Source organism: Macaca thibetana, chromosome 4 (genome assembly GCF_024542745.1).
Source record: "Macaca thibetana thibetana isolate TM-01 chromosome 4, ASM2454274v1, whole genome shotgun sequence".
Taxonomy (NCBI): domain Eukaryota; kingdom Metazoa; phylum Chordata; class Mammalia; order Primates; family Cercopithecidae; genus Macaca; species Macaca thibetana.
This window is the reverse complement of record NC_065581.1, coordinates 26,539,549-26,654,937: the sequence shown is the minus strand read 5'-3', so window position 1 is coordinate 26,654,937 and position 115,389 is coordinate 26,539,549. Positions and strand designations below refer to the sequence as shown.

Below are 115,389 nucleotides of genomic sequence, written 5' to 3'. Positions count from 1 at the left end.
CCCTTTCCTCCCAAGATCGCCAGAGATGGGCAGTTGGCAGGAAAAACCAGAGCCCCCAGAGACTTAAATGAAGGCACCTTCCGCACCATCTGCCTGCTGTGTCCCAGGCTCCCTGCGACCCTCAGTCCCTGAGGTCTCAAGCTCCAGGAGAGGGGCCGCCGCAGGAACTCAGGGAATGAGAGGGACCGAGGGCGTCTCCCCGCCCGTTCCTTCCTCTCCCGAGGGGCAGTTCCCTGGAAGGCCGCTACCACGCCGCTGTCTGGCGCTCACAGTCAGAATTTCTCGGGTAGTCTCGGAAGGGCCACGCCCAGCGTTTGACCTGAAGAGGGGCGCTCGGAATTCGGGAAAGGGAAGTAGTGCCGCCTGCGAAGTCAGAGAAAGAGGAATGGGAGGCGGTCAGCCCTCCCACGCTTCTTCCCGATCCCTCCCAGCAAATTCTCAGCCCGTGGCCTTCGACCCGCACCAGGGCCCGGAGTGGGTGGAAAGGTAAACAGACTCTCTTCAAACTGACCCTTCAAGCCGGGATCAGACAACGCGAGCCCCCTGGACCCAAACTCTGTCCGCCCCGAGGGACCACTGCCCCACAGTTCCCAGACGGCGCGGCACTCCTGGGCTGGCGCGCTGCGATTCCCAAAGAGCCAATGTCTGTCACCCGCAGCTGCAGGAAGAGGGACTAGAGCCCTGTCGCCGGGTCCTCAAACTAGAGAGTAAAAACTAAGCACCGATTAAACACACCGCCCGGGGGCACGAAAACACGTCAGGCAGTCTGGATCTTGGCACCACACTGGAAGGGTGAGGTCCCGCGGCCCTGCGCAGGTGAATGAGAAGATTCTTGGACTGGCAACCCGGCTACCCGGAGGCCCGCTGTTCGTTAAGGAACCTTCCCCGGGAACTTGCCTTTAGGGTCCGGACAGGGCGGAGGGAGGGGTCCCGTGTGCCCGGGAACCCAAAGCTGAGATCTCCAGCAGTTAACCAGTAGCGGGAGATAAGGCTGCCGGGTGGACCTATCAGTCCTGATGCCCGGGCTCATTCCAGGATTTATTTTCCTTTGGTGTCTCCCAAGCCCTCGCTAAGGCAAGTGATAAATGAAGTGGCTGGACGAGAAACTGGAGGGGTCGGCGGTGGCAGAACTGGGGCTGGGGAAGCTCTTTGGGGCTGTCGCTATACTTCGGTGGTCCCTAGTGCCCATGTGCTGGGCGCTGGCTCGCCAGGTTAGGGAATCAGCTGTCTAGAAGGGCTCCAGGGCCCCGGACGACCCGTGCACATCATTCGTCCCTGACGGCCACCTGTCACCAGAACACTGCGCTTTGCGCGGGGTCTCATCGGCAGCCAACTAAACTCCTTGGAGGCAGTACCCAGCTCGAAAGCCCAGGTCCAGCCACATCACTCACTAAAGGTAGTTATACGCGGAAAAGGCTGATCCCTCGCCGCCGCCTTCCTAGGGGGACCAGGAGCTTTTGGAGAAGCCCTCCAGACGCCGGCTCTTTCAGACCTTGCAGTGTTCAATACATTGATGTGTTTCGCCCCATTCCTTTCCACAGATTAGCCAGCAGGTCACCCTGAAAGAGTCTGGTGACCATCAAGATTGCTTCCCCCGACCTCATCCAAGTGAGCCAGTTTCCAGTACCAAAGCCCACTTTGAGCTAAGCACCCTTAAAGCTTCCACACCCTTGTGGCACAGAGATCAAACCGAGGCCCTCGGAGAATGCAAAAAAAAAGAAAGTGGAAGACCCAATATTCTCTGAGCCAGGACAGGAAAACAAATCTCCAGGAGACCAGATATTTGGTGTTCAACTGTGATGGCCAATGGAGTCTCCGTTTATTTGGTGCCTGAGTCCCTTGAAGACAAACCTCCATTCCCAGAGTTCAGATGACCACTGCAGTAAGAAGTCTCATCATCCGTCCAAGAACCCTTTGACCAGTATATTCACAAGTGGTCCCCTCAGCTCCAACAGAAATGACATTGGCAGCTCCTACAGCTCTACTGGAAACTTCAAAGGCAGGGAAGAGAGGAGGTCCCAGTTTGCAGTTTGCCATCCCTCCTGATCTGCTCCTGATGTCTAAAGTACTCAGTATCTTCTTCCCCTAAAAAAGGCACAGAAGAGCTTGAACACGGGAGGCTGAGGTTGCAGTGAGATGATATCGTGCCACTGTACTCCAGACTGGCGTCAGAGCAAGACTCCCTCTGAAAGAAAAAAAAAGAGCACAGAAAAACAGCTGTCCACATTTTGCTGTATGGGGATTAAACAATGAGGTTCAGGCTGAAGAGACTCCCTCACAGAAGAAAACAAAACAAAACTCAAGGAATACATCAACCACATCTGTTAGTTCTGGGCCCCATGAAGGCAAAACTTTGCTACTGCCTTCTAAGCCATAGGGGGAGCTTATCCTGTCCTCAAAGCCCCAACTTGGTTATGCAGTCACTGCAGAAAACTTGGACAAGAAAGCTGCACTCTGGTAGATCAACAAAGTCATAAAGGAGCAGACTGAGGCCACCAATGACTCTCCCTGAGATTGTGCCTGCCACTCAACCCGTCCTTTCTGTCACCCTACTTGCTGCTGGGACTGCTCCATTTCCAACTACCCTTCCATTTGTGAGCACTAATCCAAGCTGGAGAGCTTGAAAGTGATGCAGAATATCCCAGGCCCACTGGCCTTCCTATAATCCACTGGAGGGATAACCTGTGTGGCTGCTTTGCCTTAGGAAACATCCAACTTGCTGACCCCTTTGGTGTCCTGGAACTCAGAGACACTTCCAGGCATCTCTTCAGACTTGAGGCCAACAGTCACTTACTCCTGGTTGACTCCTGCTTCTACCACATTACCCATCACTGACCCCACCAAGCCACCTCTGACCCCTCAGACTGACAGGACTGCCAAGCCCCCAACCATACCTGCTCTAAACCAATTCCTGTAAGCATCCCAACCCTTAGTTCTCTTACACACACAGATCCTTTTGGATCTTCTGATCCACCTATATTTAGACTAGTATAGAAGCCCAGTCTGAAAGAAAGAAGGCCACTTGGGACCTGCCAAACAGTCACCTGACAGTGAGGCCAGTGGCTCAGCATTTGGTAGCACAGTCCCATGAGCCTTCCTTTTGGAGAAATGCCAATCCTAAGGCACTGGTGCTCTAGGATAGGTCTGTCTAGCTCAGTCAGGAATTCCGTTTCTGAAACATTCATCTTTGAAGCAGGCCCTAGTAGGACCACTGGTGCTGTCAGCCCTTTGGGGTATATTTGGTCCTGAACACCCAGGATCCTTTATTCAGGGCACATGATTTCCCTTCAAAGGAGACAGCACCACAGAGAAGTCTGGGTTTCAAAACCTCTTCACTTCCGCCGAGCGCGGTGGCTCACGCCTGTAATCCCAGCACTTTAGGAGGCTGAGGCAGGAGAATTATGAGATCAGGAGATCGAGACCATCCTGGCTAACACAGTGAAACCCCGACTCTACTAAAGAATACAAAAAATTAGCCGGGCATAGTGGCGAGCGCCTATAGTCCCAGCTACTCGGGCGGCTGAGGCAGGAGAATGGCCTGAACCCAGGAGGCGGAGGTTGCAGTGAGCTGAGATTGCGCCACTGCACTCCAGCCTGGGTGACAGAGCAAGACTCTGTCTCAAAAAACAAAAACAAAAAAACAAAAAAACAAAACAAAACAAAACCTCTTAACTGCTGCCTCAGTCAGAGTGTCCTGCTTAGAGTGGGCCTGTTAAGCAGCAGAAGTGCCCCTAGGGAGTCAATGCTCCCTAACTAGGGTTCAGTGGGAGAAGAACCCGTCAGAGCATCATCACCTTCATTTTCCTTCAGTTTGGGATATAAGACAAGAGCTCAGCAACTGCAAGCCCAGAAGCAACAACCTTTGGAAAATTTCCACAACTTTTCTGCCCATGCTATTGACATTTCTCTTTTTATTTTATTTTTTATCTTTATTTATCTTTTATTTTTTGAGACAGCATCCCTCTGCCAATCAGGTTGGAGTGCAGTGGTGCAATCTCAGCTCACTGCAGTCTCTGCCTCCCAGGTTCAAGTGATTCTCCTGCCTCAGTCTCCCAAATAGCTGGGACTACAAGCACCCGCCACCACACCCGGCTAATTTTGTATTTTTAGTAGAGAGGAATTTCACTATGTTTGCCAGGCTGGTCTCAAACTCCTGACCTCAAGTGATCTGTCCAGCTCAGCTTCCCAAAGTGCTGGGATTACAGGCGTGAGCCACCGCACCTGGCCAACATTTCTCTTTTCAATATGTGAGCTCAGATAGGAGTCTTACCTTCCTGCTTTTCCCTAGGAATATGCTTGCCTGAAAAATAAGGAAGATAGTCTTTCTTCATTTGCATCTTGGGGATGGGAAACTGCATTTGCCTTTAATATTTCCCTTCCTTGGTCTGGCTGTAAAGTGTGGTTTTCTTCCTCTGGCTTTTTTTGATGGGGTTTTGCCACATTGGCCAGGCTGGTCTCAAACTCCTGGCCTCAAGTGATCCGCCCACCTTGGCCTCCCAAAGTGCAGGGATTACAAGTGTGAGCCACCAGGCATGGCCCTCTCTTGCTTCATAGGGAGCCTGTTTGTTCACTTTTCATCAGTTGTTCATACACAGTCCTTGGAGGAGCTCTTTCTAAGAAAATCTTGAATCTAGTTTATCCTTGGGAAATACTGATCATCCCCTGAGAGACACCGTGGATGCTGCTCCTGCTGAATCACTTCCTCCCACCAAGTCTGCACTGTCCCTTAGAAAGATGATGCTCAGGCTGAGCGCGGTGGTTCACCCTGTAATCCCAACACTTTGGGGGGCTGAGGTGGGTGGATCACCTGAGGTCGGGAGTTTGAGACCAGCCTCACCAACATGGAGAAACCCTGTCTCCACTAAAAATGCAAAATTAGGTGGACGTGGTGGCACATGCCTGTAATCCCAGCTACCCAGGAGGCCAAGGCAGGAGAATCGCTTGAACCCGGGATGCAGAGAGTGAGCCGAGATCGCGCCATTGCACTCCAGCCTGGGCAACAAGAGAGAAACTCCATCTCAAAAAATAAAAAAAAAAAAAGAAAAGAAAAATGATGTTCCATCCCCATCCTCTCAATGCCCATTTAGCCCTAAACACCTAGAGGTTTAAGACTGTTAGCCTGGAAAACATCAGTCAGATTCCTTGCTCCTTGAGAAAGAACCTCTTAGGCAGTTTTCCTACAATGTTGGAGTGGGCTGAATGCCCATTGCTACTTACAGCTGTCATCTCCCCTTCCTTCCCCATTTGTTTTACTAGACTAATCTCTGTCTCCCCTGGTTTGCTTATGAAAAGCCTTTCTCTTGTGCCTTTGTCTGACATTTGTGTATATTTGCTCTTTGAGTTGGAGGAGGAATTGATTTGCATGAAAGATGATAAATTAGTTTTACTCTACCTCCATAATAAATCACCTCAAGCTCGGCAGCTTAAAACACCACCTATTTCTTATTTCACAGTACTTTGAGCCAGGAGTCTGGGCACAGAGTGTTCCAACTGCTCAGGACCTCATGAGGCCAAAGTCAAGGTGTTGGCTGGGCTGGACTCTTATTTGGAGGCTTGTAAAAAAATTTTGCTTCCAAGATCATTCAGATTGCTTGCATTTTTCAGTTTCTAGTGTTCTTAGAACTAAGGTCCTTGACTCATGGACTCCTTTATCTTAAAGCCAGCAATGGCTTGTCAAGTCTTTTTCTTGTTTCAAATATCTGGTTTCTCTTCCTTCTGCATCTTTCTGAATTCAGAGAAAGTTCTCCGCTTATAAGGGTTCATGTGATTAGGCCCACCCAGAAATCCAAGATGATCTTCCTATTATAAGATTCACAATGTTAGTTACATTTGCAATGTCTATTTTGCCACGAAATGCAGCATATTCACAAGTTACAGGGATTAAGATTTAGATATCTTTGAGGGGGTCATTCTGTCTACCAAAGATGGTATGTTGGTAAGAACTGAACTTTACTGCTTAACATATTCTGGGGCCAAGTTTTCAGGATAAAGAAAGCAGCACCATTTTATGTCTTCAAATACTAATTTCTGAACTGTCAAACCACGCATTCATTTTCATCAGTGAGGACTTAGGAAACAGAGGAAACAGGGAAGGAATAGGGGCATGGCTGACCCTTGCTTCTTTCTTCTCTTGGTTCTTGTCCATCTTTTTGACCTCAGTACAGTCTATGTCACCCCTAGTGTGTGTTAAGAATTCTGAATTAATGAACATACTTTGGAATAATTGTCTTTTGTTTTGTTTTGTTTTGAGATAGAGTCTTGATCTGTTGCCCAGGCTGGAGTGCAGTGGCGCAATCTCGGCTCATTCTGCCTCCCAGGTTCAAGTGATTCTCCTGCCTCAGTCTCCTGAGTAGCTGGGATTACAGGCATGTGCCACCATGCCTTGCTATTTTTTATTGTTTGTTTTTTGTATTTTTAGTAGAGATGGGGTTTCACCATGTTGGCCAGGCTGGTTTTGAACTCCTGACCTCAAGCGATCTGCCCGCCTTGGCCTCACAAAGTGCTGGGATTACAGGTGTTTGCCACCATGATCAGCCTAATTGTCTTTTTAACGCTTAAAGACCTTTCTCCTAACGTAGAATTATCCCCCATGCCCATACTCTCCCAAATAGGACAGGCTTGTTAGCTAGGTGGCAGCTTCCTGGATCATCTCAGCTCTGTAACCAATGAAAATTCTAAGTTTGGATGGGGCATATTTATTTTCACTTTTACCATTTTGATTTTCAAAAAAAACACGAAAAACATCCCAAGAACATTGAGGTTTGTTCTCTGTCCCTGAAGAGCATATATGCTAGTTAATAACGAAATACCATGTCTTCAATATGAAAAAACCTAGAAGTCTGTAATAAAGCATAAATACTAAAATAACTACCCAGAGGTCTATAACTGAGGTGTGCATGATATAATGTAGTCATTTGGAGGACCTGGAGATTCATCCAGTCTGCAAAGAGAAAAACCGTGGGGAAAGACTTGGGCCTGAAAGGGTGGGCGGGCAAGATTCGGATAGACATCAAGGAGAAATAAATTAGTCAGCAATTCAAAAACCACGTGAGGCATTTCACCATGAAGTTCATACAGGAAATTGCTCAGGTTTTAGAAATCTAAAACACGAAAAGGTAACACAGAGTTGAAAACTGCAGCAAACAGCTCCCACCCACTATGGTGGGGAATAAAGGAAAGGAGTTGGTATCAGAAACTGGAAAGTGAGAAGAGAGATCCCGGCATGGGGGCTTAGAGCTCTGAAGAGAAAGTGCATCCTAGCTGCTGTCAGTACCTCAGGAGCTCCTAGGGGTCTTGTGGAGCTGAGACTCAGTATCTGAGAAGGAGACACTTCCTAGATGACGCTGGCACCGCTGAAGGTGCAATGAGCCTAGGTCTGCAGGCACTTTTCAAAATCTGGAAAGTGGAACAAACTGTTCTATCACTGCCAGGGTGAAGGGCTGTTGCCCTGTAATAAAGTAACAGAGAACCAACAGGCTCCTGGGGCCCTCTAGTGTCAGAATCTAACAGGGAACCGCAAGCAAAAGAGAAAATGTTTTGCAGAGCCCAAGCCCCGCATCTCAAAGCCTGGAGTACTTGAGGGTGAATTCAGGGCTGGGACACAATCGTTTGATAACTGGCACATATGATAACTGGCATCATTTTTATATTGAATTTGTGTGTTTATGTGAGTTTCTGTACTACAAGTTACCCCACTGCAAGAAGTTTTAAGTGTTATTATTTCCAGACCTATTGCAGAGGTAAAATTATACCTTTACATGTTTGTTGCAAAGTAAATTGAATAGAAATTAGGAAATGATTTAAAATTTCTTATAAAATTCCTTTTTCCCTGTGCTTAAGATCCAAATCTGAATGTCAGAAAACCTGGACTCTAGATCTGCCTCAGTTACTGGAATATGTAGTGCTCATGTAAATATATATCTCATTCCCTCACACAGCCCTAAAACCAGCAACACATTACTTAACCCCATGGTCCTCAATGTTTCTTCCCGTATCCCAAATTATCATGCTAATTTTGACAATATACAGATAATTTTTTTAAAAAAATTAAATTGTATTAGTAAACAAGTTATTTTAACATTTGTCTAAGAATTATAATAAACACAATTTATGACATAGAAAAATGGCCTTTGCACTTCCAAATTTCTCCAAATGCTAAACTGCTCATGTCAGACTTCCACTCAAGTTTTTGTTATAGAAGACTAGGTAATAACAATTACTATACTTATACTATCTCTTCTAGGATATAGTGGAAGCACTAAGATTTAAAATTCTATCAGGCTTCCATTTGATCCAATTTTGTAACTACTTAACTAAGATTATTTGCATTAAATAACAGATAATTCAGAATTAGTTGACACAAGGGACTGAAGAATTCCTTACTATGGTTTCAGATCTTTGGATTGAGTTTTATATGAAAGCTCAACTAACCCTAAGTGCGGGTCACATCTACCTTCAGGGTTTTCAAATGGGAGTGGAGGGGAGGAATACAGCAATTAGGAGAGAATAACTTGACATTGTAAATGGAGAGTGTGTTAGGTCCTGGAAATCACTTAAGAGAATAAGCACTTGGGGAACATCCGTATATACTCTCCAAAGAAGGGCGAGCAAATGGAAGTCTTTGGAATGTGAAATGCCCCTGGAGTTCATAAGAATGTTTGGGACTCTGACTGTGAGATGGCAGAACTATGCTTGAGCCAGCTGTTCCACTTTCAGGTGGTGGAGACAAGTCACTTGTTCTCATCAGGTATATCTTTGTAGTATTTCTATTGGACTTCATTTCCATTTAAGGTGTACTGAAACTTCTGAAGTCTTCAGATTCAGCAAGTCTATCAAAGTCAAAAGGCTTTTTGGAGCAAGATCTGGATCAGAATGGAATTGTTCTAGGGAAATAATTTGTCTTTTATCCTAAGTTTCTTCAGGTCCTCACAGGATAACTATGGATCCTAGATTTCTGAGCCCACCTAGCTTAACCTTCCTTGGTGATCTGATATTCCAGGGAAACCTATTGTCCTGGGCCTTTCCGAAGTGGCCCTGTTAGAACAGGAGCATATGGATCCTCTTCCCAAAAGCCGCATATGATCTTGGCTTCCATATACTTTGTTTGCTGTATGCATTTTATTTTCCTTTATATATAAGATATAAAATAAATATAAAATGCATACAACAAATTTTTCATTTTTTAAAAAATAGAGATGAGGTCTCACTATGTTGGCCAGGATGGTTCTGAACTCTGGCTTCAAGCAATCCTCCCACCTTAGCCTCCCCAAGTGCTGGGATTACAGGCATGAGCAACCGTGCCTGGCTCATTTTATTTTCTTATGTAGCTAAGTTTTTCTCAGCAAGCAGAGTCGATGACCTCCAGTTATCATAATTTTTCCTCATGGGAACTCATCTGGCTTTGTGAAGAACAAACAGCACTTTCAGGATTTTCTGTAAGATATTTGGCCCATTTTCTGTAGAAATGCAACTTTCATGTGCATGGCTCAGATCATCATCTATGTTGGGAAGTTTTTCTTCTCCATATTAAGTGGAGCCAACATTGTCCAGACTTTCATTTCATTCTGTTGTCATGCCTCTAACTCGGCTGAAGACTTTAAAAGTCACTTCAAATTGGGTGTTTTCTGTGTGCATAGATTATTTCCAGTTTGTATATATTAATGTGATCTGAAAGTGCTTCTTCTATATTTTTTCAGCCAATTCAGCATATTTAATTTCTTTTTCCTTCAACAGGTTTTCAAGAAACACTTGAGGTAGCATGATAAATCAGTTTCTTCAATGATTCTTTTGATGAATCATGAAAGAATGTCCATTTCCAAAAAAAAAAAAGGAAAAAAAAACTGTCCATATTCTAACTTATTACTTATATACAATTCTAATTTACACCATCCATATTATCCTCTCCAAGTATAGTGGCGAGATTGCTCAGCTTTAGCCACTCTTGAGAAACTTGATCTAATATTACTTATCAGTAGCATTTCTTGCACATGCACCATTGAATCCTTAGCCAAGAGACCCATTGGCATGGAATATAGTGATCCATAGAAAAGGGCATTCTACATTGAGCCCCCTACCCAAATCTCTGAAAATGGCCAACACATAATTCATGGTTGTAAAATAGATTAGGAGGTTTGTCTATTCCTAAATAATAGGCATTTACATCCTTCCTAACTGGTATCTTTATCCAATCCCAGGGAGCACCTCCTCTCAAAACTCCTCATAATTGCTATTGAAAGATCTATCCAGTCTCTTTTGTCTGTTTCAGCCTAGATTCTCAGAGAGACATCTTTTAAAGACAAAGATGGATATATCAAAACTCCAACAAGCCATTCCAAAACATCATAAACAAAGAGGCCACCCTAATTTGCCTGTTTAATATTGCAAACCACATACCTCCCACTCCCTGGTCCCCTTACCCTGCTTGACTTTTTCTTTGCTCCATAGAACTTATTATCTTCAAATATATACAATTTACTTTTTTGTGTTTATTGTGTGTTTCTCCCCAGCTTGAAAAGTCCACCCTCGTCTCTGCTGCATACTGTTGATGTATTCAAATGCCTAGAACTATGCCTAGCTTTTAGCAGACACTCAATAACTGTTAGTTGGGAGACTAAATGAATAGAGGACATCCAAGAATCCACAGTTCCAAGTTGAGGAAATCATCCTAATGTAATCTGACTCCTGGGCTTAAATGTCACTGAAAGGACTAGAAAGACAAATAGGGTAGTGAATATCACCACATTCACCCATCTCCTACCCATCATCGTACTTCCAAGGTCAACCCACATATGCTTAAGAAAATGAGAAAAACAGGCACAAATTTAGAAAATCATAATATTCAGAATAAAACCCAGAAGAAAATTATTAGAAGGTATACATACTGGAGAATTAGACGAAGGCAGAAAGAAAAAGAGGAAGCAGGAAGACAGGCAGAAAAGAAATGAAATAAAATCTGTCACCAACTTACTCTTTAAAAAACAAATACAAGGTATGATTGCAATTTCAGGCTCGCAGTTTGGTGGCCAAGCACAAATGTACAGCAGTTTCTGGTTTCGTGCCCTGGGGTTTGGCCCCTTAAATTACTGTACTATCCCTTAATATTTGTATCAGATTTTGCATTAAATGATTTTCCCCTCTGCTCTTGCTGGTGTCTTTCTCATTTAATATATTTTCTTCCATGCAACAGCCTTCCAGTGGCTTCTCTCTCAACTGAACTATCAGTGAAAACTTCCTTATTGAACCGAAAATAAATTGAGTCTGATGTCTCTCCTTTGATTCTACTCATACTTATTTTGAAAAACGCAGCTTGGCCGGGCGCGGTGGCTCAAGCCTGTAATCCCAGCACTTTGGGAGGCCGAGGCGGGCGGATCACAAGGTCAGGAGATCGAGACCACAGTGAAACCCCGTCTCTACTAAAAATACAAAAAAAATTAGCCGGGCGCGGTGGCGGGCGCCTGTAGTCCCAGCTACTCAGGAGGCTGAGGCAGGAGAATGGCGGGAACCTGGGAGGCGGAGCTTGCAGTGAGCCGAGATCGCGCCACTGCACTCCAGCCTGGGCAACAGCGTGAGATTCCGTCTCAAAAAAAAAAAAAAAAAAAAAAAAAAAAAAAAAAGAAAAACGCAGCTATCCGGCGTCCTGCTCTCCACCCAATTAACACTTTGATGTTCCTCTCTAAAAATAATATCTGTATTATTACAAACCTCTGTGTTTTGTTGTTGTTGTTGTTGTTTTTTGAGATGGAGTCTTGCTCTGTCACCCAGGCTAGAGTACAGTGGTGTGATCTCAGCTCACTGCAACCTCTGCTTCCCGGGTTCAAGCAATTCTCCTGCCTCAGCCTCCCAAGTAGCTGGGGTTACAGGTGCCCGCCACCATGCCCAGCTAATTTTTGTATTTTTAGTAGAGACAGATTTCACCATGTTGGCCAGGCTGGTCTGGAACTCCTGAACTCGTGATCCACCCGCCTCAGACTTCCACAGTGCTGGGATTACAGCGTGAGCCACCGTGCCAAGCCTATAAACCTCTGTTTTTAAAATACATTAACATAGGAACAATGAAAGTCAAAAAATGGGAAAACATTTTTCCAATACACAGAGAAGAAGCCTCCTTTCTAACGTATTGTTTAGACTGAAAAAAAGTAAAATAACCTTGTTGGAATGGAGATCTTCCACCATATTCATTTCTGTGGCACAATTGGTTAGTGCGTTCAGCTGTTAACCGTAGGGTTGGTGGTTTGAACCTCTGGTGCCGGAATTTCGTGAGAAATGGTATTTTCTTACTTCAGGGATTGTGTCTGGCAAATTAAATGAAAATCCAACCATTATTCTTCCCCTGATGTTCCTTGGGTATCTTCATTTCCTTGTTTCTTGATTAAATTTACCAAGCTCCTTCTAAATGCCAGTAGATCTGAAAGAAATCCCATTGTTCTGAACCACTTATTTTGTTTCCAAACTCCATCTCTCTCAATGTGCTAGTCTATCCAGTAGAGTCCCCACAGCAAAAAGCAGCAGAAGTCACTCGGCCAAGGTCTTGCAGAGCTGGCCCTCTACACTGAGCTGGTGTTGCCTCTACCTGAATCAGTTCCTTGGGTCAGGCTTTGGACGTCACAATAGACCACGAATGAAAGGGGTGGAGACCTCTAGCTAGGATATCTACAGGCTTCCTGTGACTGGTATTTTCCTAAATTACCAGACTCTCTATTTTTTTCTTGCTAACAAAATGAATACCAAAGATGGTCTCTCTTAGACTCCGCAATTTCGCTTCTGACAATTTTTACACAATAGGTATATTTGTACAACTAAAATTGACTCATGTCAGCATTATTCTTTTAAACACTTAAAAGAAAAAAAGATTAGAAGAAGCTGCACATCCATCCATAAAGTCCTGATTAAATAATCAATGATAATTGACACATTGGAATCGGAGGCAAAGGTGAAAAACAAAAAGAAGTTCTCTGAATTCATTTACAGCCACCGTGCTGGGGGACCTCATTGGAGTGTGCTAACCCTGATAGCCCAGGTCAGCCACAGACTGGCCACTACAATAATTGCTGAAGGTGGCTGGACACACACCACGCAGCTACAAAAGACATTGCCAGGTTTCTGATGGTCTCTCCCCTCAGCCCGCCTTCGTGTCTCCAGTTAACAAGGGGTGCGAAAAAAGTGTGGTTTCAATGGCCCTGGTGACAGAAGATTGATTTTTAATCTCGACTCACTGAAACTTCTGCCTCCTGGGTTCAAGCAGCGATTCTCCTGCCTTAGGCTCCCGCGCAGCTGGGATTACAGGCACCCACCATTACACTCGGCTAATTTTTGTATTTTTAGTAGAAACAGCATTTCACCATGTTGCCCACGCTGGTCTCGAACTCCTGACCTCAAGTGATCCACCCGGCTCGGCCTCCCAAAGTGTTGGGATTACAGGCGTGAGCCACCACACCCAGCCAATTTTCATTTTCTTTAATATTCTGTCAGGTAGTGATTTCAAGATGGGCGCTGAGCGCTGTAGCTGTAATCTCAGCACTTTGGGAGGCCAAGGTGGGTGGATCGCTTGAGAACAGGAGTTCGAGAGTAGCCTGGGCAACACAGTGAGACCTCATCTCTAGAAAAAATATTTTAAAAATTGCTGGGCATGATGGTGCATGCCTGTGGTCCCAACTACTCAGGAAACTGAGGTGGGAGGATCGCTTGAGGCCAGAAGATGGAGGCTGCAGTGAGCCAGGATCGTGCCACTACACTCCAACCTGGGTGACAAAGTGAGACCCTGTCTCAAAAAATAAAAGGGGGGTGGGTGGGGAACAGCAGATCTAATATTGGATCTTAAGCAATTTGCTAAAATTCATATAAAGCCTCCTGGGGAGCTGAGCGTATCCCTAGACTTCCACCAAAGGATTTTCCCCTCATAATTCTACTGTGATGTAACAAGACAAATTTCAGGGAGAAAGGTTTTATAAGGAATCACAAGAAAAGTAATTTGAGAGTAGCTCTACGTATGACTTTTGAACGTTTTTAGGGCAGGGCATGGTGGCTCATGCCTGTAATCCCAGCACTTTGGGAGGCCGAGGAGGGAGGATCGCTTGAGCCCAGGAGCTTAAGACCAGCCTGAGCAACATAGAGAGACCCTGCTTCTGGAAAAAAAAAAAAAAAGGCAGTTTTTAGGCACCCAGACATACCCTATTAAAGCCCTCTTATTCTACCAGGAGTCCCACCTCAACTTATTTGGAAAGAAATCAGCCCACTCCATTGCCATCAAATGCAGAGTCCCAGCTTCTCAGACAGGAGTGAAACTAAGTTGAATCAGAGTATACACTGCAACCACAGAATCATGACTGAGAATTATTACTCCGTTTGCTACTCTTGGTCTTAGATAAAATAAGTCCACTCATATTTGCAGGTACACTTCATTCTCTAGTTTATGACGTGCATTTCTCATGAGTTTCATGTAATAAGCATTCACTATATGCACACTGGGAAAAGCTGGGGAAAAGGTGGGGAACAAAGGATAAAATATTAAGAGGCAAATTGAGTCATATCTCTGAGCTCAGTTTTAACGGGGGGGATAACAATATTATATAGTTGTGGATTAAATGAGTTACTTCATATAAAAAAACAAAGTGCTGTTTAAAAAGAAAGAAAATTGTGGATGTAAAAAAATTATTTTCCTACCCTCAATAGGCTTAAAGTCAAGGTGAAAGACCCTAGGATATTTTATTCCACCCACTTATTCTCAGTCCTCACTCCACCTGTGACTTAATCAGCTTGCCTGGCCGCAGGTGTGAGCTCTTTGTACCGAACTGTTTTGGAGATGAAGCCTGAAATACCAACCCTTGAACATACTGTTATCTAATGCTGTCTGTCCACCCTGGGAATGCAATTTCTTTCTTCATTCAAGAAAGTCTTAAATAAAACCCCAGTATGTCTACTGTACTTTCTAAGCTGTTAGCAACTGGAAGGAAAGTTTCTTCTTCACATTGGTATCTCTTTATCTAGCAGAAGTAGCAATGGGCACTTGGAATTCTGAATAAATATGCCAGCCTGTCAAATTCAGATTCTGGATTTTTCTGTTTCACTTGAAGACATCAATGACCTGAGGAAACAATTCACATGAAACAAACCCACAAGAAATAAAAAGAGAAACAAGATGAAAGTTTCTAAGTGGAAATGTAGTTTTTGTGCCAAGAGGTATGTGGGTTGTGAGAAATGTTATACCAAGCTTTACTGTGTGGTCCTTTTTACTCTACCCAGTAAAGTGCACCTATCAAGATCATAATGTGGTTAGGATATTTTACAGCCAAAGTAGACAAATCCACTCTACCCCATAAAACACAGATCATCACATTGACAGACAAAAAACAAAAACAAACAGCACAAGCAAAATACTAATCATAATCATCTACCACTTCCTGAAACAGCCTGGAAAATGATCAGAATTTTTGTCTACATGAAACTGTGTAGACTGTTTATTGTGACACCTAGGTTTTCAGTTCCTCTTAGTAGCTTACACTGATTCTTTGAAGCCTACAGGGCTCCTTTGCCTCAGCCCCACTATATACAAGTGCACCTGAGGCGCACTGGTTCTCTATTAGGCTTTGCCCACCTTTACAATGGTTCCAACTCAACACTCCACCCAGGAAGCAGTTTGCAATTGTGGGAGCACTCCAGACTCTTTCAAACTTCTTCTTTATTATTCTTACAGTTATTTTGTAGGAATGACCTGGAAAACTTGGTGAGGACTGACTCACCACTGAAGACTGTGATCATCAATCACGTCCCCCTTGAGAGGGGCTCTATGACATGCCGTGGCCCCCATTCCACCCCGTATATGCATCTACCACGATGCCTATCTTATACTAGTGGCCTGTAAAACTCGTAATACTAAGATGTGTTATTACCTATTGTCATTGTTTCCTCAAACAATGGCTTAGAAAATGCTGACTTAAGATAACTAATTGATAAACTGGGCTAAGATATTAGATAGAAATTAAATAGAAAAAAAATCCAGGTTAAACAGTAAGGTGGGTGGCGGGGGCGGGGGCGGGGGGGCTCTAAGATCAGGAGATGAAGGTGAACACAAGGAGATGAAAGCTGGAACTTGTCCAATGACCCTCCCCAACAAAAATAAAAAGGCATAAAAAATATTTTTATTTTCTATAAATATATTAGGAAATGTATTTCTTCCCAACTCAGTCCACGTCATTAACTGTCAATTTTTTCTACATAAAAAAGATGCTAATACCACCCTCACCTGTGACTGCTAAACAGAGAAAGATTGCCGGGACTAGGCATTATCCCCCTAGTTGGAAATAAAGGCCCGTTCCTGGGGGCAGAACGTGGGATTTTTAGGGGACCCTATAGACGTAGGCAGCCAAGAGTCAAACAAAACAAGCATATGCAATAGTCATAATCATGCTAGTATGACAGTATGAATTAGGTGACTCAGCCAGGCATATACAGGAGTTCGGAGTGAGGATAGTGGAAGCCCTCAAAACTTGCACGTTTGGGCCCTTAGCAGAGACACTTGGTCTGAGAAACACAGTAAAATGTTTGCCTGGATAGTCACGATCATTCTAGTATGAGGTAGACAGGAAGCAGAGCAGGGCTAGGAGCTGGAAGGGGCCACCCTGGCCCTCAGGAGTCCCTGACAAGGGAAGGTCCCTCCATGCTCTCTGAGGGTGGTGGGGCTCCAAAGATCCTGGCCAGGAGCCCTTTGTTGGAGCGGGCCTTGTCCTGGGCAGTCGCCAGGCGAGCCCGTTCACGACCCCCTGGCCGTGCTGCTTTCCGGGCCCTCAGTTCCTGCTCAGTAGGACGTTGCACAAATGTCCAGGAGCCATCTGGGCGAGCAGGGTCCCCATCGGCCGCAAGAAAGCGTTGTCCCCGTTCCACACTTTGAAGATAGAAGTCGGTCTCACGCTTGGCCTGAGCAACCTCCGCTCTCAGGCGCTGCCTGCGCACCTGGCGCTCAAAGGCAAGGTGTTCGCTGAGGTGGGACCAGGTGAAACGGTGCAAGTACTGTGGGCAGAAAATAAGAAAAGATCAGGATAGTGCAGATTAGGGAGAAAGATGAGACAGGGGACAAGATCAATGAGAAGCCATGGGTATACCTGGGCCAGAGCTGGGGAGAAGGGAGGGTGAGAGGTGTGGCAGAAAGATTTATCTCCTCACCTTGAGGTTCCAAAGATCATAACGGAAGGGGCTGCGCCTGCGGGCACCCATAGGCGTGTTGTGTAGACTGGCCGCCACGCGCTTGGCTATGCGCTTGTCACGGAACTCCACCCATCCCTCGGTGTAGTCCTTGCTGTAGGACCGCTTTTTTCCTCCCGCAGCTGCTGCTGCTTTCTTCTTGCGTCTCACGAACGGATCTGAGCGCCAAAGACAAAAAGACCCGTCAGGGACTATGCAGCACTCACTCAAAACCACTTCCCATTGCCCGCATCGTTCTTCACATCTGCCAGCGGGAGTTCCACCTGAGAGTTTTTGCCCAGGAGGGAGGGAACTGTAAATTGCACCCTTTCCTCTAGCTAACTCAATTATTTCCTTAATTGTCCACTCCTTAATCTGGCCGGCTTTGAACGCTATTTAACACCCGCGCAAGTCCCCAACCTCAATGTAAAATTGAGGGTGGAAAGAGGAAAGGCGGTTGATCAGTTTCTTGACCTAGGCCGCGATGCTAAAGGGGTATGTTCAGTTTTGTAGAAAAGCTAACGAGGCTTTTACTCTGTTGTACTCATGTAACAAACCAGTAAACAGATCCGGAAAGAGAGGTGAGCAGGGCCGGGATAAGAACACGAATAGTAACAATCCGAGAACTAAAGAACCACCAGACGCACTGCGCTACCCACTCTCCCCATATCCCCTCCGCCCACCCACCCCAGCATCCTCACAGACTGATTCACCAGCCAGGAGCCGAGCACCGCACTCCCCACCCCCAAAATCCAACAACTCGTGCCTCAGTCTCGCGCAGCGAAGCAACAGGACATCCATGCTTGCACCCCGCCAGCGAGCGACAACCTCCTCCTTTCACCGTCAGGGTCTGCATACTTACCCTCAGCCTGAAAGAAGACGCGTCCGACCTCGCCATAGGCGCTGAGAAGGTTACGGACGTGCAGAGGACGGAAGCGCGGCGGGATATGGCCCAGGTACACAATACCTGGCACTACCCGCTTATTGCGGCCACAGGCCGCTGCTTCGGATTCCTCCTGCTCCTCCTCCGCGTCTAGTGTCTGTTCTGTCCCTTTCAGCGGCTCGTGCTCCGTTGCGGCCTTCTCCGATTCCTCTGCCTCCATGTTGACTGACATGAGCGGCACGACGGCCGTAAAGTGCCTTGCCTACTGACGCAAAACGTGTGCGACGGCCTGAGACGAGGGGGCGGGGGCAAGGCGGTGATGACAAATGAAAGGATATGATTGGCGATGCAGTCGGGTCAAGGGGAAGGCCGAGGGGAGAGGGCGGAAGTGGGGTGTCAGGTGGAAAGCCAGATTTAGAGCGTGGAAGCGGGATAGGAAGCTTGTTTTAGGTTCACAGATTCCCTGTTACATCTCCAACTCAGGACAGGCAGAACCAGAAAAGGCAGATCCCCAGATACAACCTACCCTATAGAACGCCGCTAAAGGCGGGTTGATGCCGGGTTTTTAGGGAATTTTGTAGAGCAGTTTTAGGGAAGTTTCTGTGTGTTCTAGCGATCAAAATAGCATTTTATTCGAGGGCTCTGGGTGCGATTCCAGCTGAGGAATGACTCACCTTTTAAAGTTTATACATTTCATTTAAAAGATTTGAGTTTTGAAGTTTTAATTATTTCTGGAAATTTACCTTGGAATTTTGAATATTTTAAAATTTAATTTTGAAAACGGTTAATTTTGGAAATTAGATTTAATTTTTGAAAATTTAAATTGCGAACTTTCAGTTTAATATTTTACATTTGATTTTGTGAATGTCTGAAAATTTAAATGTGTGACAATTATTTGAATAATTTGTTTGGCATCTATTACACATGTGTATTGATACATTATCCATATGCATACTTACGTTGCAAATACTTGTCAGAGGCGCACACGCCTCCAATTCTGGCGACCCCCCCGGCGGTGCGCTTAGTTCTGCCCTCCCTGGGTCTGTCCTCACAGATTCCCCATCAGATCACAAACCAATTTTCCTTCTGTGACCTACGTAACCACAGAACGGACAAGGCCCCGGCGGTCCTGCTCCTACCAGGCGACCTGCGAACCATCCCTAAGCCAAGCCCATAGCCGTTTTCCCCGCACGGGCTCGAGTCCTCAATCTCTTACCGTCGCCCGAGGGCGCGACCAGCAGGGGGCGCCGTCCCCACCCTTAAGGCGTTTCAGTTCTTGCGATCCGCGCCAGCGACAAGCTGACTGCAAAGGATATTGCTGGGAACCGAGTACAAATAATCCGATTAGCTTTCTGGAAGCAGCCCGGGGCAAGTTTGAGGACCATCAGTATAAATCCGCCCTTGCTGCGGCCTGACAAAATTTCCCATCTCGCTCCAAGAGCACAGAGTAGCCCAGAGAATGGAAGCAGGGAGTAAATGTGTCCACTATTAAAATCAGAGATGACAGTTTTTGCCAGTCCCCAAGTATATTTCTAAAGTAACAGGGCCCACACTCTTTCATGGAGTGTCTAAAAGTCTAATAATAGATTCTTCGAATTCAAATACGCCTGTTTCATTAACTTTATTGAAGAGAACTTTCTGTCAGGTGTACACTGCTCCTTTTTTGAAGAGGGGAGGGATATCAAAATCCCGTTCCCCACATTCCTCATGATCCCTCCTCAACTTGGTGAAAATTGAGTCTCACTCGACTGTCCGTGAAGCAACCCTTGTTAGCAATTTTAAAGGTGGATTATTTTCCTTCTCTGAGCGTCTTACAAATTCATGTATAGCAAGCTGCACACTGCGTTCTTCAAGTTTCTTTATTTCAGGCCCAGGAGAGACCCTTTTAAAAGGGAACTCCTCCGAGCCGGACTCGAACCAGCGACCTAAGGATGACTATATTCAAACCCCTACAGTCCTCTGCTCTACCAGCTGAGCTATCGAAGGATGTTGTTGCATGTTATTTGGATACTTCAGAATTTACCTATTGCTTTTGACTATCCTGTATTCTTGTTCATTTTGAAAATATAGGGAAACCTGAGGAAAGTTTCGAGGATATTAGAAATGTTCCAAAATGTTCTAAAATGTTCTCATCTGAGTAGGGATAGTGACTATACAATTGTATGAACAATTCCCTTGAACATTTAAAATTTCACATAGGTCCAAAAAAAAAACCAGAAAAAAAAAAAACCCACCAGTATTCCGTGTACTGCTCCCTTAGATAGAGTAGATAGGACCATTGCCCTTATTGCACGTGTTGTCCAGCTGTCCTGTCCGCTTAGCACCTCCTTTCTCTTTAGGAAGTGAATAATAAAGACAAGTTTATCTTACACAACTGGGTTGAAAAGGGGGGACCTACCACCTTGAAGCGGAGTTACTGCCCAGTTCATTTTGGAAGCATTGAGATTCTCCTTTCTGAAGGGCAAGGAAAATTGCACAATTTGTATAATTTGTAATTTGTGTTCGAGACACAAAACATGAGACAAGAAGTGCGTTGTGTGTGTACTTATGTTTAGGAATTGAGCGGCTCATATGATATTGCACAATTGTAATGGGACAAATAAATGAAACACAACACTTTTCCCTCCCCCCACAATTTAAAAAAGAAATATAACATTCTATTTACAGGTGTCAACCTAAATAACAAAGAGAAGCTCTCTGAAAGAAAATGATGTTTATTTGGGAATAGAGCATTGCAAAGAAAAAACGAGTGCCATAGGAAACTATGTATATTCAGGGAGGTAAAAGAAGAAAAAGGTGTTTTTGAGTTGGAGTCTGGCTCTGTCGCCCAGGCTGTAGTGCAACGATCTTGGCTCACTGCAACCTCCGCCTTCCGGGTTCAAGCAATTCTCCTGCCTCAATCTCCCGAGTACCTAGAATTACAGATGCCCGCCACCACACCCGGCTAATTTTTGTATTTTTAGTAGAGACGGGGTTTCACCATGTTGGCCAGGCTGGTCTCAAACTCCTGACCTCATGATCCACCCGCCTCGGCCTCCTAAAGTGCTGGGATTACAGGCGTGAGCCACCGAGCCCAGCGACAAAGATTTTTAAGGGAAAAAATGAGAAGGATTATATAACTGTGTTGAAGTAATTATCATGTGCTACAAAGATGGATCGTAGAGAGGAAGCTAGTCCGAGGTTGGACAGGCAGTTGTGGGGCAGATGTCCTTATAGAAGTATTTTTTGTTTAGGATTGTGATGGCCTGTGCAAGGTTATGGTTTTTGTAGTCTTTTGTGATAGTTTTTGTTATCAAGCATGGCCTTTTCCAGCTCTATTAATCAGCGTTTTTAGTTAGTTTGTGTGTTTGTGTGTTTTAACAATAGTGACTCCATTTTGATTCTGACAGTTTTCACACAGGTATGCTGTCATGCTTAGCTAATAAATGCCTATGATGGTATTCAGCTTCCCGGTGCCTAAGACAGAAATGAACACCAATGGGAAAAATGGGAAGGTGTCTGGAGAGACTTTTTTATAAAATTATTAAAAGTATATGGAAATTATAAATTGTGAAATTTATGGAAAGGAGTTCTGGTGAATTTATCTATGAAAGATCATCACTTATTAAAGTTCTCCATAATTGTAATCTTGACAAAAATATGTGTTTTTTCCCAAAAGATCCTCTCCAGCGTTTCCCATGGGAAATATCTGCAGCAACATAACTAATATGTAATTCAGTTATTCAATTCATTGTCATGAGAAACTAAGAATATACGGTCTGGTAAATTCCTTTTCAATAATGTAGCCTAGCAGGGGAAAATGCGAGAAGCCAGAGAAGAGAAATGAGCAGATTCTGTATGAGATGGTCTCTGCCCATATGAAGTGTACTTACCTGAGCCTTGGACACCAGATGTAAAAGCAGTTGACCAACCCTGCCATTTCACCACCAAACCCCAGGATCTCAGTTCGCATGGTTTCTCGAATAAAAGCTTCACTAATTTTCACAGAGGGCAGCAAACATACTGAAAAAAATGCTCAGTATGTTTCTCATCAGTTACTGCTATGCTCACAAGCTCCCAGAGCCTCATACCTCCCAGTGACATGGTACTATAGAGTTGATTTTGATCGGGAAGAACTCCAATTGCTAATCTCATCAATTACTTTCTTTACCTATAAACTAATCCTAGCATGAGAATCTCACCTCAGGGCTGTTGAAGTTGGAATTTCATTTGCCTGAAATGCTCTTTCCCCTGATAATCCCCAAGATTTGCCTCCTGGGAATACAAGAGCAAGTAATTAGGACCTTTCCGCACTAGATATCTGTATCACTTTGTGGGAAGACTTCCTTCTTCCTCTTCTTACAGAATCTGGTGTCAGAATGACCATTCTATTCCCTCTTGCAGACACAAGTTCAAAATGGGTTTATGGATAAATCTAACTCTCTGAAATAATTCTTGGAGATGTATCATCATCACTTGATTACAATCTCACCCTGTACCTTCTCTATTGCTTTAGTACCTTTTCAACTTGTGAATTGAGTCCTACCTAGATGGTTTTAACTTCTCTTGAAGCTTACAGACCACTATAATATTCCTATGGAATAAAAAGGAACAAACTATTGGTAAATGTAACAACAGGGATGAAACTCATCTGCATTATGCTGAATTTAAAAGGCCAGATACAAAAGGCTACATACTATGGTATTCCTATGAAATTCTTGCAAGTGCAAAACTATAGGGACAGAAAATATCCATAGTTGCTGCTGGGGTAGAAGATAGGGGAAGAAATTAAGTATAAAAGAAACATGGTGATTCAGTAAGGCCAAAATAGAAAAAGAAGAAGAGGAAGAAGGAGAAGGAGGAGGAGGGGAGAGGAGGAGAAGGAGGAGGAGGAGGAGAGGAGAAGGAGGAAAAGAGAAGGAGGAGGAGAAGAAGAAAGAAGGAAGGAAGAAAGAAGAAGAAACAACATGGGAGGCTAGGCCTGGTGTCATGCCTGTAATGGCTTGAACCCAGGAGTTCCAACCTGCAGTAAGCTATGATGGAAGAACTGCACTCCAGCCTAGGCAACAGAGCATGACCCTGTCTAGAGATAAACTTACATGATTATGATTAATTGATTTTTGACAGAAGTGCCAAGGTAATTCTATAAGAAAAAGATAACTTTGCAAAATGATTCTGCAAAAACTGAATATCCATATGCAAATAAATGAACTTAGACCCTTATATCACACAATGTACAAACATTAATTCAAAATGAATCAAAGACTTAAATGCAGGGACTAGAACACAAAACCTCTAGAAGAAAATGTAGAAGAAACTCTTTGTGACTTTAGGTTAAGCAAAAAGATTTTAAATGGGACATAAAAGCATAAACCATAAAGGAAAATATAAGTTGAATTTCATCACAGTTTAACAAAAAATCTGTTCCTTAAAATATACTGTTAAGAAAAGACAGTCAGGCCAGGCATGGTAGCTCACGCCTGTAATCCCAGCCCTTGGGAAGGCTGAGGCCGGCAGATCGCTTGAGTCCAGGAGTTCAAGATCAGCCTGGGCAACACAGTGAAATCCCGTCTCTACCAAAAGAGAGAGAAAAAAAAAAGTCAAGTCACAGATTAGAAAAAGATACTTGGAAAACACTTCCCTAATGAAGGATTTGTAACTAGAACATATAACATACTCTTGCAACTCAATAATAGGACCAGACAATACATTTTTTAAAATGGACAAATGATTTGGACAGATATTTTACAAAAGAAGCTGTACTGATGGCCAATAAGCATAAAAAGATATTCAACATCACTATTCATTAGGGAGATGCAAATTAAAGCCACAATGAGATACTTTACACACCTAAGAGAATGGCTAAAGTTAAAAAAAAAAAAAAAGGTGAGAAATTAACAGTGCCAAGTGCTGATGATGATGTGAAATAACTGAAATTCTCATATATTGCTGGTGGGAATAAAAACTGTTCCACCTTGAAAAACACTGTCAGTTTTTAAAAATGAAATTATAAATATATTTGCCATAACACTATGTGAATATTTATAGTAGCTTTATGCATAACTGCCAAAACTGTCTGGGCTGGAGATATAATAATCTGAGTTATCTGCACAGAAACAGGCTTAAGTTCATGACCCTGGAGGAGACTCTCAAATAATTGGGTGTAAACAGATAACAGAAGAGGACTAAGAACTAAAGCCTGGGGAGAAAAACAATATTAAGGAGTCAGCGAGAAGAGGAAGAACCAGTCAAGAAGACTAGGAAGAAGCTATCAATGAGGAAGGAGTAACTCAACGAGAGTGTGATACCCCAGAAGCCAAATGAAGAAAATATACCAAGAAGAATTGAGCGTCCCAATCTAATGCTGCTACTGATGAACCATGTAAGAGAAGGCAGAGAATTGATCATTAGATTAGCAACAGTGAGGTCCATGGGAACTTTGAAAAGAGCCATTTATGTAGAGATGAGAGACAAATTGGAGTAAGTTTAACACAGAGGACAGGCTGGATGCAGTGGCTCAAACCTGTAATCCCAGCACTTTGGGAGGCCAAGTCGGGAGGTTCGCTTGAGACCAGGAGTTGGAGACCAGCCTGGGCAACATGGAGAGACCCCATCTCTACAAAAATTAGCCACAGGTGTGGTGGCACGCACCTGTAGTCCTGGCTACTTGGGAGGTTGAAGTGGGAGAACAGCTTAAGCTGAGGAGGCTGAGGCTGCAGTGAGCTGGTATTATGCCATTGCAGTGCAGCCTGAGTAACAGAGCCAGACCCTGTCTCAAAAAAAAAAAAAAAAAAAAAAAGAGAAAAGAAAAGACTGAGTGTAAAGACAAGAAAGACCGAGGACCATTCTTTCAAGATGTGTGAAGCAGTAGCTGCCAGAGGATAAACAATAAAGAAAGGTTTGTTTCCAGATCAGGGAGGCCGGGCGCGGTGGCTCACACCTGTAATCCCAGCACTTTGGGAGGCCAAGGCGGGTAGCTCACAATATCAGAAGATCGAGACCATCCTGGCTAACACGGTGAAACCCCGTCTCTATCCAAAAATACAAAAATATAGGCGGGCGTGGAGGTGGGCGCCTGTACTGTAGTCCCAGCTCCTCGGGAGGCTGAGGCAGGAGAATGGCGTGAACCCGGGAGATGGGGCTTGCAGTGAGCGGATATCGCGCCACTGCACTCCAGCCTGGGCAACAAGCGAGACTCCGTCTCAAAAAAAAAAAAAAAAAAAAAGAAAAAAGAGAAGATCAGGGAGAAGTTTATTTCACTATCAACGGATAGAGTCAAGAAACGTTAATTTCAAGATCAGTTAATTTCGGCCAGTTGCAGTGTAATTCCAAAACTTTGCGACGCTGAGGCAGGCAGATCACCAGAGGTCAGGAGTTCAAGACCAGCCTGTCCAACATGGTGAAACCCAGTGTCCACTAAAAATACAAAATAAATTTAGCCAGGTGTGGCTAAAGAGTCAAGAAAAGTTAATTTCAACATCAGTTAATTTCGGCCAGTCGCAGTGTAATTCCAACACTTTGGGACGCTGAGGCAGGCAGATCACCAGAGGTCAGGAGTTCAAGACCAGCCTGTCCAATATGATCAGTATCTACTAAAAATACAAAAAAAAAAAAAAAAAAAAAAATAGCCAGGTGTGGTGGCAGGTGCCTGTAATCCCAGCTCCTCTGGAGGCTGAGGCAGGAGAATCGCCTGAACCCAGGAGGCAGAGGTTGCAGTGAGCCAAGATGGCACGACTACACTTCATCCTGGGTGAGACAGCGAGACTCTGTCTAAAAAAAAAAAAAAAAAATCTGGAAAATGTCAGACACTGTGGTGTGTGCCTATAGTCCCAGCTACTCAAGAGGCTAAGGCAGGATCGCTGGAGCCCAGGAGTTCAAGTCCAGCCTGAGCAACATATTGAGACCTCCTTGCCCCCACATCCCTCCCTCTCAAAACAAAACAAAACAAAACATCAGGAAGAGAGTCTCATTAAATATACTAAAATAAAAACATTTTCCTTTTTTCCACAGTCTCTCTCTTGATTTATCATGGTGCTTTTATTTGCTATTTAATATCATTCTAACTAAGTAAAAGCTTAACTTTTACATTATTAATTTTACTGTTAATCTTTGTTGTTCAATGCCAATTTTAAATGTAAATACAAGGATATTTAATTCATATTTGGAATCACTGACATTCTACAATTTATATTTAATAGCTCAACACAAGCCTATGTATTTTGTTCTTACCCCAACAGTGGAAACACTGCCTAAAACTAACTCATTAATTAATTCACACATATTCTACCAATACTATCTTTGGTTTACTGATAAGGAAAGATTAAAAGGAAAAAGAACTATGGGTTGCCCTGTCTTTCCATTTCCTCCTATGTCAATATTTTCAGTGTAAGTGATTAGCTTATGCAGGGACATAACATGAATAAATAAGGATATGATGGGCTGTTCCTTAGACCCTGCCATTGCCTTCTTTCTGCACCCTTAAGCAAGTTTTGGTTTGAACATAAACTGTGGCCTCTGGGGGCTGTCAGCACCTCCACTTCTTTTAGTCACAGAGGTAACATGTTTATATGTGCTTTGAGTCTTAGCATCATAGTTCCCCCAAATTTTGTGCTCATGGGGCACTGCCAATGCTGTATATGAAAAGGGTGGCAAGGAATTGAGGCTGCCACCTGACCTGTCTCCTCGGTTCACGTGAATGCTCCGTTGTCCTATTGGACATCACATTCAAAACACAAATTCAATGATTATATTATCATGAATCTCAAGATGGCAACAACAGAGTATTAAACCAAGAGCTGGTCTTTCTGAACACAAAGTCATGTGCAGCTGCACAGGTTGTATATGCATAAAGCCAGCCGTGAACATAAAATATCAGGAAGTGAGGGGTAGGGGAGATGATGTAGGAATGAGAATCAGGACAACAGCTGGAGTGTCATCCTTGAGAATGGAATGGGATCTAGTGCCCAGGAGGACAAATACGATTATGTAAGAGTATCTGTAAAATCAGTACCTCTACTAACTTGTTTAATCAAAGTAAATTGTCCATTAGCTTGGCATACAAATAGAGATCCACTATTCACACTTGATCCTGAACCTCCCTTTTTGACAGACCTTTGCTTCCTTGACAGCCTCTATTCGGGAGGCTACAATAGTCTCTGGACTCAGACAAGCATCTTCCACTATGCAAGAGAGTGGTAACAATCACTTTTTAGAAACCCAGAATGTTTATAAATGAATGTTTCCATTTCTGCTGCCAGCATAGTACATCAGTATCACCCTTCACTATCTCTCATGTAACCTTTTAGATAACCTCTCTCCCTTTCCCCCAAACTCCTTTTCCTTCCTCTTTCCAACAGTATTCCCCACTCTCATGGTGCTACTAGATGCTTTATAAAAAACAAATCTAAGAGGGTAACTATATTTGATAAACAGCTGTAAAGCCTATCTATTGCCCTCAGAATAAAGAAAAAAGTCCTCGACGTCCTAGCCAGAGCAATAAGGCGAGAGAAAGAAATAAAAAGCATCCAAGCCAGGCATGGTGGCTCACGCCTGTAATTCCAGCACTTTGGGAGGCCAAGGTGGGCGAATCATCTGAGGTCAGGAGTTTGAGACCAGCCTGACCAACATGGAGAAACCCTATCTCTACTAAAAACACAAAAAACAGCTGGGTGTGGTGGTTCATGCCTGTAATCCCAGCTACTAGGGAGACTGAGGAAATAGATTCTAAGAATAAAAATGTAATTTTAAAAATCTTTTAAAATTTGTAATACAGGGCCAGGTGTGGTGGCCCACGCCTATAATCCCAGCCCTGTGGGAGGCTGAGGCGAGTGATCACTAGAGGTTAGGAGTTCAAGACCAGCCTGGCCAACAGGGTGAAACCCCGTATCTACTAAAAATATTCCAGGTGTGGTGGCTTACAGCTGTAATCCCAGCTACTCCTGAGGCTGAGGCACAAGAATCGTTTGAACCCGGGAAGCGGAGGTTTCAGTGAGCCAAGATCATGCCACTGCACTCCAGCCTGGGTGACAGAGCGAGACTCCATCTCCAAATAAATAAATAAAATAAAATCATATGAAATAAAAAAGAGTCCAAATAGCCAAAGCAAACTAAGCAAAAAGAACAAAGCCAGAGGAATCACACTACTCATCTTCAAACTATACTGCAAAGCTACAGGTAACCAAAACAGCATCGTACTGGTACAAAAACAGACACATAAACCTATGGAACAGGATAGAGAACCCAGACATAAAGTCCCACAACTATAACCATCTGATCTTTGACAAAGCTGACAAAATAACAAGCAATGGAGAATGGACTGTGTTCAATAAATGGTGCTGGAATAACTGGCTAACCATGTGCAGAAGATTGAAACTGGACCCATACCTTCCACCATATACAAAAATTAACTCAAGATTTAAATGTAAGACCTCAAACTATAAAAATTCTAGAAGAAAACCTATGAAATACCATTCTGGACATCAGCCTTGGCAAGTAATTTATGACTAAGTCTCCAAAAGCATTTGCAACAAAAACCAAAATTGTTAAGGGGAATGTAATTGAACTTCTGCCCAGCAAAAGAAACTATCAAGGGGCCTGGTTCACTCACTCATATCTGTAATCCTAACACTTTGGGAAGTGGAAGCGTGTGGATTACTTGAGGCTAGGAGTTGGAAACCAGCCTGGCCAATATGGTGAAATCCCATCTCTACTAAAAATACAAAAATCAGCCAGGCATGGTGGCACACACCTGTAGTCCCAGCTACTCAGGAGGCAGAGGCATGAGAATCACTTGAATATGGAAGGCCAAAATTGTGATGTGCTGAGATCACACCACTGCACTCCAGCCTGGGCTACAGAGTGAGACTCTTGTGTCAAAACAAACAAAACAAAACAAGCAAACAAAAAAACTGTCAACAGAGTAAATAGACATTCTACAGAATGAAGAAAATATTCACAAATTATGCATCCGACATAGCTCTAATGCTAAGGATTCATAAGGAGCTTAAATAATTCCATGAGCAAAAAACAAATAACTCCAATAAAAAATGGGCAAGAGACATCAACAGACACTTTTCAAAAGAAGACATACATGCAGCCAACAAATATATGAAAAATGTTCAACATCACTAATTAGAGAAACACAAATCAAACCTCAATGAGATACCATTTCACATCAGTCAGAATGGCTGTTATTAAAACATCAAAAATAATGGATGTATGGCAAGGTGGCAGAGAAAAGGGAATGCTTACATTCCCACTGTTAGTGGGAATGTAAATTAATTCAGCTACTGGGCAAAGCAGTATGGAAATTTCCCGAATAACTTAGAACTACCATTTGACTCATCAGTCCCACTACTGAGTATATACACAAAGGAAAATAAATCATTCTACCAAAAAGACACATGCATAAGTATGTTTGTTGCAGCACTATTCACAATAGCCAAGACATGGAATCAACCTACATACCCACTAAGGGTGGAATAAAGAAAACGTGATACATATACACCATGGAATACTACACAGCCATGAAAAAGTACAAAATCACGTCCTTTGCAGCAACATGGGTGCAGCTGGAGGCCACTATTGTTTAAGTGGATTAACTCAGGAACATAAAACCAAATACCTCATGTTCTCTCACTTATAAGTAGGGAGCTAAATACTGAGTACACATGGACACAAAGGTGAGAACAATAGACCCTGGGAACTACTAGAGGCAGGAGGATGGAAGGAGGATGAGGGTTGAAAAACTATCGGGTACTATGATTACTACCTTGGTGATGGGGACGTTCGTACACCAAAACCGAGCGACACGCAATTTAGTCACGTAACAAATCTGCCTATGTAGCCCCTGAACCAAAAATTTAAAAATAAAAAGTTCTCAAATTTTATTCTTCATTTTCTGTGCCGGAAGAATAAAAAAGTATTGGCCAGGCGCGGTGGCTCATTCATGTAATCCCAGCACTGTGGGAGGCCGAGGCGGACGGATCGCTTGAATCCAGCAGTTCGAGACTAGTTTGGCCAACAAAGCGAAACTCTCCGACCACACCCCTCCTCTCTCCAAAAATAGCTAGGGGTGGTGACTCGAGCCTGTAGTCCCAGCTACTCCGGAGTCTGAGGTGGGAGGATCATTTGAGCCCAGGAAGTCCAGTGAGTCCTTCAGCCTGGGCGACAGAGCGAGATTGTCTAAAATAACAACAACAACAACAACAAAAACCCCCACACACAGAGAAACAGAAGGAGAGAAGAAGAAAAGTAACAAGATAGAGGACCCCAAAAGTCTTCGTATATTCTAACCTCCAATAAAAACTGAAATGAAAACCTTGGGGCCAGGGTGCTCCTGGCATTCCCCACACCTCCCACGCGCCTTCTTAACTGAACTCCATTGCGGGCGTTGGCTGTGGTTTGCTGGTGGAACGTCAACTCGGGTCGGGGCTGGGGAGGGGAAGTGGGAATAAAAACTGCATTTCATGATCAGTAGCGGGAAATAAGAATGGCATCAAGAAACCAAGAGCCAGGAGGAGACTCAGGGAGGGAGTGGAGGTGAAGTGTTGCGAGGTACAAATTTCACAAGGAAAAAGTGAAGCCTCAGACTTCCTGGAAACACTGCTTTTCATCTACGCAGGCGCCCTTTGGTGAAGCTACCACGTTTCTGGTTTATTCCTAAAATATTTTACGCATGTAACCAAAAATTGTCTACTCGCGCAAGGTTGAGCCTAAGGAGCCGTCTGATACATATTTTTGTCTAGATCTTTATTTTCGTAAAGATCATATATGTCTGGAATCATTCACCCGTAGGTCAAAACTACCGTCCTTCGAGCCGGATTCGAACCAGCGACCTAAGGATACCTTAATTTAAAGAACCTACAGTCCTCCGCTCTACCAACTGAGCTATCGAAGGACACGGTTTTTCATTCTCTAGACACGTAGTTCTGTGCTCTCTAGAAGCCCCAAAATAATGTGCGTCCTGGAAGTTCTTAGGTTTTCAAGTCTTGTTCCATTTAGGAGACTAGGTTTTAATTATATTAATATTAATTTTTTAAACTACCATCGGCTTTAAAGCAGTATTCTCAGACACCGGAATTATTCTGTGTAATGATCTAGGTAATTGGCTTCATGGTTATAAATATGTAAAAGGCATTGAGTTTTATATTGAAAACATTAGGATATTTAGATATAGCTCAAACCAAAAACCTTACTGGAATCCCCCGTCCTCCTCCCCTAGATATACACAATCTCCCAGATTACGCCCTCTGTCCTGCTGTTTTGTGTGATTAACTCCTCCTTTCTCTCTTAAAAGTGTCTGGATTTGCTTGATAAATGCTATGGTTGCCCTAAATACAGACAACTGGGTTGATGAGGATCCCAGGGTTGTGAACAAAGCATTCCGGTATCCTTGCAGTTCTCCTTTCTGAAAGTCGAATGATAAATTGTGTACATTCATAACTGTAGTGTTGAAACGTGGAAGTGTCGTCTGTGCGTGTTTGTGTAAATTTGAGTGTATATTACATAACCATGGTGGAGCAGTTAAAATGAAGCAAAAACTCTTGAAAACTTTCGTGGAAATATAAATATTCCTTTTTCAAAGCAAATTGTCCAACATAGAGAGAGGTTCTGTGTAGATTGTTGTCTGCTCAGCTTCCTTATATCTAAGGCAGAAATCTATCTCGCAAGAAAAGGCTTTAAAAGGAAAAATCCCAAGTTTTTCTTCAAATGGCAACTGCCAGTGCCTCTTGTCAGAAATATTAATAGCATACAGTTGATACTGAACTCCGTAATTAAGTCCCTTGCATGAGTAACTAAGAAAATAGTAGATGATAACTTTCAATGTTTCTAACCTAATAGAGAGCTAGCAGCTAGAGAGGAGTGATCCTAGGATGTGGACAGCCTCTCTTGACATTATTGTGTATCCTATCTGTACCTTGGACACCACGCGGAAAAGCTACAGAGATGCCAATAAGAAGTGAAATTTTGAAACGGGGCTGCTACAAAGTTGTTGTCTCTGTTAGGGTTACTGGGATGACACCTAGAGAAACAGGAAGGCCCCAGAAAGAAAACAAGTTCACTTTCTCACCTCCAGCCTTGGAGTCTGTAGCCTCCCTTTTGGCAAAGCTTACCCATAGGGTCAAGTGGTAAAACTGCAATGTGATTAAGAGTCTTACTTCCTGTAACACAAAGGGGATTAAAGAAGGGATTAAAGAGCAGCTTAATACGTTTTCCCGTCTAGAGCCTTATTTTCGTAAAGTTCGTTAATTAGCCTGTAGTTCAAAAACTGACATCCTCTGAGCCGGATTCGAACCAGGGGCCTAAGGATGCCTTAAGTTTAAAGGAACCTACAGTCCTCCGCTCCACCAACCGAGCTATCTAAGGACACACAGTTCTTTGTTCTCTAGAATTCCTAAATATGTGTCCTGAAAGTTTCTGGGTCTTCAAGTCTTGTTGCATTAAGGAGACTCAGTTTTAATTATATTGATACTCATTTTTTAAACTACAATCGGTTTTAACTCAGTTTTAACCTACAGTCCTCCGCTCTACCAACTGAGCTATCAAAGGACACACAGCTTTTCATTCTCTAAAATTCCTAAATATGTGTCCTGAAAGTCTCTGGGTCTTCAAGTCTTGTTGCATTAAGGAGACTCAGTTTTAATTATATTGATACTCATTTTTTAAACTACAATCGGTTTTAACACAGTTTTTTCAGAACACTGGAAGTATTCGGTATGATGAATCCATTTGTTCTGCGTGTCAAAATACCTGAGACTGGGTAATTTATAAAGAGTGGAGGCCAGGTGCTCTGGTTCACAACTGTAATCCTAGCACTTTAGGAGGCCATGGTGGGTGGATCACTTGAGGTTAGAAGTTCAAAACCAGCCTGGCCAACGTGGTGAAAACCCATCTCTACTAAAAATACAAAAATTAGCTGGGTATGGTGGCTCACACCTATAGTCCCAGCTACTGGGCAGGCTAAGGCAGGAGACACCGGGAGGCAGAGGCTGCAGTGAGCCGAGGTTGCACCACTGCACTCCAGCCTGGGTGACAGAGCGAGACTCCATCTCAAAAAAAAAAAAAAAAAAAAAGTAGAAATGTATTGCTCACCGTTCTGGAGGCTGGGAAATCCAAGATCAAGGTACCAGCAGATTCAGTGTCTGGTGAGACCTGCTTTCTGCTTCCAAGATAGCACCTATGTTTGTGTCCTCACATGGCAGAAGAAATGGAGGGCAAAAGGAAGAAACATTGTGTTCTCATGTGGCAGAAGAAAGAGAAGGCCCCCCCACAAAAAAGAAATGGCATAGCTCTGATGGCCAGATGGCTTCCTAAAGTCCCCACATCTTAACACTATCATATTGGGTCTTAGATTTCAGTATAATGAATTTTGGAAGGACACAGACATTCAAACTCTAGCAGGCTGCTATGACAAAAATACCACAGACTAGGTGGCTTAAAACAACAGAAATTTATTTTCTCACAGTTCTGGAGACTGGGAAGTCCAAGATTAAGTTGCTAACTGATTTGGTTCTTGGTAAGGGCTCACTTCCTGGCTTGCAGATGGACATCTTATTGCTGTGTCTTCACATGGTTTGAGTACTCTGTCTCCTCTTATAAGGAAACTAAGCTTAGGGATCAAGGCCCATCCCTATGACCTTATTTAACCTAAACTACTTCCTTACTCCAACTAAGTCACTTTAAAGGTTCAGGATTCAACACAGAATTTTAAGGAAACACAATTCAGTCCATAGCAGTGGGTGTGGAGTTGAGAGTCAACAGTTTAACTACTGCTAACAACTGTTAAAACTTCCATGTGAACTTTAAGATATTCTTTTTTTTTTTTTTTTTTTTTTTTTTTTTTTTTGAGAAAGCATCTCAGTCTGTCACTCTGTCGCATAGGCTGGAGTGCAGAGGCATGATCACAGTTCTGCAACTTCACCCTCCTCAAGTGATCCTCCCACCTCAGCTTCCCTAGTAGCTGGGACTATTACAGGCACATGCTACCAAGCCCAGCTAATTTTTGTACTTTTTGTAGAGATGGGGTTTCTTGACCTTAATTTACTTCTGTGGAAGCTAAGAAGTTGTAAAATTTGATACCTAATCCAATGTTGCTGGAAACCAGAACTCCCAATTCAAAAGCCCTAGGCAAACCAATTGCTCCCAGTTTGCAGTCCTGCCAACACACAACCCATGGATCTGAACTATGGGATTGGGCTAATTTTCTTTCACCTCATTTCCACACCTGCACTGCTAACAGAGTCATAGAAAATAAACAGAAAAGAGTAAGGGGAGGCCAAACTGACTGGATAAATTCTGTCCAGGGTGGAAGGAGAAAGCACCTAGGTGGTGTGAACCTCAAAGCAAGGCTGACTTTGAGCCAAGTTCTGAGATGAATGGTGGGTTTCTACACACACTTAGAATATCTGGTTTTTTGTTTGTTTATTGAGAGAGTCTCGCTCTGTCGCCCAGGCTGGAGGGCAGTGGTGCAATCTCTGCTCACTGCAACCTCTGCCTCTCAGGTTCAAGCGATTCTCCTGCATCAGCCTCCCAAGTAGCTGAGATTACAGGCACCCACCACGGCCCACAGCTGATTTTTGTATTTTTAGTAGAGACAGAGTTTCGCCATGTTGGTCTCAGGCTGGTCTCGAACTCCTGACCTCAAATGATCCAGCTGCCTCCCAAAGAGCTAGGATTACAGGAGTGAGCCACTGCGCCTGTCTAATATCTGAGTTTTTAACTCTCTTGTCTAAAATGGTGGGGACAGGAAATTGGGAGGTCTTCTTCCCGCAGAGTTATCCACTTTTTGTCAGCCATGATTGCAATGAAAAAGCAAAAGAGAAGAGCAAGTACTAAAGGTTGTCTTAAGGTCTTTAAAAGACCTATTATGTCCTGAGCAGCATAGTCACTTTCTTAAATAAGATATTTTGTCTTCTCCATTTTCAATTTTTAGCATCTTGCCCCAATTCCATTGAGACTAGAAAATAAAAAAGGAAGTTTCTAATGATGGAATTTCTGGAAAAGAAGCAGTTGAAGGTGCAGATATTGGGTGACAGCTTTCGTATGGCTTTTCTGAGAGTGATGGGCCTCTAGCAATGCCCAACGGATCCTCCTTTTCTCAACTAGCTTCTGCTGAACAGTACCTAGCACCTAGCACCTGGCACAGTACCTGGTACTCAGTAGGCCCAGAAGAAAAAGTGGCAACTAAAGCATTTGTCTTTGTGCAAACACTCTGCCTCTAAGTCTGCAGCCATAAGTATATTCGCTTCTCTTGCTAATATTTACCTCAGAAAAATAATTTGTACACCCCTTGATCGAAATCAGGACTACAGAAACCAGAATAGAGAAATCAAATGGGACGCACGCCCCCTCGTGGCCACAGGTCCTCCGGCGGTGACAAAGCCAGACAAAAAGTGGATTTTTTTTTCTTTTTCTTTTTGAGAAGGAATCTTACTACTCTGTCGCCCAGGCTGGAATGCAGTGGTGCGAACTCAGCTTATTGCAAGCTCTGCCTCCTGGGTTCAAGCGATTCTCCTGCTTCAGCCTCCCGAGCAGCTGGGATTACAGGCGTGCGCCACCACGCCCGGCTAATTTTTTGTGTTTTTAGCGGAGACGGGGGTTTCACCATATTGGCAGTCTGGTCTCGAACTCCTAATCTCAAGTGATCCACCCGCCTCGGCCTCCCAAAGTGCTCGGATTACAGGCGTGAACAACCGCTCCCGACTTTAAGGGACATTCGTAGATCTATAAAGACGCTGGATAATCTGTTTCTGGAACCAGATGAATAGATGAAAATTTTAGGGGTGCGGAGAGTGGTAGAAACTATTGGTTAGGCCAAGGCCGAACCTCATTGCTTGAAAAACTTGATTTTCCCTTCTGGCTGCATCCTCAATTTGCTTCCAGTTCCCGGTTTCCGTAGATGTGATTCCAGTGTTAACCTCTTCCCGGATCCCCAAGACAGCTGTTTCTAAGGACCCTGACTCCCTGACTCCCTGGTTCACCTGCACTCCGTGGTCTCCTCCCGACGGGATCCGACATGGCAAAACAGATTATAGATGGCGCTGAGGGGCGGAAGTCATGCTGAGGCTCTTTAGTCACCATTGATACACAGTTCTTCATTTTTTTCCTATTGGCTAATGACAAAAGTCAATTGAAATAGCAGTGAGTCCTGAATTACTTCCAGATATCAAAGAGGGTAAAGGATGTAAAAGACGCTTTTCCACGAGGGGAATTAGCTCAAATGGTAGAGCGCTCGCTTAGCATGCGAGAGGTAGCGGGATCGATGCCCGCATTCTCCAGTTTTATGTAGTTTCCTCTCACACCTTACCCTTTGGCCTTTACTCCTATCTTTCCGTGAATATCTTGCTGACTCATAAACAGCTAACAACACACTCCCATATCATAATGGGGGTGTCCTTTCCTTCAAGCTCAAGATTCCCTCGCCATCTAGTCCTCGGACTGTTCTATCCTAGACAGAGTTGGGTTCTTTGGAATTTCTCTCACTGTTTTCAGTTCTGAACGTTGATCTCTGCCAGGTGCATTGGCAAATCTATTATGCACTTCGATCATTTATGTATTACATTTATGTATTACATTTATGTATTACATTTTTATCAGAGCAGACTGAGGACATATTACAAATTTTTTTCTTTTTCTTTTCCTTTTTTTTTTTTTTTTTTTTTTTTTTTTTTTTTTGAGACACTTACTCTGTCGCCCAGTCTGGAGTGCAGTGGCACGATCTCGGCTCACTGCAACCTCCGCTTCCCGGGTTCAAGCGATTCTTGTGCCTCAGCCTCCGGAGTAGCTGGGATTACAGCTGTGAGCCACCACACCCGGAATATTTTTAGTAGATACGGGGTTTCACCCTGTTGGCCAGGCTGGTCTTGAACTCCTAACCTCTAGTGATCCACCCGCCTCAGCCTCCCACAGGGCTGGGATTACAGGCGTGGGCCACCGCGCCTGGCCCTGTATTACAAATTTTAAAAGATTTTTAAAATTACATTTTTATTCTTAGAATCTATTTCCTACATGTCCGACCTATTGAGGACCACCTCAAGTTGTTACAACTGTAACAAATGCACTCCCATTATCTCAATAAAATGGATGGGCGGGGCATGGTGGCTCACATCTGTAATCCCAGCACTTTGGGAGGCCGAGACAGGATGATCCAGAGGTCAGGAGTTCGAGACCAGCCTGGCAACATTGTGAAACCCCGTCTTTACTAAAAATACAAAAATTAGCCGGGCTTGGTGGTGCATGAATCCCAACAAAAATTAGCCGGGCGTGGTGGCGCATGCCTGTAATCCCAGCTACTCGGGAGGCTGAGCCAGGAGAATGGCTTGAAACCGGAAGGCAGAGGTTGTGGTGAGCTGAGATCGCGCCACTGCACTCCAGCCTGGGCGACAGAGCGAGACTCCGTCTCAAAAAAAATAAACAAAATAAAATGAGGGAGGGCCAAAGCATATGTAGGTATGTTTGAGGGTTTTTGTTTTGTTTTGTTTTGTTTTGTTTTGACATTCACTCTTCCTCTTCTGAAGTCATCTTGCTATAACTTGCCGGAGGGTGGTGGGGGGTCTTCTGCTGTTCCTGGTGCTGGCATATGGGAGGAGAATTGTGACAGAGAATCTCTCTGGACCAAAATCTATTGTGCCTTGGCAAGAAGCTTAGTTCAGGAGTATTTAATAAATGTCGCATTCAAGGCTCAAACATTACCTTTCAAAATACCTATTTTTTGTTTTGTTTTGTTTTCTGGCTGGGTGCGGTGGCTCGCGCCTGTAATTCTAGCACTTTGGGAGGACGAGGCGGGTGGATCACCTCAGGTCAGGAGTTCCAGACCAGCCTGGCCAACATGGTTAAACCCCGTTTCTACTAAAAACACAAAAATTAGCCCGGCGTGGTGGCGGACGCCTGTAATCCTAGCTACTCGAGAGACTGAGGCGGGACAATCTCTTGAACCCGGAAGGCGGAGCTTGCAGTGAACTGAGATGGAGCCACTGCATTCCAGGCTGGGCGACAGAGCGAGACTCCCTCTCAAAAAACAAACAAAAGGCCATTTTTCTTTTGCCTCCAACCAGCTTTCAAAAAGCAAGTTCATGGGGAGCTATCAGTTTAGATCCATCTCCAGCCCTTAATAGGAGTGGCTTCCAATGCGTTTTGGGCAGGACTCTCCAACCATCACCCTAATTCAATAAGCCTGGGCTTCTGTGTTTTTTTTATTAGTTTTCCACGTGGTTCTGATACATATCCAAGTTTGAGAATTATTTTCATAAAAAATAAAAGTTTGGAAACATGGGAAGGCACATACAAGAAATTGCCAGGCACAAATTCCTCAGAAAACGCTTCCTTACTTTGATCTAGACAAAGATATTTGTCATTAAGAACTCTACCATAGGTACCTGGGATCACATTTTCAGACACAAAGGGGTACAATGGGATTAATATATTGTAATAAGATTGGCACAAAATTACCAAATATGTACCACTGTTATGCCAGATCTCTACTTCGTGAGCTAATTCCCTATGTGGGTAGGAAATCCTGTCCATTTTTTCCCGTATGTATTATTTTCTTCTAAAATAATTCGCTTCTACCAGTGTTTTTCAAAACTTGCAGTACATGAAAGTCACCTGGTGAGCTTTTGAAACTACAATACCTGAATCTTACCTCCAAAGAAACCCAAGCATAGATGCTTTGTAAAATCTCCCCAGGTGATTCTAATATCTACCACATATTCTCAGCTAGGGTCGAAAGCCACCACCTTGACAATTAAAAGGAGAAGGGCGAATAGACTCCTTGAATGTCATCCCGGCTTCGGATGTGTAGGGTTCAGACGCTAGTGGTTCGGCATGTAACTCTCAACGATTCAGAACTTTGAACACCAGGGGACGCGCGTGCCCCACCAATTACCAGTTGCTCCGAGTAATTCCCACCAGCCGCCCCTTTCCCCAGGCTGTGGATCCGGGGTTAAGGGGTGGAGAGGCCTCTGTGGATCTCTAGCCCAGTGGACCAGTGTCTGATTCACTTCCTCAGTGCCCAGGACTTCTAAGAGAGTTGGATTATATGAATTATAGGGATGAAGCCTTGATGGCGCGTGTGAAAAATTATTACGGAGAATAATAAAAAAAGAGATTCATTGCACATCCAAAATAGTTTTATAATAGATTCTCATCGAGGATATGTATAAGTGAAATACTCATTTCTGAGAATGAATCTTAAAACTTATACGCAAAAAAACATGAACTCCTTCGAGCCGGATTCGAACCAGCGACCTAAGGATAACTAGGGAAATATCCAACTACAGTCCTCCGCTCTACCAACTGAGCTATCGAAGGATTCAGATAACCGTCTCTCTCTGCTGGGGATGCCATCTCTGCGCGAGGTTGGGCAATCTTGGCCGTTTGCCGTCCTATTTACCTATTTGACATCCAGTTGATATTCTTTTGACATCCAGTACCCCTTCGGAATTGATTGATATTCAGAGGCCCTTTTCTCTGAAACAGGGAGAAAACAGAAGCACCACTCTCACTAGTTTACAAAAAGAAACAGAAAATGTTAAGGAGGCACAAAGAACTGATAAGAATTTAGCAATGACCATCTTCTGTTGTGATGAATGCATTATATAACCAATTTTAATCTCTACCTAAAAATAGAATTTGAAACATTTTAACACTGCAATTTTAATGAGATTTTATTGAGATAATTGACAGGAGGAGGAGAAGGAAGAGCAGGCTAAATAACGCAATTTCGAAAGCATACTATTTTTTTTTTTTTTTTTTTTTTTTTTTTTTTTTTTGAGACACAGTCTCGCTCTGTCGCCCGGACCGGAGTGCGGTGGCGCGATATCGGCTCACTGCAACCTCCACTTCCCAGGTTCAAGCGATTCTCCCGTTCTCCCGCCTCAGTCTCCGAACAGCTGGGATTACAAGCGCAAGCCACCACGCCTGGCTAATTTTTGTATTTTTAGTAGAGATGTGATTTTGCCATGTTGGCCAATCTGGTCTCGAACTCTTGGCCTCAAGTGATGCGTCCGCTTTGGCCTCCCAAAATCCTAGCATCATAGGCGTGAGCCCACAGCAGCTGGCCATCACCTTAATTCTTAACTCAGCAGAAACCTATCCATGGGGGTGCTAAAATGATACGTTTTTAGATGATCAACTTTAACACAGGGTAATATCATTTCAAATATTAGTTTTGCAAAGTGTAAGGTTCTTGTCTAGTTTTCTATGACTCTGAAGCTCAGAATAGCTATTATCCTCGCTCATTAACGAAGAAATCCACTTGTGGAATCTGGCATCGGAAATCTGTTTCATTATGGCCTGGCATGTTGACTCACCTCTGTAATCCCAGGACTTTGGCAGGCCGAGATGGGGAGATCACTTGAGGTCAGGAGTTCGAGACCAACCTGGCCAAAATGGAGAAACTCCCGTCTCTGTTAAAACTACAAAAATCAGCCGGGCATGGTGGTGGGCGCCTGTAATCCCAGCTACTCGGGAGGCTGAGGCAGGGGAATCGCTGGAACCCAGGAGGCAGAGGTTGCAGTGAGCAGAAATGTTGCCATTGCACTCCAGCTGCTGGACAGAGCAAGACTCCCTCTCAAAAAAACAAACAAAAAAACAAAAAAGAAAGAAAAAGGAAAAGAAATCTGTTTCATTCTTCTTCATGTTCCATTAAAGATAATTACCTTGTCATGTAATACAACATGCACAGGGCAAATGATCCTTCTTGTACAAGTAGTCCATTGAGCCCAATGTTCACTCCTTTATGGCACACAGATTTTTTTTTTTCTTTTCTGAACAAGAATTGAAAGCACATTTAACTTGGCCATTAATCTCCTCAAGTCCATGAAACATTTATTTGAGTGGGGCGAGTCTGGATGAATTAAATGTAATGTTTTATCTCCTCTCCAACCTCAATGGACTGAATAAGTTATCCTGTTTCAAAGATGTATTTACTATTATTCATTTGGTCAAAATACACTTTTCAAACGGTTAAATGCATGATTATTATATGAATATGAAATAAACATTTGCCAAAGGTTTAATTCACTAATGAGGGAATCATCAAGATGGTAAAACCGATTCAAAGAATTTATTGATAGTCACTGAAAGAAGCAATGCTGTAAATTAACTTTGCTAAGTGAAATAGAGAACTAGAAACTGCCCCATAGGGCAATATAACTGTTACTGTTTCTACAGGACAGAAAATAACTAAATATCAGACGAAGTTTATTTGCATCATCACAGTTGTCTACAAGTTAACGACGGTCCCTTACAAAGCTGAAAAAATACCCTAATCAATAAATAGTAAACTAGGCCGGGCTTGGTGGCTCAGGCCTGTAATACCAGTAGTTTGGGAGCCTGAGGCAGGTAAGTCGCTTGAGATCAGCAGTTCGAGATCAGCCATGGCCAACGTGGTGAAATCCTGTTTCTACAAAAAATACAAAAATTAGCCGGGAGTAGTGGTCGGGTGCCTGTAGGCCCAGCTACTGGGACTGGCTGAAGAGGGAGGATCCCATGAGCCCAGGAGTTTGAGGCCACAGTGAGCTATGATTGTTTCACTGCACACTGCAGCCTGAGAGACAGAGCCAGACCCTGTCTCAAAAATAAATAGTAAGCCAAAACAATGCTACATACTCGTGGAGCAGTAATTTATCTAATGGAGCAATTTTGCCCTCACAAGGGTCATCTGACAATGTAAGAAGACATTTTTAATTGTTATGACTGAGGAACATAGTAGGTAAATAGCTGTGACTGAGGAATATAGTAGGTAAAGAACAGGAATGCTAGTAAACATCCTGTAATGCATAGAACAGCCCCTACAACAAAGAATTATAATATCTAGTCCAAAATGTCAATAGCGCTCTATTGCAACTCTGCTCTGGAGAATGAAAATAAGATAATCCTGGGCCTGCAGTTTTCCAATTGGCTCCCCTTGTCCAGATTGGTCCTCTCGGTTCTGTTCTCCACACAAAATGCCAGCAAGTTCTCACTGAGAGGTGTCTGAGGTTCATAAGATTGGCACCATTGAAAGAAGTTCAGGCCGAGCGCGGTGGCTCACGTCTGTAATCCCCAGCACTTTGGAAGGCCGAGGCGGCTGGATTACCCGAGGTTAGGAGTTCAAGACCAGCCTGGCTAACATGGTGAGACCCTGTCTCTACTAAAAATACAAAAATTAGCTGGGCATGTTGGCGGGCGCCTGTAATCCCATCTACTCGGGAGGCTGAGGCAGGAGAATCGCTTAAACCAGGGAGACGGGGGTTGCGGTGAGCCGAGATCGGGCCATTGCACTCCAGCCTGGGCAACAAGAGTGAAATTCCATCTCAAAAAAAAAAAAAAGTTCCTCTTTTCTGCCACTCTCCCAACAAACCCTTTATTGTGAAAGAAAATAATTAGGTTTCCCCTAAAATAGATTCACAAGAAGGAGCGTGAACATTCATATTAAAAGTCTGACCTACTAACAGAACCATCCAGTGTAAGATAAATGTGATTTATGAAGTCTTCCAAGCACAAGTCCTTCCTGCCTTTGCTTGTGGACTGGGGCCCCTACTTGTGTGTAATCCTACACCCGCCCTGAGGCAGGATCCACTCCTTCATTTCTCCAGCGCCAAATTACAGACAATTCAGACAGAGAAGACAGGCCTGAAGGAAACTTGAGGGACAGCGGAAAGTGATGGGAACAAACGTTAGATCTGAGGGATTATGAGACGGGCATGACAAATTGTATTCTTGTAGGTTAGGAATTATGATTATCCTATATATGGCTAAAATTATCTTCTATGTGTTCATTTTCAAAACAAAATATAACCCAATGTGAAAACGGGAAGCTGGAAAGGTTTTGCTTTCCTTTGTTCTCCTTCATAAATAGTATTCTTAGATGCAGGTGGGAGATGAGTCTCCAGTCCCACCTGCCTCTCCCAGCCCCCCACCTCACTCCCGCGGTAGTGCAAGAGAAGAGAGTATCAGTAGCGCCAGAAGCCAGGACCCAGGGTGGGTGCCCTGGCGTCCGGTTTCATTGACTTGCTAATTGGAAGACTACAAAGCCTTTCGCACAGGGAAAGGTGAAGAGGCGGTGGCGAGGGGGGCACCTGCGTTGACGAATAGACACACAAAGAAAAAGAAAGCTTCGCAAAGGGTATCTCTGCTCCCGGGTGGTCATTTTGAGCTAAGGGGCTGGGGGTCCGTCGCCCTCTTCCACTTTCTCAGCTTTTTCACCCGCTTACGCTTTCTTTCCACTTGTGTTTGGTAGCGGAGCTGATTTTCCGAATGGTAGCCATCTGGAGCTAGCGGCAAGCAAGAGGACAGCAAGCGGACGGCGAGTGCGTTTCGTTGGAGGTTCGGAAAACCAGCGAAATAAAGGTAACCGGGAACTTGCGGTCCTGGGCCAGCGTGGGGAGCAACGGGTCCCGTGATGGGGAGGAGGTCACATGGTGGCGAGGGTGTGGCCTATTTGTGTTGCCAGGTGCGCAGGTGCAGTTGCCGTCACGGCTGCAGAACTCTGCGGGTGACATGAAAGGTGGTATAGTGGCGCTCTGTGCATCTGCGTATTTATAGATGAAATAAGTGTCATTAAAAAAAAATGCGGGCCAGGCGCGGGGGCTCACGCCTGTAATCCCAGCACTTTGGGAGGCCCAGGCGGGCGGATCACGAGGTCAGGAGATCGAGACCATCCTGGCAAACACGGTGAAACCCCCCCGCTCTACTAAAAATACAAAAAATTAGCCGGGCTTGGTGGCGGGCGCCTGTAGTCCCAGCTACTCGGGAGGCTGAGACAGAAGAATGGCGTGAACCCAGGAGGCGGGGCTTGCAGTGAGCCGAGATCGCGCCGCTGCATTCAGCCTGGGCGACAGAGAGAGACTCCGTCTCAAAAAATATATAAATACACACATACATACATACATACAGCCCATGTTGCAAAGTAACATGCAGTTAATTCGCAGTTTTCCATTCATTCATTCGGTAAAGGTTTACTGCGTACCGGCTGCGGGCTGGTGGAAGAGGCCCTGGGTTCTTTGCGAGCGCGTGGTCCGTTGAGGGTGAGGAAATCGGACCACCAACCCCCACGTGTAGGGGAGGACGTGGTGCAGCAGCGCCACATAAAGCCGGAGGAACCCCAAGTGGAGGCCGGTTGGGTCCTTCCGGAGTGAGTAAAGAACCAATTTCTGTGGCATGTGTTTCTACAGTAACTGTATTGTAATACTTCCTAAAACGAGTAAATACGTATTGTACTAATTGTGTACATAGACCCTTTTGAACACAATTTAAAAGTAAATATGAATTTTGGTAGTAGAAGGTACAGCAACATGACGGGCTATTTACTCGTGTGTGACATGTAATGGAAAGAACACAGACAGGTGTTTTAGCCACTTAGTCCATTTTTGAATCTATGTCCCACAAGCAGTATGACTTCCCTAACTTCCTCATGCCTTATGCAAAATGGGGATGATGATAATGAAGATAATACAGATCCTAAGGGGATAGTTGTGAATATCAAATGAAACAGAATTTGTAGCGCACATTTCTCAGAGTGTGCTGTCTACTGCCTTACTCCCACAGGCTCAAACAGGGGAACCCACAGAGGGTACTTGGAAAGCCTTTTAGCTGGGCCTTATTTTTGGTTAAATTAGAGTATAAAGAATTCAAGAATAACACCATAGGAAGCATATGAGTAATAACGTAATCATTAAAACAAGTCCCAAACAGTACCACAAAAAACCTAAGTACACAAGAATTTAGACTATGTAAGAGATCAGATTTGGTTGAGATTAATTAAGGAAAGCCTCGTAGATGGAGTTATAGTCCTTACAGAGGATTTTTTTTTTTTTGAGACAGGGTCTCACTGTGTTGTTAATGCTGGAGTGCAGTGGTCCAGGCTGGTGTGCAGTGGTGGGATCAGAGCTCACTGAAGTATTGATCTCCAAGTCTCAAGGGATCCTCTCCCCTCAGCCTCCTGAGCAGCTGGGATTAAGGCACATATCATCATGCCCAACTGATGGGCTGTTTTATTTTGTTTTTGTATTTTTGTAGAGACTCAGTATGTTGAGTCGTAGGTCTCACTATGTTGCCCTTGCTTAGATAGGAATTTTGATCAGAATCACTTTTTTTTCCCCCAAGACGGAGTCTTGCTCAGTAACCCAGGCTGGAGTGGTGCAGTGGCCCAGTCTTGGCTCACTGCAACCTCCGCCTCCCAAGTTCATACAATTCTTCTGCCTCAGCCTCCCTAGTAGCTGGGATTACAAGCGCCCGCCACCGTGCCCAGCTAATTTTTGTATTTTTGGTAGAGACAGGGTTTCACCATGTTGGCCAGGCTGGTCTCGAAATTCTGACCTCGTGATCAACCCACCTCAGCCTCCCAAAGTGCTGGGATTATAGGCGTGAGCCACTGTGTCTGGCCAGAATCACTTAAAAAAAAAAAAAAAATAGAGATGGGGTCTCACTATGTGGCCCAAGCTGGTCTTGAACTCCTGGGCTCAAGCAATCTTCCTAGCTTGGCCTCCCAAAGTGTTGGGATTACTGGCGTGAGTCACCGCACCCTGCCCAGAATCACTTTTGACAAAAGTTAGTAGTGACATTTTGAATAGATTCCTGACAAAAGTTAAGTAGAGACATTTTGAATCCATCCTAGTATTATGTATGTGTGAGCAAGAGCTAAAAGTTACTTGATTTTTTTATTTGTGTATTTTACATTGATCTTGGTAGTCAAATGAGTGAACATTTCAGCTGTTGTAATTTTGAGAAAAAAAGTACTAAAAGGAAGCAATATGTACACAGCAGTGACCTGTATATTCACAGACATGTATTGATCACTGACTATTCCAGGTCCTATGCTAAGTTCTGGGAACACACAGAAACAAGACAGCCTCTGTCCTCAAAAGCTGTCAAAATTTAAAAGCTCAAAGAGTAGGTCATGAGTCAGTTATGGAAATAAAGGTTTTTGGCTTTAAAGGTCTGATTCAGAATGCTTGGAATTTAAGTTTGTAGAACCTTTCTGGTTGGTGATTTACACTATACTATAATAAAAGTGTATTTTGCTTATGTAAACATATGTCTTTTGGAAGAAGTCCTGGAACTCTCTGAACTCTAGACGCAAGCAATTATGAAAATTAGGAAATATGTGCTGGGACACAGACAGATACTAAAAATGATTACACAAGGCAAAGCTAAATTAATCATACTTGCCAACAACTTCCCTGCTTTAAGATAAATTTCTCCCCTGGTATGCTATATAGATTGATTGCAAATATCTAACATGAAGAATGCCATAAGATGGTTAAAACATGCTTTATACATACCAGCAGACATCAGTATTTTTAGAAGCTTTTCAGAGTAAAATTGTATCATTTTTTTCCCTTGAGTTGTTTTTTTTTTTAATTGATTCATAACTTCTCCTTCCCCCATGACTTTTGGTTAAAGGTATTCTATACTAGAAGTGTAAGATTTTTAAAAAGTAAAAATCAAAAGAGCTAGGAAAGTAGAAAAAGTGAATGGTAAAATCCGTAAACTTTTACTAGACTTGAGATAACTGTCAGGAAAACATCTAACATTTCAAAGTACCTGATATGTTTAGGCATTACTTATGTAGCCTTCACTAACTGAGGTCTGTCTTGTGTTCAGTTAGCCTTCGAGCACATAGTATAGGGCCTTGATTGACTGTGGCAGGGTTTTAATAAATGATAACAGTTATTAATGCTTAATAAATTTTTGGCTGGGTGCAGTGGCTCATGCCTGTAATCCCAACACTTTGGAAAGCCGAAGCCAGTGGATCACCTGAGGTCAGGAGTTCGAGACCAGCTTGGCCAACATAGTGAAACGTTGTCTCTGCTAAAAAATACAAAAATTAGCTGGGCATGGTGTTGTGTGCCCATAATTCCAGCTGCTCAGGAGTCTGAGGCAGGAGAATCGCTTTAACCCGGGAGGTGAAGGTTGCAGTTGAGCCGATCGCATCACTGCCCCCCAGCCTGGGCAACAGAGGGAGACTCCATCTCAAAAAAAATAAATAAATAAAACTAAAAAAATTTAACCCTGGGGAATATGGCAGAACCTCGTCTCTCCAAAAAATACAAAAATTAGCTGGGCGTGGTGGCACGTGCCTACAGTTCCAGCTACTCAGGAGGCTGAGATGGGAGGATCACCAAAGCCTGGTGTTAATGGTGGAGGGTGTCCAGGTTCTTGGTGTCTTGAACAAAGAATTGGACAAAACGCACAAACAGAGCAAGGAAAGAATGAAAGGTTTTATTGAAAATGAAAGTACACTCCACAGTGTGGGAGTGGGGCTGAGCATAGGGGCTCAAAGGCCCCGTTACAGAGTTTTTGTGAGTTTAAATACCGTCTCTTTGGGGTACACCCTATGTAAATGAAGAGGATGAAGTAAAGTTACAAAGTCATTTACTCCGTGTATGCCCTAGGGAGAGGATATTTCCTGTTATAGCTGAAGTGTGAGTTGGCCTTGTGTTCCCTGCTTCCAGATCCTATTTTCCTGCCTCACTGGGAAGTCGAGGCTGCGGTGAGCCGAGATCGCGCCACTGTACTCCAGCCTGGGCAACAGAGGGAGACTCTGTGGCATAGACAAATGGGAAGAAAGCTGAGTGAGATAGCCTATTTTCTGATTATCCCCAATTCTCTCTGCTACCTTACCTTTCATACTGTCCTCCAAAATAATGTAGTGACGTTTTCTTAGAAAGACTTATTACAACATGGCTGTTTCAGACCTATCCCCACTCCTGGTCTTGCCTCACAGAGTAACCCTAATGAGATACGGCAGGATATCCCTCCACTCCCTGTCAAGATCTTGTCCTGTACTTGTCTAACAGATGTCAATGAGAGGTATCCCTTTTCTGACCACTTTTTCTTTTCTTTTTTTCTTTTTTTTCTTTTTTTTTTTTTTTTGAGACGGAGTCTCGCACTGTCGCCCAGGCTGGAATGCAGTGGCGCCATCTCGGCTCACTGCAAGCTCTGCCTCCCGGGTTCACGCCATCCTCCTGCCTCAGCCTCCTGAGCAGCCGGGACTACAGGCACCTGCTACCACACCCAGCTATTTTTTTTTTTGTACTTTTAGTAAAGATGGGGTTTCACCGTGTTAGCCAGGATGATCTCAATCTCCTGACCTCGTGATCCACCAGCCTCGGCCTCCCAAGGTGCTGGGATTACAGGCGTGAGCCACCACGCCCGGCTCTGACCTCTTTTATATTACTGTTTTTCCTTTCTGAAGTCTCCTTAGAGTCTATTGTTTCTGCATTTAACATTGGTATACTTTCACATGATAATGCATGCCCCTAGAAGGGTGCCTACTTTTCACAGGGCGGCAGGAGAGAGACTGGGAACCAAGTGAAGGGGGAAACCCCTTATAAAACCACTGGATCTCATGAGCAATTACCATGAAGAGAATAGCACAGGGGCAACCACCCCCATGATTTCATTACCTCCCACTGGGTTCCTCCCATGACACATGGAGATTTTGGGAACTACAATTCAAAATGAGATTTGGGTGGTGAAACAGCCACACCATATCACCAGCTTTATAAAGGGTTAATAAGGACCTGAGGGTTACAGTGGCTTATCAGATGAAGGGCTAGTATTCTCACTGCCTGATTATTACAGCAATCACAATATTGTAAACACACACAAAAATGGGCATCGTACTCTCAGAACGTTGTTTTTTTTCCTACCTCAAGATGATTTTATAAAAGTCTTCATAATCCAGTTCTTGGTTCATAAACACAGTAATTCAGAAGCCACTTTAGTCTTCCTGGTCTCTAAAATGTATATAACTTTTCTTAGATTAATTATAAATTAATTAATTGATTGTCATTCCCACATCTTAGGTGATTCTGATGTCACTCAAAGCATTTTAGAATTACCAATGTGAATTTTAAAAGTACAAGATTGTTAATAAACTATTATTTATATTTAAGTAGTCTTGTGAACTTTTATGGCATTAGATGGGTCTTTAACCAGTTCTTCCAGTCTTTTATTTCCTGGTTGTTTGCCTCTTGCAGTAATTTACATTTGAAAAGAACCATATTTTCTAAAATGTATTTTTGCTAAATGTTAGTTCCTTGAGTATCAAGAGTTCTTTGAGATGTTAATAGACGTTATTTGGTTAAAAAAAAAAAGAGCTTTGACTCCATTCTCTTTGCTAGGCCTACTTTAAGCAATGAGCTGTAAATTTCAGAACATTAGAAGATAGATCAGTTGAGATTTTTCTTCATTTTATTTTCCTTCTATGAATAATTAAATATTAGCTGTGTTTTCAGCTCTCAGCTGGTAAGAACGTTGCCTTTTTTAGATGTTGGTGTCCTCTTTCAATTAACACATACCCATTACCCTGCCAAATCTCACCAGTATTAAGTAATTATTTATTAACATATAGTGTATACAATGTGCTGCCACTGTACATGCTTTAACACCTAGTTTCTCAAATTTTGCAACAATCCCAATTCAATTACTGAGCCATTTTCTTTTCTTCATTTGTTTTTTCTTTTTTTTTTTTTTCTTGAGACAGGGTCTGGCTCTGTTCCCAGATTGGAGAGAGGAGACCACTCCTCATATTGTCTTATACTTAATTTCTTGTTTACTGAAAAGGTAGAAGTTAAAAGAATAGACAGAAGTGAAATTCATAGTCAGACAGCCCAGTGCCACATTTCAGGCCTGGTAGTTAAAATTCAACCCCTGACCTCACCGCTTGTGGTATCTATAGATTCTAGACATTGTATGAAGAAGCATCGTGAAACTCCCTGTTCTGTTCTGTTTTATTCTGATTACTGGTGCATTGCAGCCCCCAGTCATGTACCCATTGCTTGCTCAATTGATCACGACCCCCACTTCACGCAGCCCCTTTAGAGTTGTGAGCCCTTAAAAAGGACAGGAATTACTTATTCAGAGAGCTCAGTTTCTAGGACGTAAGTCTGCCAATGCTCCCAGCTGAATAAAGCTCTTTCCTTCCACAATCCAGTGTCTGAGGGATTTTTGTCTATGACTCCTCCTGCTACAGGAGTGCTGTGGCATGGACATGGCTCACTGCAAGTTCTGCCGCATGGGGCTTAAACCATCCTCCTACTCAGCCTCCCGACTACCTGGGAGTACAGGCACCTGACACCATGCCTGGCTAGTTATTGTATTTTTTGTAGAGACTGGGTTTCACCATGTTGGCCAGGCTGGTCTCGACTTCCCAAAGTGTTATGATTACAGGAATGAGTCACAGTGCCCAGCCTGAGCCATTTTCAAACCCAGTGTGTTCAGCCTCTTAATGTGAATCATTAGCCAGGAACTTGCCTTGCTCTAATCTCATCCATACACAAATTTTACATGACTTTTGACATCTAAAGAAGCTCTTTGGATTAAAACAGAAATAATAAAGAGAATATGTTCTTAGGCTTGTCCCTAAAATAAACTCTTGCCTAAACTTTCTTCCTTTACAAAAGAATAGAAGAAAATGTTTGGAGATTTCTCAGAAATTACAAAAGGGACACAATTATTACAGTTTTTAGTTGTGTCGTGTTTTTTATATGTTACTCTTGAAGGAGGTTATTTTCTCTCTATAGTTTTTTATTATGAAAAGTTTTTTTTTTTTTTTTGAGATAGAGTCTCGCTCTGTTGCCCAGGTTGGAGTGCAGTGGCCGGATCTCAGCTCACTGCAAGCTCCGCCTCCCCGGTTTAGGACATTCTCCTGCCTTAGTCTCCGGAGTAGCTGGGACTACAGGCGCCCGCCACTTCGCCCGGCTAGTTTTTTGTATTTTTTTAGTAGGACGGGGTTTCACCATGTTAGCCAGGCTGATATCGATCTCCTGACCTCGTGATCTGCCCGTCTCGGCCTCCCAAAGTGCTGGGATTACAGGCCTGAGCCACCGCACCCGGCCGAAAAGTTTTAAATTTACAAAAAGGAATTGAAATAATATTGCAGTGAACAATATATACACTCCACAATCAACAATTGCTAGTATTTGCCATACTCGCTTTAAATCAATCTCTCTTTCTTGTGTGTGCACACATACAGCATGTACATTTCTTTTGCTGAACTGTTTGAAAATAAGTGACAGATGTGATGACTTTACCATTTAAACACTTCAGCAAGCACTCCTACATGTAAGAGCATTCTACACATCATAAACTTGTTATCACTCCTGGGAAAAGTATCAGTAATTTCATTGTATCTAATAACTGGCTTATGATCCAATTTCTCTAGTTATCCCAAGAATATATTTATGTATTTATTTTTTCGAACTAGAATTCAGTATAGAGTCACTCATTCCATGTGGTTGTAATGTCTTTAGTCTCTCAATATTTTTATGACGTTGACTTTTTAAAGACCATTGATTCATAGTTTTGTTGCATTTGATCTTCTATGTTCTATACATTAGAAGGTATGTCTAGAAACTTGATTCAATTCAACTTAAAATATTTTTGGCTAAAGTATTTCATAGATGATGCTAGTATTTCATATTTTAATACATTAGATGGCCCAAATATTTTCAATTTTCATTTTAGATTGCTTTTAAGATTATATTTAAAATCATATATCCATACAAGGCTAACTTTTTTTTTTTGAGACAGAGTCTCACTCTGTCACTCAGGCTGGAGTGCAGTGATGCAATTTCGGCTCACTGCAACCTCTGCCTCCTGGGTTCAAGCAATTCTTGTGCCTCAGCCTCCCAAGTAGCTGGGATTAGAGGCGTGAGCCACCACACCCAACTAATTTTTGTATTTTTGGTAGAGACAGGGTTTTGCCATATTGGCCAGGCTGGTCTCGAACTCCTGACCTCAGGTGATGCACCTGCCTTGTCCTCTCAAAGTGCTGGGATTACAGGCGTGAGCCATCATGCCCAGCAGGCTAATTTTTTTTATTTTTTTTATTTTAAAATTTTTATTTATTTATTTTTTTTGAGACAGAGTTTTGCTCTTGTTGTCCAGGTTAAAGTGCAGTGGCGTGATCTTGGCTTACTGCAATCTCTACCTCCTGGGTTCAAATGATTCTCCTGCCTTAGCTTCCCGAGTAGCTGGGATTACAGGCACCCACCATCTCGCCCTGCTAATTTTTGTATTTTTAGTAGAGATGGGGTTTCACTATGTTGGCCAAGCTAGTCTCGAACTCCTGACCTCAGGTGATCCACCTGCCTCGGCATCCTAGAGTGCTGGGATTACAGGCATGAGCCACCACGCCTGGCCCCACTAACTTTTTTTGATGCTATTTCTAGCACTCAAATCCTAGAATTATTTACAGAAACATAAAGCAATGCACATGCTTTATCCTTTTTTATTTTATTTAATTTTTTTGAGGGTCTTGCTCTGTCACCAAGGCTGGAGTGCAGTGGCTCAATCACAGCTCACTGCAGCCTCAACCTCCTGAGCTCAAGCGATCCTCCCACCTCAGCCTCCCAAGTAGCTGGGACTACAGGTGTGCACCACCACACCCAGCTAATTTTTGTATTTTTTGAAAAAGAATTTTTTTAAAAAAAATATATAGAGACAGGGTCTCTCTATGTTGCCCAGGCTGGTCTTGAACTCCTAGCCTCAAGCAATCCTCCTGCCTTGACCTCCCAAAGTGCTGGAATTACAGGCATGAGCTATCACACCTGACTGCACCTTCATTTCCTATTGCCAGACAATTAAAATATAGCTGTGGATGTAATTTTTGTTAAATCAGTCACGTTCACCCAGTAGATATATGGCAATTTTCATTTTTCTTTTTTCTTACAGTGCTTTATACATTCAGAGAAACTTCTCTGGTAACAAATTATGGAAACGACCACTGAAAGTAGTCTTGATGGCAGCTTTCTTGAAGGCAGGGACTATATCATGTTCATATTTTTATTAAATGTCCAGCAATGAAAAGGTGCTTAATAAAAATGTGTTTGTCAATTGTTTTGAAAGACACTGTATCTTTTTTAAAGTAGACTTAGAGAACAGTCAAGTCTCACTGTACTGAAGAAAAGTTACTGTGGTCAATTTCATCCATTTTATGTTAACTCATAATTCTCAGTTTCATGGTGTATACACCAACAATACACCCAAATCCTAGGGAGTCCATCTAGTTAGTTACTTAGTTTATTTATTTATTTAGTGACAGGGTCTCACTCTGTCACCCAGGCTGGAGTGTAGTGGTGCAATCATGGCTCACTGTTACCTCCGCCACCTGTGTTCAAGCGATCCTCCCACCTCAGCCTCCCCAGTAGCTGGAACTTGACATGAGCACCACTACATCCAACTAATTTTTGTATTTTTTGTAGAGATGGGGTTTTGCCATGTTGGCCAGGCTGGTCTTGAACTCCTGAGCTCAAGTGATGTGCTCACCTTGGCCTCCCAAAGTGCTGAGATTACAGACGTAAAACACTGCGACAGTCCCCTTCTAGTTTAATACTTGTAATTTCCTGTGCCCAACTCTATGTGCTATTTATCTAAGTAAATAAAATATGGAATCGTTTTAAAACTGGATATAACATCACATGGAGCAGGTGATGAATTACTGTTAATATTCAGGTTACTGAGTAAAGAAAAAAGGGCCTGTGATGCCTTATGCCTGTAATCCTAGCATTTTGGGAGGACGAGGCAGGAGGATTCCTTGAGCCAGGGATTTGAGACCAGGTTGGGCAACATAGGGAGATCTACAAAAAAAAAAAAAGAAAGAAGAAGAAGAAGAAGAGGAAGAGGAAGAAGAAGAAAAGAAGAAGAGAAAAGAGGAAGAAGAAGAAGAAAGAAAGAAAGAAGAAGGAGAAGGAGAAGAAGAAGAAGAAGAAGAAGAAGAAGAAGAAGAAGAAGAAGAAAAGAAGAAGAAGAAGAAGAGAAGAAGAAGAAGAAGAAGAAGAAGAAGAAGAAGAAGAAGAAGAAGAAGAAGAAGAAGAAGAAGAAGAAGAAGAAGAAGAAGAAGAAGAAGAAGAAGAAGAAGAAGAAGAAGAAGAAGAAGAAAGGAAGGGTTGGATGGCAGAGGACAGACAGTGGTAATTTGTCATCGTGTCTCCAGTGTGCTCAGAGGTGAGCATTCTCTCCATGCAATATCCATGTTCTGGGGCTCCTTACAGACGCAGTGGGCTGCAGACATGATATATCAAGTCTTCACAGTGATATAACTCTTGTTATCATTGAACCCCTTTTGCTCTGATTAAATAGTAGAGAACATTTTATGTGAATTCAGTCTTTCCAAGTTTGAGGGCAATTTTTAAAAAAATACACTGGGCCACTTAACACTTTTATTCGTTGGTATGGATGTATAAGGTTGGTGTTCTGCCCTTAAAGTTATCCTTGACTATTCTTCTCATTCCCATTCAAATCTACCAGGAAATCTTACTGATTCAGCCTTCCAGATAGACCCACTTCTCTTTCCCTGCTAGTACTCTGATCTTTCTTAATACTTTTTGTCACCAGGAGTCTCTTAATTGGTTTCCTTGTTTCTATCATTGTCCCCCTAAGGTCTTTTCTCAACACAACAGTTAAAATTATCTTTTTAAAAGGTAAGTTAGATTCTGTTACATCGGGAGAACCCGCTCCCGAAGTTTAACGTGGGTTCTTTTCTATTTCCTAAGTGTCTCGGCTGGGCTGAGCAATAAAGGGAAAGAGCACAAGAGAGAGAGAAATTTAAAGCTGGGTGTCCGGGGGAGACATCACATGTCGGCAGTTTCCGTGATGTTCCCCGAGCTGTAAAACCAGCACATTTTTATTAGCGATTTTCAAAAGGGGAGGGAGTGCACGAATAGGGTGTGGGTCACAGAGATCACATACTTCACAAGGTAATAAAATATCACAAGGCAAATGGAGGCAGGGCGAGATCACAGGACCACCGGATGAGGCGAAATTAAAATTGCTAATGAAGTTTCGGGCACGCATTGTCGTTGATAACATCTTATCCGGAAACCGGGTTTGAGAGCAGACAACCTGTCTGACCAAAATTTATTAGGTGGGAATTTTCCTGCTCCTAATAAGCCTGGGAACGCTACAGGAGACCCGGGCTTATTTCATCCCTTCGGCTTCGACCATAAAAGACGGCACGCTTCTAAAGGGGCCGTTTATAGACCTACCCTCAGGGCGCTTTCTCTTTCTCAGGGATGTTCCTTGCTGAGAAAAATAATTCAGCGATATTTCTCCTATTTGCTTATGAAAGAGGAGAAATATAGCTCTGTTCCGTTCTACTCACCGGCGGCCAGTTCAAAGTTACCTCTCTTGTTCCCTGAACATCGCTGTTATCCTGTTCTTTTTTTAAAGATGCCCAGATTTCATATTGTTCAAACACACATGCTCTACAAACAATTTGTGCAGTTGACACAATCACAGGGTCCTGAGGCGACATTCATCCTCCTCAGTTTCTGAAGAAGATGATGGGATTAAGAGATTAAAGTAAAGACAGGCACAGGAAAACACAAGGGTATTGATTGGGGAAGTGATAAGTGTCCATGAAATCGTCACAATTTATGTTCAGAGATTACAGTAAAGACAGGCGTAAGAAATTATAAAAGTATTAATCTGGAGAACTAATAAATGTCCATGAAATCTTCACAATTTATGGTCTTCAGCCACGGCTTCAGCCAGTCTCTCCGTTCGGGGTCCCGGACTTCCCGCAACACTGTTACTCTTCTGTTCAGAACCTTCACAGACTTCCCATCTCTCGGTTAAATCTAAAGTCCTTAAAGCCCGGAAGGCTCCATATCTTTTTGACTTCCTTCCCACTATTCTTCTCTCATACTGCTGCAGCCACACTGTCCCCCTGCTGTTTCTATAGTATACCAGACTGTGCTTTTGCCTTAGGCTCTACTTGATTTCTCTACTTAGAAACTTTCTTTTTTGAGTCTCACTCTGTCTCCCAGGCTGGAGTGCAGTGGTGAGATCTCCGCCCACTGCAACCTCCGCCTCCCGGGCTCATGCGTTTCTCCTGCCTCAGCCTCCTGAGTAACTGGGATTACAGGCACACACCACCACACCCGGCTAATTTTTGTATTTTTAGTAGATACGGGGTTTCACCGTGTTGGCCAGGCTGGTTTCTAACTCCTGATCTAAAGTGATTCGCCCACCTCGACCTCCCAAAGTGCTGGGATTACAGGCCTGAGCTACGCGCCCAGCTAGGAACTCTTCTATTTTTATTTATTTTGTTTTATTTTTGAGACGGAGTTTCGCTCCTGTTGCCCAGGCTGGAGTGCAATGGCGCAATCTCGGCTCATCGCAACCTCCGCCTCCCAGGTTCAAGCGATTCTCCTGCCTCAGCCTCCCAAGTAGCTGGGATTACAGGCATGCGCCACTACACCCGGCAAATTTTTTTTTTTTTTGTATTTTTAGTAGAGACGGAGTTTCGCCATGTTCGTCGGGCTGGTCTCCAACACCCGACCTCAGGTGATCTGCCTGCCTCAGCCTCCCAAAGTTCTGGGAATTATAGGCGTGAGCCACCGCGCCTGGCCTATTTAATGTTTTTATTTTTATTTTTGAGACGGAGTTTCGCTCTTGTGGCCCAGGCTGGAGTGCAGTGGCGCCATCTCGGCTCACCGCAACCTCCGCCTCCCGGGTTCAAGCCATTCTCCTGCCTCAGCGTCCAGAGTAGCTGGGATTACAGGCGTGCACCACCAGGCCCGGCTAATTTTTGTACTTTTAGTAGAGACGGGTTTCACCATGTTGGCCAGGCTGGTCTGGAGTGATCCACCTCAAGTGATCCACCCGCCTCGGCCTCCCAAAGTGCTGAGATCACAGGCGTGCGCCACCACGCCTGGTCCAGGAACTCTTTTTGATAATATTTTTTGACCGTCTTTGCTCAAATGTCACCTCCATGAGGCCCAGCTCTACTACCCTAGCCAATACTGCAACATGCACCACAGCATTCCTAGCGCTTCCAATTACGTTCTAACATCCTACGTAGCTGACTTTTTTTTCTTCTTACCTTTTTGTTACTTTTATACTTAATACTTACTGTTTGCCTCCCTCCATAGAATGTGAGGGGCAGAAATCTTAGTTTTGTTCACTCATGGATCTCAAACACCCAAAACAATGCCTAACACCTATGGTTCTCAATAAACGTGTGTAATGAATGAATGGATAAGTATCTTTCATTTATGTAGGAAACATGTATTAATCAGAAGCTCATCCTTCTGGAGTTTCCCTGAACTGGGAATGGCAGGAAAACATGTAACATCAAGTTTCTCAACCCAAAAAGCGAATACCTTACATCTATTATAGAAACATGGTGGTGTTTTCCATAAGGCGTTGATTGCCTGTGGAATTCTAGACTGAATAGGCAGCCAACTTGCTATATGTATCATAAAATAAAAAAAGGACCTTATAAAACAATGGTTTCTAAAGCATTGGAGATTCAGATCCTGTGAATCTGAGTTAGGGCCCAGGAATCTAAAATTTTAGAAGTGCCTCAGGTGATTCACATGTACAACCAGTCTTGGATACCTGAGCTGGAACATTTTCTTTATATTGTCCTGACACCTGAAGAGATAAGAACTATGTTAGTGAAGTGAGAGGAAAGTATGTGGCTAACTGGGCTTTTGAAATCAACGAAGAGGTGTATGGTATGCTTTTTTAACTCATAGTCATGGATCCTTCTTCCTGCCTCATAAACCTTTTTTGCTGGGATTTGTGCTTCAGAAGTAGCCCAGGAACTTATTAAATACACAAGACCTCATGCCCTACCACCAACCTACATAACCTATGTTTAAGTATCTCTGGTTTTACAAAACCTCTAGGCTAGAGAAAAGTGTATCCACACCAGGGAGCGCTGAGACTAAGTTCAGCTAGAATTTCAGAGAAGGTTGGAATATGTCAGTCAAGTCAGTAAGGCTAAAATGGTCACCACGATCACATTCTTTCAGAGTAGATGAGCTTTAATAATGCCCTTTTTTTTTGGACAGCAATGAGGAAACTGAAAACATTTGAGGATGAATTAAGACAAAGCGCCCAACGTGGGGCTCGAACCCACGACCCTGAGATTAAGAGTCTCATGCTCTACCGACTGAGCTAGCCGGGCTTGTGAAAGGCTAGCTTTTCCCCAATAGGCTAAGAGTATACATAACTTCTTTTGTACAGTTGGGATTGTGGATTTTATGTTTATGTTGATTTTATAGGCAAGATGAAATGAAACTCAAAGGACGTAAACATTATCTGAATCATTAATATGTATTCCACTCACTTTCTCTACATCTTCCCTCTTTTCCCCATTCTCACCAATTTGTGTTGATAGACCACAGAATGTTTACAGAACCTAAAAGTCAGTGTCATTGGATGCTTACCAGAGTGACTCCCGCACTGGCACTCCCAAAACTCCAGACCCGGTTACCAATGTGGCTCCAAGCATAGTCTCAAGGACCTTAGGTCCTCGAGCCCAAACAATATCTTGGACCCTCTCCGTGGTCCAGTGAGGCGTTCCTCTCTTGTTCTCATAACCCATCAATTCTTGCCCCTCCTGCCAAGCTATGTGGATATGGCCCTCAGGAAAATGTCTGCGGTGTTCTCTCACCTTTGCTGGACTCGTATGTTTTCTCATTTGTTGCCCTTCATAATCAAGGCACACACAGAAAATGGGGCAGGGTTGCAATTATATTTTAATATAAAGAATATGACAACCACTACAATATAGGATTCAGTGATTTTTGTATGTTGTGTTTACCGCCAACAGCAAAAGTAGATTCAGCACAATAGATTAAAAAAAAAAATCTACTTAATGAGTGTCCCGTCCCGCGGGATCGTCAACGTAGACCCTAGAAGAGGGAGTGGGAACTCGGGGGGACAAGAGACAAGAGAAATGGAGACAAGACAGTATCCTGATCAAGTCTCGTTTATTGGTGGCAGCCTAATGCCTTATATAGACCAGCAGGGGCGGAGGTTGGGCCAGGGCGATGACGGTGGCCCTGCGGTGGGCGTGGCCAGGTAGGTTTCGGAGGTCATGTTGCGACTGCGCCCTTAGTTGGTAATTTTCCCAGGCGCGGAATGGCGCCTGCGCTGTAAGTTGATCATCTTCCCGGGTGCGGGAAGATGGGTGATGAAGAACCCGGAAGAGCGGCATTTTGTACTGGCCTATGAGATAGCAGTACAGGGAAGAAAGTAAATCTAGGGAGGAGGCATAGAGTGGAAACTCATAGAGCTCAGGCATCAGTTGTCAATTATTATCGCTATGGCCGGGCCACACGGCTCCGGACAAATGAGTATACCAACGGTACGCTCCAGGAGGAGAGAAAAAATGCTCCTTCTCAGAAGAAAGCAGAACCCTGATATATATGACAAGGTGGTACTTGACGCTGTAGCAATGAGGAAAGTCGAAATAACTCCAAGGTTCCTGACACGTTGACTCTTAATCTTCCCATTTAAATCCATCCTTTGATGTAATGAATCAATAATAAGCAGCATTGAATTAAGATGTGGCCATTTTATTTCTAACATATTTCACAGGAACACAATCGTGGAGTCGGAAGTTCTAGAAGATCCGGAAACGTTTGCACTTGCAAAAGTCTCTGTAGAGCGGATGGAAAACTAAAGAGAAGCCAAAAAAAAAAAAAAAAAGTCCTTAACTAGAGATCGCAACTCACTTGTTGGGTTTGAATGCGTATCGATGCCACGATTACCGGCACTTCTAACTGGAAAGTTTTAACTTAGAAACTAAGGTTAGGTGAAGGCAGCTAGATTAAAAAGCAAGAAACAAAACATGGGCTCGTCCGGGATTTGAACCCGGGACCTCTCGCACCCTAAGCGAGAATCATACCCCTAGACCAACGAGCCGCCTGAACATGGTCTCTTTTAAATATGTTTAATATTTACTAATTTTTTAAAAAAATGTACATGTAGCTATATGCAACTATAATTTATAATACCTTTAATTAACTTTATTAAAAAATTATCAGGTCGAGACTCTCAGAATTTCCCCTCAATCCAATCCTAAGGACTGTTATCTCAAAGGGCTCTTGACCCATCCTTTCTAAAAGAAAAAACTGTGGCGTTTGTTTAAAACGCAGAAATCTGGGTTCCTTCTCAAATCTGCGTCAAAGTATCTGGAGACGAGGACCAATAAGTTTCGTTTTTGACAAGCGCTCGAGCTCACCCACAGGTATGGGGCTAACAAAGCCCACGTGGAGCTCGCGACTTGAGATCAGCATTTTCCATAGAAAATAGTAAAACACGTGAAAATTCACTCGACAGGATATACAGCTTTGAGGTCGTAAATAAACAGAGGACATTCGTTGTACAAGGAACGGGGGATATTTAACATCAAGAAGTGGACTGAACTGTTATTCCTGGAGTTGGCCAACCTGGACCAAAGGGTCCAGGTTGCTGATGTGGAAAAGGTAGATTTTTGGAAAGGGGCTTAGTCCTTTCTTGGGAAATCAAAGTAACAAGAAAATGTTTCTCTCGGAATGGAATTTCTGTCTTGATGTGTGAGTGTTGAGCTTCCCAAGTAGGGATCCTTAACTGGGCAATCAGAGATAATGAACACTGCCTTCTCACACTTGCCCCGCATTTCAGTATCTGAAGATTTATCTGTTTTCAGACTATTTCAAGGACGGTGTTGGAGCACTAAACAAATTGGTGTCATTGTTTTGCCCTATATTGAATTTAAATCTCGTAAAATATCCTGCTGCTTTTCTGCTTCTCATGAGCAAACATTTTCAGCACCATGACTTAAGAAAACAGGACCTCTGAACTTACTACAAATGTTTGGACTTCTGGCAAAGTGTTAGTTGTAGAGGTTAGCACAGTCTTTCTTGTAGTAACAGTCCTCAAACAATTGGTTTCTCCTTATCTTTGTGTAAGTTACGTGATGGAAGAAAAGAAACGTGGCCCGTACGGGGATCGAACCCGCGACCTTGGCGTTATTAGCACCACGCTCTAACCAACTGAGCTAACCGGCCACCTACATCTGGGAAGTTTTAAAAACTGCATTAAGAATTTTATCAGTGTTTCGGAAAGTTTTCGTTTTCGTTATTCCCCTACGGAAGAACGGTGCACTAGAGCAGTCAAATTCGCCCTGCTGAGCTAGCTGAGATTCATCCTTCTCCCGATATTTGTCCTATTTTTATCATCCTATGACGCACAGGACTAACAATAGCCCGTCCTTCCTCCCCTTTCCGTGTTCTCAAGCCAAGATTATTTTTGCCCTAAAGGCAAACTATATACCACAAATAGGGCTCATTAATGGGTTCCGGGCAACTTTCCAGGTTGCTCCTCTTCTGTCATCTCTCCATTGGGCATGTTTTCCTGTGTTCTCAATTCGATTTGTTTCACATAGTTCAAAATAGCTCAAAGCAACCTTGTTCCCCGTACTCCATATACAATTCTACACACAGTGGCTAAAAGAACGCCATAAAAAGTTAAAGAAGTGGAGGATACAAAATATAGTTATTTGACATTTTGAAATATACTTTCTAATAGTATTGGGCGGTTAGGATAAAAAAAAGGACTTGGAGATGCCGGGGATCGAACCCGGGGCCTCATACATGCGAAGCATGCGCTCTACCACTGAGCTACATCCCCATCCTTGCAAGCCCACTCTTTGTAGCTCTCCCTAGTTGTTTGTAAGAGATTTCTGTTCCCTACCCCCGCGCCTTCGTCCTCCCATATCTGCCTCCGTCCCCGTCTCGGTCCCCAAATTCTAAGGTTTGCTGACTGCTGAAGTTAAATTCTCTTTTATTTGTCGAACAAAATCCTGAAATGGTTAATGGGGCAGCATCCATCAGTTTTCAAAGTGTGTAAAACCTTCCAGGCATCAGACACACTCGTCAAATACTTAACCTACTGACCCAGGGATAGAACTATTGATAACTACCTGGAAATCTGAGAAGAAAAAGGAGAGTGAGGACGCTTCTTTACAAACTTCTTTAATTTCTTTTTCCTTTTTTCAAAGAAACTGAACACTGAAAACCAAGGCAGGTGAAACCAAGCACTGCTAAATCAAACAGTTTTCTCTATCCTTCGTCTCACATCAGCTTCCCTAAGTATGTCGCCGAAAAGGTGATTCAATTACTCCCCTTTACGTGCACCAGCGTCAGATCAGGCTACTTTTGAAAATGTTTTGTTTGGGCCCAAGTTTGGAGAGAGGATTTGAGATATTTATCTGGGAAGCCTAGGAACTGAAGGCGAGCATTCTGTTAGTCTTTGACTGGACTGAATTACATGAATACATATATATGCGTGTAGAAAGATAGGTAGATAGGTAGGTAGGTAGGTAGGTAGATAGATAGATAGATAGATAGATAGATAGATAGATAGATAGATAGATAGATAGATAGAATTTTGGGGGGATGTTAGTATTAATTTGTAATATGGGTAGACCTCGGTCTTAAAACGGACCCTCGTTGTGGCTGAGTTTCTGTGCTGTCATTAGCAAGAATTTCTAAATTACCAGCACCTTATTAAAATCACAGCTGAACCTTCTACAATCACGTTCTAGGTCAGATATATAGATTAATATACCAGGGTTGATGTGGTTTGGACATTTTGTACGAACCTTGGTAGCTCAGTCAGTATGGCCACAAACTTTTAATCTGAGGGCCCAGGTTTCAAATCCCTGTTCAGGTGTCGCTGTGTTTCTCCTTTTTTCTTTCCATTTCTTCATTTTTAACCCAATATGTACAGTATTCTTTCTTTATCAACGGGAGATATGTTCCAAGACACCCAGTGAATGCCTGAAACCTCGGATAGTACCATAGTATACTATGTTTTTTCGATCTGATAACCAGGATGAGTACTAAGTGATTAACGTGTGGGGAGCGCATACCCCGTGGATACTCTGAACAAAGTGATGATCCTCGGGCGGATGGGAGATTTCATGACGCTACTGAGAAAGGGGAGTTATTTGAAACTTATGCATTTTTTATTTCTGGAAGTTTCATTTAATATTTTGGACCACGGTTGAAGGGGGTAACTGAGACAGCGGAAGGGAAACTACGGACAAGGCGAGAGAGGTTACTGCGGTTAGAGGGAGGAAGGTAAGGTCAAGTCACAGGCTGATATCCCCGAATAAATGAAGGACTCTTGAGCTGAGCATAGATTTCATAACCTAGGAGCTGTTTAGAAAATAGATAGGCCTTTTGGAAAGGGAGCCTCAGTGCACAAAGTTTTTCATCTGGAATAGGAATAAAGTTGCAATAACAGTGGTTACAAGTTGTTAAAGGTTAAACTCTTTCTTGAAAAGCAACAAAAATGCAAAGGCTCCCTGTTTTCTCCATTAGTGTGCTCCTTTCTGATCCCCTGTTTTGCTGAGCCCTGGGGCTGCCTAGGTAAACAGACGTGGTTCCTCACTCAGAACTTGGGCCTAGTGGCAGTAGCTTTCATGTTTTTGGTAGTGACCTACAATTTGAAGTTTAGTGTACATCGTCAGTCATACATAAGTAACAGAAACAAAGTTGCATGAACTGTTCCTTTTACCACAGACACTGCGTTCTGATTATTTCTGATTCTAGTCTATTCTAACTGAAATTTAACGTATCTTTCACTTGCTAATACAATTGAAAGAGAAGTAACTGTGACTCTGTCACCAAGAAAAATCACATATTTCTGTATACAATATAAATACAGTTGTTACAAATACCCAAGACAACTGTTTCAAAATTACAGCAGTCATAAGACGGGTCTTGAAGTTTAATATTTAATGCCTTAATGAGAAGCACACATTACTCTGAAATTATTTTAATCGTTTGATAACTGTTTTGTAGTATAATTGGCTTTCTTTGAAATCCTGTGTATTTTTTTAATTTTTCAAAACTACAATTTTTGAAAAGGGCTCCATGGGCTTCCTGTTGGGGTCAGAGGGCTCCCTGGGAGCTAAAAGATGAATCCCCGCAGAAATTCGCCATTTTTGAGGAGACCACTGTCGGGTGCCTGCCATCCCCTTCCGCCGCAACTCCACTAATGAGGACTAGAGATTAGCGCTGGCTCCTGAGGCCGGAACAAGGTCTTTAAAGGTCTAAGGTGAAATTCCGGGTGGGAGCTCAGTCAAGCCTCCCCTACCCAAGTGGGAATCAGTGAGCCAACCAGAGCCGGCCCCGCAGGGCGACACCAAGAGGCGCTGACCTCCCAGGCCTCGAGGGCGTCGGAAGTGCGTCCCAGAGCAGAGCGGCCAGAGGGGCGGGGCGTTGCGGCGCTTGGGCCGCGCTCTTGAGTACCCCAAGTAGGGCTCTTCCAGGCCATGTTGATGACCCAGGCTGAAAGCCATTGGAGAGTTTTGAGAGAAGCAGGAGGTAATTTTTTTTTCTTTTTCTTTTTTGTTTTTTGAAACGGAGTCTCACTCTATCTCCCAGACCGGATGGAGTTCAGGGGAGCGATCACGGCTCACTGCAACCGAGGGAGGTACATTTTACCAGTATCTCTGTCAGAGGCATTCGAACCAGAGCGACTCCATTTTGAGTGAGGACTAGGAAAACGAGGCTGGAACTTTTGCTGGGCTGCATTACCAGAAAGTCAGGCATTCCTAGCCTCTAGATATTTATGGTTAAGGAAACAAATTAATAATGTTTAGTAAACAGACCCAGACTTGGGAGTGTCCAGATGTCCCCACATCTGGAGAACAAAGGCATTCGAAATTTTGCTTTAAATATAATATTATCGGTTCTTACAAAATATAATAAGAAAATTAATCCTTTATCACAAACCCTTGTAGCAGAGCACATCTCCCCATATATATAAGTATTGTACCTAGGGTGGATGCGTTCCTCAGTGTTTCAGGAACACCCTACTCTTGTCTATGGAGTAGCTGTACTTTCACTACTTAACTTTCTTATTAAACTTGCTCTTACTTTGCACTGCGCACTCGCCCTGAATTCTTTCTTTCGTGAAAGCCAAGAACCCTCCCTTGGGGTCTGGATCGGGGCCCCTTTCCTGTAACACAACTACTACTGAGAAAAGAAGGTAGTGGTGCAAGGACGGATACAGAAAAATGAGTTTCCCTTCCTCTTCTTTCCAACTCTTCCATGCTCAGTTCCTCAGATGTGAGGGTCAGAAATTTGGTTATTAAAAGTTCTAGGCCGGGCGTGGTGGCTCACGCCTGTAATCCCAGCACTTTGGGAGGCCAAGGCGGGCGGATCACGAGGTCAGGAATTCGAGACCAGCCTGGCAAACACGGTGAAACTCTGTCTCTACTAAAACAAACACAAAAAAGTAGCCGGGCACGGTGGCAGGCGCCTGTAATTCCAGCTACTCGGGAGGCTGAGGCAAGAGAATCGCTTGAACCCGGGAGGCGGAGGTTGTAGTGAGCTGAGATCGCGCCATTGCACTCCAGCCTGGGCGACAAGAGTGGAACTCCGTCTCAAAAAAACAAAAAAACAAAACAAAACAAACAAAGTACTCTAGATCACTCAGGCTGATATATGTCTAAATTTATGTTTGTCTAAATGTAAAGTTTAATGAGAACAATTCTACTCAGCTCATAGAGTTTTCGAAATAAAATTATTCATATAAATCACTGGGCAGCTGGGCAAACAACACTTAATAATAATTCTCTTTTATTATAGTCGGAAACCTGATATAATTTGGTTATTCATCTTAATTATTTTTTGATCCAACAATAATTTATTGAACATCTGTGCACCTAAGATGACAGCAAGAGGGGGAAAAAAGAATAAAAGTAAACATCTATGCACCATTCTCTTAACATCTTTGTAAACGTTATTGTTCTTACTAGAAGGCTTTTTCTCACTCCTTGCTTGACTAGCTCCTTTCTGTTTTCATTTTGTTGGTCATGTGTCAACATACTACAGGAAGTCTTCCCTAAGGCCTCTTCATGCCCTGGCATCGGGTTTGGGTCTCTTGCTGTGTTATAACAGAGAGCACACTACTGTATGGTGACCTATCTCTCTATCCCATTCAACGTTTTGTTTTGTTTTGTTTTGTTTTTTTGAGATGGAGTTTCACTCTGTCACCCAGGCTGGAGTGCAGTGGCGCCATCTCGGCTCACTGCAACCTCCGCCTCCCCTGTTCAAGCGATTCTCCTGTCTCAGCCTCCTGAGTAGCTGGGACTGCAGGGATGCGCCACCATGCCTGGCTAATATTTTGGTATTTGTAGTAGAAGACAGGGTTTCACTATGTTGGTCAGGCTGGTCTCGAACTCTTGACCTCAAATGATCTGCCTGCCTTGGCCTCCCAAAGTGCTGAGATTACAGGGGTGAGCCACTGCACCCGGCTCTCATTCAACTTTGAGCTGAGAACAGGGAATATTTCTTTTATCCTTGATCCTAATCTGTTGTCAGGCATAAAGTGCAGATAAGTGTTTGTTGTTTAACAAATAAAATGGAGTGGGAATAGTTGAGCAGATGAAGGATGGTAATACAGCATAACAAAGTAGAAATGCCAGCAATTCACTATTACAAAGGAAAAAAATGCTATTATGTAATTCCAATTTTACTATATATGCTACTTATTGGTTTTAGTAAGGGCTCCATATGGAGTGTCCTGGGCCTCAGTTTTGTGGAGTAATCGAATCGTCTTTTTTCCTTCTGTTTTTCAGTGGCGATGTAAGATTCTGGGAAATATTAATTTTTTTTCAAATCTCCAACAGAGCTTTATGCATCAATATGCTAATTAGGTAAACTGCAATATTAGTCATTTCCATAAAGTGTCTCTAATTCTTTTCAAAACCTTGCAAAATAGGTATTAGTTCTTGCTTTGCTACAGAGGAAACTGTGGCTTAGAAAGGCTAAGCAATCATCCAAACTTGGCATTATTTACTGCCAACTCTCTCAGACCTCTTCACGGTTCCATACTAGGTACAAATCATCAACATGTTTTGCCTAGATTGCTGTGACAGCTTACAGTCTATTGCTCATGCAGCAGCCATACACATACACGCATATATGAAACACCTTAGACTGTGCCATTTCTTTGCTCAAAACTCTAATGGCACTGGGCATGGTGGCTCATGCCTGTAATCCCAGCACTTTGGGAGGCCAAGGCGGGCTGTTCACTTGAGGCCAGGAGGTTGAGACCAGCCTGACCAATATGGCAAAAACCCGTCTCTTCTAAAAATACAAATAATAACAATAAAAATTAAAAAATTAGCCAGGCCTGGTGGTAGGTATCTGTAATACCAGCTACTCGGGAGGCTGAGGCAGGAGAATCGGGGGCGGAGGTTGCAGTGAGCAGAGATCGCGTCACTGCACTCCAGCCTGGGTGACAGAGTGAGGCTCCATTTCAAAAAACAAAAAAAAAAGAAACAAAAAAGGAGAGACGCGGCCGGGCATGGTCGCACACGTCTGAAATCCCAGCACTTTGGGAAGCTGAGGCGGGTGGATCACCTGAGGTCAGGAGTTCGAAACCAGCATGGCCAACATGGTGAAACTCCGTCTCTACTAACTAAAAATACAAACATTAGTCGGGTGTGGTGGTGCACGCCTGCAGTCCCACGTATTTGGAAGGTGAGGCAGAAGAATCGCTTGAACCCGGGAGGCGGAGGTTGCGGCGAGCTGAGATCGCATCACTGCACCCCAGCCTGGGAGACAGAGTGAGGCTCTGGCTGGGAAAAAAAAAAAAAAAAAAAAAAAAGCAGACAACAACACCTAGACTACACTGAGCATTAGAAAAAGAAATTATAGGTATAAGGACTAAAAAGAAACAAAACAGTTTGTATACACAGAATATATGGTTGTCTATGGAAAAAACAAAAACCCCACAAGAATATGCAGATACAAGAATGAAAGGTAGCAAGGTTGCTGGATACAAAAATTGAAATCAACATTAGCTAAAACCAGAAAATGTAATAACTAAAAATATGCCATAGAAAGTAGTGTTAAAAAGCATAAAGTTCCCAGGAAATATTAACAAGAAGACCTTTATGGAGAAAATTATAAACTTTACTGAAAGATATTTCAAAGGCCTAAGTAAATGGAGAGCTGAACCATATTCATGTATTGGAAGACAACATTGTAAAGATGACTTGGCTTACCAGATTAATCTATAAATTCAATACAAATCCAATCAAAATTTCAATGTTCTTGGGTTTGTTTGATTTACAAATTGTTGATCTAATTCTAGAAGTAATATGGAGGAACAGTTGGCTAAGAATAGCCAAGACACTCCAAGGAAGAAAAATTTTGTGGTGATATTGGAGACAGAGGTGAAATTGGCTAAAATTATGACAAAATGTGGAGGCATCTTGGTTTTTATCAGACCTTTTCCTAAAGTTGCAATAATCAGGACTGTATTGTACTGCTATAAGATTAGACAAATTGATGTCAGTCAGAATAGAAACCATCAAAAGACCCACACACGTACACAAAAATTTAATTTATGAAAGAGGCAGTGTTACAAATCACTGGGGAAAGGATGAACTTTTCAGTAAATAGTGCAGAGACAACCACTTTGAAATATGAAAAATGTTAAATTGAATTTCTAACTCATAATTTTCACAAAAATCAGTTCAGGACAGACTAAAGACAAATGTGAAAGGCAAAAGTATAAAATTTCTACAAGGCAGTAAATAATATATTTATGACTTGGGGTAGGAAAGGATCTCCCCCCAAACTAACTTGTATTCAGCTTTATATGATACTTTTTAAAAACATTTACTTTCAGCAGGAAATAGGCAACAATCTATAACATTTTACAATTTCCAAACTCCCCTCCTCTAAAAGTCACTGTAAAAGTTAACAACATAGGTTGTTGCTGTTTTGAACAAGAAAGATTTTCAGAAAGGATGGACACTTCACATGAGGCCTGTATGAGCTTTTCACAGGCCCACTTCGACATGGAGGGAATACAGTAAAACCAGCAGGATGGATCCACAAACTGAAAACAGGAATCTTGGCTCTTTTGAGTGACACCATCTCGATGTTATCAACAGAAAGCCTGAGTTTTGTTACCTAACACAGTTGATTTTAGGATTGCCAAGGCCACATCAAGACTCTTGGTTTAAGGAAGTCAAGTCTATGCTGATGGCATCAGGGAAAGAGGAGACACGAAGTTTTGGTTCCCCACACTGTAAGGCTTCTGTGCCAAAGTGGCTGACATGTGAATGTCAGAGAATCTCTCCTGGGAATCAAGGGAATCAAGAATAATCTTCAAACAGGACAGAAAATCCTATTTTCCCCTATTTCAATTCAGTTTCTGAGATACACCCTATTAGTGGTATTTGCCCTTTCCACAAAAGACAACAAGGAAGTGTCCTATGTGCTAACAACATAACTTAAAAAAGAGAGCCAAAATTCTACGGTTTTATAAAACTTGATTTAAAAAAATAGTATTTCAAACAGTAGAATCACTGTAAGACAGAGCTATCAAAAATGTACATTTCACTTGGCATCCCCAGTGCCTTCTGCTTTCTGGGACTGGAGTGTAGAGGCATCTCGGTTTTTTGCAGGGTTGTTCCCATCCTTGCCAGCATCTGCTTTCCCCTTTCTCCCTTTGGGAAGCTTCTCTCCCTTCTTTGCAGAGGCCTTTTTAGGCCTGGGCTCTGGTTTTGGAGGAGCTGGTTTAGCAGATAACCGCGCTGATCTCCTCTGTGGCTCATCCTTCACCTTTGCTTTATCACCTTTAGCATCTCCTTTTGCCTTTCTCTTTGGCATGGTGGCAGCAGTGTTGGCAGGCGGCTTGAGCAGTCCTGGTGGGTGTTTCTGTCCTCCTCACACTGCTCCTGGAAAGATGTCTTTAACAAGACACAAAAAGTGTAAACCACAAAGGGAAAGACTGACCAATGTAAACATTAAAAATCAAATTTGACTATATTGTTAATAATTTGTGTATATCAAAAAAGATAGCACAGTAAAAGTAAAACAATAAGTTACCAGCTCGGCAAAGATATGTGTAACACATATAATGGACAAAATGTTAGAATCCTGAATACATAAAGCATTCCTACAGATCCATGAGAAAAGGACAAAATGAAAATTTTAAAACTATGGCAAAAAATGTTAACAAGTACTTCTTGGAAGCATGAGTGAGGAATAAGCACCTAAAAATAGATAAGAAGTACATATTAAAAGCATAGGATATAACATTTCATATCTATCAAATTGAAGAAAACCAAGTTGTCTGACAATATCAAGGACTCAACTGATAGGGAGCAATCAAAACCCTTATGTACTGCTGTGTGTGTGTGTGCAAATTAGTGTATTTGCTTCAGGAAACAGTGGTTATTTGTAAAGCACGCTGGAAACAGTGGTATTATGTAAAGCAATTTTATGTCTAGGTGTTTACTTAGAGGGATTCTTGGAGGTGTGGACAGGAGATCTCCACAAGAATGTTTCCAGCAACACTGTAATTTCAAAAACCTGTAAATCACCCAAATGTCCTTCAATAGTAGAAGGGATATATATATTTTGGTAGTATCTATAAAAGGGAATACTATTCAGCAGCAGAAACAAATACATTACAGCTAGGTTCAAAAACGAGGATCAATCTCAAGAATATAATGACGAACAAAAATAGCAAGTTGCAGAAGAATAGGTACACTATAGATCCATTTACACATGTAAAACTATGACATGTTGAGGCCACAAACATATAGCAAAACTTGAAAAAAAAAAAGGGGGATAAATAAAAATTGGCCAGTGGTTATCTCTTGGGAGTTGGGAAAGGGATGTGGTTGCAGAAGGCATGTAGGTTAGTCCAGAGATAGGGGACGTTGAGTTCTCTTCTTTAAGCTGTAGGGGAAGCACATGGGTGGAGTATTATCTGTCTTACACAGAAAAATTGTATGTGCCTGCTCAAGAATTAATAAAAATACTAAAAAATGTGGGTAGCCCAGAGCACAGATTGAGAGCCACACAGGTAGGAAATAGAGAAGAGTCTGAGTTTGGGTAATTAGGACTTAGGCCTAGGGCTGCCACTCACAGGCACTGTGTAACTTTTTTAAAGCTTTTGTCTATCATACCTTCTGCCCCACCCTTGAAAACATTTTCTGGGAAATTCTGTAACCTTGTGAGTGGCCCCATTCTACAATGTTATTATTATTTTTTTAATCTTGTCTCCAAATTGCTCCAGTTTTGAATTTTTTTTTGTTTTGTTTTGTTTTTTTAGACGGAGTCTCAGAGTCTCCCTCTGTCACCCAGGCTGGAGTACAGTGGTGTGATCGCATCTCACTGCAACCTCTGCCTCCCAGGTTCAAGCAATTCTCCTGCCTCAGCCTCCCAGGTAGCTGGGATTACAGATGCCCACCATCATACTCAGCTAATTTTTGTATTTTTATTAGAGATGGGGTTTCACCATGTTGGCCAGGCTGGTCTCAAACTCCTGACCTCAGGTGATCTACCTGAGAATTGCTTGAAACCGGGAGGCAGAGGTTGCAGTGAGCCGAGATTGTGCCACTGCACTCCAGCCTGGGGGACAGAGTGAGAGCCTGCCTCAAAAAAAAAAAATAAAAATAAAAAAGTAATGGTGCCACTGAGACATACAGTTCTACTGATCTAACTACACCTGACCTGCTCTCTTCTGAAGAAATCCTTGCCATTACATAAATTTATTGCTAATTTTTGTCCTTTTCCCTTTCTTTCAAATGCAACATTAAGGAATCATTTTAACAATTTTTAGGAAACAAAAGGAGCTACTCTTACAATGAAGGAACCAGTGAAAATCACTTGGTCTAATAGTAGGGTGACTTGATTTATACCTGTTGCCCTAGTATAATTATTCATAATGTTACCTTTTACTTTGAAAAGTGACCCAACTTGGGCAATGAATAATAAAGAAGGTTATCCCAAATATTCTGCATATATTTTTAGAGACCTTTATGTTACCAGAGAATGAGAGTGTTTAACCAAAGAGTGAGCTTTTGGCCTAGCACACATTTCCCTAAGAATGGATACCCCATACCATTCCCCTTCCATCTCACTTCAAAATTGTTTCTCAGCCCATTTCCTGGTGTGGGAATGCTCACACAACCTCTTTTCCTGCGTTCAGTTTTCTTCAAGTTAGATCCATTGCAGTCCATCCCAAGTAGGGGGGCCATTATCTCCACATGTCAAAGGCCAAAATACAGCAGGTGACAAAATAAAATCAGGAAAAATAGGCTGCTGCCTGGATGCTATATCTGAGTATATAAATAATGATTTAATTCTTGAAACTCACCTTTAGGAAGCTGATTAGGAGACCAGGTCACCGACTCTATAGAGAACTTACAAATGTAGGAGATAGATACACATATAATGAAAAGGGGCCAGAGAGATGGGTAAAAGCTCTTACCATTTCCATAAAGGACAAGGAGGTTCGAAAAGGAAGGAGCTCTCACCACACAGTGGTTTTAACTTAGAAGAAATTATCTGAGGTGGCACGGAAGGGATTTTTAGGTAAATGAAACTCTTTTGTATGCTACTGTAATGGCATATGTTATATAATGGTAGATGTTATGAATTTGACAAAACCCACAGAACTTCATACAGTGAGTGAACCCTGATGTAAACTATATATTTTAGTTAATAATAAGCTGTCAATATTAGTTAATCATTTGTAACAAATGTACCACACCAGTGCAAGTTGTTAATAACTTAGGAGAAACTGAGGTGGGGGAAAGGAAGTATGTGGGAACTCTCTGTTTAATTTTCTGTAAACCAAAAATTGCTCTAAAAAAAGGAAGCCTATTAATGTAAAAACAATACACATTTTAAGAGTTCAAAAAAATAATGTTAATGATAAAATATAAAAGTCATTACAAATACTCCTTCATGCATGTGGAAGAAAAGAATATTAACTGGCAGATAAATCTTACTAGTAACTGTGTAACTTTTGGAAATAGAGAGAAATGACTTTCAGTGGTATCATCAGGGCAAGAAATTATCAAGACACATACTGAAGTTATTTTTCCAAGACATGGCAACAATTTAAAAAGTTTTAGAAATATAACAATTCCCCTTTGTTAAAATAACTCTTCCAATAACATTATATTAACAAACAACAGAGCAAGTTAGTGAAAGTTTTGAATCACTCCTCTTCATTGCACAGAACTGGACTGAAATTCTCATGAACGTTCTCAATTTAACTCCTCATTTAATGAGATTGCTGTAGGAGAGAAGGAACATCTGCTTCATCCTTCTTCCAATCCTTTTGTTAGCATGAAGACTTTCATTTTTATCATCAGAAAAAGATCATGATGTTTAAATTAACTGGCAGAAATAGCTTAAAAAAAAAAAACTAATAGTGAAATAAAAAGCAAAATAGGGTCTTATGGGTGGGCCCTAATTCAAATGACTGGTGTACTTATAGGAAGAGGAGATTAGGATACAGACAACATAGAGGAACACATCTAAGGACATAGTGGGAGGCAGCCATCTGCAAGTCAAAGAGAGGCCTCAGAAGAAACCAAACCTGCCGACATCTTGATCTTGGACTTCTACCCTCCAGAAGTCAAAGAAAATTAATTTTTGTTGTTTAAGCCACCCAGCCTGTGGTACCTTGTTTTGGTAGCCCTAACGGACTAACATAAGAGGGAACAGTGTAAGAATTTAGTGACTTCGGTAGAGCGTGGTGGCTCACGCCTGTAATCCCAGAACTTTGGGAGGCCAAGGTGGGAAGATCACGAGGTCAGGAGTTCAACACCAGCCTGGCCAACATGGTGAAACCCTGGCTCTACTAAAAAATACAAAAATTAGCCAGGGGTGGTGGTACGTGCCTGTAATCCCAGCTCCTCAGGATGCTGAGGCAGGAGAACTGCTTGAACCTGGGAGGCAGAGGTTGCAGTGAGCCGAGACTGCGCCATTGCACTCCAGCCTGGGCAATAGAGTGAGACTCTATTAAAAAATAAATAAATAAATAAATAATTTAGTGACTAGGGAAACATTTTGGATTAGATTAATTTGGGGGTCTCACCCAGCTCTCAAAATATATTTTTCCATGTTTTTTCTCTTTCATAGCAAGCAAATCCATGGACCAAAATGCCACCTCATTCAATACTCATTTTCACCTCATCCCTAGCAAACACAAGGCACATTTTAGCAGCATCTTTTTGCTCTTTCAATGGATACAGAACTGTGTTTCTGGGAGGTAGTTCTAATTTGGGTTTTAGCCTCAATCCCACCCCAAAATCAGAAGGCTCCCCTCTTCTTCCCTGCCTCTTACTTAAGGAAAGATCGTGTTTGGGGGTTGGAAGGAAGACGTGGAAGAAAGTTATGAACACCAAGCTTAGGAAGGAGAGAATAAAGGATATAATTAATATACAATAAAAAATCACAGGCAATGCTGGGCTCAGTGGCTCACGCCTGTAATCCCAGCACTTTGGGAGGTGGAGGCAGGTGGATCACTTGAGGTCAGGAGTTCAAGACCAGCCTGGCCAACATGGTGAAACCCATCTCTACTAAAAATGCAAAAATTAGCTGGGTGTGGTGGCACATGCCTATAGTCCCAGCTACTTGGGAGGTTGAGGCAGGAGAATCACTTGAGCCCGGGAGGCGGAGGTTGCAGTGAGCCAAGATTGCGCCACTGCACTCCAGCCTGGGTGACAGAGCGAGACTCTGTCTCAATAAAAAATAAAAAATAAAAAGATTAACAGGCAAGATGCTGTGTGCTACAGAAGCAAGAGGTCACATGGTGTCAGTCACTCTCCAGGGCCTGTTTGTTCTTCATCTTCCAAAGTGTTAGAGACGCAGCATGAGTTTCCATGGGAGTTAAGTGAGAGAGACTGGGAGATGCAGGGGTAGAAAGGAAAGATGAGAAAAGGCAGGGTGTCTAAAACGGTAGGTTTGCTGTTGCAGCTTGCCAGAATGCATTTGGTTTAAAGAGAAGGAGTGAGCCATAAGCTCCCAAACAGTCACCCATCTGTAAAGGATGGTTAGAGGCACACTCAGCTTCCAGGCTAAAGTATTCCTGCTAACTGGCATCAGAGAGAGATGAAGAGGATAAATTCTTGTCATCTCCCAGGACCCTGGAACCTCTGCCCCCTTTCAGGGCACCACAATAACTTGCTTATATTTCTGGGTAGTAGAGAGGGGATTTTAAATGAAAATGTATTAGACAGATTGCTGTTGAGCACATGGCCAAGTTTATTGTCTTGCTAACCAAGATATTATCTTGCTAGCCAAGATGTTGTCTTGTTAAGGGAAACAGCAAGATAACAAAGAATGGACCTTTCAAGTCAACATCCAGCCAAGCAGCCTGTTTAGGAAAATGGTAAAAAGAAAACAGCTCATTAAACATTGTCCTTTTCTTTCTTTCTTTCTTTCTTTTTTTTTTTAATTTTGCAGACCCACCAAAGAATGCAGCCCTTCTTTTGTCGTGGTCATAAAAATATCACATTCGGTCGGGCGCAGTGGCTCACGCCTGTTATCTCACTTTGGGAGGCCGAAGCAGGCGGATCATTTGAGGTCAGGAGTCTGAGACCAGCCTGGCCAATATGGTGAAACCCCGTCTCTAACTAAAATACAAAAATTATCCGGACGTGGTATTGCACGCCTGTAGTCCCAGCTGCTCAGGAGTCTGAGGCACAAAAATCGCTTGAACTCGGGAGGTAGAGGGAGGTGCAGGTTGCAGTGAGAGAGATCGCACCATTACACTCCAGCCTGGGAGATACAGTGAGACTCCGTCTCAAAAACAAACAAAAACAAACACATCGCATTCTTATCAGTCATTTGAGGGAACCTGGAGCAATGTTATCTGAGAGGCTAGGCTTGGCTAATCCCTAGAAAAAGTAGTAATACATCTAAGAAAGAAATCTCTCTGAGGGTACACCCCAGGCTGCCAGGTGGCACAACAAAACTTTCTCATAAAAGCGTTTGATTAATCCAATTAACTTGTAAGCAAGCCATGTGGCAGGCAGAGGTAAGAGGCCAAACACCAAGGCACAAGTCCTGATTCTAAACAAGTGCTGGTACATTTCTTAAGCTTGGGATCCATTTTTTCTTTGTGATGGGACAGCGAAAGGTCAAAGTGGAGGAAGACTCAGCCCTTGGGTGTCTCCTCAACGAGGGTTTCTCGAAGGTAAATTGGGGAGGAAAGGAGAGCCCATGGCAGGTCAGTCCAACCTGCCAGTCACCACCTCTTCAAGGCCACAGCCCTGCGGGAGCAATCCTTTCAAATCCCCTTCTTTCCTTTTTTTATTGGCCCTAGAGCGCCGATTAGGACTTCTCATCCCTGTCGGGCCTGCGGCTCTCTGTGACCCCACCTCTGGATTCAGCTTTTCCCAGGGATTCACACTCGGAGCTCAGGAGAGATGCTGCGATTACTCTGGAGACGGGAAGACAGGCGGGGCTCACGGGGCCCAAGGCCCTTAATCATGACTGGGGCCAGCTGGCAGGAGGGTCCTAAGTATATGGAGGGCGGCGGGACCCCCCACTGCGCCCCTCATTTTCCCGGGTAGCGTACTAAAGTCTGTGAGGCACTTACCCGAGTTTCGTGGCCGTTCGAGGGGCGCGGGAATCCCAGCTGAGGCCCTTGACGCGCCGGAGCCCTAGGCGTGGGCAGGGCCAGCACCAGCCCCAAGATAGAGAAGACGAGGGGAGCCCGGCACTGCCAGGAACAGGAAGGCGAAGGAAGGTGAGGATGCGCTTCCGGGGCTGCAGGCGGGGAGCCGCCCCGAGTTCAAGCCGGAGAGAGCCGGTTCTCCCCGTGGCGATACGTGTGTGAGCCTCTGAGGCCCGCCCTAAGCACCGCTGCCCCGACTTCGTAAGACAGGAAGACAGGAAATTTATGATGGCCTGAAAAATCGTTAAAAGATACACACTGTAAGAATTTCGTAGTATGAAGGGAAAAAAAAAAAAAAAAAAAATCTGTTTCCGCCCGGTTTCGAACCGGGGACCTTTCGCGTGTGAGGCGAACGTGATAACCACTACACTACGGAAACTCACCGTGGGCTGTCATCTCAGAGCAAACAGTTCTATCTGCATAGTAAATACACTTGGTGTTTCTTCGTTCAAGTGCGAGTTTTGCTGATGTGCGCATGCGTCTCTGTACTGAACTCTCAAACCAGAAAAACCAATGATCAGCTCAGACCTAGCCTCTCCAGTGTTAAAACTGAAGCCACATGCAGTTATTTCAAACGACTGAATAGGGAAGAACACGATAGAGACTTTAATATCTCTGAATGGTCCTTCGTTCTTCGGCCAAAATGGTCAGGCGAGGCTGGGCACGACTTGGGTAGGGCGAGCGTTTCTATGACGTAGTTGGCGTTACCACGTGGTCAGTGGCAGAATTTGCTCCCCAGAGAAATGATAACCCCATCTCTTGTCGAAAGCGGCCCCTCTTGCTTCTGAGACTCCCAGGCAAATTTACCTCGCACGAATTCGGTTACTCCGGCGGAATAGGAAAGTTGTAAAATAAACCTGCACATATACCGAGCCAGCCAGGAGTCGAACCTGGAATCTTCTGATCCGTAGTCAGACGCGTTATCCATTGCGCCACTGGCCCTACACATTAGCTGGTAGCAGGGTATTTCATAAGAAACTAGGTTGTACCCGTAATGTCTGGGCGAGGGCCTGTAAGCCGCGTTTGCCCGCTGGTCCAGGCTCGCAGCGCACGGACTCCCTGGTGGCTACTTCTGCACACACCCCGTAGCCTTCATTCCTTTCTCGGTCTGTCTCTGCCGGCTGAAAGATGGCGGTGAAAAGCATGCCCTGCATCCTCTCTGCCCCAGTATCACCGCTCCATTAATACGTTCGTTCATTCAACCAGTATTAGTGTTCACGGCACTGTAGATAACGGTGAAGAAAACATGAGAGACCCTTGTCCTTAAGATTACATGGCAGTGGCGGAAGCGGATAATAAAGCACTAAATAAACGAAATAATAGTGATAAGCGATTGGAGAAAAAAAATAATAAAACAGGGAAAGAGGATAGGAAAGGCCAGCTGTGAAAGCGATGAACGAGAGATAAATGCTGATATCAGGGGAAAAGAGTGATCTGGAACAGGGAAAAATCGCTAGGAAAAAGGCCTGGAGGTGGGAGCAGGCTTGGGAGTTATGTTGAGGAGGCCGGTGCTCAGTGGAGAGGAATAGGAGATTCTGGGAGACCACCTCCGGCTTTATAGGCCCTTGTAAGGACTCTGGCCAACTTTACAGGCCCTTGTAAGGACTCTGGCTGGTATTCTGTAGGAAACTGGAAGCCGTTGTACAGTGACATGGTCTGAGTTTTTATTTGTCTCTCTGTGGTTCTTTTTTTTTTTTCTTCAAATATTTTACTAAGCAAAACTGTGCTAGGCCTCCTCACTGCATGCTGCTTCTACTGCAGGGCCTTGATCTCAGAATTTGACAGCTTTATAAGGAGCATCAACCCGGACACACATATGAATGTTCACTTGTTCACTTTGGAAGCAAACAAACGTCTCATATGTGTGTGTTTTGGTTTGTCCATATTTCTGAGAATAAATCATCCCCATGCCTGGTGAGCATTTTAAGTAAGTTGAGGTCTACTACACAGGAGTAAAACTGCCTGATATTGAGAATATACACATTGAGATTAGAAAAGATTTGTTTTCAGTTCATAAGGTTTCAACAGCCCTTACAAAAAATATTCTGCGCTTTCTGCATAAGCGTTAAGGTAGGCCTAGGTTATGGATTCCTCCCTAGGCAGTAGCATAGGGATCTTCTCGTTAGGTTTTGTACGATGGACCCCAAGGGCAGCTTGGCGATTCTGGACTGTATCTCAGAATAATACTTCTGAATATACGAAAGAAAAAATAAATATGTAAGATTTCAAAAGAAAACTAATTATGTTAAAATAGGTTACCAAAACTTTTTTTTTTTTTTTTTTTTTTGAGACAGAATTTTGCTCTTATTGCCCAGGCCGCAGTGCAATGGCGCGATCTCGGCTCACCGCAACCTCTACCTCCCGGGTTCAAGTGATTCTCATGCCTCAGCCTCTCAAGTAGCTGAAATTACAGGCATGTGCCACCACGTTCGGCTAATTTTGTGTTTTTAGTAGAGACGGGGTTTCTCCATGTTGGTGGGGCTAGAGCATCCCTGGAAGTCACAGGTCCCACCTAGCACTTTAAAAATGGACTTTAACCCAGCTGGTTGTAGGCTCTGTCCACATTCACTCTCCTCAGTGTTTGTCTATAAAAATTTATCTGTGTTTTGCAGGCTTTGAAGACCTCCCTTGGGTACCTCAAATTTCTTAGCTATATTCACTACAAGAAATGCTTTCGGCTGGGCGCGGCGGCTCATGCCTGTAATCCCAGCAGTTTGGGAGGCCGAGGTGGGCGGATCACGAGGTCAGCAGATCGAGACCAGCCTGGCCAACATCGTGAACCCTCGTCTCTACTAAAAACACAAAAAATTAGCCTGGCGTGGGTCCCAGCTACTCGGGAGGCAGGATAATTGCTTGTATCCGGGAGGCGGAGGTTGCAGTGAGCCGAGATCGCGCCACTTACTGCAGTCCAGCCTAGGCGACAGAGCGAGACTCTGTCTCAAAAAAAAAGAAAAAAAAAAATGCTTTCGCTTTGTTTTTGAAAATCTTTCTACGTCTTTTCTGACAGTTCCAGTTTCAACTTCCAGTCTTTTCTTCAGCATATATCGGAGAAACAGAGTGCAGATATATAAATCTAGGTATATATTTATATATATCTAGGGTGAGGACTGGCAAGTCTGAAACCTGTAGGGTTGTAGGGCAGGCTGGAAACTCAGGCAGAAGCTGACGCTGAAGTCTTGAAACAGAATTTCTTCTTCCTTAGGGAAGTCTTTGTTTTGCTCTCAAAGCCTTTTAACTGATTGGATAAGGCCCATCTACATAAAGGAAAATCTTTATTTAAGGTTAACTGATTGTTGACCACATTTACAAAATAACTTCACAGAAACATGTAGATTAGCGTTTAATTGAATAACTGGGTACTATATAGCCTAGCTAAGTTGACACATACAACTATCACAGTGGTGGACTCTTCTCCTCTGTGTTTCAGTGCACAGTTTTTTTTCAGTTTCACTCCCAGGCATATGGAAAACTGCACCATCTGCCACTCTCACATTGTTTTACATGACTGTCAGCAGGCTGTGACACAGCCACCTGCATCCTCTCCAATTTCAGATGTGTGGAGCGGAGCCAACGTGAGAGTTCCACGGTCCATCCTAATCACAGTGGGAACTGAAAAGAAGATACGGTTCACACCAAGAGTTCTGTAAATGATTGCTCAAAGTCTCAATTTGCTTCCAAGGCTTATCTCTGGCTAAACAACTCCTTTGACATCCTAGAAATTCTGTGCAAACTTCGTCAGCTGCCAGTCAAAGGAAAAACCAAAATAAAATACTATTGGCTCTGCTGTCTAGTGCCTGCCACAGTTGGGTTAAAGCCATTTTAGGTGTGACTGTGCTATTTATGATGATTATATTGGCTCCAAGCACACTCATAATATGATGGCTAATCGTATAATAATAAAGTAATAAGTGCTTATTCCATGAGTCTCAATCAAAGTGAGTGCTGAGTTCATAGACTTGCATCTTTTTATAAAAATGAAAACTCTAGTCGGCGTGGCCTTTTACTGTTCCCCCCATCACATATATAGGCAAAGGTACATGCCAGTGTCTGCCTTAGATTGTGACAGAGAAATCCTCCAAATATTGATACAGCTAAGAAATACTGAAATGTCTGTTTCAGCATAATCACCAGGACAACAGATTTCAAGTAAAAAAGCCAAATATAATTACAGGTTTCATTTGGGAAGTTACTTTCACAGCTGTGCCAACAATTTGGATACTCTTCAGAATTTCATTAAACCCCTTTGTTCAAATTATACTCCCAAGATCAGATTTATTTTTAATAGAGAACAGAATAAGTTGGGAACACATAAGCCCCCATGACGATATAGAATTTTTTTTCTCTCTCTATGTACACACACACACACACACACACACACACACACACACACACATATATATATAATGATAATTTGACATATCAAATCAGATCCTTTGGTCAAGTATCAGGACAAGAAAGCTTCTCTTTCTGTGTAGCTATACCGGGAAGGGAACTTCTTTATCTCTTTCCAAGATTAAGTTGTTAATTCTTAAATCTTGCCGGGTTTTTTTGGGTTTTTTTTGTTTTTGTTTTTGTTTTTGTTTTTGTTTTGAGGCGGAGTCTCGCTTTGTCGCCTAGGCTGTAGTGCAGTGGCGTGATCTCGGCTCACTGCAAGCTCCGCCTCCGGGGTTCACGCCATTCTCCTGCCTCAGTCTCCCGAGTAGCTGGGACTACAGGCGCCCACCACCACGCCCAGCTAATTTTTTGTATTTTTAGTAGAGACGGGGTTTCACCGTGTTAGCCAGGATGGCCTCGATCTGCTGACCTCGTGATCCACCCGCCTCGGCCTCCCAAAGTGCTGGGATTACAGGCGTGAACCACCGCGCCCGGCCAAATCTTGCGTTTTGAAGAAGCAACTCTGGAACTCCATTAGTTATCTTTAAGCAGGTAGGGGGAGCCCAATTTTAACGGAAAGAAATGGGGTAAGGAATGACTGGAATTTTAATCTAATTCTAGTTTAATTTAAAAGCCATGAAATAAGAAACAAATAGCTTGCTTCCTGCTAGGATCAGTTCTTGGTGCCGTAAGTGCTCTGGTGTAAATGTATTACACGACTTGGAGGAGTGTTCTGTAAAGGTGGCTGGCTACCCGCTTTCCTACCCTCTTCTCACTGAAGCCCGAGGTCATACTTTACCCACCCACGTTAGGATGAGCTGCTTGCTGTTTCGCCCCGGGGCGGGGGTCAGGCTATCGCCAGTGTTTTCCTCACCTCTCACCTTCCCCGAGCGAAAAACTTCGTTATCCTGCAACTGAGCGGTTTCTTAGGTCTTTTGGGGCGAAGCCAAGGTTAATCTTCAGTGTCTGAAGAAGTGTCTGGGTACTTTCAAACCTCAGTAACAAGAAAGTAAATCAATGCACAGAACAAAGGCAAAGATCATCTCTTTTCTATGCTCATTTGCAGAGAAGCAAGCATGGTGGCTCCGTGGCTTAGCTGGTTAAAGCGCCTGTCTAGTAAACAGGAGATCCTGGGTTCGAATCCCAGCGGGGCCTGTCGTAGTTTTCCTGCCTTCGAAGTACTCATGGAACCGTTGAAATGTAAGGTGAAAGGTTATTTTCCGCTGTGGGGCTCCTTCGAAGTGTTTTATATGCGTCCGGTGTGAAACCAACTTGCTTATGAAAAAAGCAAACATCAATTTGGCTTTCTTTTAGAATAATGAAATTGTGAATTTCTTGTTTTTCTTACATTTTTCTTCCACATGTTGTATTCTTAAAACATGTACGAGAAGAACGAGGGAAAGCCGAAGGTAAACACCAAATTTAAACTACAAGCAACATCACAATCTTTGGTCATTCTTTTTTCTTTCCTGGGGACATCCTAAACAGATTCATTGTTAGAATCTGCAGGTAATGTTTTTGGAAGGTCAATCTTTGGAATGATTGATAATCTGTTGTTGAGAAGGCTGTAGCATCTCTGAAAATTCACAGCAGACAGTAAGATCTGGCCACATAAAACAAGTTGTGATTCGCTATTTTAAAAGATTGCATTGTACTCAGAGTTTTTTGGAAAGGAACAAATCAAAGCAAAAACAAATATTTGTCACCGAGACTTGAGAAAAGAAGCTGTCAGAGAGAAGCCTCCATTTGCTTATGGAGCCCACTAGAGCAGGCTGACCTGAAGAAGTCCAGGAAGGGTTGAGATGCCTTCTCCCAAATTCTCCAAGAGGAAGAAAGAGAAATTGAGAAGTAGGAAAGAACTCAGTTTTACTCTTAGAAGAAGTTCTCCACATAGGAACACAAGAAAATGGAAGTTCACTGTAACTATTACCAACCCTCTTACCCATCTCCCAAAACCCAGCCCCCAGCTCACCTGGCACAGAAAGTTCCACTTCTTTGGCTTTTGCCTTCAGAGCATATTATTTTGTGTAGATTGTCAAAGCTTGAAATATGATTTCCTGTGCTAGTTCTGGAGACAAAATCCCAACACTTGGAGGAACAGCTCAGAAGCAACTCTACTTTTATGGAGACTTTCTACTCCCATTCTGCAGCTTAATTCCCCACTTTTCTTTTTTGTGGTTTTTTTTTTGAGACCGAGCCTCGCTCTGTCACCCAGGCTGGAATGCAATGGTGTGATCTCGGCTCACTGCAAACTCTGCCTCTAGGGTTCAAGTGATTCTCCTGCCTCAGCCACCTGAGTAGTTGGGATTACAGGCGCCCACCATCATGCCCAGATAATTTTTGTATTTTTGGTAGAGATGGGGTTTCACCATGTTGGTCAGGCTGGTCTCGAACTCCTGACCTCAAGTGATCTGCCCTCCTTGGCCTCCCAAGTGCTGGGATTATAGGCCTGAGCCACCGCACCGGCCAATTCCCCACTTTTCTTTACAAACATCAAGCAGCAATGGACAGGCAGACTCTTTTTTTTTTCACTAGAGCCTTCCATCTTCTGTTCTTTTTCCCTAGGCCCAGATACAAACTTCCCTCAAATGATAAGACAGGCTGGATCACTGGTGCAGATGTCAACACTAAATCACTAATTCATTCCCTTACCAACCCTGCCTCATTTCCACTCTCCTGCTCTGTCAGCTCCAGAAATACCTTTATAGGAGGCTTGTAGCCAAGTGGCCCTCAACAGATTGCATGGTCTCTACTACTGAGTTGGCAGTAGTGGTACTGGCTACTGAAGCTATTGAATATTCCAGGTGATGAGTCTCACCATCTTTCCCAAAAGCCTATGTCTTCCTAGCTCTCCATAAATGGATAAATCATGGAAACAATTTATATGTAAAAGTGGAAACGGTTTGCAATCAGATGCTTGTTTGTCTAGTGAGTGGCTATTTGTCAATGACCAATTATGTGGCAGTTACCATGCTGATCACACATGGGTGAAGAGGCTAATGGGAGGGGAAAACAATTTAATGGCAGTTATAGTATAGTGTGATGTAATACCATTGGGAGTACAGGGTGCTTTGAGCCACATTTGCTTATTTATTTGTTTATTTATTTAGAGATGGAGTCTCTCTCTGTTGCCCAGGCTGGAGTGCAATGGCGTGATCTCAACTCACTGCAACCTCTGTCTCCCAGGTTCAAGCGATTCTCCTGCCTCAGCCTCCCGAGTAGCTGGTACTACAGGCACCCACCACCACGCCCGGCTACTTTTTGTATTTTTAGTAGAGACGGGCTTCACCATGTTGGCCAGGCTGGTCTCGAACTCCTGACCTCAAGTGATCCACCTGCCTCGGCCTCCCAAAGTGCTGGGATTACAGGCATGAGCCACTACACTCAGCCCCACATTTGCTTATTTATTTATTTTTTTTTTAGGGACAGGGTTTGGGTCAGTTGCCCAGGCTCGGGTGCAATAGCACAATCCTAACTCACTGCAGTCTTGAACTCCTGGTCTCAAGAAATCCTCCTGCTTCAGTCTCCTGAATAGCTAGGCCTACCAGTGTGTGCCACTACGTGTTTGCCACCACGTCCAGGTGATTTTTGTGTTTTGTTTATAGAGATAAGGTTTCATAATATTGTTCAGGCTCTTCTCCAACTCCTGGGCTCCAGCCATACTCTGGCCTAGGTCTTCCAGAGTGTTGGGATTACAGGCGTGGGCCACTGCTTAGGCCTGCAGTTACATTTGGAAACAAACCTGTGTTGGGGCTGGGTGCAGTGGGGATCACCTCTGTAGTCTCAGCACTTTGGGATGCTAAGGTAGGAGGATCACTTGAAGCCAGGAGCTCACGACCAGCTTGGGCAACATAGTCCATAGCAAGACACCATCTCTACATAAAATAAAATAAATTAGCCTGGCATAATGGTGTGTACCTGTAGCCCTAGCTACTCGGAAGGCTGAAGCGGAAGGATCTCTTGAGCTCAGGAGGTTGAGGCTGAAAAATTCAAAACAAAACAGAAAAACAAACAAAAACCCTGATTGGGCGAAGGTGGAAGGAAGACTTTATGGAAGAAGTGATACCCGCACTGAGCCACGAGGGAGACATAGAACTTATCAAGGCAAGAGGGTAGATGTGGGAGAAGGAATGGAATAGACGCTCTGGGCAAAGGAAATACTGTGTAACTAAAGGTGAGGAAGAGAATGCGCAGTTCAGAGAAGTGGAAGGTAGTTAGGTGAGGGTATGTGCAAGTCTTAAAACTGTTTTTTGTCTGGAGATAGCTAGAGAACATTGGACTTGGCAGTTGATAAGTGTCAGGTGTTTCATGCTTTCTTTTAAAAAGACAATGCCTTACCGAAGTAGTTTGGATAGCATTTGAATTTACAAGTTGTGGATTAAGTAGGGCCTCTAGCTCGGCTGCTGAGGTTCTCCTATGGGCAGGTGGAACTAGAAGGGACTGTGTTTCCCATTGCATTCTAAGCAGCAATGCTCATCTACTTGCTTCATATCTATCTGAGCTAGCCTGTTTACTTCCCAAGGCAGGGGCTGTGCCTGTCTTCTTCACTGCTGTATCTCCAGAGACCAGCACAGGGCCTGGCCAACAGCAGTGTGTTGATTAATATTATGTGTCAGTTAGACTGGTCCATTAGATACTCAGATTACACATTGTTTCTGGCTGGGCTTGGTGGCTCATGCCCATACTCCCAGCACTTTGGGAGGAGGCCAAGATAGGAGGATCGCTTGAGCCCAGGAGTTTGAGACCAGCCTGGTCAACATAGTGAGACCCTCATGTCGCTACAAAAAAAAATAAAAAATAAAAAATTAGTTAGGTGTGGTGGTACACACCTGTAGTCCCAGCTACTCATGAGACTGAGGTGGGAGGAATGCTTAAGCCCAGAAGATCGAGGCTGCAGTGAGCCCTGGTTGCGCCACTGCACTCTAGCCTAGTTGACAGAGCGAGAACTTATCTCAGGGTGTTTCTGGATGAGATTATCATTTGAATCAGGGACTCAGTAAAGTAGATTGCCCTCCCCGGTATGATCTCTCCCATTCGCTGAGGGCCTTAATAGAACAAAGGTTGAGGAAGGAGGAATTCGCCTCTTCTCCCCCTATCCCACTGCTTGACATCTCATTTTTTTCCTCCTGCTCTTGGATTGGGATTGGGATTTACATCATTGACTCCTGGGGCTTTCGGGCCTTCAGATCCAGACTGAATTATACGACCTGCTTTTCTGGGACTCCAGCTAGCAAATGGCAGATTGTGGGACTTCTCAGCCTCCTCCATAATTGTGTGAACCAATTCTTTATCATAAATTACTGTCTCTCTCTCGATAGACAGGCACAGATAGATAGATAGATAGATAGATAGATAGATAGATAGATAGATAGATACATACATACATACATACATACATAGTTAATAGATAGATAGACTATTAGTTCGGTATTTCTGAAGGACCCTAATACAAGCAGGTACTCAATTATGAAAAAAAAAAATACAATGTACCAGGCATTTGTTATTTGCCAGACACTCTTCTAAGCTTTTTACATATTCCAAGTCATGTAATCCTTACTGCATAGTTATAAGGAAAGGTGCAATTATTTCCTCTGTTTTAAAGAGAAGGGCACTGAGGCACAAGGATGCAAAGTCACTTTCCTGGAAGGTAAGTAGGCGACAAGCGGCAGCATCCAGAGATGGGCCTAGGCAGCCTGAACTGAATTCGACTAATCTGCTGGCCTTCCAAGCACCTTTAAGTGTTTTTTCTGCTACCCTAGGTGGTACACCTATTTGCCATTTCTTCCTTTGTCTTATGTTGCCACCTCTGAAGGAGGGATTCAAAGCCATGTTTGATCAGAATGTCAGGGTAGGCAGAAATGGAGTGAATATGTGGAGTGAATACTTGGGCAATAAGAGGGAACTTTATTCTTTTCTAGCCTTGTTGATGATGATCTTTCTAACACATATCAATTCATTTTTCTTTTAGTGCATGCTTGAATCTTTTTGTGAATTTTGAGAGTTTTAGGAGAGAAATTTTAGCAGAAAAATTTTGAATATCAATGATCATAAAACAGATTCACTCTATATTCTGCTTTGGTAACTTGGTAATCAGATTGAATTTCTTTTTTAAAAAGGAATGATGAAGAGAAAATTCCAGTCATCTGAGGTTTTTGATTGAAGCTTTGCAGTAAATTATGAGCTCAAAATAGAAACATTGCCTATTCATGTTTCTAATGGTAGCTATTAATGCTCAAGATAATCAGGCTGAACATCAGGAAACTTGAATTTGAGGAATATTTCTGGAGATGTCATTAAACATGAACTTCTGTGTGTCTACATCATGCTCCCTGGGTCCCAGGTCCTGTTCTGAACTGCAAAATTAGTAGATTGTCAGATCTCATGACCTGCAATGTGTTCCTGCTGTATCTCAAGGAAAATCTTACACAGCCTCATAATTGAAATGTACGAAGATGTTCATTGATGGAACCCTTATTTGTAGTGGTAAAGTGGGAGAGTAGGTGACTTCACATTGCAGACCTCTATGCAGCAATTAAAATAATTGGTTTAGATGTACACACAGCAACATAACTCAAAACTGCAGTACTAATGGAATAAGAAAGAGATCTATGACACAGTACCACTTATGTAAATTAAAAACACATTCACCCAAACCAATCATAACTGTTCTACAAAAGCATATACAAAGAAAAGGATGCCTTTTCCAGTGATTTCTTTTTTCTTTTAAACAGGCTTTTAAAACAACCTGTATTTTTAAAAGTTAATATGTTAATATGTGCATTATAGGAAACTGAAAACCACAAGAAGCAAAGAACAAAGTCATTCACAATCACAAGCAGTTTATTGTTTGACATGTTCTTCTAGGTCCTTTGCGTGTGTAGGCACAACATCCAATCTTAGGGGACTGAGATCGTACAGTATGTATCATGATTTTTCACACATCATGAATATTTTTCAAAATCCCAAAGCTATGCGAGTATTTTGATAACCAAGAATACACTACACCAACTCAATCTGTTAAAAAAAAAAATGTAATCCTGCCTGTCTTGGGACAAAAATTTCATAGAAGACAAAAATGCCTCTAGATAAAAACATGCCTCTAGATAAAAGCATTGACAGAGTTCTGATTTAAATGCTGCATTCCCTTAATGCTCAATTTAAAATGAAACATACAGCAACAGAATACACTAAATATAATGTTTCTAAGAGAATTCATTAGCAGAGCTATACCATTATAATATAAGCAAGGTATATTTCCATTAACTTACTTAATGTATTCCTATAGTACAGCCAAAAGAGATGCATACATCAATGGCTATCATCAAAATGTAAATAAGGACACATATGGACACATCTGCATACATCTCTCTCTCCCTGTATACTTCCTTCTGCCCCTCTGCTGCCAACCTAATGAACAAGTCCTGAAATATACTGCTCAGAGGTGGTTTAACAATTCCATGTCCAAGATGCATCTTTTCTATCAATTATAACAAAGGTGTTTACAAATTGGCTAATTCACTAGCTCTAGTTTTTGTTTTTTGTTTTTTTTGAGATGGAGTCTCACTCTGTTGCCCAGGCTGGAGTGCAGTGGCGCGATCTCGGCTCATTGCAACATCCGCCTCCCAGGTTCAAGCGATTCTCCTGCCTCAGCCTTCTGAGTAGCGGGGACCACAGGTGCGCGCCACCACGCCCAGCTAATTTTTGTATTTTTAGTAGAGACGGGGTTTCGGCACATTGGCCAGGATGTTCTCGATCTCTTAGCCTTGTGATCCACCTGCCTCGGCCTCCCAAAGTGTTGGGATTACAGGCGTGAGCCACCGTACCCGGCCCACTAGCTCTAGTTTTTATCATATGTTGTCACCTCAGACATTCATAAAGGTTAGATGTTGCAAAATAATAAACTTTGTCCACAATAAACACAGGCACTTTACTAAAAATACTCATGTAGACCTGTGGTTATCATCTAAAACCATCTTCTAGATATGGAGATACTAGCAAAGAGCCCTTCCCTTCACCCTTCCTCTTCTCCCTCTTCCACCATCCCCAGTAACTAAGTATAGGACGTCTAGCTCCAAGAGGTGGACTAATAAAGGTCACTCCCAGAAGACAGGCTTTCCTAAAAACTAACAGAAGGACATTCCCAAAGGGATGGATTCACTACACCTATTTTTAACATACTTTGAGCATTAAGAGTTGTTTATCCTTTAATACACAATATTAACTAAAATGCACATATAGAACAATGGTTAGACTATCTGAACTAATCTAACTCAGGGGCACAGAACCGTTCTCCCTGCATACCTCCTCCCCTCCTCTACTTCACTACCCAATGAATAGTCAGCATACACTCCTAAGCATCAAGTTTTAACAGTTCCATTCCCAAATGCAACCACTCCTAGAAGTACTGAAAACAAATGCTTAGAGGCGTGTTACTTTAACCCTCTACTTTTAACCCATGTTGTGCACCGTTTTTTTTTGTTTTGTTTTGTTTTGTTTTGTTTTTTGAGACAGAGTCTTGCTCTGTTGCCAGGCTGGATAATACAGTGGCATAATCTCCACCCACTGCAACCTCTGCCTCCCGGGTTCAAGCGATTCTCCTGCCTCAGCCTCCCAGGTAGCTGGGACTACAGGCACGCGCTACCATGACCAGCTAATTTTTGTAGAGATGGGGTTTCACCGTGTTGGCCAGGATGGTCTCAGTCCCTTGACTTTGTGATCCGCCTGCCTAGGCCTCCCAAAGTGCCAGGATTACAGGTGTGAGCCACTGCACCTGGCTGTTGTGCACTTTTAAACACCTAGAAAGGCTAGGTGTTTCAAACTGCACTGAAGTTTTCCATTATATATACAGTAGCATTGAATAAATGGTATCTATACATAACATAGACTATAATTTGAGTATCTTCTAAATAGGAATATTCTGGCCTAGAACCCTTCCCTTTCTGACCTCTACCAACCCTGTTGACAGCTATAAGCCATCTGTAATGCTTAGGGGGGATTTTAACAATTTCACTTCTGTTTTTAAGAAATGTTCCCTATGAATTTTAACACAAAGTGTACTCAATGTATTCGTTTACTAACTTTACTTTTGTCATACACTGGCAACATCTTTAACATCGACTAAATGTAAATTAGGACTCCTACGTCTGCTTATATACACTATATACACAGCACAGTAAATAAAAATGCAGACCTAAGGGACAATGGTCAATGTGCCTCATCATAAACACACTGGACACCAGTAGAAAGCCCTTTGTACTTTGTGCTCCTCCTTTACCCTGAACCAGCACAAATATCATAATGTGTACTTCTCAGAGAATTGTTCAATTTCCAAGACAATATTTCATATCAAAAGGATAACTACAAAATGTGTTATTTACTACATCTACTTTTAACATACTTTGTGTACTTCTAAACATCTAGCAAGACGAGATGTTTCAAATAAGGACTTAAGTTTGTCCACTATATACATAGCACTACGGAATAAACTACACACATGTAACAATGGTTATATGTGAAAGTGTTTCCTAAATAGGAACATTCTGGTCTAGAACCCTTCATTCCTTCCAACTCCTCTCCACCACCAAACTGGTGGATATAGGCACATGTGTCACTTCAAGCTGACGTTATTTCACTTCCAAAAGTCCTTTTTAGAAGACAGCCTCTCTATGAATTTTAACAAAATGTACAAAATGCGTTTACTAACTCTACTTTTGTCATACATTGGCAACCTATTTAATAGCTACAGACCAGATATTATAAAATCAGGACTCATTTGTCCAGTATATACACAATATATACAGTATAGCAAAGTTAAATGAAATGCATGTAACATATAGGCAATGGATTAAGCTGAAATGTTCTAATAAACAATGGCAAAACCTTTTGCAATTTCTTCCCTCCCACCTCCCACGTGGTTCAACAATTCCACTTCCAAACAGCATTTCCCATCAGTTTTTAAAAGCTATTTACAAAAAGTGTTATTCTAATACTACTTTAAAATACATCAAGCACTTCCAAATATCTAAAGACTAGACATTTCATAACTTGTCTACCACGTACACAGCACTGTTAAATAAAACTGCACACACATAACAATGGTTATCATCTGAGCTATCTTCTAAATGTGACCATTTCGGCCTTGAATCCTTCCCTCTACTCTTCCTTCTCTGCCTTCAATCCAGTGGACAAGCACAGGCACGTGTAATGCTTAAAGATTGTCGAACAAATTCCTATGCAAAAGTCAATTACAGAAGACAAGTTTCCCTATGAATTTCAACACAAAATATACAAAATATGCTAATTTTACTACTTTGTCATACACTGGCAACCTCTTTAACACCAAGAGACTAGATGTTGAAACATTAGGACTATTTGTCCATTATATACACTATATACACAGCAAAACAAAACACACAAAACATACAGAAAAATGGTGTCTGAAAATGTCCAAGTATGAACACACCAGCATATTATCTTTTGCAATTTCTTCCCTCCCACCTCCTCTAAACCATTGAACAAGTATAGACAGTACTATACTGCTTACAAAGGTGGCTTCGCAATTCAATTTCCAAAAGCATTTCCTGTGAATTTTAGCAAAAAGATATTTACAAAGTGGTATTTTACTGCCTCTACATTTAACATACACCAGGCACTTCTAAACATCTAGATAGACTAGATGTTTCAAGTAAGGAGTTAATTTGTCCACTATGTACACAGCAGTCTTGAATAAACTGCAAACATGTAACAACAGTTATAATATGAAAGAGTCTTCCAAATGTGAACATTCTGGCCAATAACCCTTCCTATCTCCATCAACCCAGTGGGCAAGAATGCTCAAATTTTCATAAGACAATCTTTCCTAGGACTTGTAAAACAAAATGTACAAAATATATTAGTTTACAAACTCTACTTTTGTCATACACTGGCAATCTCTTTAACATCCAGAAAGACTAGATGTTGTAAATTAGGACTCATTTGTCCTTTATGTATACTATACACACAGATAAGTAAAACAAAATGCACAGACATAGTGATTCATCCTGCCTCACTGTAAGTAGGATGGCATACAGCTCTCTGCACCTCCCCTCCTCTCTGTTCCCCTGAACCACTGCACAAACACAATGAGTATTACTCAAGAGGTGATTTGGCCATTCCCCCAAAAAACAACATTTCTATGAATTATAACAAAAAGATATTTACAAAATGTGATTTTACTACCTCTAATTCTAACATATATCAGAATATCTAAAAAGAATAGACATTTCAAAAAGCTTAGCATTGTCAACTATATACACAGTAGTGAGGAATAAAATGCACACAAAATACTGGATAGAATACGAAAATATCTTCTAAATATGACCAGTCTAGCATAGAACCTTCTTTTCTTCCTTTTCGGGTCTTCCAGCTCCATGTCATCTAACCCACTGAACAAACGTGGACGTATCGCTTCTAGAGGCCGTCTAACAACTCCATTTCCAAAAGTCATTTCCAGAAGACATGTATTTTCTACGATTTCTTTTAAATAAATGAGAATTTACAAGATGTGTGACTTTCTAACTCTATCATACGTCCGCAACCTCTTTCCATCTAGAAGGGCTAGATGTGACAAATGTTTTCTATTAAAAGGTTAGGGTGGAGTTGAGAGCAGCTTTTTCATATTATATACACAGGCCTTCCATAACGGCCAGTAAATCTTCCCAGAGGGTGGTGGGCATTTCCAATGGGCCAAACGTGGCCTGTCATTCTACCATTTCTCTCTTCCGACAGCGAGGTCTGGTAGTACGAAGACCAACCGCCCGATATCCGCTAACCGTTCCACCCGTTGTCGTTCGGGACTTAGCTCACCTCGCAGGCCCGTTAAGGCCTTTGTCCGTTGTCGTCAGGACTAGGTAGGTCTCGCCCAACGGCGACAGAGAGGTCACCCGGGACCCAGATCTGGCGGTTCCGTGGCCTAAAGAGGCGGCCGAGCCTGCCTGCGTCCCTAGGCCGCCTTCCCGGGCCCTCCACGCCTTAACGGCCTCCGCCGCGCAGCGTTCGAGCGGCCGGCATGCTTCCCGGCCCGGCACTCCCGCCGCCACGCCCGGCACGCTTGGGCCGGGAGACCCGACGGCCGGCGGGGTACGGGCTGGGAGAGGCCAACGCCGCCATCAGTCACCGAGGTAGGGTGGAGAAGAGAGGTTCAACGCCGCTTCAAGGCCTGGGCCCAGTCACAGCAGAGGCCTCCCGTATCTGCAGGGCAGAGGGCGCGGCCTGTCTCGGGGTCCCCTAGCTCACCCGCCGACCCGGGGCCAGAGGGCCTGGGAGGCCCAGGAGGAGCGGGGCCGCGCTCAGCGTCTCTCCGCGCTCTCTGCCGGACCGGAACTCTTGCAGTGATTTCTTATGGGGAGTCAGGATGAGGTGGGGAATGAGACTGAGGAAAGGGAATTAAAAAGAAATCTATAACTAAATAAAGAAGAGCCCTACAGTAATGATAATGAGCCATGAACTGAAGAGTAACATTCATTCAACTCTGCATGTGAAGGAGGGAGAGGGAAAGACAACTAGAGACAGAGGAGAAACAGGGAAAGGACGTGAGATCTCAAAACACCAGTAGGTTCTGAAATTATTTTCTGAGTACAGAGTACTTTTTGCTGTCCTTGCAGTGGCTAATAAAAACAGAGCGCTTTTATTCCGGAACTCGGAAAATTTATTTTTTAAAAGAGCAGGTAGGAAAACTTACCGTACACTTATACTCGAAAAACTAAAACTAGCAAGTGTCAGGAGTGGGATTCGAACCCACGCCTCCAGGGGAGACTGCGACCTGAACGCAGCGCCTTAGACCGCTCGGCCATCCTGACTGCCGTGTTGCACTGTCTGCTCAGCACTCATTTCTGTCTCTATCTAAAGCCTATTCGTTCCCCCTCCACCTGCCCCCTCAGTCCCCACCCCTGCCCACCCCCTTGTTTCTCTTTTTCTCAAGATATGGGCATTACTGGGTTAAAAGGTAAGCCGCCACTCCACGAACTGCCTCGGACGGCGATCCGGAGTTGAAGCACTGCATAGGACTGGTTGTCTGGGCCACAGAGCGGCGCCTCCCGAGGGAACGCCAAGTCGCTCGCAGGCTGCGCGGGGAGGGCGGCGGCGGGCGGGGCGGGGAGCAGCGGGGCGGGGCGGAGCGAGGGGCGGGCGTGAGCAAGCTCGGGGCCGAGTGACTGCAGCGGAAGACGGCGATCGCCCGATCGCGCCCTACTCTCAACTGAATTCTAGTTAAAATAATGGCAATCCTGTTGAACTCGACATTGCTAGACTACCTGGCTTAAATTTACACTGAACTCCCAGGAAGTTTTAGGCTTACTCCAGTTTTTTGCTGGAACAAGGTGCTCGCTGGTCCCTCCTCTTTGCGTTCTGCTGCAAATCTCCCAGCACGTGGTTACTGTTGGCGGGGCGGGTGGAGTGGGCGGGGAGCGTGGGTAGGCTGGCTTGTCTTGCCTCTCGGTCGGAGTTTATGGAGGATTTGTGTAGTTTTCGGTGTGGATGTTATACTGTAATAAAAACTTTAAAACGCCGAAGCAAAAACAACAGCAACAAAAATGGGGAGTAGCTTATGTATTTTACTAAACACGGTGCAGCGCGTACTTGATAGAAGGCCTCTAGCACAACTTTTCTAAACTTAAACAAAGGTCAGAGGTGACCTACTTCAAATGTTCTTAGCAAGGGTTAGCAGTCAGGATGCCATGGGTCGGAATATCACTGACTGGAAGTCGGGGGACCTGAATACGAATTTCAGACAGCACTAGAACTGGTCACTAACTACCTGGAGAATCTTAGATAAGTCATTTTGCTTCTGTGGACATTAGAAACAGCTTTCTTAGACATCTATAATAGTTTCATCGTGAGTTCAATTGATCGAATACAATGCTTAATCCCTTAAATTAAGCATTAAATTCCCATCTCCAGGGAATCAATTAGAGGCAAATTCTGTTCTTCCCAGGCCTACCAATTCAGAAGTTGTGCTATGTCCAACATGGTGACTACAGTTAATAACAACGTTATTGAATACTTGAAAATTGCTAAGAGAGTGGATTTTAAATGTTCTCGCCACAAAAAGAAAAAGATAAGTATGTGATGTAATGGATATGTTAATTACCTTGATTTAGCCTTCCCACAATGTACACATAGAACAAAACATCATTTCGTACATCATAAATATATATATCTTTATTTGTTGATTTTAAAAATATAAATAAGCAAATTAAGAAGTTATGGGGATAGAATCCCACAGTAAGTGTTTAATAAGTCCTCTGCAAGGCCTCTAAAATGCAGTCACCTCTGCTGTTTTCACAGGGTGGTATACTGGTGGATACCAACTTTGGAGACAAGAAAGGAGAGAGGCAATTCATTCATCCAACATACCGGAAATATTTATTGGGTACCCACTATGTGCCAGGCAGAGTTCTAGGTGCTGGTGATCCAACAGTAAACAGACAGAAGAAGCTCCACCATCGAAGGGCTTACACCATAATGGGGCAGTGAGCCCAAGAAACATGAAATAAAATGGACAGAGCTGTGCTCCCTTCGGCAAGCACTTACACTAAAACTGGAACAATGCAGAGAAGATTAGCACGGCCTTTGCACAACGATGACAGGCAAATTTGTGAAGCATTCTTTTTTTTTTTTTTTTTTTTTTGAGACAAAGTCTCGCTCTTGTCGCCCAGGCTGGAGTGCAGTGGCGGGATCTTGGCTCACTGCAACCTCCGCCTCCTGGGTTCAAGCAACTCTCCTGCCTCAGCCTCCCGAGGAGCTGAGATTAAAGGCGCCCGCCGCCATACCCGGCTAATTTTTGTATTTTTAGTAGAGACGGGGTTTCACCATGTTGGCCAGGCTGGTCTTGAACTCCTGACCTCAGGCGATCCATTCGCCTCAAGTCTCCCAAAGGGCTGGGATGACAGGCGTGACCCACCGTGCCCGACCAAAGCATTCCATTTTTTACAAAAAGAATAAAAAATTTTAAAAATAATAAAATAGAGAAGCTGAGGCCTCTAATAAAGTAGTTATTTTAACTGCAGTCTGTAGGCCTCATGACAAATCCCAGCTTAGTTCCTCAATGAAAATTAGAATTGCCCTCTAAAGAAAGAGAAGTGGGAGAGGAAAAGTCCAATTTAGAAACAATATATGTATTTTTTGAGATGGGATCTGGCTCTGTTGCCCACGCTAGAGAGCAGCGGCATGATGCTGGCTCACTGTAGCCTCGAACTCCCCAAGGAGGAGTACAGGAGCAAGGATTATAGTAGCTAGAACTACAGGCACACGTCAGCTGGCCTGGCTGTTTTTTATTTTTTTGTTATTATGTTGCCCTGGCTAGATAGTTTTATAAAAGGTTGAAAATGTCCGGGCACAGTGGCTCACACCTGTAATCCCACCATTTTGGGAGGCTGAGGCGGGTGGATCACGTGAAGTCAGGACTTCCAGACAAGCGTAGCCAGCATGGTGAAAACCCATCTCAACTAAAAATACAGGAACAACAACAAAAAATTAGCCAGGCATGGTGGCACATGCTTGTAATCCCAGCTACTTGGGAGGCTGAGGTAGGAGAATCGCTCGAACCCAGGAGGCAGAGGTTGCAGAGAGAAGAGATCGTGCCATTGCACTCCAGCCTGGGCAACAAGAGCAAAATTCCGTCTCAAATAAATAAATGGTTAAAAATATGGAAAGCAAAACTAAGGCCGGACGTGGTGGCTTCACGCCTGTAATCCCAGCACTTTGGGAGGCCAAGGCGGGCGGATCACCTGAGGTCAGGAGTTCAAGACTAACCTGGCCAGCAAGTGGGGGTTTCAACCCCATCTCTACTAAAAATACAAAAATAGCCAGGCGAGGTGACACATACCTGTAATCCCAGCTACTTGGGAGGCTGAGGCAGGAGAATCGCTTCAACCTGGAAGGCAGAGGTTGCAGTGAGCCAAGACTGCCCTTGCACCTCAGCCTTGACAACAAGAAGGAAACTTCCCCCCACCCCCCCATCCCCCCCCACCCCCCCCCCCCCCCCCCATCTCTGGCTGGCTTTGCCTAGGCTCATTTATGCCTGCCATTCAGTCAAGATGCCAAGCCTCTCTTTTCATAAAGTCTTTCATTCCCAAGGAGGCTAGACGTGATGGGAAAGCAGTTCCCAGAGGTCATGCCCCAGTGTGCACATTCTTATCGAACTTCTGCTTGCCTCACATTACCCAAAGCAAGTCACAGGGCCCAAACCAAAGGCAGTGTAGGCAGAGGGTACTACAAGGGTGGGGCCCAGGTGTATTTGTACAACCATCTACTATAGTAATCTTAAAGAATAGTGAGAAGAAACAAAATTTAGAATTGAAAAACTAAATTGTAAGACACAAAATTGAAAATTAGGTGAAAGATAAGAAGAGGATAGAGAGTGAGTATTCATACAAATTTCTTGAGGTAAGCTGTTTTCTGGTGAAGCATGGGGTTTACTCAGCCAAAGGGTATAAGGGCTCAGGGCTCTCAAATAAGATTACTAAATGAAATACAGGATACATAGTTAAATTAGAATTTCAGATAAACCATGAATGACTTTTTAGTTTAAGTATGTCCAACATTAAAATACATTATTTGCTAAATCCCAAAGAGGCTGAGTCAATAAAAGCCTACTTGGTAGGCAGGGTTTGGTCTGTCCCCACGTGTGTTTGAAAACATCCAGCAGCCATCTCTTTCATGTAGTTTAACCATACTATCCCTGACCTCCAGGTCAGTTTCAAACTTCCTTGAACTTTGAGCATAATCATGACTTAATCTGTCGGCTGATATTTATTGAGCAACTAATATGTGCCAGGTACTTTATTTACAAACAAAACAAAATCCCTGCTTTTGTGGATTCTTGCCTCTGTGATGAAGAAAGACTATTTAAAAAATGCATATAGTTTCAAGTATTAATAAGTACTTTTAAGAAAATTAGTAATTGTGCAGGAGTTTTCCCAAAAGAAAAGTAGTGCAGGGTGACAGGTCAGAAAGTAGAAAAGTGGGAGGCGGGTGCTATTTTACAGAGGGTGGTTAGAGACATCATTTGAACAGAAACCTGAATGAAATGGGGGGCAAGACAAACACATATCACACATATCCAGAGGACACACAGAGGGCACAGCAAGGGCAAAGAACATGGGGAGAGAATGAAGGAGCAACAAAAGGCTTCTGTGTCTGGAGAAGAGGAATAAGGAAAGAGATGAAACTGCAGATAGAGCCAAGGACCAGATGGTGTTAGTAGGGCCTGAATTTAATCCTGAGGCTGCATTGGGAAGCCATTGGAGAATTTTAATAACAATCTGATTTGTCTTTGAAAACAATACTCTGGGCGTGGCACAGTGGCTCATGCCTGTAATCCCAGCACTTTGGAAGGCCCAGGAGGGCAGATGGCTTGAGCTCAGGAGTTCAAGACCACCCTGGGCAACACAGGGAGATCCTGTCTCTAAAACAAACAAACAAACAAAGAAACAAAAAATAGCCAGTCTGGGCGACAGAGTGAGACTCTATTTCTTTTTCTTTTCTTTTCCTTTTTTTTTTTTTTTTTTTTTTTTTGAGATGGAGTCTTGCTCTGTCATCAGGCTGGAGTGCAGTGGCACGATCTAGGCTCACTCCAACCTCTGCCTCCCTGGTTCAAGCAATTCTCCTGCCTCAGCCTTCAGAGTAGCTGGGACTACAGGTGCACGCCACCACACCCAGCTAATTTTTGTATTTTTTGTAGAGATGGGGTTTCACCATACTGGGAAAGATGGTCTCGATCTCTTGACTTCATGATCTGCCTGCCTTGGCCTCCCAGAGTGCTGGGATTTCAGGTGTGAGCCACCACACCTGGCTGTGAGTCTCTATTTCAAAACCAAACCAAACCAAACCAAACCAAACAATACTCTGGTCTTTGTGGGTAACTGACCATAGAGGCAAGGGTTGAAGCAGGTGCTACATAAAAAATCCAGGTAAGAAGTGATGATGGCTTAGGGAGCTAGTGGTAAAGAAGGAAAGAAGTGCTCATGTCCGGGATATGTTTTGAAGGCAGAGCTGACAGGACTTACTAGGCGTTTGGAGGTGGAAAATGAGATAAAAAGAGGAATTAGTGCTTATGCCTATATTTTTGGATCGAGGAAATGGATGACAATTAGAGTCATTAATGGAGTGGAAAAGATTAAGTAAGGTGTAAATTAGTCAGAGGGAATCTAGAGTTGTACTTTGGTTCCCTTAAATTTGAGGTACCTATTATTTATCACAGAGAAGATGTTCAAGAGGCAGTAGAATAAGTAAGGCCATCTGGAAACCACGTTGGGGCCAGAGTCATCAATGCAGGAGTAGTGAGCCGATAGGTGAGAGTTAATGCTGCAGACCTAGAGAAAAATTCAGTCTTTAGCGGCTCTTGAAAGGATTAAAAGGCTTTAAACAACAATAAACTCGTCAGAACTGCAATTCAACAACTACAACAATGTAACAGTGTCTCACTGTGGTTATTACAATCCAAAGCCACTGTCCTGACACTTGATTATCTTCCACTGCTGTTTTGCTGTTTGAATGGAACTGGTGGCTGCCTTCACCTCTCTCTCTTAGAAGAACATGAGGCCAAATTCTTGTATAGTCCAGCACAAGGTCTTTCTGTGGCAGTGGCTTGATGTTATGTTAACTTTCTTACCTCCTACTGGTTCTAAGTTGTATACTGCTTTGTAAACTAACACAAGATTTGCTCAGCTTATAAGATTGTTTGAAAGTCATTTTCTGGACAGTGTACTTTGTACCTAACCAACAGCATGGACCCTGGAGTCAGACGGCCTGGAGTCAAATCTCATCTCTGCTTACTCTCCAGCAGGTAATAGAAGCCATTTTATCTCTCTGCTCCTCAGACTCTTTATTTGTAAAATGGAAACTGCACTGATACCTACCTACCTCCTAGGGGTCTGAAAAATGGCAGGAATTACAGCATGCAAAATACAGGACCTGATGCATAATAAGTACTTTGTTACTGCTAATACTATGAGTATGCATATTCAGTCGCTACATAAATGCATTTTGCACAGTTATCAAAATTTGGAGATATTTCTCTTTCTTTCTTTCTTTTTTTTTTTCTTGAGACAGAGTCTCGCTGTGTCACCCAAGCTGGAGTGCAATGGTGCAATCTTGGCTCACTGCTACTGCTGCCTCCTAGGTTCAAGCGATTCTCCTGCCTTAGCCTCCCGAATAGCTGGCACCACATGTGTGGGCCACCACGCTGGGTTAATTTTTGTAATTTTAGTAGAGACGGGGTTTCGCCATGTTGGCCAGGCTGGTCTCAAACTCCTGACCTCAAGTGATCCACTGTCTCAAACTCCCAAAGTGCTGGGATTACAGGCATGAGCCACCGCACCCAGTGAGATATTCCTCTAGAAAGACTCTTATTACTTCAACTAAGATCTTCAATCCCGAGTAGATGCATAATATTTTGAAGCACACATGCAGCCTGTTCTTAAACAGTAAAGTGCACATGAATCACCATGTTGTTAAATGTAGTTTCTGATTCAGGAGGTCTCAGTGGGACCTAAGGTTTTTGGTTCTAACAAGCCAGTCCAGAATCAGCATGAGTAGCAATGCTTTAAAGTATGCAGGGAATCCCTATGCAGCGTTCTCCTCCATGGTCAGCCAGTCTTCTATGATGGATGATTGTTGCTCATCTGACCTTTCCTTGGAAGCTCTTGGCACCACATATATATATATAATATATATAAAATATATATTAGATTATAATATATAATATATATTATATATAATATGTAATATATGTGTGTATATATTTTATATATGTGTGTGTGTGTGTGTGTGTGTATATATATGTTTTAAATGAAAGGATAAACCCAAATATTGGCATTGGTCATATTTGAGTGATGAGATTTCGGACCGTTTTTACTTTGTAAAATACATTTTCATATATTTTCAGGAAAATAAGTTATTTCCATTTTAAAATAATACAATGAGAGCAAGAGTAAATGTATATGTAGTTGGGAGTAGACTGTCAAAGACTATTGCAAGAGGGGTATTTGAGGAAATATGAGTGCTGTCTGTAGGCAGAAGAGACATAACTCAAGATGTGTGGAGGAATGGCATGGAAGAGCTGCTATTGATTAGGGAATAGGGAAGTAGTTCAGTTATTTTTCTCACAATCTGAATGTCTGGGTTTAGTTACCTCATAGTCTCTGTTAAATAGAGGCAGGCTCCCAGAAACATGTGACTACCAGAGCTGGCATTTGGCAGTGTGAAATAAAGTCAGCTGTTATCATTTTAGGGGTATGTGCATTTTTAGTATGATTTTTAGTTGTAGGGTGGAAAGGTGTTTGTTTCTAGATTTAAAAAAAATCAGACATTAGCAAATACTTCAGTTAGTTTCAGTGCTTTTGAAATCCCAGTGTCACCTACTTTGCCTGGATGACTAACACAGGCTTTGGTAAAGCATTGGCGATGCAACATTTCTTGTCTTTTAGAAGATTTGGAAATAAGGCCAGACATACTGAGACTGATAATTTCCTTATCTCTGGGGCACAGTTCTTATAGCTGGTGCCACCAGGACAGGGAGCCAAAGGCAGGTTCTTAGCTCTAGCACATAAATTATTTTATTTATTTATTTATTTATTTATTTATTTATTTATTTATTTATTTTTGAGGCAGTGTCTGGCTCTGTCCCCCAGGCTGGAGTGCAGTGGAATGATGTTGGCTCACTGTGACCTCTGCCTGCCAGGCTCAAGCCATCCCCCAACCTCAGCCTCCCGAATAGATGGGACTATAGGCGTGTGTAACCATGCCTGGCTAATTTTTATATTTTTAGTATAGACAGGGTTTTGCCATGTTGACCAGGCTGGCCTCAGAACTCCTGGCCTCAAGCGATCCGCCCGCCTTGGCCTCCCCAATGTGCTGGGATTACAGTTGTGAGCCACTGCGCCTGGCCCACATAAATTCTTTCTAAGGGGTGTGTCTGGCTGGAGCTGGAGGGAAAAAGGAAGGAGGACATGGTATCTCCTAAGAATCTACCACAAACTCAGTACTGTGCCCAGTGACCATTTTCCTGGAAGGTCATGAGGAAAAAGGAAAGAGGAGTCATAGAGCTGATTATAATCTGTGACTGTTCTTTTTCCCTACTCTCAGAGGGGGATTTCTGTGGCAGTCCATCTATTCTGGGTGAGGTTTAGAGATACATTTTAGGATATACATTACACATTAAATCAGTAAACTACTGCCTGTGGTTCTTAAATATTTACTATTTTTAATAGAATGATTATGAATTGGTTTTGTTTTTACTTTGGCGTGAAATCTATTCAGAATGGGGGTAAGGAAGGTGTTGAGGTAAAGGCTTGTATCTAAATACACACTTGAATGTAATGCATAACCCCAAGTGAATTCCCATTTGACCCCCTTTTCTCTCCCCTCAGCTCTAGAAACAAGCCCATTTTCCTCTTTCTGGCTGATACCATCCATTCTTCAACTTGAGAGTCCTCTTCTCTGTGGCCCACACTAGAATGCAATGCAGGCTCACAGCTTCTCCACTGCCTACTTGCCCCTAAAACAAATAGAATGCTTTGGAGGATTTTAATATTGCAGACATAGGTGTTGGATTTAAGCAAGTAAATGCAGGGAGGATTATAATATATCCTGAAAGTATTAGAGTGGTATTTAGTTTCATGATGCATCATAATGTATTATAAATAGATCGAGCAATTTCTTTTAGTTCGTTTTTTAGTCTTGTCTTTCATCTTCTTGGAATCCCAGTTTCATTCAAACATCCCTTTTAAATCCAGGGACTGATGCTACTAAGCCTCCTCCTTCCTTCAGTAGAGTTTACTCTTGATTTTATCCAACCTATCCTGCAAATACATGTTTACTGATTTATTATAAAGGATATTACAAAGTATACAGATGAACAGCTAGATGGAAAATATGTATAGGGCAAGGTGTGTGGGAAGGGGCATGCAGCTCCCAATCCTTCTCTGTGCACACACCGCCCTCCAGGAACCTCCAGGTGTTCAGCCATCCAAAGGGCCACAATGCCAGTGGCTACCTACCCTCTGCCCCTGTTTGGGTGGTGACTCCATTTCTACTACTGTAAAGGTAACCTGATTGATGGTATAGGTAAGTGAAGCCAGCTCTTTAAATTAACAGTACTTTTCCAAGAGGAGGAAATGTTTGGGAAATCTTTAATGGTAAGGCCTTGTAATTAAAGGAAGAAAAATGGGGTGGGTGATCTTTGGAAATTATTTGATATAGTTTGGATCTGTGTCCCCACCCAAATCCCATGTTCAACTGTAATCCCTAATGTTGGAGGTGTGGCCCGTTGGGAGGTAATTAGATAATTGGGGCAGTTTCTCGTGAGTGGTTTAGCACCATCCCCTCAGTGCTATATTTTTTTCTTTTTCTTTTTTTCTTTTTTTCTTTTTGGAGATGGAGTCTCTCTCTGTCGCCCAGGCTGGAGTAAAGTGAGTGGCATGATCTCGCTCACTGCAATCTCTGCCTCCCAGGTTAACCGATTCTCCTGCCTCAGTCTCCCGAGTAGCTGGGACTACAGACATGTGCCACCAAGCCTGCCTAATTTTTTTGGTATTTTTAGTAGAGACGGGGTTTTACCATGTTAGCCAGGCTGGTCTTGAACTCCTGACCTCAGGTGATCTGCCCACCTCGGCCTCCTAAAGTGCTAGAATTACAGGCGTGAGCCACTGTGCCTGGCCAGTGCTATTTTTGTGATAGTGAATGAGTGACTAATTATGAGATCTGATTGTTAAAAAGTGTGTAACACATCCCCTGCGCCCCCCCACCTCCTCCCCTATCCCTGCTGCTGTCTTCCTTCTGCCACGGCCATTAAGACTTGCCTGCTTCCCCTTCGCCTTCTGCCATGATTGTAAATTTCCTGAGGCCACCCCAGAAGCTGAACAGAAGCTGTCATGCCTACAGAACTATGAACCAATTAAACTTCTTATCTTTTTTTTTCTTTTTCTGAGACAGAGTCTTGCTGTGTCACCCAGGCTGGAGTGCAATGGTATGATCTCAGCTCATTGCAACCTCTGCCTCCCGGGTTCAAGTGATTCTCCTGCCTCAGCCTTCTGAGTAGCTGGGATTACGGGTGCCTGCCACCACACCCGGCTAACTTTTGTATTTTTAGTAGAGGCAGGGTTTCACCATGTTTGTCAGGCTGGTCTCAAACTCCTGACCTCGTTATCCACCCATCTCGGCCTCCCAAAGTGCTGGGATTACAGGCGTGAGCTACCGTGCCCGGCCTAAACTTCTTATCTTTATAAATTACCTAGTCTCAGGTATTTCTTTACAGAAATATGAGAATGGACTAACACAAAATTGTTCCTGAGTTGAGATTCTGTATTCCTGCTTGAAGACCGTTGGTAAGTAGTTGTTCCCTCATGAGGCATCAGCCCCTATGTGCTCCTGCCCTGGTGAACCCACTGCCATCAGGCCTAGAGATGAATCTTACACCACATACAATGACAAAGCTTTGGGCAGCTGCATTCCCATGCAAGTTTCTTTCCCTATGTTTTATTTTGTTTCAGTTCACATAAAGAAAGGTTAAGAGGCTGCTCTCAGCAATCAGACAAATTTATTTATTAGGTAAAGACAATGAGCAACATCTATCCTGGAAAATGGAGAATACGATGGAAATGGAAGGTGTAAGCCTGGAGTTCATTGACAAGACAAGTCACATGTATACAGGAAAGTGCTCAGGGGCAAATACACAGGTGCAGTCAGTCCAGCTGTACTGAACACAATAATGCAGCATTCAGGGGACCCCGAGGAGAGGCAGCATGTAGGAAAGCTGGGTAGGGAAACAGTGAAAGGTGCACAGTGTGGAAATGCAGGCAGTTAAAGCTAACCGAAGGTGTGCGTAAGGGGTTTGGGCATTGAGATGAGGGCTGAGGTGACATAAGGTTGAGATGGTGGCTGATCAAGTAATGATATCACTGAAGGATGATTTCTAGGAATGTCTATGAAATGGAGAGATGCTATAACAAAAAGAAGAGGACAACTGGAAACTTGTGGAGTCAACAAACTGAGGGTGGAATGACCTCCAGGCAAGGGAGAAACAGGAGGGCGCAGAGAAAGGAATAGGGCACAAAGGACAGCGTGCAAACAACTTTCGAGTTTTGTCAAAAATTCTCTCCTCTATCACACTTTCTGCCTGACCCTTCATCCCTGCTCATCTCAGTTCTTCTCTGCTCCCCCTTTTCCAGAGCTCAGCACCCATAGAAGTGGGGCCAGTCTCCTCTATCCTATAGGACATGGCTTAGAAAATTTGAGATACAGGCTGTGAAAACTCTATGGGTGAGCCAGGTGTTCATCATGTGCCTGGGTTCACCTCACTTCCCTCCATCATAATGTTCCCTCCAAGTTCCTTTATGGGATTTCAGCCTGAGATTGTCCTTTCGCAGCACATTTTGAATTTTCCACTTGCCTAAAGCCTGTTTTTCCACATACTCTTATCCTGGATACCAAGACATTTCAACCACAACCCCATGCTAACCTGACCCGATCTCGATCCCTAATCTGTCCTTTGAGTTTGCTCCAAGTAGTTTCCTATAGGTTCTAGTCTTAAGGGATTAGGAGAACACAAGAAGCAGTTTGAGTCACCCCTCCATCCCCCAAATATTGGTACAGAAACAGATTCGGAAGGTGCAGTCCCCACCTTTTCTAGCAGCAGTAATGCAACCTTCACAGGATTAATTAATCACCACCCAACAGGAAGAAACAGGCTGGGTGAAGCTGGCTGGTGAAGCTTCAGAAGGCTATGGAGGAGAGGGGTTAGAGGAAAGGAAAACAGATGAGCTGGAATATTCCTTAAGGTGCCCCTTGGCTGGGTTGGGTAGGGATTAGCTTAGAATGGAGTGTGTCTGCATCTGCAGAGGCACAGTCCTCCCCTATGGGGGACAATGGGATCTCCTTAGAAAGGTCCTGGGCATTAGCAATGACTGTGACCCCCTCAGGCCCATCAGCAATTGGGCAGATGGTCAGGGGCTTTTTACCACAGGACCATAGGCAAAAGAAGGGCCGGAGGGGGCCAGAGAAAGAGATGTTGGAGAAAGTATAGATATGAGATCCATCATTCATGTTGTAGAAGGAGATGTCTCCTGATTCATAGTCTAGGAAAATCCCAACCTGGCGTGGGGGCCCTGCCAATGGGAGAGGGGTCCGGAGAGGAGTGAGGGCCCAGTACCCATTTCCATACAACTCTACAGCCCAGAACCCATTCTCAGGAGTCATGGGGTCGAATCCTTTCTTCATCACATTCTCCTTACACACGCCGATTGCCCAGTCAGTCCTGTCTCCCACCTCCACCTCCCAGTAATGCCTTCCTGAGGTGAAGGTCTCACGGCCCAACACACAGGGCCAGGAGTCAAATCTCTCTGGTTTCTCAGGCAGTTTCTGACGTGAATCTTCCAGTCGAACAGATTTTGAATCCTCATAAAGAAAGAGGTGGGGATGAGCTGTGTCTGGGTCCAGAGTCACATCAACTGGAGAGAAACAGCAGATCTGACATCAGTGAATATTACAGGTTGCAGGACTGTCTTTCCTTCTCCTAAGAAACAGAGCACTGTTGTAGGAGTTGACAGGTCTCCTGGAGGTGGGGAGATGTTTGGCCTGCTCATGGGCCTCCATTTACCACAGAATCCCCCCTTACCAGCAGCCAGAGGGTGATGTAAGAGCTGACTGTGCCTAGGGCCTAATGGGACTCTACTGGAAGGGGCTTGTCTCCTGGCCATCTTCCGAGGGTTCTCTGTGTGCCTCACAGAAACTGTTGAGGCCATTTGTCATCACTGGTTCCTTTCCTGTCCTCATCACTTAAGTGTGTTAATGTTTTCATTTCCAAGTATCATAGCACTTTGAATTCCTAGGGGATAGAGCCTCAGAGCCCTAGAGAAGTTCAGAGCCACTGACCTGCATGCAATGTAGCCTTTTTCCATTCTGCAACAAAAGAGAAAGATAGTCATTGACAGGTTATATAATAGAGAGAGAAAACTCTGTGGGTGAAATAACAAGAAGACAGAACTTACTGAGTTCTTCCAGGAGTCTCTCTGGAAAACAAACAAAAATACCTCAATGTATAGTGGATGTAAAGGAGGGGACAAAACTCGTGTGGGAAACACACAAAGGAGGAACTGTTTAATTCATGACTACTTGAATATTGAAGCATTGCCAATAAATCAAGAACAAGGATTTTGTTTTGCTTTGTTTTTGAAGAAAGATGCCGGAGGTTCCTACATATTGGAACTGGCTTGGGATCAGAATTTTTTTTTTTTCTTTTTAGATAGAATCTCATTCTGTCACCCAGTCTGGAGTGCAGTGGTGCAATCTCAGCTCACTGTAACCTCCACCTCCCAGGGTCAAGCAATTCTGCCGCCTCAGCCTCCTGAGTAGATGGGACTACAGGTGTGTGCCACCATCCTGGGTAAATGTTGTATTTTTAGTAGAGATGGGGTTTCACCATGTTGTCCAGTCTGGTCTTGAACTCTGACCTCATGTGATCCACCCACTCAGCCTCCCGAAGTGCTAAGATTACAGGCATGAGCCACTGCACCCGGCCTCAGATCTTTAATAATAAGATTGGTACTGGGTAATTGAGTTAAAAGTGGGAGTAGGGTCTGAGGATGGGTAGTGAGTAAACATCAGGCCTGATATCTTGATTAGACTCTGCCTATTCCCCAAACCTCTGTGCTTCTTCATATTGGCATCTGTGACTTCAGGAGCCTTATGATTCCTTCCAATTTTCAGAATTCTAGAATCAAGTATCTTCTTCTTTTTTGAGATGGAGTCTTACTCTGTTGCTCAGGCTAGAGTGCAATGGCACGATCTTGGCTTACTGCAACCTCTGCCTCCCAGGTTCAAGCAATTCTCCTGCCTCAGCCTCCCAAGTAGCTGGGATTACAGGCACCCACCACCAAGCCTGGCTAATTTTTGTATTTTTAGTCGAGATGGAGTTTTGCCATGTTGGCCAGGCTGATCTCGAACTCCTGACCTCAGGTGATCCACCTGCCTGGGCCTACAAAACTACTGGGATTATAGGTGTGAGCCACCATGCCCGGCCTCAGATATCTTCCTGTCATCCTAAAGGAAGTCATTCTAAAGGACTTGGATCCAGCCTGCCTCTGAAGCACTCCTGACATGTAGCCCTTGTGGATTCTATGATGTACCTTTAGAGCTGAATTCATTCCTCCTCTCTCTGGATCTTTCGTTGTATAGTCTCCAAGTGAAAAATATGGACCCAATGGTGAGAAGTCCTAGAACCATCAGGATGACAGCCACAGCCACTATCCAAGGAGTCAGCCTTGGGAGGGAGGAAGCTAAAACAAAATCCCCAAGATGGACATTAGTTGAGAAACACTGAGCAAGTCTGGCTTTTCTCCAGTTTCCAAAGAAGGGTGGAACAGGTGATGGCCTGGACCACTCTCCTCCCTCATATAGCAAAAAAATAGTCACTCCAATGCCACTCTAAAATTTTCAGAAAAAAATTGACTTCAAGCAGGAGTCAGCAGAGAAAGAGAGAAATGAAGAGTAATTTGAGGACAGGATCTGTGAAATAATAAATATAATGGACAAATTCATGTCATTATGGAAATTCCTCCTTAAGTATCAGTGCACAATGGGAGCCAAGAGGATGAAGGAGGTAAATAAGGAAAGGGAAATGTGCCTCTGTATGTAACAGAATGGGACTCATTGACCAAAGAATAAGGAAAGTTCCTGCCTGAACCAGAGACAGTATCTGGGGAATAATGAGAGTATTTGCTTTCCTGAGGACCCTGGAAACCTAGACAGAACTCTAGCACGGGATGGGAGGGAGAAGTGGGTATGGTGGAAATGGCAAAAGTAGAAAAATAGCTTAGTCTTTTTTTTTGAGACAGAGTCTCGTTCTATCACCCAGGCTGGAGTGCAGTGGCGCGATCTCAGCTCACTGCAAGCTCTGCCTCCCAGGTTCATGCCATTCTCCTGCCTCAGCCTCCCGAGTAGCTGGGACTACAGGCACCCACCACCATGCCTGGCTAATTTTTTTGTATTTTTAGTAGAAGTGGGGTTTCACCGTGTTAGCCAGGATGGTCTCGATCTCTTGACCTCGTGGTCCGCCCATATCGGCCTCCCAAAGTGCTGGGATTACAGGCATAAGCCACCGCGCCCGGCCAACTTAGTCTTTTTGTTTACTTGAGGCGAGAAGGCTCTGGATCAGGAAGGTCTCCAGGGACAAAGCTTCTCTATCTCACTTAGATCTCCTAAAATGGAAAATCTGGAATTTCGCTGGGTGCAATGACTCACACCTATAATCCCAGCACTTTGGGAGGCCAAGGCAGGTGGATTGCTTGAGGCCAGAAGTTCAAGACCAACCTGGGGAACATGGGGAAACCCTGCCTTTGCTAAAAATACAAAAAATTAGTTGGGCATGGTGGTGTGCACTTGTCATCCCAGCTGTTCTGGAGCTGAGGCAGGAGAATCGCTTGAACCTAGGAAGCGGAACTTGCAGTGAGCTGAGATCATTCTGCTGCTGCCCTTCAGTCTGGGCAACAGAGTGAGACACTGTCTCAAAAATTAAATAGATAAATAATCTGAAATTTATATGAGATCAAGGTAGATTTATGTCTTCAGTATCTTAACTCTTCTAATAAAGTTGATGGGGTTCCTTTAAGTCAGTGGACAAGAGCTTAGGTGGGGAAAGTAGACAACTCTGCCATGACGTCACATGTGGGCAGGTGTCCCAGGTGGTATGGCTCTGAAGCTGTGTCAACATAGGAATCCAGCAGCATTGGTTCCACTAACCTGGTATGAATATTTCTACTTCCTTCTCCTGGCCAAGAAGGAGATTCTGGATGTAGCAGGACACATTTTTCACGGAAGTGTCTCTGATGATCACTGAAGCAGCCACAGTGAACAAACCTTCTTCATCAGGATTCCTGGACTCTGATGTAGATGGAAACTTCTCTCCCTTGGAAGTTCTCCACTGCACCTGGGGCTCTGGGTACCATCCCACTGAGGTGCACTCGAGCCAGATTTCTCCATTTTCTTGAACTTGCATACTGATGTGAGGGTCAGAGCCCAGAGCTATGGAGAGAGAATTAATGTTTTAGTGGACCCCTTTTGAGAGCCTTATAACCATAGAGGTACGTAGTTTGAGAAAGAGAGAGAGAGAGAAAGGCACAAGTGGACTAGTACTGGGAAGAACTCATCTCCATATTTCAATACACAAGGAAACTGAGGGCCAGGCACAGTGGTTTCTGTCTGTAATATCAGCACTTTGGGAGGCTGAGGCAAGATTGCTTGAGTCCAGGAGATCAAGACAGCCTTGGCAACATAATGAGACCCCATCTCTTTGGGCATGGTGGTTATTGCCTGTATTCCTAGCTACTTGGGAGGCTGAGGTTGGAGGATTGCTTCAGTTCAGGAGTTCAAGGCTGCAGTGAGCTGTGATGGCACCACTGCACTCCAGCCCAGGTGACAGAGTGAAATGCGGTTTCTAAAAAAGTTTTTTTTTTTTTTTTTTTTTAAAGGAAATTGAAGTACCAATAAAATGAATTTCATATACCTTATCAGAGAGGGATGCTTTGTTGGGATCAAGCCTTTGAAATGTTTGCAGCAGTTTGGTGGACAGACTTGGGGGTGCTTGTCCAGCCAGCAGGAACACTAAGACCAATAACTCAGAGGTGGGTTAGTGGTCTAGGTTGAGAGCCTCAGAGCTGGCTGATAGCTCTATGGTTGAGAGCATTATGAGAAGGCTTTGGTGGGGAGGAGGAGAACTAGGACTGGGATGAACAGAGGAATATCCTTGAGTAGAGGATTGGAGATTCTTTGACCTGAGATTATAGTGGACAATTTAAGCTTTCTTTATCTATGATGTTGATTTAGAAATTTTCTTAAATGGTCTCAACTTCATCTTCCCTCACATAATTGTGGCCTGCTATATATAAACATAAAGCTGCTTTTCTTGTGTGTTCAGCCTATTTTTTTCTCTAATTCCACATGGCACAGAAAAACTGAGTTGCGTAAAAGAGCTCTTCAACACATTTCCACAACCACTGGTTAAAATCCATGTTCCAAGAATGTGTGTATATACAAGAATGTATATTCTTTTCATGGAAGGAGCTGCCACTTTCAGCAGATTCTCAATAGTGTCTGCCACTCATAAAAGGTAACACGTTTTATGCCATGAAATCTCTAGGTTTTTATAGTTAACCTTTAAGATACTTCTTCCCTAAAAGCAAAATGTCAATATTTAAATTATACATGATGCTGCAACTGGGGGACCCTGTTGTGAAGCAGGGACCCACATTTCACCCAAGTATTTTTCAAACTTTATGTTTACTTGAATATATATCTATGTATATGGATATATAATATGCATATAGATATAGATAATACATGCATATATGATATATATGTGAAAGGTAATGTTTGTATATTATATGTTTTAGATCAGTTTAAGGCACAGTGTAGTATCTAATACATCTATAATCTTTTTAGAATTGGCAAGGTCATGTCTCATATATTGTCTAATTTTATTTTCTTTTGTTTTTTTTTTTTTGAGATGAGTCTCACTCTGTTACCCAGGCTGGAGTGCAGTGGCGCAATCTCAGCTTACTGCAACCTCTGCCTCCCAGATTCAAGTGATTTTCCTTGAGTAGCTGGGATTACAGGTATGTCCCAGCTAATTTTTTTTTTTTTTTTTTCGTAGAGATGGGGTTTCGCCAAGTTGGCCAGGCTGGTCTTGAATATCCTGATCAAAAGTGATCCACCCGCCTTGGCCTCCCAAAATGCTGGGATTACAGGTGTGAGACACCACACCCCACCTTTTTTTTTCTTTTTTTTTTGGACAGCGTTTCACTCTATTGTCCAGGCTGGAATGCAGTGGCAACCATCAGCTCACTGTAACCTTGAACTTCTTGGCTCACGAGATCCTTCTGCCTCTCCTTCCTAAAGAACTGGGATTATAGGAGTTGGCCACTGCTCCCAGACTATTTTATTCTTGAAAAATAATCTTAGATAAAAACATCCTCAGTTTTACAGTAAAAATCAGAAAGAGATTTGCTTGATGTCATTCACTAGGAATTGAAAAAGACCTCAATGCGTACTTTCCTCCTCAAAGCTTATTATTTTCTTTATTGTTTCCCTTTGAGTTCTGGCTTGAAACAAAAAAGGGAACAAGAAGAGAATCTTTTCTGTATGAATCAGGAATGTGACAAATGGCCATGCTCTCTAATCTTAGGATGTCAGTCTTTAGAAACTAATCCATAAGCCAGCCTTAAAGTGTGTGGTATGCTCACCACAGCCATAAGGTGTGTAATGGTGAAAAATACAATTTAAATGTACAATTCAGGGACTCGAAGTAAATTATGGTGTACTTGTATAAAAGACTGTTACATAACTCTTACACGTATTTAATTATTTCATGAAGAAATGCTTACCCTGTTATTGAAAAAGGGCTGGAGATAATTGAAATAAAGTTCTACAATAAAGACATTGCACTGCCCTCTCCGTGTTCAACTCAAAACCCTTTCTCACTGATCTACTGTAGGACCTTCAGTACCTTCTAGCTGTGGAGTCCTAATCAGGGGAAAGCAAAGAGATAAGGCAGATAAGCTACAAGTCTGCCTTTCTTCATGGTCCAGTACACAGCCCTCCTGTGCAAATAACTCACAGTCATCCTTCCTGTGTCCAACTATCACCAAACACCTGTAAGTTAGCTCACTGCAACCTTTGCCTTACAGATACTGCACAAAGCTCTCTTCAACAGACAGCATAAAAACTATTCTACAAATTCTCCAGCAAGCCTTTGTTTCCTGGCAATCAGTTTCTCTTTTGCTGATCCTGCCCTTTGCCTCCTCGCAAAGTGTTTTTATACTTTTAAAAGTAAATCTGCCTTTACAACTGTCTCGGTAAATTCTTTTACCTGCCCCCCACCACCTCCCCCACCCCCGTCCCCACCGCGCCTCCGGCCCAGATAGTCGTCCCTCCCCGGCGACATCAACCTAAAGGAGATTTTGAGAATGAATCTGATGGTTTACAAAGTAGCTGATCCATACGAAAGTATATACAGCAGGGGAGTCGTCGGAGAAAGTCAAAGCCGGTCTACTCACCAGCCACCTTCAGATGCACCAGGGCTTCTTCGTAACTTCCATCCTCCCTGAAAAAGCACGTGTACTCCCCGTCGTCAGAGACTGTGACGCCGCGGATTCTCAAGGCCACGCGCCCCTCGGCGATGCCGTCCTGGACCAGCGTCGCCCGCCCGCGGTACTCGGGCATCTGCTCGGCTTCCTGCTCTCGCCCGTCCCTGTGCACCAGCACCGCCGGCGAAACCTTCTTTCGGAACCAGCGCAGCTCCAGGTGCTCGGCGCTCGCGTTCGGGGACAGGCGACAGGGCAGCTCGGCGTCCTCACCCACAATGGCCAGGATGGGCTCCGGGGGTCCAATGACATCAAAGGGAGCTGCGGAAAAACGAGTGAGGTGAGACGGGATGTGGATATGGGAACTGCGGACAGATGCGGACCAGATTCCCGCCAAAGCGTAGTGCCCCGTGCTCTCTTCTCCTTTGACAGCTGAGTTTGGATCCGGTGGAGGTCTCCAGGGAGAGCCAAGTGGGATTGTTTATTTCACATTTATTGAGATATTTCAACTATGCAAGCCAGAGAGAGAGAAAGAGACCTACCTGAATCCAGTTTGGGCAGCTGGAGGAGAATGAGGGTGAGCAGACATCTGGGGAGGCCAGAGTTTGGGAAAACTGCCATCTCCCACCTTTCTGGAGCAGCAAGATAACTGATGTGAGTCCCTCAGGAGCTTCAGCCTAGGAGATGAATGGACAGGAAACAGCTACCGGCTCTGTCAACCCTCCCTCTTCCAAAATCCTCTCTACACTTCTTTCCAGCAGGAAGTGTTCTGGTCATTTGCCCCTGAAACCTCCTCTCAGCCTCCATCCCCAGTATGGATTTTTAGTTTACACTGTGATCATCACCTTCCCACCCACCACCCTAACTCTAAAACTTAGGAGAAGGGAACTGTGAGGCATAACACTCATTAGTTGGTTGCACATTGATGAACAACTCTTGGAATCACTGCACTAAAAAAAAAAAAAAAGTCTCCTTTTTTGTTTTTTTTTTTTTTTCAGACAGAGTCTTGCTCTGTCCCCCAGGTTGGAGTGCAGTGGCACGATCTTGGCTCAATGCAACCTCCACCTCCTGGGTTCAAGCAATTCTTCTACCTCAGCCTCCCAAGTAGCTGGGACTACAGGCGCACACCACCATGCCCGGCTATTTTTTGTATTTTTAGTAGAGACGGAGTTTCACCATCTTAGCCAGGCTGGCCTTGAACTCCTGACCTCGTGATCTGCCCGCGTTGGCCTTCCAAAGTGCTGGGATTGCAGGTGTGAGCCACAGCACCCAGCCAGTCTTTTTTCAAATACAAGAATTTGGTATTTGCTTTTGGCAATGATAATAGAGATAAGGGTATAAAGGCAGAAATGGAGTTCAAGGAAATGAATTGGAGGAGAAGGGAGAAAAGATGGGAAGAGATGGCACAGGAAGCAGGAGCTGAAGCAAGCAAAAGGGCTTGAAGAGTAGAGGGCTAGGACCAAGGAGAAAAGAGCTGGAGAGAGAGAACTATGCTATGCCCTCCTGGCTTCTCACTCCTTCAGGGAACTGAGAGTAATGGCACATACTGACCTGGGTGATCTTGGAGAAAAAGGCACAAGAGGCCACCGCTACCAAGTGAGAAAGTGGCCCCCCGGGCAAAAGTTAAAAGCCAACAGGAAAAGGAAGGGGGAGGTGCTCTCAGGAAAGCCTGCCTCCAGGTGGCCTGGTATATTCACTTTGAGAAAAAAAAAAAGGATATGAAAAGTTTTTCAGAGAGATGGAAAACTGGATTTGTGGTCTTCAGCTCAGTAATCAAGATATGCATTGATGAGCTGGACCAAATGAAAGGGGTAAAAGAGAAAAAAACAAGATAGGCAAGGAAACACACAAATGAGATGTGAGGGTGTCAGCCAGTTATTTCCTCTTTCCAAGCCTCAGTTCTTTGATCTCTAAAATGGTAATAATGTTGAACATACCTTTCTTGAAGAGGTGTTGGGAGGATTAAATGAGATTAAACAGGTAAACTGCTTAGCACATAGTAGGAACTCAGCAGAGGATAAATTGTTATTCTATTATTATTTATGTGGGTTGAACAATGAAAGCCCAGAGGCCAAGGTATCAGTAGCCTCTGGCTACAGCCGTCTTCGTTACTGGAGTGTCCACTGAAGGTGCTGTGTCTGTTGGCACAACTCCATTAAGGGCCGGTCTTAAGGGTAGGCTGTGAATGTGCCAGCTCATGAAGCGTAATTCTGTTTATAGGGCCCCAAAGTTGCCTCCCTGACAATTATTTCTCTTGAAGCAACTGATCATGAGACCCACAATTCCTGAATTTATACTAAACCTACCTCTCATTGTTATGAAAAAAATTAAAAATACAGAAAAATATTTTTATGAAATGGAAGTCACACTTAATCTACCAACTAATGATAGCCTCAATTCACATTTTGGCATATTTCCTTCCAAGATTTATTTTATGCTTATGTATATCATAAAAACAATCAATTAGACTTTTTGTGTAACTCAAAATATTGTTAATAGTTGTAAAATTGCCATGGTTGTGGGACACTTGGGATTTTTGTCCTATTATAAATAATACACTTTATATATGTCTTTATTTACAAATTGGATAATGTCCTGATAAGCTGTTTGATAAATTTCCAGAAATAG

At 43.3% G+C, this 115,389-nt stretch overlaps 3 protein-coding genes and 14 non-coding genes across 17 annotated transcripts; 3 read left to right on the top strand and 14 right to left on the bottom strand.

The window, feature by feature from the left end:
• Positions 1 to 16,111: 16,111 nt before the first annotated feature.
• On the bottom strand, positions 16,112 to 96,641 carry ABT1 (activator of basal transcription 1). Its single transcript, XM_050788935.1, has 4 exons — positions 96,638 to 96,641; positions 18,035 to 18,282; positions 17,155 to 17,351; positions 16,112 to 17,001 (listed from the first exon to the last, which is right to left on the bottom strand). The coding sequence occupies exons 2-4, from the start codon at positions 18,273 to 18,275 to the stop codon at positions 16,621 to 16,623; spliced, it is 819 nt and encodes a 272-aa protein (XP_050644892.1). The 5' UTR covers positions 18,276 to 18,282; positions 96,638 to 96,641; the 3' UTR covers positions 16,112 to 16,620.
• Positions 19,953 to 20,041, bottom strand: TRNAY-GUA (transfer RNA tyrosine (anticodon GUA)). The gene is given in 2 exon segments: positions 19,953 to 19,988; positions 20,005 to 20,041. It is a non-coding gene; the product is annotated as a tRNA-Tyr (tRNA).
• On the bottom strand, positions 30,843 to 30,932 carry TRNAY-GUA (transfer RNA tyrosine (anticodon GUA)). The gene is given in 2 exon segments: positions 30,843 to 30,878; positions 30,896 to 30,932. It is a non-coding gene; the product is annotated as a tRNA-Tyr (tRNA).
• Positions 32,310 to 32,584, bottom strand: TRNAY-GUA (transfer RNA tyrosine (anticodon GUA)). Its single transcript has 2 exons — positions 32,548 to 32,584; positions 32,310 to 32,345 (listed from the first exon to the last, which is right to left on the bottom strand). It is a non-coding gene; the product is annotated as a tRNA-Tyr (tRNA).
• Positions 36,240 to 36,312, top strand: TRNAA-AGC (transfer RNA alanine (anticodon AGC)). The gene has a single exon. It is a non-coding gene; the product is annotated as a tRNA-Ala (tRNA).
• Positions 39,253 to 39,343, bottom strand: TRNAY-GUA (transfer RNA tyrosine (anticodon GUA)). Its single transcript is given in 2 exon segments — positions 39,253 to 39,288; positions 39,307 to 39,343. It is a non-coding gene; the product is annotated as a tRNA-Tyr (tRNA).
• Positions 57,872 to 57,944, bottom strand: TRNAK-CUU (transfer RNA lysine (anticodon CUU)). Its single transcript has one exon. It is a non-coding gene; the product is annotated as a tRNA-Lys (tRNA).
• Positions 59,618 to 59,689, bottom strand: TRNAP-AGG (transfer RNA proline (anticodon AGG)). Its single transcript has one exon. It is a non-coding gene; the product is annotated as a tRNA-Pro (tRNA).
• TRNAI-AAU (transfer RNA isoleucine (anticodon AAU)) lies at positions 60,743 to 60,816 on the bottom strand. The gene has a single exon. It is a non-coding gene; the product is annotated as a tRNA-Ile (tRNA).
• On the bottom strand, positions 61,367 to 61,438 carry TRNAA-CGC (transfer RNA alanine (anticodon CGC)). Its single transcript has one exon. It is a non-coding gene; the product is annotated as a tRNA-Ala (tRNA).
• On the bottom strand, positions 67,729 to 76,740 carry HMGN4 (high mobility group nucleosomal binding domain 4). Its single transcript, XM_050788981.1, has 2 exons — positions 76,199 to 76,740; positions 67,729 to 69,536 (listed from the first exon to the last, which is right to left on the bottom strand). Exon 2 carries the CDS (start codon positions 69,454 to 69,456, stop codon positions 69,184 to 69,186), a length of 273 nt encoding a protein of 90 aa, XP_050644938.1. The 5' UTR covers positions 69,457 to 69,536; positions 76,199 to 76,740; the 3' UTR covers positions 67,729 to 69,183.
• On the bottom strand, positions 76,583 to 76,655 carry TRNAV-CAC (transfer RNA valine (anticodon CAC)). The gene has a single exon. It is a non-coding gene; the product is annotated as a tRNA-Val (tRNA).
• TRNAR-ACG (transfer RNA arginine (anticodon ACG)) lies at positions 77,146 to 77,218 on the bottom strand. Its single transcript has one exon. It is a non-coding gene; the product is annotated as a tRNA-Arg (tRNA).
• Positions 81,732 to 81,805, top strand: TRNAT-AGU (transfer RNA threonine (anticodon AGU)). The gene has a single exon. It is a non-coding gene; the product is annotated as a tRNA-Thr (tRNA).
• Positions 93,404 to 93,486, bottom strand: TRNAL-CAG (transfer RNA leucine (anticodon CAG)). Its single transcript has one exon. It is a non-coding gene; the product is annotated as a tRNA-Leu (tRNA).
• Positions 95,195 to 95,302, top strand: LOC126953977 (U6 spliceosomal RNA). The gene has a single exon (XR_007725447.1). It is a non-coding gene; the product is annotated as a U6 spliceosomal RNA (small nuclear RNA).
• Positions 96,642 to 104,208: 7,567 nt separating the features above from the next.
• BTN1A1 (butyrophilin subfamily 1 member A1) lies at positions 104,209 to 114,366 on the bottom strand. Its single transcript, XM_050788914.1, has 8 exons — positions 114,313 to 114,366; positions 113,304 to 113,438; positions 112,735 to 113,082; positions 109,424 to 109,705; positions 107,812 to 107,961; positions 106,675 to 106,695; positions 106,559 to 106,585; positions 104,209 to 106,134 (listed from the first exon to the last, which is right to left on the bottom strand). Exons 2-8 carry the CDS (start codon positions 113,380 to 113,382, stop codon positions 105,461 to 105,463), a joined length of 1,581 nt encoding a protein of 526 aa, XP_050644871.1. The 5' UTR covers positions 113,383 to 113,438; positions 114,313 to 114,366; the 3' UTR covers positions 104,209 to 105,460.
• Between the last annotated feature and the right edge of the window lie 1,023 nt (positions 114,367 to 115,389).

Excerpts from the sequence above, each read along its gene's own strand:
- BTN1A1 (XM_050788914.1), bottom strand. The coding sequence starts at position 113,382 with ATGGCAGTTTTCCCAAACTCTGGCCTCCCCAGATGTCTGCTCACCCTC. Across the intron at positions 113,083-113,303 it reads GCTGCCCAAACTGGATTCAG|CTCCCTTTGATGTCATTGGA; the intron begins GTAGGTCTCTTT and ends GTTTTTCCGCAG. Across the intron at positions 109,706-112,734 it reads GGTGCATCTGAAGGTGGCTG|CTCTGGGCTCTGACCCTCAC; the intron begins GTGAGTAGACCG and ends CTCTCTCCATAG.
- HMGN4 (XM_050788981.1), bottom strand. The coding sequence starts at position 69,456 with ATGCCAAAGAGAAAGGCAAAAGGAGATGCTAAAGGTGATAAAGCAAAG.
- ABT1 (XM_050788935.1), bottom strand. The coding sequence starts at position 18,275 with ATGGAGGCAGAGGAATCGGAGAAGGCCGCAACGGAGCACGAGCCGCTG. Across the intron at positions 17,352-18,034 it reads CGTCTTCTTTCAGGCTGAGG|ATCCGTTCGTGAGACGCAAG; the intron begins GTAAGTATGCAG and ends TTTGGCGCTCAG. Across the intron at positions 17,002-17,154 it reads ATGATCTTTGGAACCTCAAG|TACTTGCACCGTTTCACCTG; the intron begins GTGAGGAGATAA and ends TTCTGCCCACAG.